We start from the raw sequence: 136,710 nt of genomic DNA on the forward strand, positions 1-136,710 counted from the left end.
CAATAAAACATTAGTACAACAATACACATCAATAAAAGGAATATGGAGTACTCTGTGAAAATTAAATTCAACGAAGTTTAAAGGAAATAAATATGAACAACGTCAGATTAAAATGGTGAGAAGAGAACAATTAAAAATAAGGGACAGAATCAGGTAAAGGCCAGAGAAAAAAGGTAGTTCTTTAATTTAGATTTGAAGTTCTCAATGGTGAGGAAGGACTTGATGTTAGACAGAAGACTATTCCTGGGGGCAGCAACAGAAAAGGCCCGGTCACCTTTAGTTGTAAGGCATGAGAAGGGTACAAAGTTGGAGTTGTTGTGAAGATGACCTAGTGACCTAGGTGCAGAATATGGAATTAGCATATCAGTAATAATTGTGGCCATTGACGGCTTAAAAACAGCTAATAGAATTTTAAAATCAATTCAGTACTTTACAGATAACCAATACAGGTGAAACAAGACCGGAGTAATGTGTTGTCTTTTCTTTGTTCCAGTTAAAAGTCTAGCAGCCGCATTTTGATGCATTTGTTGTCAGGAAAGTATTGAATGGATCAACCCCATGTACAGGGAATTGCAGTTGTCCAGCTGTCAGGTGATAAGCGCATGTATAACTGTGTCCAGGTCACTGTGGGATAAAAATGGCTTCAATTTGGCTATGGTTCTAAGCTGATAAAAAGTGCCCTTCACTACACTACTGATTTATTTGTTAAAATTCAAAGAAGTATCCATAAAAATGCCTAGATTCTTAACTATATTGTGCAAGTTTGTAGTCAGAGGACCAAGCAAATTGCTTAAACTAGTGACAGAACCCGAAGGGCCAAATAGAATTACCTCAGTTTTATTTTCATTAAGTTGTCGGAAGCTCCTCACCATCCAGCCTTTGATATCATTCAGACTGTTTAAGAGGTTCTTCAGAGAGTGGGTGCTGTCAGGTGTAACTGGTATGTAGAACTGTGTGTCATCCATGTAACAATGATATTGTATTTCTCAAAAATAGTACCAAGGGGAAGCATGTAACGTGAAAATAAGAGAGGGCCTAAAATCGAGCCTTTGGGGATGCCGCATTTAATAGCAGCAGGAGAAGATGAACATTTTCCTATTCTAACAGTAAAAATTCTTTCTCTCAGGTAGGAGGTAAACCATTGTAACGCTGTGCCCTGTAGACCAACATTTTCCTCCAAGTGTTTTAATAAAATCTGATGGTCAGTTGTGTTAAAAGCTGCACTAATAACTAAAATGGCTTTTTCTAAAATCTTGAAAATAAATGGTAGCTTGGAGATGGGCCTGTAGTTTTTGCGATCACTGGAGTCAAGGCTAGGTTTCTTTAAAAGGGGTTGCACAATTGCATGTTTAAAACTGGAGGGGGCAATGCCCTTGGTTAAGGAACTGTTAAGAATAAGAGGGCAAATTGTGTCGAAAGCTTCCTTGAATAGGTGTGATGGAATGTCTAAGGGACAGTATAGGTTGGATTCATATGCATGATTACCTCCAGCAGCTGGGAAGATGGCACAGATTGAAACTGCTGAAGGCAGCTGGCTGGATGATGATGGATGTCCCTAGGAGGCCCCATCCACACTACTGCGTTTTTGAATTAAAAAGTTTACAGCTACGTCCCTGGACGTCCAGTCCAGACTAAAACGGCGAAAACGAAGACTTAAAACGGAGACCTAAAACGTAGAAGTTTTGTGTTTCGAAACTCCGGAGGGCGTTTTAGTGAAAACAGGCAAAAACAGAGGACTTTAGAAATGATGACTCAGACGCTCACACTCGGCTCTCTGATTGGGTCTTATAAGTCATGCAAAGCAGAAACACGATGCTACTGACAGAGTTTTTGAGTTGGTATTTTTATTAAAATATTCTGTACCGTGCAAATAACACTTAGGCCTATCTGCCTACACTTGTAGGCAACTGTGCATGTCACCGTTTACTTTGCAACGACTCCCAGTCTATTTTCCGCCGCCACACTCCCGTGTTACATTCAGTAACAGTCCCAGCTCGTTACTGATGTATGCAAAAAAAATCTGGTCTACGTCTGCATTTCTTTATTCTTTCGGGAGATCTTCTGTAGGCTAACTACGGAATAAACCATCTGCTTCAGTGTACGTAGACTCTGATCCACAGCTAAAATGCTGGTATGGACGGAGATCGTATTCATTTTAATTCTCCGTTTGTAAATTAAAACGGAGTAGTGTGGATGGGGCCTGAGGGTGTGATATGAAATCTAACTTAGTCAATTTTGACAATGAAAAAGTTCCTACTAACTAACCTCTACTAACTTCTCACAGTTTTCGGTAGAAGGAGCAGAGTTAGCAGCAGCGGCTGGGGTTAGGAAGGAGTTCATAGTGTTGAACAGTATATTAGGTCTATGGCCATTATTGTTAATTAGTTCAGCATAATATTGTACCTTAGCCGACTTAAAAGCACTTTGGTAAAGGTTTGAGCAGTCTCTTAAGATTTCGTAAGAGACATGGAGTTTGTCTTTTTTTCCATTTGCCTTCTGCCCGTCTACAATCTAAAAGCCATAGTGGAACAATTTAGCCATGAAGATGTTAGAGAAATATGAGGCTGTGGCAGAGTTAATAGATCGGCCAAGGGAATGGGGCTGGAAAGGGGTGGGAAGGGGACATGGTAAAGTGGAATTGAACATAAGCATGAGATGGTCAGAGACACCAGTGGCAATAATTTCAAGGCCGGAGACAGAAAAACCGCATGATAATAAAAGTGTGTGACCCTTCTGATGAATTGGACCTGATACAGATTGAGTCAGACCAAAAGAATCAACTAGAAGTAAAAACTTGGTGACCAAAGGTTTCGATGGGCAAAAGAAATGAATATTGAAATCCCCTATAATAAGCAGTCAGAGCAGGAAGCCATAACTGTCAAAAGATCAGAGAACTCTTTAAGGAAGTTGCTGTTGGTTTTAAGAGGCCTATACACCAATGTGCATAGGATCGGGGCAATGATATTGATGTTTAAAAGTTGCACCTCAAAAGTAGAGTATACATCTACAGACATAAGTCTGCATTTAAATTTTTTTTTAAACAGTGGCTAAGCCACCTCCATGACCAGTAGTCTTTGGAGAGCTTAGAAAGCTACACTGGGAAGGACAGAGATCACCAACATTTAGCCAGGTCTCTGTCACAAATAAAAAATCCAATCATCATCATGAAACATAAAATGATTATTTAAAATATAGGTCTTATTTCATAGAAACCGAGTGTTAAATAAGGCACATTTCACTAAATGGTCCGGTATCTGCTGTGCAGCCCACTCCGACAATGTAGCTCAACAGTATTTAAATGGACAGAGTATTTTGACATTTAGGTCCTTGATTTAGCCGAGAGAGCGCGAGTTGACCAGTATATGGAGATTTGGAATCTGATAGAGATGTCCATAGGCATTGTAGAAGGAGATTATGGATATAGCCAATACCCTGTGAGCAGCAACCCGACTGAAGCAAGGTGTGAAGGCTAAGGATCCTGCTAAAGCGCCCAATTCCAAAACCCAGCGTGGGAATTGGGCCAGTGATGAATACCGGCTTTCCACTGCTGTTGAGCAAGTCGAAGAGGCGAATTAAGTCCTCTTTTGTCCGTGTTGGCAAGCGGTGTCATTTGAGCAGATGTGGATTATAATTTTCCTAATGGATGTCAGAAAAGATGGCATTAGTCCAGGCAATATATCAATATATATCGCTGTCTAGTTTAATCCCACTGACGACTAAAAGTTGTACAAACAGTGAGTTTTCAAGGCGTCCAAAATCTATTGTTTGGCATGAAACAGGAAGTTGTTGTAACTTCAGTGTACATGCTCACATCTGCACCAAAATATCCCGCCCTGAACACATCTACATGCCAACATTCAGTTATAGTCGTAGCGCCGCCTACTGGCAACAGGAAGTAAGCTCGGTTGTAGCTGTGGGATGAATCTCCTTATTCTTATGTTTGCCAGTAAATCTGCTGCTGTTGTCCCCCATAGTCCTGCAGACACTACACAATGAACACAATTTACAATAGTTAAAACAAACAGAGTATTAATAAATGTTTGTTGAGCATTTCTGAATGTCACTCAGAAATCACCTGAACAACGACGACTGTTACAAACTTGACTTGGCTTGTAACAAAAAGGTCCACAAACATAGTTTCCAAAACTTATTTATTTAATTTAAGAGAATTAAAGGTGTGTTTAAGAAAATAAGGTGGAGTGTGGACATATGGCTGCTGTCAGTGTGAGGCATGTATGGATGAATGAAAGTATGCGTGCAAGTGTTGTAACAGATGCAAACCCAAACCAAACTAAAACCATGGGGAAGTGTTGAGGCTGCTTAGCAAGACAGCACCGCCTGGGAGAGCAGCACTTTTGTGCTTTTGGCCCTTCCTATCTTTCAGGTGTAGGCAGTTGCTCTGACAACTCACCCAGGCCCCTGTCTTCACACCCCCTCTCCATAAAGAGGAAGAAATTAACAGGAAACAAATAAAACTGAATAAAAAAGCAGATAAATTGCTGAGCGTTGCAGAGAAAGCAAGCCATTTGAAACATCAAAAGAAGGACATTTGAAAGGCATAAAAATTAAAGAACCCCACCGTGGTTACTTTGTTTATGGGGGACGTAAGACTTCAAGTCAGACTCTAAAGTAACCCCCAGGCGTGTTACTTCAGGTCTGATCCAGGCAGTCAGATTTGTGAAGTGTTTCCATTTTGATTACCAACCGGCATTGAGGGAACATAAGGTCTACAGCACTTGGCTCAACAGATGTGTACACCTATGTGTCATCCACATAGCTATGGAAGCTAATATGTTCTCTGATGATATCACCTAGAGGAAGCATGTCACAGGAGAACAGAGGGCAAGGCAGCTCCCTTGTGCAACGCCAAAGGTTATACCTTGACACATGACCCTGACACAAACATAAAATGTTCTTCCTGTGATGTATGATGGGAGGCAATCTCGAACAGTCAGAGAGGCCAACCCAGGTCTCAAGGCAGTTTAAGAGAATTTCATGTCTTCTGTGTCAAGTATCTTTGTGAGAGCAGAATATATAAATGTAGAGAACAATAACGTGAACTTTCTCTAGAATACTGTTTTTATTTAGAATGGTATTTGTATGGTGGAAAACAACTTTTTCCAGTAAATTGCTTTGATTTATCCGTAATTGGTTTCCTCAAAGTAACAATCTTACAAAGTCCTTTGTCAGAGGCAATTCGAAGGTCATTTGTAATTTTCACCAGTGCTGTCTCTATACTATGATGCATTCTGACTGAAAATCTTTAAATAAACTATTGCTTTGTAGAAAGTCACACAACTGTTTGGCAACTGCTTTCTCAAGGATCAAGGAGGACAGCACAGGAAGCCAGACAGGTGAGCTGTTATATGACTTGTGTGACCACTCACACGCAACAAATTTAAATTTTTAACATAATTAGATTACTGATGCATATACATGAGTTCAAGTTATTAATATTAAACATAAACTAGACCTGCAAGCAGGTATTAAAGTATGAAGCTGCTTAGCAAAAAGCTTGATATTACAAAGTAAGGATGATGAACTCTGTTGTAACATGCTTGTATGTGTAGCTAAATTTTTTATCCACAAGTTTATTCCACAAAACTGTGAAATAATCCCCTAAATTTGTTGTTTGTTTTTAAAAAATTTAAATTGTAGGCCTATATGAAATCCTTTAAAATCCTAAAAGGATTAAAATTTATTATGATAAATAATATATCTTAAAACACTTTCCCACTTAAGTAAATTGCTGAACAAAGACTGAATTCCCCCCCTTTTATAATTTCTTACCATTTATTTATTTTAATTTTGCCTATTTTATTTTAATGTATTTGAAGTCATTCTTAAGAGCTGTTCCTTCGGGCTATATTTTCTCTATATCGGTATACTGAAGAAATGGATTATATGCAGCTAGGTTTGTTTGTAAAATTTTTGTAATTTTCAATTAAATTTTGAAAAAACGTTTGGCGCCGACAAAACAAAACGTTTACTTCAAGGTAAACGATGGTCTTGAACACCCTGTTGTGTACAAATGTGCACTTTACTGCCTTTTTAATAGGTTATGTTTCTGTTATGTTTGCATACTTCACTGTAACACCTTTGACAGGCCCACTAAACGGAAGAAAACATAGGCCTACCTCGAAGCGCAAGTTGCACACTGTTTAGAAGAAACATCTCGTTCAACTCGGGAAAGCAGCAACAGCTGTCAGGATCCAGTGACCGTTTCAACAAATATAGCGCAAGGTTGTTTTGAACAGAATTCCCTACTGTAGGTAGGCTACCTTTAAGACACAACGGATAAATGAAAAAGTATCTCTGTTACTCGTGATGTAATTGGTTGCACTGGAATATAACTCCTATAATATTGTAGATTACTTGTTAACATTGAGCAGGATCGTGGTGCAGCTGCAGAATGCAGCTAGAAAGTGGGTTTTTGAAATAGGTTGCATACAGTCCGACCTTGTTTTACTAGCATGTCACTGAGTTTCACACTTCCAGCAACTACATTTTTCATCTGTAGTTGCTGACTCCTGTGTTTTTTCCAAGTCAGATTAAAGGTAGCAGGAATGTTGAAAAGATCTGACATCACTTCCTGTTTATTTGCAACATATAGGAACTTATTTCTTCTAATCATTTAATCAAACTGGAAGCCAAGGATATGAAAACAAAAATGTAAAAATCTGCAAAATGGTTAGCTTATCTTAAGTATCACATCCATAATAACAAGATCCCGACCATCATTCGAATTATTTAGAACAGAATTCAAAATGTATTGTGAGTCTATCCAATTTACAAATGACAATAAATGTGCCTATACAAGATGGAAGATACTCACACATTCCTGTTGTGATGCCTAACCTTGTTAACTTGTTGTGAACCAAATAAAGATTTCCATGAAAAGAAAAAAAAAGGAACTGGTTTCTTTTAATAACTTTTGATCATAGATTCTACCTACGAACTGTTTTGTTGAAATCGGACTCACCTAAGAGGAGTTCGAAGAACGAGGTTTGGCATATTTCAATTCATGGAATGCGTGCATGTAAGGTTTTTCAATGTGCAATGGAATGAATGCAGGTACTTGCCTAAGCGCATTTACCTTGATTATAGCGCCACCTGCTGATTGACATGTGCCATTGTATGCGTCTGACATGTCTGCAGCAGTCTCTACCAGCCCTGTAAAATTCACCTACATAACGTTTACAGTTTAGGCTGCGTTATGACTCTTACAAACGGAATAATAAAATCCACACTAGCTTTCATGTGTGGCCCCCAGCCCCCTCGGGCTTGGACACCTAACAATAAGAACATATGAAAGAACCAAATGATAATAGACAAAATATGACCATAAACCTGTGAATGAATCCAGTATATTTTAAAGCTGAGATCCTAGTTATGAAAGGTTTTTCATTGTGCTTATTTTCAAAATGTGTGTTGCAGCTCACTTTAATAATTATCAAGTAATTGATTTGCTGGCTGTGATTACTTATCTTTCATTACTTCGTTACTCTTTAGGTCGCCAAAGCTTCATAATTTGCTGGGTCCTAAAGGAGGTGGAAAGGCAGCAGAAGCTGAGTATCAGGGCATCGTGTGTGACCTGTGAATGAGCTTCATCCTGACACAACATGTGGTCATGAGGTGGATCAGATTAGGAAGAAAAGCGGAGATCTGATGTTTGTTTGACTTTGGTGTGCAAAAGTATACTCTTTATTCTTATTATATATCCAACTTTATTTTGCCCCAACCCCTCCACCCAGCCCCCACAACCGGTGGCATTCCCATGTCACCAGTTACTGTCACTGTTACAATAGCCAATCAGACCTCACCTGCAGAAAGAAGGCAACCAAACAAAGAAGAGCAGAAAAAAGGGTTACTTTCAGTTTGTTTTTTCTTGTTAAATAGTAATAAATACATTGAGATGCAGTGGTTCTTACTTTATCATTTTCTCTTAAGCAGAAGGGTTAAAAAGTTTTTTCATTTCTGTTTCTATTTCTTTTTATTTCTTTATTGATCTGTGTTGGATCTTTAGCAGCAATCCGGACCAGTTGTCATGGTGATTAGCAGCACAGAGAGGAGGAGCTGTCTGGAGGAGAAACACCACAGGAGAAGGAGGAGAGGAAGAAAAGACATTGGAGGTGGGGAGGATAAGGAGGAGAAGGTGATCCCTATGAGTGCCAGGAAGGCATCAGTGTCCTGTCACCTTCTCCTCCCTCCACCTCCCACCCTCTCTCCGTACTCTGTCACAACCAGGTGGAGAGCGACAGAGGGAGGACACAAACTCTAAGAAAAATAGTTTTAATACAGACAGGAGAGCATCCACGAGTCCTGAACACACACATTTTGATGTTTTCTCGCTTTGAAACCGTCTGTCTTCTTGTTGCAGACACATACACACATACACACACACACACACACACATATATATACACACACATATATGCATGTGTGTGTGAAGACTGCCCGTCTCTGAGCTGTAACTATTAATACACTAATAACATAACTAACCAGTGTGAACATGAATATGTGCTCTCCTTACAGCTACCACGTGGAGTAAGATGGGAAAGCATAGCCCCTCTCTCTTTCCTCTTCATCCTCCTCCTCCTCTCCAGGCTTAAACAACAACCAAGTAGAACACACAACTCCTCAAACTGGAGAAAAATCAAATAATTTTAAACAACAATAATAATATTAATAAAAACAAACTCGTCACAATCATTCCTTTCCAATTACAGTCGCAACAAAAGACAACGAACTAAAACAGGATAAAAGGAGAGTTTTCCCAGCATCCTCCTCCTTCCTCCTCCTCTCATGCAGTACAAACTGTCTCCTTCAGCACAAAGTTCACCTCTTTGTCTCTGAACTCTGGCTGTATGTGTGTAGTTGTAGTAGTTGTAGTTAAAATTGTATGGCTTTAGGGCATGGTTCAGGTTTTATCAAGAGTTGGCCGGCCCCTCGTCTGAGTCCGGCCTCCCTCTGCCCCCTGCAGCGGGGTTATTGTTGTTGGAGGCAGGGTAGTAGTCCTCAGGGGGCGGGGCTTGTGGCCCTGGGGCGGTGGGGGCCGTCCGAGTCCGGAAGGCAGACAGTCCGATTGGCAGAGCGAGGGGCAGGGAGGCAGAGCCAAATTGAGAGGCCTCCATGGAAGACACCGCCCCCAGGTGGTGCAGCCCTAGGGACACGCCCACATCCATGCTGTCACTCATCTGGGGCGAGGATCCCTGCTGCCCCCCCCCTCCACCGATGCCTGTCTGTCCCCCCTGCCGCAGACCACGTCCGCCGTTCCCGTGGTGGGAGTAAGTTGGGTGGGGGTGGTGGGGTGGGTCCAGGAAGTGGCGCTGGTGCTGTTGGGAGGCAGCCGGCTTGTGAAGCAGCAACTGGGTGTATGCTGGGTCCTGACCCCCACCTCCACCATCACTGCCTGGCCACATCCTCATCTGCTGCTGGGAGGGAGCCTAGTGGGGGAGAATCAGAGGTGAGTCACATTGAGAGGAACAGCCCTGGTCTGATGGAGTGGGCTTTTTAAGAAGAGGTTGAATTACAGCTACTTTAAAAGGACTGGGGGACATAACCTATTAATAAAGAAAGATTAATCATACAGTAGCTCACGAAAGTGAGTCCTCCCCTCACATTATTGTAAACATTTGATTCTATCTTTTCATGTGACAACACTGAAGAAATGACACTTTGCTACAATATAAAGTAGTGAGTGTACAGCTTGTATAACAGTGTAAATTAACTGTCCCCTCAAAATAACACATCACACAAACATTAATGTCTAAACCGCTGGCAACAACAGTGAGCACACCCCTAAGTGAAAATGTCCAATTAGCCATTTTCCCTCCATGGTGTCAGGTGTGTTAAATTTGATGTTATAACTCTCACACTCCCTCATACTGGTCACTGGAAGTTCAACATGGCACTTCATGGCAAAGAACTCTCTGAGGATCTGAAAAAATAATTTGGTTGCTCTAAATAAAGATGGCCGAGGCTATAAGAAGACTGCCAAGACCCTGAAACTGAGCTGCAGCACGGTGGCCAAGACCATACAGCAGGACAGGTTCCACTGTCCACAGGAGAAGCAGAGAGAACAGTTCCATTAGATTACGTTCTCTTTGTGTTCCTTCATCAGAAGAAGTCCGGCCCGGCTTGCCACGAAGATTCCTTTGTTCTTTTCAAGCCACACACGCCAAGCGCCGCAACCTCGGCTTTTCCCTCGTTTCCAGCAACTAACTTGCTTTATAATTTATTTTGTTTTGTTTGTTAAAAGTTATCAGACTGTTAAGTCACGCAATTTTAATTCAAGAACGACCAAGTTCTTTTAAGCTTTATTATAGTCGAGTGAACTTATACTGCTCCCACCGAAGTTCGGATCCAGCCACGTGCGTCCGTTACGTGAGCAGTAACAAAGGACCATCAAACCAACAACCCGAGCCCAGGTTAAAAGCCTACCACTGCAAGTTTTCTTCAATAAGCTGACCCAGACGGATCTCCGGAGCAATTCCTTGGCAGAGAAAGCGACCGGCCGACGGCTTTAAGCTGTCCTAACCGAGAACGTACTGAACTCCGCCAGCGTGAAGCTGCCGACCAGCAACCCGGCTGGGAGAAACGACAAGCAGTAAGAAACCAACGGCATTTGTGGTTGAGTTGATGTCCAATAGTCTGTTAATCCATTAGCTTTAATCCTTCATCATTCCAGCCTAAACTCCTAGACAAATTTAACCGAGTTAGTATCATCTAACCTGGCTTCATTAGTTCCTTTTCCCCCTGAATCAAATTCTCCCCACAAGAGAACACAATTTACATTGAACTCCACAACATTCTCATTGTTTGCTTCATGTTTGTTTAGCCATTGTTTATTTCTCTGAGGTATATTTAACCGCATTTATATCTACCTTTAGTCAGTTAATAAATTTCACCTAAATTCAGGAACCTTGTGTGTGTGTATTGTTTAACTCCAAGTCACTGTCATGGATTTGTGATTGACTGATTGATTTAAGATAATTGAGCGATTATTAACTAACTGATCACTAGTGAATAATTGTGTAATTATTAAACTATAACGCTACCCAGGGGTCCGGAGACCCTGGGCGAACTGAATCTCCGGTGGTGCCCTTTTTGAGGTTCATGAGTCATAATTTGTATTACAAAAGTAGGTATACTACAAATGGGAGCCAGAGCGTTCAGCTATCAAGGTCCTCTCCTGTGGACCCACCTCCCAGTTTGGCTTCGGGAGGCAGACATTCCACATTTAAGGGCACAAATTGAGGTTTTACATCAGCCCAGTGGACAACCAATTGGCAGGAACTTCAGAAGGGAATCCCAACAAGGTGTACCATCTCCCCTACCCTCTTCATCTTGGGAATAAACCTTCTAATAACAGCAACAGATGGCATAACCCGATGGCATTATTCAGCCGGTATTACAGGGTTTTATGGACAACCTAACAATAACAACTGCAACGTATGTCCAAGCGAGATGGGTATTGGAAACCTTGGACAACGTAGCCAATTGGGCAAAGTTGTCATTTAAGTCCAGAATACTGGTGATCAGGAAAGGCAGAGTAACGAGCAAGTTTGGCCTCCAAGTTCAAGATGAGGTAATTCCATCTATAGAGGACAACCCAATAAAGTGCTTGGGCAAGTGGTTTAACGCATCACTGAAAGACGGAGCCAGTGTGGCCAGGTCTGTGTCTGCCCAGGCTTATATGGCTCTTAACGGTACACGAGTTCCCCACAACAGTTGCAGAAGATATTGATAGGAAAATCAACAAGCATTTGAGGAGATGGTTGGGGATTCCCCCAAGTTTCTCCTCTGTGGGCCTCTACATCTGCTCTGGACAGCTACAGCTTCCTCTCTCTTCTGTCGTGGAGGAATTCAAGGTGGCAAAATGTAGAGTTGTGTTAAGTCTGAGAGATTCCAAAGATGACTTGGTAAAGAAAGCAGGCATCATAACAAGATCAGTTTGTAAATGGGCAGCCAAAGCAGCCATGGAGCAGGCAGAAAGCTCACTGAAGTTGCGAGACATTGTCGGCAACCCCTGTATAGGACGTCAAGACTTGGGGTCAACACACTTTCAGCAGTTTGGGAATGCAAGTACTAAGATCAAGCGAGGTATGGTCCAGTCGGAAATTAGAGCTCAAGAGGAAGAGAAGCGTGTGTCCAGAGCAGTGGAGCAAGCATCTAAGGGAGGATGGAAAAAATGGGATATGCCCAAGCGCAAGATCACATGGGCAGAGCTTTGGAGACTGGAGCCCTACCGCATCTCCTCCTTGCTGCGCTCTGTGTACGACACCCTTCCTTCACCAGCGCACTTGCACACATGGGGGTTAAGGGATGACCCGTACTGTAAGCTCTGTGGTAAAAAGGGCGCTGGGACACTGGCGCACATAGTCAGGGTGTAAAACATCATTAACTCAAGGTCGCTATAGGTGGCGCCATGATAAGGTGCTTCAGTCCCTCGCCGACTCAATAGAGATTGAGAGGTGTAAGAAGAGGCTAGGTGCAACAGACACATGGAAGACTATCACCTTCATGAAGGAGGGAGTCAAACCCTATGCAAGCAGGGCATCAGTGAAGAACAGCTTGCTGCAAGCTGCCAGTTGGGAAATGAGAGTTGACATCGGAAGGAAGTTGCAGTTCCCAGAGGTGGTCCACACAGCTCTTTGCCCAGACATCATTCTTTGGTCAGCCTGTGAAGAGGCCCATGAGCGGAAGGCCTTGAAATATCAGCCTCTAATCCAGGAGTGCAGAGACAAGGGGTGGCAGGCATGGCTTTTCCCTGTGGAAGTAGGATGTAGAGGCTTTCCTGCCAATTCTGCTGTCAGCTTTAGGCATGGATCAGAACAGCAAGAAGAACGCTGCTCGTAAGATGAGGGACATGGCTGAGCGAGCTTCTTGCTGGATATGGAGCAAGAGAGAGGAGGAAAGCTGGAAGCCAGGGGCGGATGGGCAGTGATTTGGCCGCCTCTGCCGACCCACCAGCTGGAGAGTGTTGTGGTTAAGGGTTGAAACACTCTATGAAGGTTGGGTACCACATGATGACATCCACTCCTGGCAGAAAGCTACGGTTACCTAATGGGATAACCGAGGAAAGCACCCAACAGGTGTATTCTGCAATGCAAAAGAGTAGGCTTAAGACTTTCCTCTTTGATAAAGCTTATAGTTAGGGCTGGCTCAGGTGAGTCCTGAACCATCCCTTAGTTATGCTGCTATAGGCCTAGACTGCCAGGGGATTTCCCATGATGCACTGAGCTCCTCTCTCCTCTACTTTCTCTCCCTCTGTATGCAACCTCATCCCATTATTGCATGTTACTAACTCAACTTCTCCCCTTTTCGGTAGTCTTGTGCTTTCTCGTCCCTCTCCTCTCTCCTCCTATCACTTCCTGCAGGTTTTCTGGCTCTGGAGCTGTGGAGTCTGGATCTGTGGCTGCGGGTCACCTGCTGCCCCCGTGTTCCTGCTCGACACCCTCTGCTACAGTTGTTATTACTAGTCCTATTGTTTTTATTATTAGTTATTATTATCATTAACATGACTATAAATGTCTGTATCATTATTCATTTTCAGCCTGTACCATTACTACCATTTCTGTGTTGATATTGTGTTGGCTGCTCCCCCCTACCCCTCTCTGCCTCTTTCTCGCTGTCTCTCTCGCTCTTTCCCTCTCTCTCTGTATCCCAACCATTCGAGGAAGTTGGCCGCCCACCCTGAGTCATGGTTCTGCTTGAGGTTTCTGCCTCTTAAAAGGATGTTTTTCCTTCTGCCTGTGTGCCTGCTTTATATGAATAGAGTTATGAGATAACTGTTGTTGTGAATAGGTGCAGTTTGGTTTCCATTTATCTACCCATTTTAATAATCAATGAAGCCAATAGTAGACAAAATAATAGAAAACCTATGTGTATCGTTCAATATAGTTAGAATGGAAACACTCATTACGTCTTCCAAAATGATCATACAGTTGAATTGCCACCTCTCAAATTATTTAAACGAACTGAACTCCAAAGAATTTCATATGACTTGACTTGTTTAACTTTCATCACAGGTTGAAGGTTAAGACTTGCGACTTGCTTGTGATTTGGACACGTGTGACTTACTCCCATCTCTGATGTATTGTCTTGTGTAATCACACTTGCTTGGTGTTTGGGTGTGTAATGTAAAAGTAATCATAAATGCATGCATACAGCGGCCCTTATTTATGACGGTTAATTATACTCATGGTAGGGCTGCCAAATCCCACAAAAAAACCCACATCTTACATAATGTTGCTTTAATTACCCGTATTCAAAAATCACAGTTTGTAAAATACAGTGGAAACACAAGGGAGAACATCGTTCAAAAGCCTATAAAGATCAGGTTATGGGAAGCTCCAGATTACCGGTTGAGCTCCTGCAGTGAAAATAGGCTGTAAGATGATAATTTATGAAAAAGGAATTGTTTAACGTTGATGTGGATGAAGGACGATGAAGACAATGATTTTTCTGTTTGCTAGATTTGTAGATGCTTCTTTTGTTGTCTTGGACTTAAAAGCTCATTACTCTATGTTCCATGTGAATATCATATTGTAGATATAATCTGTACAAGATATGACTCAATATATGACTGTCATACTCGTGTGTATGTAAGGCTTGTCAGTGATGCTGTGCTGTGTGTACCTGAGGGCTGGTCATCTCATAGTCTGAATGTGTAACAGCAGAGTTGTAGTAGCGGTTACTGTAGCGGTAGTTGCGGTTGTCATTGGAAGAACCACTGGAGCCACCTGGAAATAAAACAGACCAACATTAAAATCACAATACTGTTGGTTGCACTGACATATTTTGTAGAAACGGCTCATTAATTTTCTTACTTGATTTGTCTTAGTTTTGTTCTCTCAATTGACTACAAAACATTAAATGAAAGGAGGCCTGGATGCGTGTCGCTACAGGGACTACGGCTTTTGATTTTAGGATTTTGCTAACAGGTTTGTCGCACCTCAAGTTTGGTTGTTTTTGACTACAAACAGACCAAGAGGTATGATAATGGACACATATGAATTGACAGTTTGAGTGATGTGTCATCCTGCAGGGTTACAGTATGCTGACCCACCACAGTTACTGACAGCCAGTCCTGTTGCACTTCACTACAGCTTTCTTTCTCCTTTCTGGGCTCGCTCTGAGACCACCAACCAATAGTAGGATTTAAGAATTATCAGCCTTTGTTTGTCCTGAACAAATTCAGACAAGACTTCGTTCATCACAAGGTGATGAAGGAAATGCGTTGGGTTTGTCTTTTGAATTCATCAGTCATTTATGGAAAATTTACCATAAACACGCCGTAAATGAATGGCTGCATAATTGGCATGGGCAGATCAAAGTGAATAAGCTCCCCACAGACATGGTCAACAGGCAGCAGCTGGGCTTCTACTACATTCACCTATCAACTGTTTCACTGGCCAACATGGATGTAACTGTCACTTTACGAAGACACATTCCTCTCGGTCTTCCTTTTTCAGGCACATCAGTAAATTGAGGATTAATCATTTTCATGAAGGTGTAAAACTGTGTTAGAGAAGAGATGGAGCAGGTGAAAACAGCAAGGAGGGAGAGTAAGAGTGAGAGCATGGAGCCGGCTGTGTGGATTTTACCAGAGCTAGAAACAGAGCTAGTAGTAGAGGTTGAATGGGAGTGGTCCATGGCAGGAGAGGTGGATGTAGATGAACTGGTGTTGGTTCCTTCATCGGTCGTCTTCTTGAAGAAATTGTGCTGCAAGGCGTAGAATGGCGTGATACGGCTTTTAGGGTCGTAGTCCAGCATGCGCAGGATCAAGTCTGGAAAAGATAAACATGATGATGATGATGATAACATTTTGTATTAGCCGCAGGATGATATAGGTACCTGGCTACCACACAGATGTTGGCAAAGAGTCCATGAGTGTGGACCCCCCAGTTCCATGCTCCATTGCTTGTTGAGGTTTATTTTCAGCTCTTTAAGTTTTTGATTTGGTGTTAAACAGTTAAACAATGTTTCATTTGTAACCGGAATATAAACTCAATTGTTCCAAAATGTGCATAAGTCGATAAAGGAGTTCACTGGATCTTTCAAGTAGAAAATTAACATCAGAATAAGCTTTCTTGCCATGTAGGTTTACATGTACAAGGAATTTGCTTTGGTATCTTGGTGCATAACAATAAACATAGTAGGTAGAAAATATGAGAAAGATAAAACAAGCACTGTGAAAAATCATAAATATAAAATATCAAAGATTAATAAAGACTGCATATCATCCACAAAGAGACTTACTATATGTTGTATATAGTTGTTGATTTCTATTCCTTTTGAAGTGCCTTGTCTGACTAATTGGGCCATTGGTTCAATGTAAAGAACAAACAAGGTAGGACTGAGACAGCAGCCCTGTCTAGTTTCCAGCCATTCACTTTTACTCTAGCTGTGGATTTGCTATAGGACTTGATGCATTTAAGAATTTTTGTTTATTAAATCCAAATGTTTGATCTAAAAATTCCCAGTTGATCCTTGATATCTTTTCTGCAGCTAGGCTAATCAAAGCTGCTGGAAAATCATTTCTATGTATTCTATGTATGATGTACTGCGTTCTTCTAATACTGTCTTGTCTTTGTCGACCTTTGACAAAGCCAGTTTGGTCTTCATCTATCAAGTCTGATGCTAACTGGAGCCTGTTTGATGTAGCAGAGGAGTAGAGCTTTGATCAAAAAAGCCCATTTCCTTCCACACATTTTTCACCAACTGTGTGACTGTGTCTTCCACTTCATATCTTTTTCTCTGTAGGTCGCTGGTTGCCTCCTCTGCACTGCTCCAAGCTTTCACTCCGCTAGCCCAGTGGTCTTCTTGTTGAGAAGATTGAAACGGATTCACCTTGGAGGTTGTCTTGGAGCCTTTGGTCCATAAATTGCGCAACTGAGTGGATCTTTGACTCTGCATTCTCCTGCATGCCGTATATTCCTAAAAGATTCCATCTGCATCTCTGCTCTTTCATTATTTCCTGCAGTGGGCAATTAGCATCAGAGCTCCACAACATAACTTCTTCAGTGCGAATCAAAGCAGCGTCTATCCTATCATTTAACTCTCTCAGTTTGTTCCTCCTTTGGATTGTGATTTGATCCTATAGTATTTTCAAGTCTGCTTTCAGGGCTTGAATTTGTTTGCTAATGCCATCTAAACTGGTTTGTAATGAAGCCGTGGTATTACTAGCTTCAGGTGTTAGCATGTTCTTCCCACTAACCAAATGGTACATTTCTTTACCCTGTCTGTCCGGGTATCTTTTGTACTTTGTGTTTCTGTTTCTTTCTGTTGAACCTACGGTCATTATGAAAGGTCCTGGGTCCTTAAGTTTTACTGTGTTGGCACAACTCTGACACTATGCTGCTGTATCGTCCCACCAAAGTCCATAATCAGGGGAACTTTTCAGTGTCATTTTTATATTTATCACTGCCATACTGGTAGTATTTACATCTATGTCGTTTAAAAATATTTTTTGGTGAACCAGTACAGTGTCTATCCTTGCAGATCAATACAAAGTGTTGGTTTACCTTTAAACTTCAGGTAGTCACAGGGGGCGTGTCCTGGCTCCCCTGCCCTCCGCCCCCCTGGGCCCCCAGTCTCTACACCCAAAATCTCATGAAGACGCCGTGTGGCTGGGGGCTTATACTCCTGGAAAACACACATGCACAAATGTTTAAAGACAAATATGATATTCACATGTTTGATAACACATCTGAACACATCTACAGGCCAATATTCACTTATACTCATAGCGCCACCTATAACACCATGTCAACCTTTTTTAATCCAGACTGTGATCAGTCGGTTCTTGAAAAGTGACATTGATGAGCAATTTTATGCATATGCTTGGGCTGATAAAAGCACCCTATTTTCTCCCTACTCCTTCTCCACCGTTGGAGAAGGCAGACAAGATTACCAACAGCTTGTGTAAGTGCCGGTACGCAAGAAAAAGCCCCAATACGCCAAAGAGTAAAATGTAGTAGTGCCAGAACTGTGCAAAGCAATGCAAAAATGCACACAATGAATGCTGAATGCCGTAGACAGCAAAAGCCAAATTCCCGATATTGTGGGCTATTTAAAAATCTGTCCAGACACATTTTTTAGGTCCCAAAAAGAGGACATGTCCGGGAAAAAGAGAAATTATGGTCACCCTAATATAACTAGACCTGAATGCAGGTATTAATGGGGTCCAAGCCCCCTGTGCAAGCCAACTCCGGTTATAGTGACCAAAATAATCACGGTTATCAGTATTATCACCGTATTGTAAAAATGTGCCAAAAAAGATTAAAATGTACTAATACACACTGAAACCATTTCAACAAGTTTTATATTGAAAACTACAAATACAATTGCCATTTTGTTTGAATAAAAAATAAAACAGCAGCGAATACCTTTTGTAAACATATGAAAATCAAAGTGTGCATTATTAAGATTTTATATTTTATATTATGACCCCGTGGACAATTACATGAAAACAAAAGTCTTTAGAAGACAGTGATTGTAAGTGCAATGAGCCCAAAAACTGACATAAATACAGAGCAGTCTGTAGCGTTTCTAGATCTGCTGGTTGGTTGACTGAACAGCGTAACGTGTTCTCATGTGCAGCGGACGAATAGACTCTGCAGACACACGACGCACACAGCAGCAGAACAACGTGTAGCGTTTTTACAAGAGCAGCAACACTGAGAGCTTCAGTTTCCACGCTGTTAGCAAGTCAGAGACAAACCAAAGCTAAAAGTTAGCTCGCCCCGCGTTCACTGTGAGGTCATTTTCTTCAGTCATCAAAACTAAAATACGACCGGACTTCAGAGTGACTGAAAAATCTTGGCGTGTTGTCGTTGACCCAAACAAACCCACGCTGCATGCTGCGCATGCGCGCCTGCTTCTGGGAGACGCTGGACAGCGTTTAACGTGAGATTATAAGAGCGCGGTTAACCGGACCCGGTTATCATGGTAAGTAAAATGTGTACGGTAATAATAACCGGCAGGAATTTTACCATGGTTTACCATTAAAACAGTAATCGTTTCATCCCTAATCAGTAGTTTAGTTTAGTATTATTTGGATTTCTTTATATGACATTTGATTACGAGGATTCGTAGATCATACATATCGGACTGACTGCCAATGTCTGAAATAGCAGGACCCCTGCAAATAAAACTGAGTGGTTTATATCAGCACTGCTGGTACTAGGAGCCACGCCCCAATGTGAGTGAAGGTGCGAGCATCTGTTCATCGCTGCTTGCAGTTTTAATAACATTTGGAATTCATAGTCTTACGTTTACACTCTTTTACAACAACCCTAGCAGCATATAAATACCTTTTCAATTCAGTACTTTTCACTTTTACTTGGAATGTGTAATAGCAGCGCTCCTACATGTCAGTAGAGCAAGTGCTTCAGCTGTAGTGCTCTAGCTTGAAACACACTTTTAGGCTGTATTTTGTCAACTAATGTAGCTGTTATGTATATTGTTTACAATAAAGGCAAATACAACATCGGATTCTTGTGCATCATGTTAGCATCAGGGGTCAGGAGACACAAGGCTACAGGTGAAAGTTGACTTTTTAATGAAAAATGTAAATAAATCTGAAATCGAATACCTTCTTGATGTCCTTGTTCTTCTTCACTGTCCACAGACCATCTGAGAGCTTGTCAAAATACTTCCTGGCTTTAGGAGCTGCATCCAACATGTGGCTGGGTGGAACCCCCAGAACCTCCACAATCTTATTCATCTGGTCAACCTAAACACACACACACATTCATAATTAGTCTTGGTATCGTTTACCTCCATGTGGATTAAGGTGGTAACATACCACAAACATGCTGCTGCAGACACATGTTCTCTCTGTGACTAGAGTACAGTTAATGCCATTCAGGACACTGACTTTGAGATTGGCGGAGACACGCAGAATCCCTGTATGTGCTCATACAAACAAAACTTCTCATTATTTAAATGTCTTGTCTGAACCTGTGTCCTGTGGGGAATGAGCAGCAGCAAGAGGGAAGTGGTGCAAACAGGGGAAATTTATTTCTGTTTTTTTTTTTTTTTTAAATGTCAATGTCTAACATTCAACCATTCTACACTACCTCTTATGATGCATTATGGAACACTTAACTAGATTGTTAAATGTAGAAGAAAACGATCCCTTAAGCTCATGTCTGACAAACAACCAAACTCTCAGATTAACAAATACACAGCCATTAAACACACTGAATCAAATGTGAATGTTACAGTAATACTGAATCATTGCCCAGCCCTACTTTACTAATATGGTTTATACTGGTGTTGCTTTTACCTCATTGGAGCCACTGAAGAGAGGCTCTCCTGTGTGCATCTCCACCAGGATGCATCCCAGAGACCACATGTCGATGGCCAGGTCATACGGCATTCCCAACAGAACCTCAGGAGACCGGTAAAACCTGCTCTGGATGTACTGATAGATCTGAGAAAGATGAGATGGAGATGAAGATGAGTGGATAGCTCAGTTAAACACTACAATTACTTTCAGTGTTTCCCACAGAATGACACCGTTTCCGACAACAACTCAGCTGTTCTAATGTCAACATGGCTGTCCTGGCTAATAACCTAATCTAAAGGTGGGTGACAGCATTATGTTAAGAACATAGATAGACTAACTAATCAGAGTTAACTTAAATGCATTAGTATTGGACAGATTGTTCACGATACTAACCATTCAACACCGGACTGATATTTGACTAATAGCCACTCTCACACTGCCTTATTTTCCACCAATTTGCTGGCTCGCTGCACTCTATTAAAAGGTATGGAGACAGAAAGGGGGGTCCAATTTCATCCGCCTCTGAGCCGGGAATGCAGTCGGCATGCTGGTGTTGTATTACACGTAATGTTTTTTTTCCGAAGCCGCTGGTTCCAAAAAGCCGGATCGCTATGTGAAAACACATATGGTTACGGGATTATGCTGCAAACCTTTGTTCAGTATGAATGAGTGAATGCGGCATAGTGGCGAATATTCTTTCCGTGTTTATTGCGGGAAATCATTTGACTTAGTTTGTGAGAGAGAGAGGGAGCAAGCGAGAGGAGGGACTGAGTGAATATCTGTGCTGCATGCAGCTCTCCAATGAAATACAAGTTTAACAATTTTAAATAGTAAATCAATATGTGATAGTCACCATTGACATTGTGGCGAGCCACAAATAAATCAATGTAGGGGAAACACTGACTTTTTTACATTTTGAAGATTTTCTTAGTATTATTCATGTCCAGCCTATTAACCTATGTTGCGGATCAAATGGTGCGTCATTAACAACTCTAAAGCACCCTTAATTTACAGGTTGAATTCCAATGAAGTCATATGACACATGACTGTGTGTGGCCTGCTGTTCTAGTAGCTGACCACTGCAGTGACCCAAGATCTCCTCCTAAAGCAACAATGTCAGCAGCCAGGTCTGTTACTGCCATTCAGGAAATTAACTAAAAGCTTAAATGAATCTAATTTGTAATGTCGTTCGAAAATTTCAAAGTAAAAGCAAACTGCAAAAATGTTCCCGTGCTTTTATTTTGTAGGTAAAACCACTAAAGAGGAAGTGATCACGTGAGTAACTGTTGCTGTCATGACTGAGATCTATTTCAACACCGCTATCAAAGTATTTATTTATTAAAATTTTTTGACACTATCAAAGCACGGGAGTTTTGGTGAGGATCCATAACCACCAAGAGAATGAATGTGTTTTCCTTGTCAGTGTTGTAAAATGCCTTTGTAAACTTTATCTATTATGTGGTTTATAAAGGACTGTGGTGCAGAAACAGTGACTGTGTTTCACACTCTTCACATTCTTGCCTTACATTCTCCGTGTTATCTGTCAGTGTTTTACTGAATAAAGTGAATAGAATTTCTTAATATATCTACCTAAAGAAACCTAATTTCTTGACCGGCTGCTCTCTGCTGTCTCAGATGACGACCTCTTTTGTCCTGTGTCGGCTACTGTGGCTGTCCTACACTATTTGAAAGGGGAGGGGGTAGACTAGACAGTTGGTTGCAAATTGCAACCTCACCGTTAAAAGCCACTAAATCTTACACACTGAACCTTTAACTGGGACATGTGTATGATGCACTTATTCAGCATTCATTCCTCTATTTTCTAAACCCTAATGATGAAGGTCACTGCGTGTGGAGCTCCCAGCAAGCCCAGGTAAGGTATAATGAATTATTTTATATTAGTAAGTACACTAATAAATGTACTTTTATATGTATATTTGGAAGGTTTGTGTGTGTGTGTTTGAACGTGTCTGGATGCTGACCCTTTGTCCGAGCTGGCAGGAGGACCCAAAGTCGACTATCTTGATGGCAGACCTCTTGGGGTTACACAGCAGGATGTTCTCTGGTTTCAGGTCGCAGTGGATGATTGACAGCTCTGGGGTGGCCAGGAATAATAACGCTGTGGACAAAAGAAGAAATCCTTCTTATTTTTATTATCAGGACCATCTACACTAGGTATAGACTATGACTGTGACTGACTTCATCTCACTATACAGCCCTAAAATGACAACTAAATGTACCTTGTAAATCAAAGATATATATTTTACAATTATAATAATAATAATAATAATAATAATAATAATAATAACTACAGCATGCTTCTTAAATTTTGGGAATAAAACTGCATTTATTGGCAGAAACAATGCACTCCTACACTTAAAGGGAAAAACCAACTGTCAAATAGTTTCCACCACCATCCTGATATACTGTACATACATAATAATTATTAAATGATGTCCTTGTCTTACTGAATGGCATCTGATTTACAATATTTTTGATGATGTATGAAAACTGCATTAATCCATTTGTTTTGGTCACTTGGGGGAAGACAACAACAAGCTAAAACAATCCCATGTGTGACACTAGTGTTTCCATGCACACACCTGTACAGAGCTGCTGTGCAAATTTCCTGGTGAGGTTGAGGGAGACTCCTCTGAAGTTGGTGTTCCTCAGCAAATCGTACAGGTTGTAGCTCAACAACTCAAACACCAAACAGAGATGGTTCCTAAACATAAAGTGACGCTTCAGGTGGACTGCACAGAGACAGATTGACAGACAGACACACACAGAGACAGATGGGAGAGACAAGGAGGATGGTTAAGGTATACACTGAAACAAGAGGTGACATCATCCAAACTTCCATTACAGTTTATATAGTTATGGAATGTGTTAGCCTACTATGACATAATTATAAAGATAGCTACATTAAGAGCTTAAAGTGGTTACTAGCTTTTACTGGAGCTTTCAATACCATCTCACAGTCTTCTTCAGAGGGTGTTGTTAGTTGTCAAGGAGATGGCTCACTTTTCCTCCCGTGAGTTTAGTATGTTGATGACAACAGATGCATCTCCATGATAACTGAACAACTCCATCTGCTGATGAAGACAGTGAGATGCTTTTTAGAACTCGTATCTACTCGCACTAATAAACTAGTAAGTGTACCTTGAGTATTTCTATGGACTTCACACTACGGTTTTGATTTATCGGTTGTATATTGTTTAGTGTACTAGTTTAAGGAGCTGTGGAGCCTCCTTCCTAAAAGTTCAGGAGTGTTAAATGCCTCAAGTCAACAAGTCATGTTGTCCTGTTAACTTTTCCTTGACAAGAGCTTTTCATGTCCTGTGGGTCCTGAGAAGGCAAAAATCATAATGACCAATATTTTGGTCAAATCTGACCTTCATTTTTCCACATCATCCGTGTGAGGGTGTGTTTGTGTGTACACAACAACTTGTTTTGTTGAAATTCAGCCATGGTGTTTTGTCGGGAGATGCACTGACTCAAACAAACGCTGAGCAAGAAAAGTTTAAATAAGTAATAGTTATTATTTGTTAAGCTATGTGTAGAGAAAAAGTCTGCTAGCCGCTAAACTAATTTCTGCAGTGCAAAATAGCGGAGGTAGCACGTTATAGGTTGATCATCTGGGCTCAAGCTCAACTCAACATGCCACAGCCTACTGAGAGGGACCTGTGGGCTTTTAGGGAGGGGTGCTGGATTTATACCAAAAGACAAAACCAGAGCATCTCTGTGAAACGGAATGCCAACATTAATTGTTTTATCTGGATCATCTTGTTTTCATAATTGTTGGAAGCCTAAATTGTAATAAAACTAAAATTTGATTAATTACACAGCCCTAGTCCGGAGTGATGGTGACATATGTTACATACTTTACTATCTTGCCTGACTTGAAGTTTTGTCACAGGACCACAATAGAAATAAGCTTTAAGCTTTATTGTGTTTTCATCCTCTACAACTGAATTGTGTTTCAGGACTTGCTACTTGCAGTTTTGTATTTACATTTATTATTGTCTTCTTGGGGTCTAATGTTCAGTAGGTACACAAGGGCAAAAAACAGACTTTATAGAAACTGAATTGCATCTGTGAAAGATAACTAATAACACTTTGGGATGCAGCATGGGACAATACGATACTGGTGGTTCGATCACTGGCTCCTCCGGTCTGCATCTGCACCTTGCATGACAATCACTGTATGAATGGGTGAATGTGACATGTAGCTTTACACTACATGTTTACCAGCAGACCCGTGTGATCATGTCTGTGTATACAGACAACTAGTGTAGTGTAAACAGACTCATGTGTTATATCGGACCCCTGCACTCTCCCACCACACTGTAAGGTGTGTGTGTTGTCCATCTTACCTATGTAATATTTCATCTCAGTGTCATGCTTGTTCATGAGTTCCAGCAGTCGTAGTTCAATCTGTGCCTGGTTTAGAAATGCCTTTTTGTTCTTAATGATCTTAATGGCAACCCATTCCTGCTCATGGTGGTCGTATGCCTTCACCACCTGTAGACAGACATCACATGCTATGATAAACACATAGTTTTTCATTCTCTTCATTAGACAGGGAATGGCCTGGAGCCTGATGTCCCAGGCTATAAGAATGTTGATTTGACATGTCTTGTCGTGTGAGTCAAATAAGAAGAACAGCTTCTTCTTTGATTGAAGCTAATGGGGATCTTGATAAATGTACTGAAATCCACTTAATATAACTGAAACTGAAAAATACATAAGAATAAAACAGTTCCAGTGTATAAGTGTATTTTCCAAAGTATTGAACTATTCCTTTAAAAAAAGCACAGAAATGTACAGACTCCTAACTTATTACTGACTGAAGATTTAATAAACTAGCAATAAATGTGGATTCACTTCAGACTCAGTTCGACCTCACCTGTCCAAAGGAGCCCTTCCCGATCAGCGAGTCTATCTCATAGCGGTCCAGCCACTTTTCTCCATTTTTGACAATGTAGTCGTAGTTGTCGTCGTCATAGCCATCATTGTATACTTTTCTCTCCTTCTTGGTGCTGCTGTCCTCTGGAGGGACCTGTTGGGCCCGCCGCTTCTTCTTAGTATAGTACACCTGTGGACGAAAACACTGCTTAGTTTTGCTCTGCTTTATGGTACATTTAGTTCACACTGAGCCTGCTTAGTCTGGTTGAACCCAACCCTGAAATGTTTACTCCCTTGGTGCGTTTCGTTTGGGCTGGTGTGAAGTCTTGGCTCGGACTCCGGTGCGCACCAAAAAACAGCACTGTGGTCCGCCTCAAAGAGGTGGTCTCGGACCGCTGTCAAGTGAACTCTGAAGCGTTTCTGGTGTAAACGACATCCGATCTAATCACAGGAAACTACCACTGTATGTGTCATTTCAAACAGTACTGATGTATTATTACTGTACTATTTAAAATGTTAATGTTGTTATTTATACAATTTCATATTTATCAGAGTACGTTTTATTACTAAGAAGGTTTTCACTGTATGCCAGTTCACCTTGGTGTCTGGTACATACAGTAAAATATATTGAGAGAAAATAAAAAGAAAGGCAAAGTACTGCAACAGTTAATAACAGAAGGTGGGGAGTTTGACTGGCGGTACACCTGTCAAACAGTGAGGTGAGCTCAGGGAGGACAGAAACCTTCCGTGGAGCATGCTTGATCTTGATTTTCATACAGATTCTGAACACATAAGCTTCTGGGTTTTTTTGCATGTTTGCAAGAACTTCACAGATTCACTTTGCATGACAAACGCAAGCAAATCGTGGTATGATCTGTGATAAGACGCCTGATGCAGAGTTTCTTCAGCTTTATTCAGTTATTTAATACCTGCTAAGAGACGGTGCTCTATGCTGATATCCAGGTAGAAATTTGAAGGAGTGATTGTCTTTTTCCCAGCTGATTATATGACCAATAACCGAACGCCATTTCCTTCACTTGACTTTTGCTTTAGTTTTTTGCTTTTGTGACTGCAAATCAAACAAGCTGGAAATTTTAAATAATGTATCATTCTGGCCACCCATTCTGCACTTTGTTCCCCATTTTTAAGGGCCAGTAATGAAAAATAAAACATCTGCTTCATCATTGGATCTGTTGCACTCTGTTTTGTCTGTGCCGCCCCTAAATTGCATTGCATTACAGATCTTACATTTTGGTATTAAATGTAATTTATATGTAAACAAAAACCTCTATCTGACAAGGAATGACCCAAAGACCAACACATACATAGGTGTGTGTGTGTGTGTGCGCGCGCTATGGTCTGTCTCATGTGTCATACCTCATTGATGTGCTTGTAAGTTTTGATGAGGTCAACAGAGAGTTTCCTCAGTGGGGCGCTGGCAGGGTCTCTGAAACTAGGGGGGATCCTCCGCTGGAGTATGGTCATATCAGACAGCACCTACAAAGAACAGCAACACTTCATACACATGTCTCAACCTTTAGTTTAATAGTATTTCAACAGGGATGGGACAATAATACAATTTCAATATGTCAGGACACCATTACCAGTGATTTTAAATATTCACATTATTTAAAAACGGAAAAACAGTGTATCAGTTCAAACTCGTATCTTACAGTACACCTTTGCACCAACAAAGTTTGCGCCAAATTAAAAAAAAATTGATAAAAATAACAATTCTCCACATTTAAGAATTCAACAATTTCCCCTTGGGGATCAATAAAGTATTTCTATTAAGTCGGATACTACATTATAGAGCAGCATGAAGATATCTGTGCATCCGCATCAGTAATTACAGGCAAAGTACACCGTGAGGGTATTATACCATTAGTCATCATTTTGTCCATTTTTCCCCCAAATGACTACATGGCATTACTGATGTATGTAACTGTTCTTCAATCAGGCAGCATTTAGTTATTTTGTTTGTGTTGAAGGCCAACTTCACAGAGTGGAAACAAGGCCTCACATTCATAGCTTTGTTGGATCTCGCTGCCTGAACCTTCTTAATCTGAGTGTGAAGGAGAAGCTGCTTCCCACTTTGCCATACGGCTACCTGCACAAAAACTACAGATGCACTGATTGCATTTTTCCTGGCCAATTCTGATTTTCTTTCTAAGAAGTTTAATTGACCGCATACACAAACATTTGTGTCACTTTTCTTTCTTTCTTTGCTTTTCCCTTCAGACACACACCTACACCTGTGTCTCTACATGTGTCCGCTCTGGTGATTCCTCAGCAGTCTGTTTTATAATGTCACCCCCCCAAAAAACCTTGTGTTTTGTGGACTGTTTCACCTGTGTTTTTGTTTTCACAGCAGCATCTGATCTGTGTGGAAGTGGCTTGTTGTTAATGACGTAGCGCATCGAAGCGATTGACACCGTCTGTCTGTGTCTTCTAAAATAATACCAGTCTTTCTCTCAGTGTTTCTCTGCCAAATGTAGCTTGGCGGTCGTCAGTATACCTGGGCTTTCCTGTGAGAACCGCAGGTTGCCGCTTGAGCGATATTCAGCATTTAAATAGTTCGAGTCAAACCAAAAACACCGGAGAAAAGGGCAAGAAACATCTGTGTGCACACTTACGCATGTGTACACGGAGCTTTCAAACAGTAAGCAGTCACCGCTGCCTCCCTGTTTTCAATATAAACACGACTGCAGCCGTGCAGCCAAGGTCAGTGGCAGCAGCAGCGGCAAGGAGAGGGAGGGCGGCTGCCACTCTCCAGAAGTCACACAGCTCTTTGCCGCTGCATTTGAAAATTATGATGGTTAACATTTCTTAACTGGTCACCGTGTGACCATGGCAACTACTTTACAGGTATCTGAGTTCCCTGCCTCATTGACCTCTTCACCAGCAGAGAGTAGACAGATCAAGGTAGAGAAACGGCGTTGGAGCAATGTCAGCTTCAGAGTTGGATTACCCGGTCTAGGGTCATCGATCGTCGCTTGAACCGGAAATTGTTCTGCGCCGCCATTTTGCAGACTGTCCCAATGATCTTATTTGTGAGGATCAAGGAGCGAACTCTGAGGAGGCGAGGATACACGAGTGCAGCCTTTGCAGAAGCCTTTTGCTGACCAACATGCCCCCTTATTGGAAAGCTGTTATTGATTGGACGCTGCAGCCGATCTGATACATCGGCACACCACCGAAGATTCATACAAGTGAAGACAGATTAAAAGTGTCAGTCTAGTCTGTGTTCACAAGTCTGAACAACAAAAGCACCACATACAACTTTATACATTTATTAAAACAGAATTCAATTATCTTTTTTCTCCCACTAATTTGTATTATGGAATCAGTTAAAGTCTAAGAGATGGAAAGTCTGTCAGCAAGAAACACTTTTGTCAATCATTTAATGTCACATGTGGCTGATCATTCCTGAGTGTTTAATACAAATAAACGAAAATAAAATGTAGTAAACAAGTAAGGAGTCGGACTAAACAAGGGGCCTCAAACTCAGACTAACAAAAGGGAATTAAAGGGAATTAAAGCATACACATCCAGCCGATCTCACCAACTGCACCTGATGAAAGCAGCGGCGGCTCCATCAGTAAAATCAGCTGATGAAATGTATGAATGAAAGTGCTGCCGCACTAAAAATAAACAAAAACCTGTTTGATTCTGATGGAACGCAGTGGTCGATAGGTGACAAGTGATGTGACTTAAAATGTATGTAGCATTAAAAGATTTCCGAGGATGCAATAAATAGAGAGCGTAAAACTGAGTTAAAGTCAGCTTAGATCATTTCAATTTCCTCTGAAACATTTAGCCTAATAAATCAGAAGACACCATGATCATATTCTGGGTTATTCAATAGGCCTAATTAATGGGCTCTACAATCATAAAATCAGTAAATACAGATGCAGATATTCAATAAATAATTTAAACGCATTCTGCAAATAGGAATGATCTTGTGCATCTGAACAGGACACAGTAAACAGTATAAGAACACGTTCTCATCTCAGGGCATCAAATAGGCCAACTAGGCTTTCAGAAAGCCTGACAAAGTGTTGGTAGCCTATGTGACGCCCTGGGATGAGAACGGGCTCAGTATAATTATAGAATTCAGGTTGTTCAGGTAAGAGCTACAAACAGAAAACGTGCTGCTCTGCAGTGATAACTGAGACTTTATTAGGTTAGAATCAGCGCAGTCCACATGTGCAAACAAAAACTTTATCAAAACTCTCTCTAGCTGTTAAAGCCGAGCTGATAGCTGCGATCAGCTGCCGCCGTCATCAGAAACAGACATCGCTTCACGGGCCGTTGTAGGAAAGGACATCTCATTTCTCGAAAAACATATTTCCTTGTTTCTTCTCACCCTGCATGGAAAAGACTCACGTGAGGGAAACATGGATGCAATTAAGAGAACTGAGAAGCGCCCCCTGTCTGAAAAGTGTTCTAGCAGTATGGCGTGTGTGGAGCACTCCTGATGATTACCATTGATTACCATGGCAATCAACAACACTTCTTACTTCAAAGCATTTTCAGATTCACCTCTGTGAGGCTTACACTCATGAACTGGATGGAATATCTCAACTAAAATTCAACAAGCCCACAGAGCCAGTAAAAAAAAAAATTTTGTCGATAGATCAACTCTTCCCTGTTTTCCAGCTTAGGGAAACATTATGAGTTATGCAACGTTTAGAGATAGTTACTACATATGCTTATTCTTGCTCGCTCTGTCTGTTGCAGATGTCTGAAAAGATGCACCTTTAATCAGCAAATATTTTTTCATGCGAGATTGTTTGCATGTTCAATTGTTGAGACTTTAATCAAAGGCTTCTAGTTTACAGGAAAGGGGTCTCCAAATAATTTTCAAAATCAAAATATCGGCTTTTAAATCGGCTCTTGTTCACTTTAATATCGGCAACCCACATTAGTCAGGCTCTAATAATTATGCATGTATGTTTTCCATCACAGGTTCAAGTAAGCCTTGTGTACAAGGACGCTTCCTTTTTAAAAAGGAGAAAAACTGTCACAGTGGCTGTGCCTGTAGTGGCACTTTTATGGAACATCCAAAGATGAATTTAATCTTGTGGGTTAGGGGCTTCGGATAAATCTGATACAATTTAGTTCCCACTTTTGTCTCGTCTTTACAAAGTATCGTGCAAGTGTATATTTCTCGCTGAAATACGCATTTTTTGAAAATTCAGCAATTTCTTGTGAAAAGTTCCCAGAGTGAAACTTCTAGCTGCTGAAGCTTCAGGTATGTACACATTTAATGGCATCCAGCTTTATGTAAAGCACACAGTGGCTACAGAGATATTATATGGAGAACTTAAGAACTGCAATTGCTTAGCTTGGTCACTGTTTTACCCTAGAAGTTTCTGATGTTGTTAGAGGTAGTTGATAGTGAAAATAACTTCAAGTATGCTGAACGAGGGCTCAGTAATGTAGTCCCTTTCAGTACCGCTAGATACAGTTTGTGATCTAGCAAAGTCATCTCCTCTGCAAACCTACTGCTCACTGCAGTCACCACTCTTTTTCACAGTGAATGCAACAATATTACAACAGTGTTACTTCCTACTTACTAGTAGTCTCACTTTTAACAGCTTGACAAGGCTTCATTGTTTTAATTTATACCAAAAAGCGAATGACAGAATGTAAACACATCCCTCTGGTGGTGCAGTGCTGCTATAACAGACAACAGGTGAAACCGGGGAACTATAAATCAGTTCCTTTGCAAAAGAGGCATGTACGGCAGATCCGTGGTAACACTGCGTGTTACCTGCTGCTGCTCGGCCATGGAGTGGATGGAGCTGAAGGAGGGGTGTGTATGTGTGTGCTGGCTGGTCATGGCTGGCTCAGCGAGGGAGAAGCCCTGGGCAGTGGAGGAGGAGGAGGAGGAGGAGGAGGAGGAGGAGGAGGTGGGCGGACATCCTGAGCTGCTTACACCTGGGGAGAGAGAGAGAGAGAGGGAGAGAGAGAGATGATTAGAGAGGGAAACCCCAACATTACCAATCTGTTTCTTTGCCTCTATCTTTCATACGACAAGGCTACTGCTGTTTTTGCACCACATGTGCGTCACGCTACAGAGCTGAGGAAAAGTTAGGTCAAACTAGACCACAACTGATTTTGGATATTTGAGGTGTATGTCCTATATTCATATTTTTATATATTAACAAATAACATAAACAAAAATTAAATAACTGATATAATATGTGAGATATGTGGGGTGTTTCACTGTGTAAAAATAAACTTTGGTGCTCCCATGTGGACAAACTATGTAATGGAGACACGGTTTCTAAACAACCTCAAACATAATTTTTGTACTGACATTTCCTCTTACTTATAAGCCAACATATATGCTGCTGATACAATAACAATATATCTGTGATAACCTTCAAGCGGCTGATAATGTCATGTTGAAATGACATCAGTTAAATTCATTAATCGGCAAATGAATCTTATAACGTGTTCCTGGTTTGGTCTGCCAAGTGTTCATCTACAGATGTAAGACATGATCAGGAGGACCAGATGGAAGCTCTATTGACTAAGGTTTAGCTTTTGAGAGAGACTTGTTTGCCAGGTTGGTAATAATCCACCCTTTCATTAACAGCGCACAACTGTACAAGACGGCCCCTCTCACCAATGCGCATATCTTAGAGCATAACAGAACTGGACATCTCTGAAAATGAGTATCACAATTCTTTCCACACATAACTGAGATCAAATTTTCTCCCACAATTCCTTCTCAAACAATGTCAAACGCACACCAGGGAGTTGTGACCATCACGGCTCAAGGGTGAGTGAGTAATGCTAAGCTAACTGTTGGACTGACTTCATATTATTCTGGTCAAACTATCTTTCAGTCTTGTCAGCCAGGCTAAGAACCTACTGCAACATAGCAAGTGAGCTAGCACATGTGGGTTAGAAAACAGCTTACTGCATAATTAATGATCGTCAGATTTCTAATGGACAGGGAGTGGCTCAGCTGCTGACCGTGTCTCTTCCTCCAGTTCAGCTTCTGGACTGAGAGGAATAATGAAGGCTGCTGTTCTTCATAACGGACAGGCTCTCTCAGAATGAGCAGCCAGTGGAATACTGTACAAGTGTGGTGTCTCTGTCCGGCCATGTGGGAAATATCAACAAAAAGCAATACCAGGATTTAGAAATGTGCTTAAAAGAATGCTATGTCACACAGCAGTCTGTTATCAGCATGACTGAACCATTCTGATAACAGACTGCTGTGTGACATAGCATTCTTTTAATATAGACTCTTCTATCAAATATACTGTGTAGAATGACACTATGGCACTTGTTGTACACAATTCATCATTTGTATCCAATGTAGCTAACGTGCCAACACACCCAAAGAAGCTCAAAGGTTTTGTCAGCATAAACCCTTCTTTTGCAGTGTCAAGGTGCTGAGCTTCTTGAGCTTTAGGCCTAGTCCACACGGACACAGGTATTTTTAAGTTTTTCCTCCTTTGTTTAAAAAAACCCAAAAACTGTCCACATGAAAACGCAAAAACACGCTATCAAGCACTGTCAAGAGCAAAGCATCAGGCAGCGATATGACCCTAACCGTAAAGCCATATTGGCCAATCGCATCCTATTAAAACTGTAAACAAAGCAGGCAGTGGCGCACAATCTGACATCAAACATAGCAGATAACAGCACACACTCTGACGTCCCAAGGCAAAAACTCAAGTTTTCCTGTCTACACGACAGCACTGCAACCGGTGTTTCTGAAAATCCTCACCCTGGCAGGGGTTTTCAAAATATGTTCCGTTTCAGTGACCTGATACTGCGTTTCCACGTGGACGAACGGCCAAACCGCATAGAAAGTGTCACGTTTTTGAAAATACCCGTGTTGGTGCAGGGGCTTAGGCAGAGGGGTTACATGCTTGCCCCTCACTTTTTTTATTTTACTTTTAATGGACACATTCTATCACATTTCTATTGTCACATGTGTATCCTTCATCCTCGCGCTACATTCAAGTCCGATGCAATTTGAGAAATTATATTGTATGTTGTGCTTGTATTGCGTACTTAAGACTTTATAGCCTCTCTTCAGGAATGACTCTCAATCTGCAGCACTTGTTACAAAGTGAGAAAATGACAGAATAAAGTCGCTAACCCTGCCTGTCAGCTCGCTCTGCTCCTTTTAACTGCATTTATCATAAAGGCTGTAATACCTGTGCACTCCAAATTTAGCGGCTAGCTTGATCGCGTTCTCACAAACGAGTGACAGAAACACAATGCTGTTCAAACCCTTAGTTAACGTTACCCTAATGACCTCAAAAGAAAAGTGGTTGTCTTGAGTCGGATGCCAAAGTGCGAGTTTACAGCAGTGGGGAGCAGCGATGGAAACACAACGTTATAAGTCTTTAGTGTTAATATATTTTCGGGTTCATTTTGAAACTATGGAAGAACAATCAGACTGTGGCAGGCCGCCATAGTAGCGTTAATTAAAGGGAAACACTGCCTTCAAAAAGCCAGTCTTCTTTTGATCAGGGAACGAGTTTTCTATAAGAGGATGCAGGAATAAAAGAAAGCTATGTTTATGCCTGTTTAAAGCAATGCATGTGACAAAGCATCAAAATACATTTTCTAACCCACCAAGTATAATGGAGTTTGTGGAAATTCAATATCAACAAGAATCCATGTTGTGAAAAACAATTTGACCTACTTATGTAAAATAAGTAGCAAATGTCACCAACCGGCTAACGACAGAAATGTTATTACAATTTAAAATCTATATACGCATATGTATGTCTGTACTTGTGTTCCGTTGTGTGATAAGCTACAGACGTAATCCAATCACTGTCACTGGGACTGTTGTGGCGCTCTGGGTCCTGGCCTGCTTACAGATATGACAATGCTGGAGAGGGAGAATATCTGCCTAGTACTGACAAATCTGCACCGTCTCTTTAAGAGACTCAGAGGCACTCACAACACTTCCTCAATCTGGCATCCCCCTTCTTAAGCTGCAATTGGTCGGGGCCTCCTCTTTCTCTGTCAGCTGATTCGCTGTTGGTATCTAAGGGCTGGCTGGCCAGCACTCTATAAATAAACCCAGTGCTGTCTCAGCAACCAGCCTACAATACTCATTAGCTACTTCTCTCTCTCCTCTTCCGCCTCTCTCCTGCTAAGCAAGTAGCTTCCAATAGCAGGCCTGGCTCTCAGCAGCAGCAGTCTGACATACTCTCCCCTAGCAACCCAGCACACCCTACCAGCTGCTCTCTCCTCCCCCTTTCCTTCATCATCCTTCCTGCTCTCTGAAACCTTGCTACCTCTGAATCTGACTGTCTCTTCTATTTATCCATCTGTCACCCATACATCCCTCTATACGTACGCACCTACAGTACTGTGCTGCAGACTTTTTAGGTAGGCGTGGAAGAAATGCTGTAAAGTAAGAATGCTTTCAAAAATAGACATGTTAGATTATATTTATTAATTAACAAAATACAAAGTGAGTGAACAGAAGAAAAATCTAAATCAGATCTATATCTGGTGTGACCACCCTTTGCCTTCAAAATAGCATCAGTTCTTTTAGGTACGCCTGCACAAAGTCAGGGATTTTGGAGGCATATTGTCAGGTGTATGATTAAACAATTATACCAAACAGGTAATGATCACCAATTCAATATGTAGGTTGAAACACAAATTATTAACAGAAAAAGAAACAGATGTGTAAGAGGAATACAACTGGGTGAGGAACAGCTAAACTCAGCAAAAGGTGAGGCTGCAGAACGTTAGTTATGTACTGTAACTCCAGATTCTATGAGTATATGCACAGTCCTCTAAGACTATCGCTAATGGGTTTAGCCCTCGCCCGCATGCGCACCACTGAGCAGCTTTGTCAATGCCCACCAGCAGGATAGGCTGAAACCATGGTCTCACCCTGTGTATAAGTAGACAGCAAGACAGCTTTTTTTCAGACACTGAGAGAGCCAGTGAGGACCATAGCTTAAAGGGCTGCGCCTGTACTCATAGAATCTGGAGTTACAGTACGCAACTACCGTTCTATTTGGTATAGGCTTCACCCTCTAAGGCTATCGCCAGCCTGACCTGAAGGAGCTTGTGATGCTCTCTGGGCTGAAGGCAGGTTAGGACGCAGGACAGCGGAGCTGCTGTTCCCCTGTATTCTGAGACATGAGGGAGCCACAGAGAGGGCAGCCAGATCGCTGACTCTCTTGGCAGATGTCAGGGCCTAAAGCAGTGCGGTTTTCAGCCCCGCCATTTCCATGGACTGAAAGGGGCCTTGGGCGGAGTGCGTAAAACCAGTCCCACTTAAAAGTAGCAGGGTAATAAGGCCTGCGTACACCCTCTAGGAAACGCTTCACCAGTGGGTGAGCGAACACTGTACTGTTACTGAAACCTTTGTGGCAGGAGGAAATAGCAGCAGTGTAGATTTTTCAACATATGAAAACAGCTCTTTCTCCATCAGATGCTGGAGGACCAAGGACACAGGAGGAGGAGGCAGGAGGCAAGCCACAGAGTGGACGTAGCTCTCGCTCACTGGATGGTGCGTACCACATCCTGCGAGAGACCTTCTAAGTAGTGGATAGCACCTGATCAACCCACTTCAAGGCGGGACTCTTATCCAACATGTAAAATTCCACGCAGATTTGAATATGTACAGTGAAGTTACAACAACTTCTTGTGTAATGGTGAAGCATGGAACTTTGCCACAGAAATGAAAGACTGTTTAGTTAAAATGCAGTGAGTGGGATTTGAGCCATCAATCTTTGGATCTGAAGGGTAATACCATAACACCTGGACTATTATGACATAGTGCTTAAGTAATGTTATTAACCATGTCCTGTCATCTACTGTGCTTACATAAAATGTAATGCCTACAAAGCACCAAGAACTGATGACCACAAATACGTGCCACAGCACTGTTTTGCTTGTAAATTTATTTTCTCTGAGTCCAGTCCACTGTTGCAAAATAACATGAAGACACAGAGAATCAGATCATCAGATAGATTTTTATTGCACCTTCAGCAACATCGGCTGCCTTCTCTTCAACACACAGCTTTGCTGCTCACTGGAGCAGTGTTGATGGGCTATTCTTCGCGACGGGTAACCAATCAGATAGTACTGTGGGCGGGACGTTGAGCAAATAAATAAGTAAATCAATAAATAAGTTTAAAAAAAAAATTATATATATGTTTATATGAGCAAACCTAGAGAGAGAGGGGGTTTGGGGGTGCAGCAACCCAGTCAAGATAAATAAGGGGGTGCATTGCCTAAAAGGTTTGGCAACCACTGCTCTAGGTGGTCATGTGACACACTGATAAAATCGCCTAAAAGCTGTAAAACTCTTCACTTTGGAAGGAAATATCTCCTAAACATTTTTTAGCAAACACCAATAACAACTTGGAAACATCTTTTCTGCAGTTTAAAGCTCAAATGGATGGTCTGTAGATGCACATATGCCAGAGCAGTAAGCTCTTGAAGATGAGTAGGTTGGAAGAAAGTTTAGTCCCTTCTTCCATTGAAACCCATTCATTTTAAAATGCATAAAAATATTAAATTTAAAATCAACCATTACAGACATCAATAAAGAATAATAAGGAGCAAAGACAACAAAAGTGTGAGAGCTATAGCTCTGTCTGCAATGCAAAGAGTCAGATGAATTGGCCACTACAGGACACAATCCAATGGACGAGTCTGGGTTTGGCGGTTGCCAGGAGAACGGTACTTGCCTGACTGCATTGTTCAATTCAATTCAATTTTATTTATATAGCGCCAAATCACAACAACAGTTATCTCACAGCGCTTTTCATAAAAGAGCAGGTCTAGACCGTACTCTGTGATGTTATTTACAGAAGCCCAACAGTTCCCACCAAGAGCAAGCACTAGGCGACAGAGGCAAGGAAAAACTTCCTTTTAAGAGGCAGAAACCTCGAGCAGAACCATGGCTCAGGGTGGGCGGCCATCTGCCTCGACCGGTTGGGGTGAGAGAGAGAGAGAGAGAGAGAGAGAGAGAGAGAGAGAGAGAGAGAGAGAGAGAGAGAGAGAGAGAGAGAGAGAGAGAGAGAGAGAGAGAGCGATTGTGCCAAGTGTAAAGTTTGGTGGAGGGGGGTTATGGTGTGGGGTCGTTTTTCCCGGGTTGGGCTTGGCCCCTTAGTTCCAGTGAAATGAACTGTTAATGCTTCAGCATAGCAAGACATTTTGGACAATTTCATGCTCCCAACCTTATGAAAACAGTTTGGGGAAGGCCCCTTCCTGTTCCAACATGATGCGCACCAGTGCACAAAGCAAGGTCCATAAAGACCTGGATGAGCGAGTCTGGTGGAGAACTTGACGGAGTCCTGCACAGAGTCCTGACCTCAACCCAATAGAACACCTTTGGGATGAATTAAAGCGGAGACTGTGAGCCAGGCCTTCTCTGCATATGGAAAGCAATGACATTGACAGCACAAGACAGGGCAATATGGATGCACATCTCTTAGTAAATAATATGAATGTATTTAGTCCAATCATTGTAGAAACAGTAGGGCTGGACCCGAATATTCAACAATAACGGTGGCCCGATGGCCTGGGGCCAGTAAAAAGTACCGCTGGGACTGTTGAACTAGCAATTACAAAAACATTAGTATTAAAAAAACGAAAACAAAAAAATTGCATTAGAAACTCAACATCCTGCAGTTGCTTTGCAGCTCATGGTGCACGCAACTGTTACAGTTATGTGACGAGTGGTTGTCAAATGTTATTTCCCTAATCTCAATCAAGCAGCAACCTCTGGGTCTGACAGTGAAACCAAGCAGACGGAACTTAAACCTGCATTCTCTCTAACGGCCAGCAGGGGTCTGCTGGTTGCAAAAAGAAGCCCGGCTCCATTAGAAATAATGGTAAAATGTTTCTACTTCTCAGCTGATTTATTCCCTCAGTAAACACTTTTATAATGAGTTTATGGTCTCAGTCGCTGGTTTCAAGTCTTCTTCAACACAGCATGACATTCATTTAGTAAATTATGGTCCTATTTAGAGGAAATAGACCTGAAAGCAGGGGAGGCTTTAGGGCGGGACTACCTTGGGATTGACATTTCGCTACCATGGCGACCTGTCAACCAGGATAGAAACGACTTGTATCCACTGCTCTGTGTATTAAATGGCTGTCAGCAGGAGAGAGAGCACGTCATGTTTGAGTCTGTTAGTGTGTTTTGTTTTAAAAATAAAATGTTTTGTTAACCTTTATATTTTTTTATAAATTTTAAATTACATTTTAGTTTAGTTTTTTATATTCAGGATGTATTTAATAACTGATTAAACATGTTAACAGTATAAGATAACTTATAATTCTTTGGTTTTGTTGTAACACTGATAAATATTTTTGGAAGGAGGGCCAGTAAGTTTCAAACCTACCCGTCTGTGGGCCAGTTGCAAAAAAGTTTAACGTTGAGCCCTGCGAATATTCGATCATTGGGTACCACATTCGATTGTCAATCTTGAGATTCGAATATTGAGGGTTTTTTCGCATGCCTGACCTCCGTACACATCAGTGAATGTAACGCTCTAGTTCACATCAAAGAGAAAACAAAATGAAGCCCTCAGCTGTGTGAGAGCACTTTAAACTGAGTGATGACAACTGCAGTGTGCTAGTTATGGCGTTTATTAATTTTACAACTGCTTAATTTCATTACAGATCAAAACAGTCAAATTTCCTACATTTTAAAATGAATCAGTAGGCTAAACTGTACGTGTTGTAACATAATAATAATAATAACATATTAAAAATTATATTAGGCCGATTATAGAACATTTAGTATGCTATAATATGCTATAAAAAGTTAGAAGTGAATTATCACATTAACAACGTTGTTTAGTCCCGCTACTGGAAATAGCGCTTATCCCGTCTGCTCTCTCCGGACCCCCGCCGGCTAAACTATTCCCGGATTCTGCTCTGGACCTGCTCGGACCAGACTCTCTCACGCAACTCCTCCCTTTCTTAGTCCTGCACTTGGGTCTGCTAGCCTAGCCATAACAAAGTTAAAAACTAAGTTTTTAACTTTGTAGGCTATGGGGCTACGCAGAAGCTAAGCTGTCGCTCGACATGCACCTCCTCAAAAATGTAACTACACGTCGAGTCGACACGTACCGTAAGCACTGTGATTGGTCGGCTGGGTAGCCTTGCAATGCCTCTGAGCCGACCAGAAGTGCCCCGTGCTTTGTAGTAACTTTTACTAGTGGCCAAAATGGTGGCTCAATATATTTGACCGTCACAAATGACTCATTTTACTATCAGAATGTGATCCATTCGGTCGATAACATTTGAAAAGGCTACACCAGCTGCACATATACAATTTTACCCCTATTCACGTTAGCGGAGCACTAAACTGGAAGTTAGGCTGCTCGACTGGCAAAGTCAGCACAGTGGACACTGTAGCGCTACTGCTGAATAGCGTTTGGGGGTGTAAGGGTTAGAATGCAGAATGACGGATACACCAACGCACTATTAACGGTTGCCCGTTAATTGGAAGGTCCAATCCCCACTTCCTCCAGGCTACATGTTGAAGTGTCCTTGGGCAAGATACTCAACCCCGATTTGCCCCTGGCTGTTCCACCAGTATATGAATGTGTGTGAATGTTAGTTTCTATATGAGCACTTAGGCTCAGTGTGTGAATGTGTGTGATTGGTGAATGCAGATGTAGTGTAAAAAGTGCTTTGAGTGATCGAAAAGGCTATATCGCTCTGTTCAAAGCCACCAGACTCCATTGACAAAAACAGTAACTTTACGTCTCTGGGATACGGTTGCCTCGATCGCTTAGTTTGTTTGTCTTACTGTGTGACTTTAAATCAGACACACAGTAACACATACAAACAGAAACACCAACATCACACAAAAACACAAACTAACCAACGAGGCAGCGGTAGACCAGCCAAGTTCTCCAGTGTTCTGTGAGGTAAAATTACTGTTTTTGTCAATGGAGTCTGGTGGTTTTGAACGGCGCAGACACTTGTATTAACAATCTGAGCCTGTCAGCAGCACAAACAAGCTTTTAGAGGACTTTGATGGGGCACAATTGCCTGCAAGGATTACAAAGAAATAAGGTCCGGGTTGAAAAATACCTAAGTTGCTCTGTTAAAACAGAGCCTGGGCATCAGAGTCAGATGAACCTGTACAGTAGATAACATATTGCAGTACATATTAAAGTGGTACAGGCTACAACAGCAGCCCTGGTACATCATATTACATTATGTAACAGACATGTATCTGTGGAGTCCTGCAACTAAATTTGTATTCATTTCCACAAATCACAAAGTTCATACAGTGTTGCAGCACAGAATGCTGTCAGTTATTATTATTATTTTGGCATTTAATGCCTTTATTAGATAGTGATAATAGAGAGAAACTGGAGGCCTTTGGCTCCTGCCAGGCCATTATTGTAAATAATTAACTTGCCTGGTAAAATAAAGGTATAATAAAAAATATGACAGGAAAAGAGAGAATGAGAGATAATCCAGATCCCTTGATGGGTTGAAGATGGGACATTGTGGATCACGTTTAGCGTCTTAAACACTTAGCCATCGGACGCCCCGACTGCTGTCAATTATTTATATGAAGAGTTGTGCATGTCTACATGCATTGCCACCAATAAGGACACGGGGGTGTCAGAGGCGTCGCATTTTATCACAGAGCTTTGCAGCCCAATAACAAGTACTGCATGGTTTAAGTAGTAGTAAGTTGTTGAGAATATCTGACTCAGACTAATCAGCTTTGATGCATGACATCAGGCATGCACCAGCCACTACAAATATTCTTTCATTAAACATTAATAAGCATTTTAATAACGATAACAAAAAACACAGATCTGTTCCAGTGAGGCAAATGAGGACAAGGCAAGGCTTTGCCTCATTTAACTTGAACCCAGATCTGTGAGCCACTGCTAGGGCCTTAAGAAATCCGTTTTCTGTTTTAATTTTTCTGAATTCTATTTTACAATTTAAGCATCATCAGAAAGAGTGTGAGATCATGTAGTGGATGAAAACAGTTTCAAAAATTCAATTGAGAAAATATTACAAATTGAAATCAATATCAATGAATTTGCAAATACACATATGGAAATATTCAAATGCATGGGCAATTATTTATGTAGGCAATTCACAATAAATGTATTGTAACATCAGGATATACACTATAATATAGCATACTACTATACTATAATATACTAAAAATACAATAATACTATTTAATAGGGGACAATTCACAATGAATGCATCGTTGCAGTACGTACTGTGCACTGTCCCCTAATAAATATGTTATTACTTGACTACTGACACTTTCTATATGCTTCAACACTTCACAGTAAAAAGTTGGTCTGACGGAGGCTAATCTCACGAGGGCAGCGCTCCTCCTTATTTACAAAGCTTGGCCGGATGCAGCTTTTCCCCCTTTTGCCACGAAGTCTACGAGTTTGCGTTCTGCATCTGATGATGTGGTAGCACTTCTGAGAGTTTGTTGAAGTGATGAGCTCTTGTTAGCACACTTACTCTTTGATATGACTGTGTGTGTGTGTGTGTGTTTGAGGCGTTGAGAGAGCGGAGGACAGCAGCAACGCCATGAATGGCACCAAAACACAGCAGCAGAGATTTTTCAGCTTGTTTGACCTAAGTATTGTGAAAAAAACACTTATAACGCAGGAAAAACACTGAGTTTTATTAATTAGCCAACTTAAAGCTAACTTCACCATGGTCCGTTCTTCCACACTTGCCATTGCTGCAGGGAAGAAATTTATTTAAGAATAAACAAACGTGGAGGAGAGTGAAGCTTACTCAGAACTGGATAATACTGAACAGGAGGAAAAAGACCATGCAAGCTAAAACAAGGAGCTCATACCAAAGAAAGAAGTCTGTTGTGTTGAGAGCCAAGCAACACTACTCCAGCCGTTTCAGCCATGATGTCTGGTCAGGTAACGTTAATTGACTTGCCTATAGACATTCAGCTTTCCTTCTAGTTCACCAAGACATGCTGTTGTTGTGATGTTAGCTATAGCAGCAGGAGAGTTGTATCGACGTCTGGAGCTGCTGTACTGCTCTGGGACCGTCTTGTCCTCGCATGTTTACTTTGAAGCAGCAAGTAGCAACAGTTTGCTAACCCGCAACCTAGCTAACGTTACTTTTCATTACATGTTGGGTTGTTGTTGCTATATCATGGTATTTGTCCTGGTGCTGGATTTCTCTACTATAGCTTTCCCCACCTTTATGATGCAAAGAAAAATCATGAGTTCATAATATTTCATTGAATTTACAAAAAATGTTCTATATTTGGATATCTATCCAAATTATTGGGATATGAAATTACCTATATCAGGACTGATATTGTTGTATGATTGTCATATCGCACAGCCCTACCTATAAACATATTTCCCAGCTGGTCTTCTTGCTGTGTTCCTTCATTCCCACAAAACAAAAGACAATGACATAACAATTAAAGAGGTGGTATTACGCTCATTTTCAGGTTCAAAATCGTAATTAGGAGTTGTACCAGAACAGGTTTACATGGTTTAATTTTCAAAAAACACTATATTTTTCTCATACTGCACATTGCTGCAGCTCCTCTTTTGAGCTACAGAGTGATGCATCTTACTTGTACAAAATCTTTGTTGCACATGCGCAGTTCCTAGGTAAGGACTACTAGCCAATCAGAAGCAGAGAAGGGCGGGTCATAAGAAACAAGGTAGTGTGATCCAAATCAAAGCCGCTTCAGACTGCGACCGTAACCTAGCAGATGGTATAAGTTACTCACAAGTCCACAACCACACAACATCATTGTTCCACATCTTAACGTCAGGAGGACTAAACGAAAAATGCTTCCACAGCGCAAATCGATACTCGACTCTACTCGGCGCTGCTCCGTTTTCTATTGCAGATAGCACCCAGACATAGTATGTAGCTGGTCGTCATAGCGACGCCACACACAACTGCTGCAATGTAATGTTCAATGTGACGCACACACCAGCGATCCACACAGCTTTCTCTTTTTTAAGTTAAAACGTTCCAACATTCCTCAGAATGTAAAGACAGATAAGCGGTATGAAAAGCTTCCAGCTGTGTTTTCCTCTGCCGTTGTTGCTGCAGCGGTCTGTGTGACGGCGGGAGCAGAGGGCTCTGTGAGCGGGCGGCCGGGCGGCCGGCGTCACACGCTCCTCCCGCGGGTTGGCGCAGGCTTAACCCCGCAGCCACTCGCGCAGCTCCTCAACTCCCAAAATATTCAAGCACGTTTTTGTTCTGCCATCCCTTCTCGTAAAACTGTCAATATTGGAAATCTACACAGCTGATTTCTCACCTCAAAACTTCTCAGAAGTGGATTTAGTGATGGAATTCCATACGGAAACTGTAAAATATAAAACTTTCTGTTGCTGGCCTCTGTCTGGTGCAGCAATGATGATGCAGTGAATAGTGAATATTCTCTCTGACCAATCAGCCGTCTGTCTGTTTTCACGTTACATTTTAGTATCCCTCACCTCGCTTGGAACCTCGACGGAGGTGAGGTGATACGAAAAAAGTACCTGGAAGCAGGTACGGGTGCAACATTTCTACAATGGAAAACCAAACAAAGGCGAGTCGAGCCAAAGGGCCTCCGCTCAGACTAGCTTGGTTTGAGGGCGTGGCTGACCCCGCTAGCCGCTTGGCAAGCTTTATGGCGCGTTTTCATTGTGACGTCACAAGTAAAGGAAGTGAAGGGCTGGACTACAAACGAGCTGTTTTCAGTTCAGAGCAGAGTTTTCTGTGGGAGATGGGAACTCCCTTTGGGCTGGACTTTGGGCTTTTTCACCCAGCAAACCTGTTACATGCACAAAAAAAGAGATAACTCAATAAAAGGAGAGGGAAAAAGCCAAAAAGCAGAATACCACCTCTTTAAGTCCAGTTGAACAAAATATGACATAATACTAGCTGATCTAGCACCCGGGTCCAAATCTTTCCTTGAACATCAGATCACAGTCCACACACACTGGCTAACTTAGCTATTCAGTATTATTTACATCATTCATTCTGCCTGTCTGTGGAGTAGAACCTATTATGTTATTGTGGGAGGACTTGAATTATATTTCAATAAATAAAATCTAAAATTCAAGTGCAACTGAGTTATTTTCATCTTTTTGTGTTCAGTCGGTAAAACAGAGTTTTAAAGATTCTCTACAAACTTGTGTTTGGTAATGTTGCAGAGCAAGCTAGCTTCTTCTCATGAGCAGCGTAGATTATGATCAATGATCAGGTGGCCAACAGAGCCAGCACTGACATACTATTTGTTGCAATTTGTTGTTCTAGGAATTCACTACACTTCAGAGTACTTTTGGATCATGACCCACTGGTTGGAAACCACTGGAATAGATTAATACTGTGAATGAAAGCAGGAGTACTCCAACAAAGTGATATCTTATGTGTGTGTAGTGGTGAAACTGTGTCTGCTTAAACACTGATTGTTCAGCACAGACAGCATACTTACACTCTGTCCCTCAGCTCAGTGTCCCCGACTGACTGACCACAGCTGCCAAACAAAGCTTCAGGTCCCACTGACAGGGGGCCGCTATTCAGACTAGAGCAGCCAGATTTCTGAGCATTCAAGTTCAGGCTTAAACAGTGCTGATGGAAAACTGTCACACACATGCATTAAAAGCATCAACAAATCACCACTCAACGCCAACACGTGCTGACAAACACAGCGCCACTGCAACATGTTGGCATACACACACACACCACAATCATGATAAACTAACTAAACACATCCGACCTCTCACACATAGCTACGATAAGACATTCACACGCAAGAAAGAGTATCAACACACAGACTACATGACAGTAGAGTCACACACACTTTAAGGCTACACTGTGAAGTAAGGGGGAGGGGAGTTTACACTTGTTTTTAGCAATGAATAGTGTGTGTGTGTGTTTACTGACTCTTGTTCTTACGCAGCAGGGCAGAGGTGATCCAGGGTTCTGATTGGACCATCCTGCAAGAGGGCACAGTCTTGTCCTCCACGGATGATGACGTGATCACCATGGAAATGCTTGGCAATTGTTCAATCCAGCAGGGAAATACTGTCAATCACAATGCTTTGACAGGTGCAAGGAGCTTGTGGGGGTTAGGTATCTGTCATCAGACGTGTTTTTAAATCCCAGAGTTTGCTTCAACTGTCTACATCCAACTAAATCAATGAGTCTTGAAAAATGTTGGGAAACCAACCAACCAATCAAAAGGCACCTTCTTCTCTGGCTTCTTTCTTTTTAAAAGTGTTTGTGACTGTGGTTTCTAAGGCAACCAACTGGTGTACAGGCAACTTGTCTCTCTGAAGTAAAAATATATAAAGGATGTAATCTCTGTGGAGATACACTATAGATATAGATTTCTCATTCAACATATACTCTGTTTGTCTGTGGGTCTGGGAAATGGGGGAAATAGAATATTTGGTTAGTCAAGTTAGCTTTTTGTTCCGTTAGTTTCGGCAGTTTCATGCATTCTTTCTGTGTGCTGGAGGTTTGTACCGCTCCAGATTGCTGATGATAGATATTAAGAAGTCAAAGTAGGCCTTTCTTCTATTACAGTATGTCAACAAGTGGCTACTCTGTTTAAGAGTTTGAGCTAAAGGTCCAAAAGGTAAAAGGCATCGACTCTACTTCCTTGTGTTTTGTTCACTTAGTCCAGGGCAGGTTTAACCAAAAGTACACAGCCAGTAGTTCTTCAGACATCTTAGAAATAATCCAGTAAAGGGTTTGTGTGTCCAGTGCAGCCTTAACCAGTACGATACAGTGCAGCTAGTATTCCCAGATTACTTAGATGCCACGGTCCATATGGTTCCAAGTGATCTCTTATTACTCAGCAAAATAAATTCATCCAATGTTTATTATTCTTCGTGACTACTTGGAAAACACATTAACTAGCTGTAAGTCAAGTCTGTGCTACCCAGGCTCGCTCAGCATACTGCCAGACGGACTGAGCGAGGTTGTTTGGTAGAAGGGGTGGAAGAGAAGGACGTGGAGGGGAGTTGGGTTTCCAGCTGCCTGCTTTTACCCCATCCCTTACGCTAAAAATAGCTCCAATTACTGGCGCTTTCTGGGGGGACTCGTCACTGGACAGAGTGGGGCAGTGCAGAAGGATGTTATCACTCAGATGAATCCAGTGTCACATTCACAGAGCCTGTACAGCCAGCAGGCACTCAGCTCCCCTCCACCCGCCTACAGCAGAGGGTGAAAAGGAGCCCCTATTAAAAGCCAGACAATAATGTAATCCCCATACACTATACAGGACGCTTCCGTGACAGGCTGTTGCACAAACACATGTAAACAAACCAGTCCACCTCAACGTGTTGCTTTCACAGAGCAGAGACGTCTAGTTCCAGAGAAAGTTCCTATAAATGGTTATCCACACTCACGGGCAGCAGGACTGTTAGCAGGAACAAGCAGGGACACTGTACACTATGTGCACATTTTTCCCTGGGGGGAAATCAAAAGTTTAGATTCAAAATGTCCCCGTGATGAAAAACGCGTAGGACAAGCCGCTGAGGGCTCCTTTTATACTTCCAAACTCCGATGTTTTCTAATGTTTACCAAAGCATAATTCGATGCCGGAAGAAGTCAGCCTCGGGTAATCACACAAGTAAAATCACAAACAACGTCTGAACTGCAACGAACCAAAGTCTCGACGGAAGGAAACTGAATCCAGTGAAGTGCATGAGCTTGCCGTCGGAAGCTTTGATCACTACTTGACGCGCCTCTTGTTCCGTCTGCTTCCGCTCTTTTTTTCTCCCGCTTAATGTCCTCCTTTACTTGTCCTTCTCATAACTGAGGGAGACTTGGTATTCCTCCAAGGTGGAAACCTTCACAAGTGCGATTTCAACTTGCTTCTCGCCCGTTTCCCTTTCCGTGCTTCTCCGTTAGACGGAATCTATGCTCTTCTCCCACACTGCTCCCCCACCCTGCCAAAGGGACTATACCATATGGCTGTGGCAGGGGTCGGGCGCAGCCTTGCATAGTACTGGTCAGGACAGATACATATAAAGGATACGAAAACATGAAATTAGCCAGATTTCACAAGGATTTTCACATCAACCAGCACTAAGACAACGAGTGATTCTATGGAACGTTATGAACAACCCGAGTGAGTTAGCAGGACAGTAACCTTCCATCTGACCATAGTGGTCTGTTCCAAGCAGACCTCTCCTGTCCTGTCCATTTATAGTAACAGTGGGATATATATACTGGAACTTTATATACACGCATACATAGACAACCTTTACTTTAACCCTTAATATAATTATAAGGATAAAACACGGTTTATTATAACCACTTCCTACAGGGCTACAAACAATACATTACATTCTAAATTAAATCCAGTTTAGGAGCTTAAAAAATATTGTGGCCTGCTTACACCAAGTTCTGATAAATGTCATTAAAATGTGCACGTTTCCCCCATCACAACAAATGAATGTCTTCATACATAGGCTGCCACAGAACTGCAACAACTTGTTATTCAAAAAAACTCGTTTTCAGCGGACCAAGTTTAACACCGTAGATACAAACGTAGATTATGACCGTTTTTAAAATAATAACATTATATAATATATAATGTAACACATGTGACTCAGGCATATATGACAGACCTGCATTGAAAATGAGCGGACAACTAGGTTTTATTATTGCTACCATGTAACACATAAAGGCTCATTTTGTTTATTCATCTTTCAACATGATTCAACTTCTCTGTTCCCCCTCTCAGCAGGCACTCTCTACGGGCTCTGTTGCTACCCAACGCGATGGCAGCTACAATGTAATTGGCTACGTGAAGTCCCATCCCTGGCTGTAATTGGATAGCGGATGGGTCTGTGGGCGGGGCGGTCAGCTTAGATTCCCAGTGTCTCTTCAAACAGCGCAAGGCAGGAATGACGCGGAAATAGTTTGAAGATGTCAGGTAGAAATGGAAAGAGGGAGGGGGTGACCGTGGGGGTGTGAAAAAGCTTCTATAAGCACATGGTCACTGAGTGACTCTACAGCTGAGATGTGTGACTTAACCCAGCCAAAGCTAAAAGTTGTTACTGTTGCTATCTGAGCATTCTGGCTAAATCAGGCACAATGCTGCCTGGGAACAGCTCAGTGTCATAAAGCAGCTGACAGCCCCTCACGAAGATTCACCCTCAAATGCAACACTGCACTAAGAAATGTGTGTCACTTGAGTTCTTTTTCCTTTTATTGATTTGAATGTTTAACCTATGCAGATTAATCAGTCAGTAACACATAATGAAAAAGAGATGTGAAAGTCAACTTAAGGTTGCTCACTGTGGTTACTGATAATCCTGTACTTCTGCACATCAGACACTGGGAACAGCACTGAAACAGCAGTACACTTTCAGCAAGACATGTTCTGATATTGTCTTGACTTTGTGTCTTCTGCAATTTACATCTTAATTGCTATATTGTCATATTGATTTGAACTATGCTTTAAGCAGTCCCCATTGTTTGTTATTTTGAGGTAATTGTAGTAAATAAAGATTAAGATATACTTTATTATATCTATATCTATATAGATATATATTATATTATATATTAAATGTGCCATAATACATTAATACTGTACTTAAAGCTGTATAATGGCAAGTTGCTGAAATAACAAATTTGGTTCAAATTGAGCTAAGATATACCTTTATTAATCCCCCATAACTGAAATTCAAGTGGTACAACAGCACATAGGGATGTACAATAAAATAAAAGTATAATAAGTTAACATTCTTATGTAGATTTAAAAATAATTTACACACAGTATACACTTTATAAAATCAATACAATAACCAATTAAAATAGTAACAATTATAATAACATTTCGAAATCTTTCATTTATTTCTAAATACATTTAGTTTGCGAAACTGAGTTAAATTCCGAGGCACACCTCAGCAAGTGTAGTTAGTGTATTCTGAATTAGTATTGTCCTTTTGACTCCACTTCCTGCAGCTTTCCTTGGTCATCTGCTCAAGTTCCAGGCTCCAGAACCCATGTTTCAAATCACTGCACTCCCACACACTGAAAAACAGCTGACCAGTCACAGTTAAAATAAGATAGCATAGCCTAATAACATATTATAATAACAGAGCTTGCATTAAAATGATCTTTCTCAAAGATTAGTCATAAACCAGCAGGAGGTAATATTACAGAATGTAAGCAAAGTTTGTTGATGTTGAAATCACATGCAGAGGTGATCTGCTTCAAAATGCCTAATGCCCAGCTCAGGGTGACTGGGTCTGAGTGGGAGCCAGGAGCAAGTTGCAAAGGAGAAGTGCATGCCACTCACACCACAGGAAGACAAAGGACAGTGTCACATAATTAGTGATACTTTATGTGCAATTGCCACCCTAGGGGCTCCACTATGATCCAAATGAAACTTAATGTTTTTTGTTTTTTTGTTTTGTGTTGAAGAGGGTTTAAATACAGTGCTGGGTACAAATGCCAGTACATTCACTGGATCTTGAGGTCTGATCATCCGTACAAAACAATAACTAGATTTTTTTTTTTTTTTTATTACAGAGGAAAAAATAGTTGTTCCCTAAACCAAACAAGTGTGCTGAATGGAATTCATATGACAGTGCCTGCTACATCATGTTTACCCAAACTGTTTAGATGCAACTGTTGATTTCACAACAAAATGTGAAAATTAGACAACGACAACATATCATCTATAGCATCTAGTGGCCTGATATGAGCCTGATATGGGTCTATCAGACATATCAGAAAACATTTTTACAGAACATATAATGCAGAAAATGATGGTTGGAGTGATTTAGAAATGGTGTCATCATGCAGTTTGTCCAGCAGAGCGCGCTCTGACTCCATGCTTTCTAATCCTCTCCGTCAGCACTGTCTGCAGCACATGTGGCAGAGTGCATCACAGCTGAGCAGACAGTGGTGCCCACAGAGTAAAGCAGGGTCTTCAAGGTAAATTGCTAGCTAGTTTGTGAAAAACATAATGAAAAGTTACAAAACATTTTCTTTTTTCAATTAAACTAATCTGTTAAGTCCCTGACAGCCCACCATGCTCATCACATCTGTTTGCTACATTAGCTGGTTAAAGCTTTTCAGTCCAGTCAGTAATGTAGCAGATTGAAAGGTGGGCATCTCTTCCCAATCATTCTACAGCTCAGCACAGGACTGTGCGGTTGTGGATTGAGTCTGTTGAGTGTTGATTTCACGCTACGTTATTACCTAGTTGGTGGCAATGCTGGAAAGTAATTAGGCAATGTCCCCATATTTTACTCTCCGTGACAACAAGCTTCCCATACTATGCAAAATGTTTTGATAAGCAAGAAAAAAAGAGTTTCTGATTGGCATTCAATCCATAAAAATAATGGTTTGGAATCAGAACAAAGCAGTAGCATGAATCTAGAAGAGAGCAGTGGTGGAATGTAACTGAGTACATTTACTCAAGTAGGCTACTGTACTTCGTACAATTTAGAGTTACTTGAGTATTTCCATAGCATTTTCGACTACTTTATTATTCTGCTCCACTACATTTCAGAGGGAAAAAAAACTTACTTTTTACTGTTCCGATCGTAAAATATAGGATCAGTTTAAATGAACTATTATCTTTACATTTTAAAATGCCAAGATTTAAATAAAATGTCCGACATTAAAAAATATTTAACTTGCATATTATTTAATTAAGTTAAAGCCATATTAGTGCAAAATCTGTGCACAATCCACAATGAAAATTCTATTTTCATTCCAGACAAAAAATAAATAAAACTGTGAAAACTGATCTAGAACTGACACTTTGAAGACACATTTAAAAAAATCTAACACATTGTTTAGGCCAAAAAAAACGCCATTTCACCTGTGCATGCATTTTGATTTTAGGTTATAATTTTATTGCATGCTTTCACATACACAGGAAGCAACAAGGTGGCTGGGCACACAAATACAGAAACACAAGGAACCAAAGCTTAACTTTACTCTCAGTCAGCTTTTCACTAGCCTACTGTGTGCATGTCTATTTCACTGAGGAGAAACATGGGAGTGTTTCATCATGCCATGCATACCCCACAATTATCTCAGCTCCACAATTACAGACAGATGAGCAACAGGTGAACAAGTATGTGTGGGTGCTGGGGATGACATTCATATTGTACAAACACATACAATGGCTGACCTATATAACTATTTTATAGTTTTTCTGCTAGTTATAAAGGGGGTTCATTCACTAAAAAGATTATATTAACTTATCCACAAAATGCCCTTGAGCACAAATTATAAAAAAAATAAAAAATAGAACCTCCACGGTGGAAAGACGGTGCAACATTTTGTAGTTGAGAAAACATTTAGTGAATATTTTAGCACCTATCAAACAGCTTTATGAGACAATATATATGTTGACTCCATTCCCTGCATATAAATCAGATTTCATTCAAGAGTTACCAGTTGTCAAAACACAGCAAAAATTATTCCAAATAATTGTTCATTCATGTTTAAAATATGGATAGTAAAGTTTCTAAATCAAGTTGTCTTTCTGAGTTTTTGCCTTTATATTTTTGTTGAGCAAAAATGTTTTATTTTGCAGCAGTTTATTGTCATCCTAATATGGAATAGCTTTGTTAAAATAGCTTTATTAAAAGGTTTTGTTTTAAATCCTAAATATTTGATTTTAGCTTTTTGAAGATAATAAAGATCATTCTGACTGCGTTTAAACCTAATTATAATCTCAAAACCGTCAGTACCTTGATATTGATTGCATTGGCAGAAACAGGCTGTGGAATTAAATACAGCCATTTCCTGTTGTCTGCTTAGCCTATTTTCCTTCTCTATCTGTTGATAGTTCTGAAACACATTGCTATGGCTATATTAGTGAATATATGAAAAAACGTTAGTAATTCCCTTTACAGTTACTGACTGGCTTCCATTAAATCACTTTCAACTGCACTAACAACCAGACAGCGGAGATTACAACGGTAGTGCGAGGAGGCAAGCAGACTCTGAGACTCACGTGCCTTGCAGCAAAATTCCACCCGGCAACTATACACTGTACCATGGCAACAGCCCTGCCATTGGTCCCTGGTGCGTTTTCAAATGACCAATGGGATAGCCAGCCGCGGGTGATGCTTGTTGCTAGGTAAACATGATGCAGAGGAAAGATAGAGGAGCAGAATTACCATGCTGCTACTGCAGGGTGCTTTCAGCAAGGAGTGGAGGAGCACTTCACACCCCGAGATACCCTTTTCACTTGGCGGTGCCAGAGAGACAAAAACAAAACCAAGCAGGAATGACACAGGCAAAGAGGGATCAAATATAGACCGTGTTCAAGCCTGTGGGAATGGCGCTGCCAATGTTCTGTTCCACAAGCTCAAATGCCATTAATGTACATTAAAGCTAGTCAGTAGAGAAAGTTGGTTTCAAAATCAAATGAGCAACCCATTTGCCATTACTTTCATCAAAAAACTTGAAATGATTAACTGACTCACTCAATTTCAAATTAATTTTGAGAACTACTCTACCTTCCCACTATAACTGAGTGAACACAGGTCAAAAAGAGCCTACATATGTTAATAAAAAATAATTCTATTAACAATGGACCGAAATACTTTAAATCATTTTATGCATAATTACATATAGTTGTGGTAAATTATTGCAGTTAGTTAGCAGCATTAGTCAGCTATAAGACATTGTGCAATCAGCCTGGCAGCCTTCATGATACACAGTACACTGTATGACAGTACTGCCATATATGCTCATATGACCTGCCTTTGTAGCACTGTTGGCAATGATGATTAAGTTACTTCAAAGTGCCTGTCCATGAACTGTTTGTGTCTAATAATTGTTTACATAAGAAAATCTCCTATCCAGACCACAAACTATTAATTAATTAATAAATATTCTGTTTCAACTGTAGGTTAGTTTCTCAATCTTAACTGCCGATGATCTCATTTCAAGATCTTACAATTCTCACGACCCCAGCAATGAATACTCAGGCTGTCATGTTCATTTGAGTATTAAATGAAAAACATTTAATACTCAAACAAAAAGTATTAAATTTATATTGGCTTGTTAAAAGTCTACACATATAAATAATTTAATTTTTGATCTATCTCTATATACATGTGTACACACACACACACACACACACACACACGTGTAAGTGAAATCCATGTATTATCTTTTTAATTCAAATGTCACTTCCTGTGGACAGCAGCAAGCAAGTCCACTTACACCCTCCTGCTAAACATCCTCAGTGATCAATGAAAATGAGTGGCTAGTGACGCCAAATGGATCAAAGCAGACGTGGCTGTCTACAGTGGGAGCACAGTGCAGAGGAAACTGGCCATTCCAGTGTTAGAATGTAACTATAAGTACATTTTCTCATGTATAGTATTCTGTTTCAACACTGAGGCACTTGCACTTCCTTGAGTATTTAATTTTTTGTTACACTATATCTCTACATCACTACATTTCAAAGAATTATATTATCCTTTTAAACCCTAACCCAACCCTAAAGGAGGCAGTGTTCGTCACAAAAGTGCTTGTCATATGGCATTGGAAGGCGCCCTCCCTCCTCCCCTCAAAAAATTTCCCTTTACTTTTTAAGGCAATGCAAGTTTATTTGTTAAATCAGTTATTCGTACATAAAGGTAAGTCCTTTACATACTGCAATAAAACATAGAAAAACAGAAATATTCAATATTCAAGTATACAATTCATGATGGTACAATTTAAATGCTAGCCTCGATTATATTTAGTTTGTTACTTTTCTTGAGTAAAGTTTTGAATGCTTGTCATGATTCTTAATTCCTGCCAATACCAGTGCTTTTAACTATCATTCTGGACTTTCCCCAGAAACAAAAATGACAAAAATACTGAGGGGAAAGTCACAGTAGTACTCTCTAAGCACTTACTGGGGTGGAGAGGGGTGTTCGTATGAACTGATTTCTGGTAGGCTTTTTATGTGAAACATCTGCAGTACAAGGGTCCAAAATTAACTGTATACTTGTACTTGGTATATCTGCCAATGGCTGGTAAACTGAAGAAATGTACTAGACAAAATATTTTTCAACCGGCCAAGAAACTGTACTACATACACTTACATAAATTGACTTTTTTAAAGGGAACTATGATAATAAATATTTCAGACGCTTTTGTAAGGAGGATAGAATGTTCAATTCAGTTTTATTTATATAGCTCTAACCATAACAGAAGATATCTCAGGACACTTGTCATATAGATCAGGTCTAGACTGAACTGATACACACACAAACACACAGTTGTTGTACTGGGAAATGCTGCATTGGTGGAAGTCTTGACACAGAGAATGTGGGCTTTTGAGTTTTCGTGGTCTTTAATTGATTCTATTTTCATGCAATGACTTCCGACCATAAACAAACAGGTCCTGTTTGTCGAGTACCTGTGTCAAATGCTACAGCTCATTGTACTGGCATTGCTGTCATAAAAGAGCCAATCTCTTCTCACCCACTTATCTACGAAGCACCACTTTTCTTTTAAATGTACCTCCACCATGCGCTTCATTTTTCCTTGCAGGGTGATCGACTCTGGCAATGGGCCACCACATACGAAATTCTACTCTGTGGTCCCTGGCTCGATAAGCAGTGGAAATGCGATACAATTATTGACACAATTGTCATATGATGCAGGCTGCCACAAGGTGGCAGAGTTGATGCAAAACAAAATGTGGTCAATCAACTTAGTGATGAGAGTTTGCAGTAAGTAGGCCTATTTCAGCAACCAGCCAGTGGCGGCTGACCTCATTTATTTTATTCACATTTGGCAAGTGGTGGGTGCTAATTTTGGACCCTGGCAGTGTCAAGTTTTATTGAGACAGCCTAACACTCAATGAAAAAACATCAAAGTTGATGCGATTGATATAAATGATTGAGTGACAACAGTTTTAAAAAGAAAAACATATATGCATTTTCTGTGGGCTTTGTAGTTACACATGTTTTGAAAATGTCAGGCCAGAGATTGCACACAAATAAACAATTTAAGCTGTGTTTTTAGCCAGGAAATTGATTTGAAAATTTGCCAAAGTATGCCAAATTAATGACATTTGAAGTTGACACAACATTGATCATAACACCAGCAAATAATTTAGGATATACTTTCTGCACCACTTGGCCAGATAACATAGAACTGTGTGCTTCGTGAATTATTTTAAGTAAAGTATATTTAGTCATGCTACTGTGAGCCTAACATGTCGGTATGTCAAACATTCAGTGACAGTCTGTCCACCACTTTGGTACAAACTGAAATATCTCAACAGTTATTGGTTGCATTGCCATAAAGTGTTGTTGTCCTGTGTGGAAGCATAGGTATATCCTGTGCCAGTTACATTTAACCCATGCAGCACTCCATAGTGTTTCACGTCATGCGCACAGACAGTAACAACTATTCACTCACACAAACACACGCAGCGTGGTCAGCAGCGTGGAAGTTGTTCACCGTGAGTGAAGAAGACACAATGCTAACGATTTGCAATACCTGTAACGCAAAAATAAGCCGTTTCCCCACACAGACTTTACTTGGGCTGACAATTTTAGCACTTCCGAGAAACACAGAAAGAGATGTTATCTGGTATTACATTAGTGAACACACCTGTTGGTGCCAATTCAGTACTAGGGTGGTCTTGGACTTTTTAATAGGCCCCATCATTTACAACTAGCCTCCTCCGCACGGCTAACCTGCTGCTGTGATAACAGAATTGTGGGTGAAAAATTCTAAATGCAACTCTATAAAACTGCTGACGAAGAAAGTCAACAGAGCAGAAAAGGGAGAGAGTAACAGAGAGAGGCCGGTTAAGAGTGTGTCTAAAGGGAAAAGCACAGTGAGCAGATTAAAGTAGTTTGTCAGTAAACACTAATGTAAGGTGGAGAATTAAGTAGAATTAGCCTATAGGAAATAACCTACTAGAAATAGGGTAATGTATTCAGATCTAATATACAAATACAGTGTTTGCCACAGGATTTTGAGAGACTATGGTGGGTGCACATCAACCCTCTAGGGGGGTCCGGGGGCATGCCTACATTCAAGTTCATTCAATAATTTCATAAATTATATTGTATGTTGCGCTCGTATCGTGTACAATTAAGACTTAATAGCCTCTCTTTAGGTAAAACTCTCATACTTTAACACTTAGTAAAGTGAGAAAAGGACAGAATAAAGTCGCTAGCCCTGACTGTCAGCTCGTTCTGCTCCTTTTAACTGCATTTACCATAAAGGCTGTAATACCTGTGCACTCCAAATTTAGTGGCTAGCTTGATCGCGTTCTCACAAATGAGTGACAGTGGATACACTCAGCGCTATTCAAACCCTTAGTTAACAATAACGTAATGACCTCAAAAGAAAAGTGGCTGTCTTGAGTCGAGTCGAGTCGGATGGTGGCCTCACCTGTTTCATTTTGAGATGCCTTTTAGTGAAGTAAGTTCCTGTAACCTACTACAGTTTAAGAAAATGGAAAAGTTATTTAATAGTCAGTGTTTTATGATGAACATACAGCTGAATAGAGCCCAGGAAGAATAGCCAGTGCTTATGCTGGTGCTAATCGGAATCGGCAGGTCAGACCTTTAAAAGAAAGGAAAATTGCACTCTACACTCATTTACAAATTTTTACCCTATCAGCTTTAAACTTACTCATGTCAGTGTCAACTAAAAGCTGAAATGTACAGACGTTGACAAAGTTGTTGTCATTTTAAAAAACAAACTAATGAAACTGGCCTGGACAAAAATGATGGTACCCCGATCTTAATATTTTGTTGCACATCCTTTTGAGGCAGTCACTGCAATCAAGCAATTTCTGTAACTCTCCATGAGACTTCTGCACTTGTCAACAGGTATTCTGACCCACTCCTCATAAGCAAACTGCTCCAACTGTTTCAGGTTCGAGGGGTGTCTTCTCCAGACTGCATGTTTCAGCTACTTCCACAGATTTTCACTAAGATTTAAATCAGGGCTCATAGAAGGCCATTTCAGAATAGTCAAATGTTTTGCTCTTGGGTGTTGGGTACATTCTTGGGTGTTTGTAGCTGTGTATTTTGGGTCATTATCCTGTTGGAGGACACATGACCTGCGGCTGAGACAAAACTTCCTGACACTGGGCAGCACATTTCGCTCCAGAATGCCTTGATAGTCTTTATATTTCATTGTACCCTGTGCAGATTCAAGACACCCTGGGCCAGATGCAGCAAAGCAGCCCCAAAACATGCCATGCCTCCCAGTAGGTACAGTGTTCTTTTCTTTGTATGCTTTATTTTTGCGTCTGCGACCATAGAGCTGGTGTGGCTTGCCAAACAGCTCAAGTTTTATCTCAGCTGTCCAAAGGACATTCTCCCAGAAGCTTTGTGGCTCGTCAATATGCATTTTGGCAAATTCCAGTCTCGCTTTTTTATGATTGACTTTCAACAGTGGTGTCCTCCTCGGTCGTCTTCCATGAAGTCCACTTTGGCTCAAACAGCGACAGATGATGCAATCTGACACGGATGTACCTTGACCTTGGAGTTCATCTCTAATGTCTGTAGAAGTTGTTCTGGGCTCTTTGGTTACTGTTCGTATTATCCGTCTCTTCGATTTTTCATCATCAATTTTCCTCTTGCGGCCACGTCCAGGTAGGTTGGCTACGGTCCCATGGACCTTAAAATTCTGAATAATATGCAACTGTAGTCACAGGAACATCAAGCTGCTTGGAGATAGTCTTCTAGCCTTTACCTTTAACATGCTATTTTCTTTCTAATCTCCTGAGGCAGCTCTCTCATTAGCTTTCTGTGGTCCATGTTCAGTGTGGTCCACAGCATGATACCAAACAGCAGAGTGACTATTTACCCATGTAAAATTGATTACAATAAGATTATAAAGGTCTCATTTGTTGTGTACCAGAAGCCTCTTAGATAAGAGCCGAAACTTCTTTGAGCGTCTTCAGTCAAATTCAGTTGCCTTTGATTTAACCCTCCTTGGATAACAATTACCTTGATGACTAAGAATCGTCTCAGACATCTTACAAAGCATTTTGGGATGAACACCATCAGAATGGTACGGTAGTATGAAAGGATAGCTAGGAAATTTGCAGACTACAGAAACTACCTAAGATGCTGACAGTACAAACTCATACTGAACAGCTTACACGGTGAAAGGCCAAAGAGCTGGAATGATCCTCGAGAAGGAATACCAGCTACTGAATGAGAGAGTGAGACAGATCAACTTCACCATAGAAGCCTTTAACAAAGAGTCTGACAGCTTACTCCAAAAACTGTAAACACATCTGCCCAGAGAAGTACTGGAGAAGGTCACTGATTTCATCAAGAAAGCACTATCTAAATAAGCCAAAAGCAAGGAAAGACAGACAAGGAAATTCCAAAATCTACAGCCAAGAGCCGGCAACACTAAGAAAGCAGAATAACTTACCAGGAGAAAGATAATTCCAGAGAAACAGACAACAATCAGCTCAATCAGAGAAAGATGTCCTAGCCAGAGGATTAAACTTTGCCATCACATCACAGCAGCCACTTGTACTCATCACGGCAACAGAATCAGCCATACAGAAGAATGGTAAAAGGCCTGTGCATGTAGGGCTGGGCGATATGGCTAAAAATGTTATCACAATAAAAACATTTCATAGCATTTGATATCGATAATTATCATGATAAATGTCAAATTCTTTATTTCTTTCAAGTTTAAAGGCAGATTTTGCTCCAGAGTGAAAATTGAAGAAACCAGATGGTTAACTATGTGGTTAAATTTTTCTTTATGGTCAGAATGTGACAAACACTTGATGCCAAACAGTGAATCACTTCACAAATCAGAGGTGGAACATTCAAAACTATTATGATAAAATCTTTTTCAACAAATATGATTAGTTAATCTTTTTTCAGGCCTCTTTTTCTCAACAAAATAAATATTTTTTAATAGAAAAATTAAGTGCTAATTTGTCCGTGATTCAAATGAATTAAATCAAATATTTATTGACGATACATTTGAACATTATATTGTTACCGAGGAAAATTATATTGTGATAATTATCATTATTGTTTTATTGCCCTAATTTCCCCTACCATTTTTCAGCGAGGGCGGGGCTCACCAGCTCATCAACGCACACACACACACACACACACCCCCCATCGAAAATCGAGAAAGGCACACTAGCAAGAGCTCATCACTTGAGCAAACTCTCAGAAGTGAAACCATGTCAGCAGATGAAAAGAAGCAAACTCGTTGTAGACTTTGTGGCTGTGTGGGCAGAGTCAGATATTCCATTAGAAATAATTAAAAAGTTACGTCCGATCAGGCTTAGTATACAAGGAGCGTTGCCCACATGACAGTAGCCTCCTTCAGACCCATGTGTTCAGCAGCATATTAATAACCTGATTGTAGGAAACAATTCACAATACACGTATTACAACAATGCATATTGTGAATTGTCCCTTATTAAATTTTATAGCATTTTAATATCCTCCTGTTGCAGTACATTTATTGTGAATTTCTATGCATATTTGCACGATACATCAAATTTTTTTGATATTGCCTCAAGTTGTAATATTTTCTTGTTGAATTGATGAAATTTTATTCACAACCACAATTGTACACTCTGATGACAAATTGTGCCTAATTTGCAAAACAAGGACTTCATTCAGACAGAAAACAGGGAATTTGGGGAAAAAAACGAATCTGACAAAAGTTAAAATGAATTTCATAGGGCCCTATCCATGGTCTTATTGGCCAATATCTGAATGTAGCATAAAAATGTTGAAAAGGAACGAAGAGGGTGACAAGCCATGTTAGCGCTGTTAGCCATGTTGTTTCTGATACTAGCGCTGTTAGCCAAAATGGTTCCGATGTTAACACTGCAAGCATTGTGAGGTGCCCCACCCGGGTTGGAGGGGAAGTTCATCTTTCCTCACCGGGTGAGGTGAATTAGGGGAAGGTGTTGTGGTCTGCCCACTCTTACTCTGCCTCCACACATCTCAGCAGCTAATAGGCTATTCATGTCCCACTGGTTAGCTATTTACTACCGCAGTGAACTGCAAAAAAATGGGCATTTTGAGACTCACTGGCCATGTGGCCTGAGCGGGGATATGCGAGCTTGTGAAAATTGCCACCATGCTGCCTTGCACTGCATGTGTTTACACAAAAAGCAATGCGAATTTTTAGCACAGTGCCATTACATACAAAGTCAATGCAAAGATGAAAATAGACACACCTTTGCGCTGAGAGACGGGGAGCTCTGGAGGAGAGAACTGGGAGCAGAGCTGGATCTTCTGGATGAATAAACAACCGGAGTAACTCCAGATTCTGCTCTGATCTGGAGCTGTTTACCAGTGGGAGGTGCTTAGAGTTAATCGTTTTTTAAATTTTGGGATTAAAAAGTGGAATTATCTTCAAGCCTGCTTCTCAACCTGTCTGCACCAGTGAGTCACATGTTTCCAAACTCCACTGCAGTGACTGTGCTATCTATGGGCACCCAGAGATCTATGACACTACTTCATATTTGAGAGCAGATCGCAAATATGTGTCTGTTTCAGTTAGTGGCTGTACTTTACTATGAAACAAGTTAGCATAGTATAGCCCTGATTGATCCAAACTGCAATCAGGAAAACAAGCATTTTAAAATGTGTTCGCTTGTCATCTTGTTACAAAGCATGAATTTGTACGTTTAACACATCGGCAACATGATGTTGTTATTTCAGCATCCTTTTATTGCAATTTTGGGTTTATACCACTGTAGTAAACCAGATTAAAGCGAATATTCATGGGTTGTCTGAAGTTTTCAGATGTTGTCACCAGCGTTATCCGGGATGGTGAATCTGCATACAGACTTGAGGTTGAACAACTGGTTCTCTGGTGCAGTCAGAACAACCTGGAGCTTAATGAGCTCAAATCTGTGGACATTTGGGAGCCCCCAAACACAACACCCCCTCCACACTCAAAAACACTGCCTGCTGTGGAAACATTCAGGTTTGTCGGATCCACAGTCTCCAAGGACATAAAGTGGGAGTTCAACAAACAGTATCTCACAAAAGTGACACCCCTCACATTTTTGAAAATATGTGATTATATCTTGTCATGTGACAACACTGAAGAAATGACATCTTTCTACATATCCAGACAACCTCTGGATATGACACTGAGCACGTGCACTCAACTTCTGTGGTCGACCATGGCGAGGCCTATTGTGAGTGAAACCTGTCCTGTTGAACCGCTATATGGTCTTGGCCACTGTGCTGCTGCTCAGTTTCAGGGTCTACGCAATCTTCTTATAGCCATCTTTATGTAGAGCAACAATTCTTTTTTTCAGATCCTCAGAGAGTTCTTTGCCATGAGGTGTTTTAAATTTAACACTCCTGCTCCCCATATACACCTGAGACCTTGTAACACGAGTCACATGACACCGGGGAGGGAAAATGGCTGAGTGGACCCAATTTGGACATTTTTACTTAGGGGTGTCCTCACTGTTGTTGCCAGCGGTTTAGACATTAATGGCTGTGTGATGTCTAATTTTGAGGGGACAGCAAATTTACACTGTTATACAAGCTGTACGCTCACTACTTTACACTGTAGCAAAGTGCCATTTCTTCAGTGTTGACACAAATCAAATATTTACAATAATGTGAGGGGTGCACTCACTTTCATGAGATACTGTAGATACCATCATCAAGAAGGCCCAGCAGAGGATGTACTTCCTGTGTCCATTCAGGAAACTTCATGTGCCTCAGGAGCTGTTGAGTCAATATTACACTGTCATTATTAGGGCCCGAGCACAAAAGTGCCAGGAAACTATTGTTTTGGTTAAGATTATTATTATTTTTCTGCTTCTGTAACATGCTCAAAAATTATTTCCAAATGACTGTCCATTGTTATTCAAATAACAAACTGTGGGTAACAAAGCATATCAAGGACTCCCTAAATGCAAGGAAGAGGGCTTTCAAAGATGGTAATAGGGAGGAGGTAAGGACAGACCATGGGGAAATAACATACTCTGTATGAAAGTAAAGATCAGGGCGAAGCTGGAGCGGAATCTCCAGCTGAACAACATGAGAGAGGTCTGGAGCAGAATGAAGAACATTACTGGTTTGAGTTGGAATGAGAACTGGAATGAGTTGAAGGCAGCAACAAACTTAATCTGTTCTTTAACAGCTATCAACTGCTGTTTGCCCTCAAACATCAGCCATCGCCCTTGGACGATGGCATCATCTATCGGCCCAACCCTACAAGAGTCATCCCTCCAAACTACACCACAGAGTGCAACAGGAAGCCATCAAAATCTTCAACTCTGCCCTCAGTGATTCAAACTGAGAAACTGGAACTTTTACTACTTTGTTAATGTGCAATATTCTGGTTTATTCTGTCCATAATTCTACACACTTCTATTTATCTATACAATAGGATTTTTAAAAAGTCACGAAACTTTTCGATTTGATGTCATATTTGGGGGTGACACGTTGGCTGTATAGCTGCCCCTAATGACTTTTAAGCCTTCAAACGGCTTAGGATACATGATAACTCACAAAACTTGGGCACGTGTCAGAAGGGGTGTTTTTGTTGCCTGATATGGTTCTGGGGCATGGGTGTGGAAAAATGCCGCCCCTTTCAAAATTACAATATAGCACATTTAGATTTGATTAAGACATCCTGAAAGCTTACATCAGCGACAAGCTTCCCAATACAGGAAAGATATGCCATAGGCTGTGTGAAACTCCCCCATCCTTATTACATACTGTATCTCACTCTGAGAAAGACCTTGTCCACCAACGGATCTCATGGGCCTTGGCACCTATGTCTTTATCCATAACTATCAACATTTCCTTTAGTTTTAGGCAGCATCAATTCTCCTTCAGGTTGTATGGGCATATTGTGTCCTGGTGGAGATCTACCTTGAACACACAATTCTGTGGACCAGGGACCATATTACAGAAAGTTCCTATCTTAAGTGTTAAGTTAAGATAGGAAGGGTCTAAGTTAGGATTTTTCTCAATTTGGTATTACAGAAGCAAATCCTAACTACCTTTAGGAATCCTGTCTTATCTCAGGTTAGGGAATCCTAAATATTCAATCCAACATCGGTGATCAACTTTTATGTCTGTTACCTAGCAAACGATGCCACTTTGGTCATCTCGCTGAGCTAAATGGCTTTTAATTGCTGTTTTTTTGGGTAATTTTTTAATGAAACATACACTGAAAATGGAGCAGAAACAACAACTTTCATTGAACTTCAATTCTGATGACTTAGAGGTGATGGTAACCTCCGTCGAGAAATCCAAATTCACGGAACGCTTATCTGTGGAGATTAAAGAGAGAGAGTGGGCTAATATAGCAGACACGGTCACCGCCACATATCCGGACCGGCATCCAGCGGAGCGTTGATGCTGTCAAAAAGAAAATAAGTCCATTTACAAGTGATTCAAAGAGTAAGGCAGCAGTTGTGTCCACAGAGCAGATGAAAACCTCTGGTGGCTCCTCCTGTGCTCCCTCACTGACCCCGGCAGAAACCTGTACACTGTTCGGGAAAGTTAAAGAGGTGGTATTCTGCTTTTTGGCTTTTCCCCTCTCCTTTATTGAGTTATGTATCTTTTTTGTGCATCTAACAGGTTTGCTGGGTGAAAAAGCCCAAAGTCCAGCCCAAAGGGAGTTCTCATCTCCCACAGAAAACTCTGCTCTGAACTGAAAACAGCTCGTTTGTAGTCCAGCCCTTCACTTCCTTTACTTGTGATGTCACAATGAAAACGCGCCATAAAGCTTGCCAAGCGGCTAGCGGGGTCAGCCACGCCCTCAAACCAAGCTAGTCTGAGCGGAGGCCCTTTGGCTCGACTCGCCTTTGTTTGGTTTTCCATTGTAGAAATGTTGCACCTGTACCTGCTTCCAGGTACTTTTGCAGCAACAACGGCAGAGGAAAACACAGCTGGAAGCTTTTCATACCACTTATCTGTCTTTACATTCTGAGGAATGTTGAAATGTTTTAACATAAAAAAAAGAGAAAGCTGTGTGGGTCGCTGGTGTGTATCGCGGCAGTTGTGTGTGGCGTCGCTATGACGACAAGCTACGTACTATCTCTGGGTACTATCTGCAATGGAAAATGGAGCAGGGCCGAGCAGAGTCGAGTCTATCGATTTGCGCTATGGTAGCATTTTTCGGCAAGGCAGCATAGATCGTCAGAATACCAGCAACAGTTCAATGTTTAGTCCTAAAAGACAATGCAACTCCAACTCTGTTGGTTGTGAATTATATTTAAAATAAACACAGCAATGTAACTTCACAGACTGTTCCAAGTGCGGAGTTGTTGTAAAAGTTGGCTTACACAGCTAGAATAATGCTAACGTTACATCCGACGTGAAAGCTACTGAGCAAACGTTCAAATTGTTCGGCCAATTTTTATGTAAAATAGAGTTGAAATGTGGTGATTTTTGTAGTGGTTTCTGGTAAGATGTGGGACAATGATGTTGTGGACTTGCGGGTAACTTATGCCATCTGCTAGGTTACGGTCGCAGTCTGAAGCGGCTTTGATTTGGATCACACTATCTTGTTTCTTACGACCCGCCCTTCTCTGCTTCTGATTGGCTAGTAGTCCTTACCTGGGAACTGCGCATGTGCAACAAAGATTTTGTACAAGTAAGATGCATCACTCTGTAGCGAGTGGAGCGTACAACACACAGGGTGAAAAGAGGAGCTGCAGCAATGTGCAGTATGTTTTTTGAAAATTAAACCACGTAAACCTGTTCTGGTACAACTCCTATTTAAGATGTTGAACCTGAAAGTGAGCATAATACAACCTCTTTAATAATGAAGGTAAAAAAAATATGCCTAATTAAGGCTGCGGGCTAACATCATCATGTTCTCATGTAGGCTATTTCTTGAATTTAACGATCTCCTATTAAAGACTTGCATTTGGATAGGTTTTGTTACATCAAGCCTTTACATTATTTTATATAATAAGACGTTATCTAGCGTTACATCGCCTACAGCCTTTCTACTAACGAGTGTTTTGTCATCAAACAGATTGGTAGAATCAATTTCTGTTCTGTCTGCAGCCATGTGGATTAAATGAGTTAGCAAACACTATCTGGTGGAAAAGTAAAGTTAGGACAGCTTAACAGTTCTTCTAAAGTTTGGAGAGTTTATTTAAGATTTTACGAAGTTAGGATGCTTCTGCAATATACTTTTCTTATCTAAAGTTAGGAAAGGAATATTGACTTAGGAACTGTTAATCTGTAATGGCCTTTTTCCTCAATCAGTTCATAACCCTCATTACCATGGTTACCAAGCAGTTAGGATAGGATCTGCTGGTTAGGAAGTTTCTGTAATACGGGCCCAGACCTCTATCCTTGTGCGTAGGTCAAAAGGTTTAGTGGAGGATGAACAGACCACTCTCTTGTTCATTGTCTGGATGTGTCAGATAAAGATGCTGAATCACTAGCCATGGTCTGCGGAATAATTATATCACTGGTGTTGTGTGTTGTTTCTTTACTTGAAAGTGTCTCCTCTCCAAAGTCATTATTATCCCAGATAAGTGGGGCAGGTAATTCAACCCTGATGTTTTCTGGGATGTACATTTCTCCTCTCTCCATTTGTAGGTGAGCAAGGGCTGTATTGTGCGAAAGGACCTAGGATTGGATGAGCAGTGGCCAAGACCATTCATATGAACTGTGCTGAGCCTGTCATATACCGCACTGCCATCGCAATAGAGCACTGCACTAGCATGAGCCACCATCCTTTGGTCTACATGGTAATGATGTCCTGACAGGTAGACATTATCTTTCTGCTGTCCTCTAAAATAGCCTCAACACACATTTTCTGACAGTTGTTTAAAATTCCAGATGCCCATTCGACAAAGACAAAGTTGGTGAGGTACTAAATCTAGGGCTTTCTCCAGTTAAGATCAGTTGCTTTTGGAGGCTGTGAGCTTTTGTGATGTTTTAAGTGTGAGAGCTGCATGATATAATGGCTAAGAACCATCTGCTGTGATGGTGGCATTTTCAAGCTGTCTTTGACTTGTCACTGGGGTTTCTCCTTCACCGTCTTAACGCGAGGAGGAAGACGGGGAGGTGGCAACTTCATGAATGATCTCCTCAGCTGTCAGATAGTCAACATACACAAAGTATGTTGTAGATGCTTTTTGAAATTTGAAAGGATGTGACTTTTTAAGTCCTGACTTTAGTGAGTGGGACTTGTATGATGCAATGCTAACTCCCCTTCCTTGTACAGTGTCTTAAAAAGCCTTCTCTTCAATCACTGTTTCACAGAAATATTTGGATCCATTTTCATTTAGGTTGCTGTCTGTTTTCTGTTTGTTGTCTTTGGACAGGTACCGAATATAGTCTCTGAAGCAGGTGAAGTGGTTTTAAGCTTCACTGGCCACTAGGTCCTGCTCTCGAATATGCAGAAGCAGACTCATCTTTTCTCTCTTGAGCTGCAAGAAGCAACTTCATGAGTGTTAAACACTGAATCAGTTTTTATTTTATTCTTTTCTAGCTGTATGTATGTCTCATATTTTTATTGTTCGTGTTTGCAAATTATGCATTGTATTGGAAACAGGGGTGGTGCTTTCTTGGATGTGTAGAAGTCAGTGGTGTGTGACTGTACATGGTTTTTCCTGGCTCAGAATGGCCTTTGGGGGCTGACTTCCCACGACAGTAAGCATGACTGGTACACGTACAGTTAAGGACGCGCTAGTAAGAGCGCATCACTTCAACAGTTCAATTTCAACAAACTCTCAGAAGTGAAACCACATCGGCTCGTTGCAGACTTTGTGGCTGTGTGGGCAGAGTCAGATATTCCATTAGAAAACATTAAAAACGTATGTCTTTGTAATCAAGGACCAGTGTTGTCCACGTGAGAGTAGCCTCTGACCCACACCCGCTCTGTTCAGTAGCATGTGGATATGTCTATATTGCATGATAGATCCAATTCATTGATATTTATTCAATATGTAATATTTCTTACTGAATTTTTTAAATGTTATCCTATGACTCAATGCGCTTAAATTGTAAAAAAATTTAAAGGAATCTGGCAACAGATTTAAACCAAATTCATAGAGCCCTATTCATGGTCTCGTCACCAATATCTGAACGTAGTATAACTGACATTTATAAACATTTACCTCAAAGATCCCCCCCCCCCTGAAAAAAAATCCTAGGGGAAACACTGGAAGACATCCACAGATTTAGGCTGTAAATTGTTTTGAGGCCCTGCACCCTCTCACTCGCTGGCCTACATCATCACAGTTATTGTATGTCAAGACCCTGACCATCCTCTATAGCTTTGTTTTTTGTTTGTTTTTTTAGGTATTGTGCACAACAGAAATTGAAATTATACTACCGTCATTATTCCTACCTGTTTTTCTGTTATCTTATCTATTACTATGTTGTTCTTCAATAAGTCCCAAGATCTCATATTCAGTCCCACCACCTGTGGGGAAAAGTAGCAGGTGTGTAAAAATGGTGTGATTTTCCTTTAGTGTGTCAGCTGAGTACATTTACATTTATTCATTTAGCTGACGCTTTTATCCAAAGCGACGTCAGATGTCGCACGCCTCTGGACTATGGGTTAAGTGTCTTACTCAGGGACACAATGGTGGATGGGTCACAGTGGGGAATTGAACCCGAGTCTCTCACACCAAGGGCATGTGTCTTATCCATGGCTCCATCACCACCCCAATAGATCATCTGAGCTGAAATGAGCCAACAGCCTGGGTCTCTTCTGTTTTTAATGGATGCAGTTTTAAAGCTACTGAGCACTTCATTGGACTTCAGAAGTAATGTGATTAAGCCAGGGGCTTAATTATGTGCTTCTCTTCGTCTCAACAGTGTCCACTGCAGCTAGGCGCGCACATGCCTCTGTCCTGTGACAGAAACAGCTGGAAAGGAACACAGTGATGTGATTTTTCAAACAGATCACAAATCAATCCTTCAAACTGAGCTCTTTAACTAGACAAGGGTGCAAGAGCACAGCTGGGGTTTTATAATGCTAATCTGAGGAGAATAAAATAGCACACGTGTTATAACAATGACTTACACACTAGAAACCTTGGTTCTCAAAGTGTAATATGTTAAATATTGTGACTTGCTCTTAATTTCCATTCTTTGTTTCGTCAACACAATTCAAGTTAAATTATCAACCTTAACACTCATATTCATTGCATATTTGATACCAACCTTGTTTTCCATCTCTTTTTAAATTAAAAATGCCTTCTCTCTTCTCTTCTGGGCTCATTTTATCTTCGTGATGATAGTGAAATGACTGTAGCAGGTTCCTGTGATAGCCTGTGTTAGCTGGTAGAGCAGCAGGTTCCTGTGATAGCCGGTGTTAGCTGGTAGAGCAGCAGGTTCCTGTGATAGCCGGTGTTAGCTGGTAGAGTAGCAGGTTCCTGTGATAGCCGGTGTTAGCTGGTAGAGTAGCAGGTTCCTGTGATAGCCGGTGTTAGCTGGTAGAGCAGCAGGTTCCTGTGATAGCCTGTGTAAGCTGGTAGAGCAGCAGGTTCCTGTGATAGCCTGTGTTAGCTGGTAGAGCAGCAGGTTCCTGTGATAGCCTGTGTTAGCTGGTAGAGTAGCAGGTTCCTGTGATAGCCGGTGTTAGCTGGTGTAGCAGCAGGTTCCTGTGATAGCCGGTGTTAGCTGGTAGAGCAGCAGGTTCCTGTGATAGCCGGTGTTAGCTGGTGTAGCAGCAGGTTCCTGTGATAGCCGGTGTTAGCTGGTAGAGCAGCAGGTTCCTGTGATAGCCTGTGTTAGTTGGTGTAGTAGCAGGTTCCTGTGATAGCCTGTGTTAGCTGGTAGAGCAGCAGGTTCCTGTGATAGCCGGTGTTAGCTGGTGTAGCAGCAGGTTCCTGTGATAGCCGGTGTTAGCTGGTAGAGCAGCAGGTTCCTGTGATAGCCGGTGTTAGCTGGTAGAGCAGCAGGTTCCTGTGATAGCCGGTGTTAGCTGGTGTAGCAGCAGGTTCCTGTGATAGCCTGTGTTAGCTGGTAGAGCAGCAGGTTCCTGTGATAGCCTGTGTTAGTTGGTGTAGCAGCAGGTTCCTGAATTTCCAAACTGAATCTTCACACTGCCTCTTTAGCTACAAGACTCTCTAGTTTGATCTTTCCATAAAAAACACTGCACTACGTGCAGGACTCCATTTCTTTTATAGAGGTGATGTTTGCTAGCAAATGTGGATTGGTAAGAGTAGTCTAGTGGTTGGTAGGGTTGGGAGATGTCTGCAAAATCTCTATCGGGATGGACAATGTCATCTGGTGCGGGCGCGTGCACGCACGCGGGAGGCTGCTGTCGTCATGCATGTGTTCTCACGCAGACTTCACTCGGTAAAAAAAAAAAAGGTAGACTATTAACTTACGTCACAAGCCGCGGTGGATATTTTACGCATGGACCAGGTAAAGCAGGGAACGCACAGAGTGCAGATGTTGGTTTCAGTTGTTCGATAGGCTATGTCAATAATAAGCTGACATGCGGCTCACCTGCTGCCATGATAACGGATCGCGGGTGGAAATATAGATACGGAAAAAAGACGAGTTCTCAGTCTTTTAGGTGACTTTATGAAACATATTGCTGATGGAGAAAATGGAGCAGAAGGGGGCAAGAGAGACAGTGAGTCGGGGTGTTTACCTGACATGTAGGTGTGTGTGAGTGTGAGTGTGGGGAGAAGAGAACTCCGAGGCAGGTGCAAAGCATACTTAAAAACAATAAGAGGTCGTGGGTGGTATAATGTGAATATCTGAAAAAAAAAATTGTGGGGGGGGGGGTTACAATCAATGTCATCGTCTATCGGCCCAACCCTAGTGGTTGGTTTGTATTTTTGATGTTATGCTCATCATTTTGGCAAAAGATTGACAGGGGAAGCTCCCAAACAATACAATAAACCTTACATTTGTGAAATCAGATATACACTGATCAAAAACATTGAAATCACACATCTTTTTGAACAAAATAGTACATTGTACATTGTGTACTTCATTGAGAACATTAAAGCTGCAAGCAGCGCTGGGCGGCCCCTCATTGGTAGTGCATTCGGGTGCGACGCGGTCGCACCGTATAGTCTTAAACGTCACTTCCTGTGTCCCCAATGTTGTGCTAAAGAGAACGCAGTATCTATACGTTATGTCTCAGTACATCAAGTGTGGAACACATTGTGAAAATGATTGAATTGAAATCGCACAATGAGCATCAGACATTGCTTACTTCCTGTTTCCAGTAGGTAGTAATCATTAATCACTCACCATTTGTACAACTTTTATTCGTCAGAGGAATTAGACTAGACAGCGAAAATCAGAAGTCGGTCACACTAATTGTCTAGGAGGAGTCCGTTAATGTATGGAGTGTGTAAATCATCCAAAAATGACCATTAAATCCAAAATGGACGACTTCCTGTTGTGTTCAGGCAATGGCTCCAGGAGACCTATTGGTACGTCTAAAAATGAGCCACAGAAATTTCGTACATGTAGGTGAAACATGCCACTTCGTTCAAGGTCATTTCCTGTTGCCAGCAGGTGCCGCTATGATTATGGGTGGATATTGGCATGTACATGTGTTGAGGCCAGGACTCTTATCAAACCTGTAAAATTTGGTACAGATCTGAGCATGTACAGTCAAGTTACAACTTCCTGTGCCAGTTAAAACTTTCAATCGTTAATGGGTTTAGACTGCACAGCGAAGATTTGAAGCCGATCGGACTAACTCCCTAGGAGGAAAGTACAAAGTGTGTAAATTGCCAAAAATGACTATTAAATCCAAAATGGCCGACTTCCTGTTTTGTGTTGGGCATTGCTCCACGAGGCTTTTTTGTATGTCTGAACATGATACACGTACCACAGAAATTTTGTAGACGTAGGTGAAACTTTGTCCAGGGGCTACTCTTTAGGGGGTGCTAGCGAGCCATTTTGCCAAGCTCATGCGCGAAATCCATAAAATACAAAAAATTTTGCCCCACCTGAATTATGTGCAAAGTTTGGTGAGTTTTCCAACATGTTTAGGCCCCCAAAATTGAGATTACTTTGCAGAAAAAAGAAGAAGAAAGAAAGAGAAAAAAACCCCCTTCAATTCCAATAGGGACCTCACATGTTCCTGTTAAGACACTCTCCTTCCAGACCTGGATCAGGGCATTGGTGAGCTCCTGGACTGTCTGCGGTGCTACTTGGCGGTCTCAGATCCACAGCGTCTCCGTAGTTAATAAATTAATCAGGGCCCGAGCATGAAACAAATGCAAATGCAAAGTAAACTCATTTTTGGCAAACCAATTGGAAAATATTAGCCCCCACGCCACGTTCAACCTACATGCACAAAATCTTTGGGGGACATGTAACATATTAAGACACACAAAAAAGCCTCAAAGACCCATACCCTAAATTCAACAGGAAGTCAGCCATTTTGAATTTTAACCCAGTTTTCACCGTTTACAAGGTGCGTACTTTAATGAACTTCTCCTAAAGTTTTCCAAATTTTTGCTGTTCAGTCTAATAGAAGTAGCTAACGCGTGAGCTATTTTGTTTCTTTCTCATCTCCGTTAAGCGTTTCACATGTGCTATACCAATAATCGCCAATCCAGGGCTCAACAATGAGGGCTGCCCGACCTACAGCCACTCAGCTCCTCTGTGTCTCTGCAAAGTGCCTCCACTAAACACACACACACAAACATGGAGTAAAGTCAGCCAGCAGATCAGTGAACATTACAGACAGTGACGACAACTACACTCATTAGTGTAGACTAAGTACGTGGTGCAATAAAACTTTTGCGAGTAAAAAGCCAATACTTTACCAGCACACCTGTTTAATAAGTATAAACATGCAGAACGCGATATTTTAATCTTTTCAGTCTGTCATCCACCACATTGGTGTTTTGGTTTTACACAAGCACAGCGCTTGCTTGGCTAATTGTTACAAACAAGCTAAAGTGAAAGCTGTCCGTCTTTAGAAACTGTTTAGCTCAGTTTGCCACGTACATTAAAATATGGCACATTGTTAGGCTATAAACACAGGTGGCGGCTGAGACATCCAGCCCTCCTCTCTACCACCAGCAACAACAGAGGGAGGAGGAGGACCACAGGAGGAAGGACTGATGGGGTCTGATGTCTGAGTTCATCATTCTTTCTAAACTTCACTCAGTATTTTAATGTCAGGAATATGATTTATATTACTGACATTTTAGATTTGTTTCCAGTGAGATATTGGTGACTTTGCTGTTGTAAATCCTGTTGCTGCTGGAGAAACGACAACGCTTGAGCAGCTCGTTACAAAACAAAGACAGAGATGTGGTGTCAGTAGCTGGAGTGTTGAGACAGTAGGGAGAAGGTAAGGAGTTAGTAGGTTTGGCTAGCTGGCTGTTTAGCCATATCAGCCTTTTGTTGAAACATGTTCATCTTTTCATAAAATCATTGTGCTTGTCACTGTCACTTTTCGTCAAGTGACCAATCACACCCTGGACGGGGCGGGACATAAAAAGTTTGACGTGCTACAGTAAACTTTAAAATGTCTAACTCCTCCTACATGAATGGTTAGGATTATTTAAGAGACCTATGTAGGCCATTTTTCTTGCACAAGGATTTAATGAATGACAAAACAACTCACAAACATTAAAATGCTGTTTTGTCCAACTGGAATTAATATTATACTAGTGGTGAGTTATATATAGTATACTCTAACATAAAAAGACAATGCATATAGTAAAATTAAATTATTAAAATATTAACAGTATACTATTACTAATAGTGGAATAGAAACTCATTTAAACTAGTTTCTCCTCCATGTTGTGTGAAAGAGCCTCTGCAGTGGAAATATGCATATTTCCACTGCGCAGGTGTGCCAATATGTGCTCCTTCTAGCCTTCTCCTGAGAGCAACACGCTCCCCTTGTTCTGTTTTACATCTGTTTTACTAAAGTTACTGTTCAGTAGTCTTGTTTACATTAGGTGTGACATGGGTTGTGTGGGTGCTGCTGGTGTATCCTGAATCAGTCCCTGGATCAAAAACTACACAAGCACCAATCACAATAAAGTTTTTTGTGATGAGTGATCAGTGTTTTAAAAAACATCTGTTTCATTATTTTAAAAAGCTTTGATAAAACTTTTAAGGCCAATGCAGAGTGTCCAGATACCAAGGTCTTCACTTCCATAGTCCTCCAATGGTTTCACACCATAACTGAACACAGATTCAGATTCAATAGAAAATAGATCCGTCAATAATGATGTCTTGTTTGAGTTTATTGCATCAGAGATGCAGGATACGTACCTGTCAACATCACTACAGCTTCCAGCACACCTGTAGCTGGTAGCCATGCTGACACAGAAGTGCTACTTTGGGGACTGGTTCCAGGTACCCTGCAATGTCACGCCTTCCCATTGGCTGGATGGGCAGTAGTTGGATTTGTGGTGTGTTCAAGCACAATTAATTACAATTGTTTCATGTATAGGCTTACAAACAGCTGTAAGTGATTTCCCCCTATAAAAAAAACACCTGGGCAGGAACCCTGCTCATGGCCCTTCACTTCATCCTCCAGCACCTATACTCCTCAAAAAGTTATTCCAGGATTCAGTTTTTGGATTTCAGCTCTCAACACCATCAATCAAGCTCTGCTGCAGAACAAGTGTGTGACTGACTCCACCTGCAGGTGGATCACAGACTTCCTGGCTGACAGGAAGCAGCATGTGAAAATTGCTGACTGTTGGACAACCCGTGCCCTCAGGGCTGCGTCTTTCCCCTCTGCTCTTCTCCCTGTACACCAACAGCTGCACCTCCAGTCACCAGTCCGTCAAGCTCCTGAAGTTTGCGAACAACACCACCCTCATTGGGCTCAACGCTCAGAAGACTGTGGAGATGGTCGTGGACTTCAGAAAGAGCCCACCCCCACCCTCCCCCATCATCTCCCAGGACCTCAAGTGGGAGCTGAACATCACCTCCCTCACCAGGAAGGCCCAGCAGAGGATGTACTTCCTGCGGCAGCTGAAGAAGTTCAGCCTGCCAAAGACAATGATGGTGCACTTCTACACCGCCATCATCGAGTCCATCCTCACCTCCTCCATCACCATCTGGTACGCTGCTGCCACTGCCAGGGACAAGGGCAGGCTGCATCATTCACTCTGCAGAGAAGGTGATTGGCTGCAATCTTCCTTCTCTTCAGGACCTGTACGCCTCCAGGACTCTGAGACGTGCAGGAAAGATTGCAGCTGACTCCTCCCACCCTGGACACAAACTGTTTCAGACTCTCCCCTCTGGCAGGAGGCTGCGGTCCATCAGGACCAAAACCTCTCTCACAAAAACAGCTTCTTCCGGTCTGCAGCTAGCCTCATTAACAAGACCCGGGCCCCCCATTGACATGTGTAAGTATTCTTCATTTCATATCATGCACAAACCTGGCACATTGCACATATTTTAGTCAATTGTTAAATGTTGCTGTTCTATATTTTTATATTGACAATTTATATTTATGTACACAATATTCCCTTCTGACTGCACAACACAAACCTGAGTAATGCACATGTAAATATCTGCCACATTGTTCTTTCTCAGCAAATAGTTGTATTATTTTACTCTATTCTTTTATTATTCTTTATAACTTGCATTTTTTTTTTATTCCATATTTATATATTTCTACATTTATTTATGTCTGTATGTTTGTCTGCGTGTAGCACCTTATCACCAAAGCAAATTCCTTGTTTGGCAATAAAGCTCCTTCTGATTCTGAATCTAAACCCTTTCTACATGTTTACCCTACACATGGGTGTATTGATAAAGTTTGTCTTTTACGCGAAGGTTTAATTGCACGTACTCACAGTAACGAGCGTAGCTGTCGGCATGTACCGATCATGCTTACTGTCCTGCGAAGTCACCCCCCCAAAAGGCCCATTCTGTAATAAGCTTGGACCTTATTGATTTTCAGGTTTTGAGAAATTTTAGAACCGGGTATCGATCCCCATCCTTATTAGCATTGCTAGCCTAACAATATATTAGCCACGACTTTACAGCCGCCCTGCAACTATTTTTATACGGTCAACACAAAAACCATCTTAACATTGTCACTATATAAACAAATGCAATATTCAACTTAAATGTGTGTAATTTCAGCAACAATTTGTAGGGTTGTAGAGGTCACGTTAACCTAATGATGAAATCTGAGATCCCACCACAACAGGACTGAACTGTCATGTTCTGATTGTTGTTGAGTTTTAAGTGTAGCTACGTAATCCAACTACTTTCACATTTAAAACTTCAACAGTAAAACTCTCAGAACAACAACAGGTCACGTTCACTAAAGCTGCTACCAGCATTCAATTCATGCAAAAGGATTCAATTGGGTCACTATTCTACAGTTACAGCCGGTCCATATGTGCCTTTGCAGCTTTGGTCCAGCTGTAGTTAAGACTGGAATAACACATGTACGCACACACAAAGTGCATACATATATATACAGGCACTGTTGCCAGGCGGACATAGTCAGGTTCAGTGTGAGACCCAGAAATAGAGTCCTAGTAAGGACAGGTGGAGGGGCCACATGCAACAACCCCCTCGTCCAAGTTACCACCACACACAGAAAGACAGACTGACAGACCTGAAGTGAGACAAAAGTGAGAAGTCTATCATATTACTGTGTATAACACGGCTGACTGTTAATGTAGTTTGCCTTTTAGTAGATGTCTGTACTAAATGAAACATATGTTTATGAGACAAGATACAAAGCATGAGTCATTCCTCACAGTTCGAGTGCCTGTGTGTCAGGATGAGGTTAAATATAGGGCCCTATGATTTCTGCCATGTGGAAAACACGGTCGGAATTGCCAAATTTGTTATAAAAAATGTTTTCTATATAAAAACTGTCAAACAAGGTGTATTGTGGAATCTGACAAAATGTGGATGCAATTAATAAAACTCATTTGTTTTTTTCACAATACTTAAGTCAAACAAACAAACTCTGCTGCTGCGCTTTGGTGTCATTTACGCCGCTGCTGCCGTCCTCTGCTCTGTGTTTCAGCGAGGGCGGGGCTTAGCGCTTCGAACACACACACACACACACACACACACACACACACACACACACACAGTCATATGAAAGAGGGCTCATCACTTCAACAAACTGTCAGAAGATGCAGAACGCAAGCTCGTTGTAGACTTCATGGCTGTGTGGGCGGAGTCAGATATTCTACATCCGGCCAAGCTTTGTAAACAAGGAGGAGCGCTGCCCACATGAGAGTAGCCTCCATCAGACCAACTTCTGAAAAACAAAGGTCCACCAACAGTCTTCCTCAGTTCTCACAGTGACAACGACAATTGATTAATATCTGTACAGGACCATAGATGATTCATATCAAATATTATAATATGGAACATACTATTCACTAAGGTTGTGTGATACGTATCGTCCACGATAAAATCTTAATTGTTGTTTCAACAAGGTGTGAGCAGACATTATCGAGAAGGTTACGTCCTTCACTTTGCAAAAAACACCTTGTCCTCGCAGTCACTAGGGGTGGGAATTGCCGGGTACCTCACGATACAATACACTGCTCACGACTCACGATAATATCACGATACAGCAATTCTGCGATAATCGATAGATCGCTTGACAATCTTAAAGTGCTACATCACGATATCTAACTATTAATACAAAATGCCCGTGAAAAAAGTTTACTATTAATTTGCTGCAAATCTAAACTGTTAGAAAACAGCACAATCCTGCTCAGTCTGTAAATAAAACTACAGAGCAACTATGAAAAATCATTATCAAAACATTTGTTTATAAAAGGCACATAAAATGCAAATTCACTGAATTTCTTACTGCAAATACAAATTGCTGTGTACCACCTAAGTCTAATCTGTACATCACATTATATTAATAACTGTTCAGTGACACAGCACTGTGCTGCCCTATTTTTAGAGTTTTGACCCTTTGGGGTTGCTGTAACTGGTCTGTGTAGAGTGCAGAAGCAGCAAAGTAGCAGATCAAGACATTGAAGTTAGCAGCTCTTTTTTATTTCAAACAGCTCAGGAAACATGTACTTTAAGTATCTGCACAGTATGTCACTCATGATGTTCAGCATGCGAAGCAAAATATGTAGATTTATTAAGATGTATTTTCACGATCGTGATGCTAATGTCCGTTAGCACATTAATGGAGAAAGAAAGAAACGGAGAAAGAGGCGAACAGCAAACGTTTTTTTGTTTTTACAAGTTTTGTACGCTATTTAATCACTAAATACACTTTTGAGCGGTTTTGAGGCCAAAGTTGATGGCGAATCGAAAATGTGCTCAAACGTTTTCGGGGTTGAGAAGCTCCACAAGCGCCTGCGAGGTTAGCGGTGCCAACCAGCCGGCTGGTCACGCCCACAGAGCCCTCTGGTCCCAGTTACTCAGACCACTGCAGCAGCAACAACAGAAGAAAGGCAGTGTTTCCCATTCGTTCATTTATTTGTGGCGGCCCTCCACAAAATCAACCTCTGCCACATACTGATTTTCGGGGGGTTTTTGTTTGTTTTACTAGGCCTAATTAAAACCTTATTTGATTGCAGATCAGCGCTGTAGTGGATTCGTGCAGTACATTCTCTCACTCATCTCTCTCTCTATCTGTCCAACACAACGCTGGCAATGTCGGAGAACCAGCTTTAAAAAAGTTATTAGTAACGAGTAATGGTTTAAAGTACATCAAGTGGCTCCTGATGTGTTATTGCCTAAAACCTAGAAGCACTTTTGAAAAATAAACTACAGCAGTAGTTCCTTTATTGCTCTAAACAGACGTTACATTGTTAGTGTACAGTTGTGGTTATAGTACTTGCTTTTATTTTATATAGTTCCAAAGCAAAAATCTTTGTTAAACAGCTAAAAGTTTTAAAGTTTGTGTAAATCAGTGAAATATAGGAGGAGCCTACGCTGTCTTGTCTTCTTCCCTGGTTTCCCCCTGGCGTTGATACTGGTGTTCATTCTGAATAGTAAACCTTGTTCACTTAATGGTAACTAATTAATTAAAAAAAAACTCTCAGAAACCGCTGCAACTGGTTTTAATATTCAACAGCTTGTAAAATAGTATACTAGGGCTGCACAATTTGAAGAATACGTCATATTGCGATTAATGTGGACAACATTGCAATTTGCGATTGCAATTCGATTATAATTCAACAAATGGTACTGTGAGTCGACTCGCTTGACTCACAGTACCATTTGTTGTCAATTACTGACATTTTGAAATGTGTATGTCTCAACTTGAACAAAGTTAAATGATAAACAATATTTATAACAGATGTAAAACAGAACAAGAGGAGTGTGTTGCTCTACAGAGGAGGCGGCTAGAAGGAGCAAATATTGGCACAATGACTCCCTGGTCTGTATCTGTCCACGGCAGAGACTTTTATCCACAACCTGGAGGAGGAACTAGTATTCGTGAGTGTATGAGTATGAGTGTATTAGTATAATTTTATAACATTAAATAAAGAGTATAATATTCAATTAAAAGTATACTGTTAGTAGCCAATAATAACATATTAATTACTATATTGATTAAAATTCCATATAATAGTATACTATTTTACCACTAGTTGAATATTAATCCAGTTACAGCTGTTTTATTTCTGTGGGTTGTTTTCATTTATTAAATCCTCGTACTAATTCGTCAATAATCATTCATGCAGCACAACGAGTTCAACATTTCAAAGATTTACTGTAGCGCGTTAACCTTTTTTAATGCCCCGCCCCCGTGTTGTGTCAGTTTATGACAAGTTACTTTGACAAACAACTTTTTCCCCACGGATGCATGAAAGGCACCGAGCTTCTCCCTGCTCTGTCTCTGCTGACATGATTAGCAGGCAGAGGGGAACGGGAACAGGTGAGCATCACATAGTGCCCAGCGAACCTGATATGGAGAGGGCAGGTGCCGGGATACAGGAAAAGTCCCGGTACGCCAAAGAGTAAAATGTAGACGTACTGGTAACGGTAGCCCACTTCAAGCACTGCCTATAATAAAAATTGACGCCACTTATCTGTGAAGCTGTAATCCACCGGTGGACTACACCGGTGCCAAGGTCCAAGGCAAAGGTCCAAGGCAAAGGTCCAGACGATCCAATCCAGTAAAATATTTAGTCCAAAATGCATTATATTAATAAATACACACATACTACTGTTACGCTGTTTTAAATTAGCCTAACTACAGTTAGCATGTTATCGAAAAAAAGCGGCTACACGTTGACCTTTTGAGTGACCCAATAAAAATCTTCCAAACCCTGTCCACAGTCTACAATAGCCAATGAGTGTCCACGTTGTCAGGGAGTGCCCTTTCTTTCGTGCATACACCAAGCCACCAATTGTGCTGATGACTGGCGCTTCACACACACATATCATGCGACAGTTAAAAAAATAAAAAATACGCAACAAGATTTTCCACACACGTCATTGTATATTATAATATACATAATAATACGCCCTGCACTGGAATTGACCCTTCGCTAAGCCATACCCGAATAAGCAGCTGGCCAATCACAGCGTATAGGACTTGCTCTAACTGAGGTCCGACACTTTCATGGCTGGGCTCCATTGACTCTAATGCAATAGGCATCGTTTTCAAGCTTTATTTTGCTGTATCTTTCCAAGACATTATGATACACTGTTCCTGGGGAACTTGTAATAATTACAGTCACTACCCAGAGATGTTTAAAGGAGAAGTACGATTTATTCCCTTTCCAAAACCTAAAACAAATCCAGAAAAATGTAACAACTAATCTAACAACTAATTTTATGTATTCTAAAGAAAAAATGTTGCCTATTACTCGATTAACATACCAATTTATCCATAATGTCCAAAAAAAATGTCTAATCAATATTTTATTCAATCATCTGATGAAGCACAGTAGAATAATGACAATAGCAGCAGATCTTAAAATGAATCAAATTTCCACGTCACTGATGTGTTGTGATAACAATAACAGACATTAATTAGGCTGGATTCATTTCAATATCAGTATGATAATCAAATACATCAGTGTGGGGCAAACAACTGACGCGACTCACAGATTATACAAACTGTCACAGATTGTCTAAACTGTTAGTTTCAGCCGTTTTCTCGTAATGCGAGTCGGCGTATTTAAGCTAATCAATTACGTTGACGAATCGTTAGTTAGCTAACGTTAGCTAACTTACTACTGAATGTAACATTATATAAGCCTGCTTTTGCTTTTTAATAATTGTAATAGTGTATAGGGACCTACCCAGCTTTACAGGAACAGCATTAATCCTTAATATGTCTCAATCGTCAGGTGATAAGGTGGTTCGTTCACTTTTACTCTGATCGGTAGGCTTTAGCTTCTCTTTACATTTTTTTCACGTCAGTTTGTCTACATCTGAAGTCAGCTGAAGACACCCTCGCTGCAGACGTCCTTAAAGCAACTTAAAGCTCGTCATGTCCTTCGGCTGCTCTGCCTCAACTTGTGTGACCCTACACAGCCTCAAAGACCAACAGGGAATACAGTACCGAGGTGACTTACATTAAGATTCAGAAGCCACGCCGCGGATTTGAATGCAGCGCAATGAAGACAATTTTGGTCCTATGTAGTACTACTACAGGGCTACTTCCTATTGGCACCAGGGTCTACAACAAAAAATCTTTTGGCTCAGTGTGTTTGTCTGACTTGGTTTGTGACTGTTAAATTAGCCCACTTACAAGGCTTACTTGCCAAACAATAACGTAGCATCACAGACGGCCAAATAGGTTTCTTAGATTCCCGAGAGCTTCTTATTTAAACAATATAGTTACATCTCTCATATGCAATGGGATGTTGCATTGTTGTGATGTAATTTTTGGGCCTACATGGCACATGTGTGTACATGGTGCCTCCATGCAGGTTTTTGTCGGGTTCTCTGTTCAAACTCTGGCTTACCTCCTTGATTAATATCTGCACCCCTCCCTATCTCTGTGTTTTACAGGAAACACGTAAATCTGTGGAAGCAAATAGCAATCCGCTTTCAGTTTCTTGGGAACTTAAAGGCCTTTACAATGCATGAAATCAAATCAAAAAATGTATATTAAAATATTTAAAATGTTTTGGGAAGAAAATTAGTTCTTTGTTGTTTCAAGGAATCATTACAATGTATGTACAATAAATAAAGTAACAGTGTTGTCGGCAGGGAGCTACATGGTGTCGTAGAATATTTAGGAGTTACTTTTAGCAGATCTTTTGACTTTTTGAAGGGATACACACATTTACAGACGCACTTTGTCCGACATGAATGCAAGCAGTGTCCAGATTATCGTGAGCCATCATGGTAATCCAGACACCGTGTCTACCTGCCCCCAGTGACATGTAAGCCAATCAGACTTACCTGTCCAAGCATTGATATTTAATGGGACTTTTACTCTGCTAAGTGTCAACGTTAAAGAGGCTGTGTGTGCTCTTACGCGTGCTTGCTTGAACTCATGAGCGAGCATAATCCGAAACACAACCGCTTTCATACAGAAATCCCGCAATCCAAGTGGAAACACCAACATGCAGCTGTGGCTTTTCACCAGTTCAGGTTCTGTTACTTGAATGTTCCCAGCTCAGAGGCAGCTCAACACCAGCTCCGATGCGTCGTTTAAGAAGTACTTTTGCTTGGTGGTGGCAGCACCACCCCCCCACTGTTATATGACGGCCTGATCGGTGACAGGGACACACACACACACAAACTACAAATTCCGTCTGCTTGGTTTCACTGAGTTTGCCGCTTGATTGAGATTAGGGAAATAACATTTGACAACCACTCGTCACCCAACTACAGATCTGGATTGGACAACGGTGCGCACCATGAGCTGCAAAGTAACTGCAGGATGTGGAGTTTCTAATTAATTTATTTTTTTAAACTTATGTTTTCGCACTGGCCTGATTGGGCCAGTGAGTTGCTAGTTAAACTGTCCCGACATTAATTTTTACTGGCCCTGGGCCATTGGGCCACTGTTATTGTCGTGGTGTTGGATTTCTCCAGAATCGCGTAACCCCACCTTTATGATGCAGAGAAATATCCCGAGTTACAGTTGGAAATGCCATATTCATTGAATTTACAAAAAATGTTCTATATCAGTATATGTATCGTTATTGGGATATGAAATGACCTATATCAGCATATGAACTTTTTGTCATATCGCACAGCCCTAGGTGTTACCAGTGATGTGTCTTTTCACTCACAATCAGTCTTTGGCTGAACACAGAGAGCTCATTAACCAGAGAACAGTCGAAGTTTTCATTTTTGCCATTACGGAATTTCCTGCATTCTGGTGACATTTCTTGTTCTGCCTTTCCTACATAAATTTTTCGGTGTGTTTGCTGTAGTGTCACGATATTGGAATTTCTAACTTCGATACAATCCCTTGAAAAATATTGATATTTTCGATACCACTGGGGAAAATTGACACAACATTACTCAATATAATTACTGAATTATCTTATTAACTTATTTTTGTAAGTAAAGTTAATAGCACTTTTTGTTAATGCAGAACACCATAGCCGGTTAGCGCTAGCCAACGCCAATCCCTCCCCTTCAGTATGCGTGGCTGAGCAGGAAAGCTAGCAGTATATTTTTTGGCTCTATGTAAGTTAACATTAGCTGAATTTATAGGAAGTAACTAGCAGCTGCATTTAGGGGCTGGGCGATATGGCCAAAAATGTTATCGCAATAAAAATTTCATATTATTTGATATCGATAATTATCACATGTCAAATCATTATTTCTTTCCAGATTAAAGGCTGACTGAACTTGAAATTTGAAGAAACTAGATGGTTAACTATGTGGTTAAACTCTTCTTTATGGTCAGAATGTGACAAAGACTTGATGTCAAACAGTGGATCACTTAACAAATCTGAGGTAGAACACTCAAAACTATTATGAAAAAAGCTTTTGATACAAATATGATCAGTAAATATTTTTTCAGTCCCTTTTCCTCAACAAAATAAATCCATCCATCCATCGTCGGACAATTTTGGAGACACCAATTAACCTAGCCTGCATGTCTTTGGGTGGTGGGAGGAAGCCGGAGCACCCGGAGAGAAGAACATGCAAACTCCACACAGAAAGGCCGCCCACAAAATAAATATCTTAAGTGCTAATTTGTTCATGGTTCACATTAATTCAACCAAATATTTATTAACGATGTATTGAACATTATTTATATTGTTACTGATGAAAATTATATTGAGATAATTATCATTGTTTTATTGCCCAGCTCTAGCTGCATTTCATTACTACCTACTTTGTCCAGTATTGACAACATTACATGCTTAGACTAAACAGGTGTAGCCTACAGCTCTGTCCTGTACACAGATTGTACATCCTAATAGGTAACTATTTTCAGTTTTCAGAGGTTGTTGTGAAAGGACAGTGCTGACTGTGGAGGAGCTGAGGATAGTAAAGCAAGTCAGGGATGCAAACTAGTCTCTTTTAAGCTAATGAGGAGACACTTCTTTTGGATTTAATTAAGGTAATTAAGTTAGGTGGTTCTCATGTTACCTGTTTTTCATATTAATTTCTACAGATAAATGTCAAAAACTGTAAATTGAGACATCGCGTCTATAATGATTATGAGGTCATATTAACAGGGTTTCCCTGCCGTTAAAGGCTGGAGGTGAGGCCCGAAACAGCTTGGGTGCTGTGTCATGAATGTAAAATCAATGTGGAGAGAGGATGGAAACTAAAACTAAATAACTTTTCCAAAATCGATTGGTTGTAGTCCCTCCCCAGACAAATTCTTCAGCAAGTTTAGGCCTGTTTATTTCTAATTTGCTCTAGCTTTTCACTGCACTACATCTCAACCCAGTTTCACACCTGTAGAAGATTGTGGTGGCTGTATGTCGTTTTGTTGTGTGGCTGTGTTTGTTTTCTGTGGTGTTGTTCATCCCGCCAACAGCCACTGACCAAGCAAGGAGCACTGAAGCAGTTCTGGAGGGTCGTGGCAGCCTGATCCAGACTGACACTTAATTTCATGAGAATTATCGGTTTTTGGCCAATAAGAGATAAATTACTGACAAATCAAGGTCCTCAATAATGTTGATGCAAAAATCATATAAATCCAAATGTCATGAAATGATGTATAATTGGAAAGTTGAGAGAGAAGAACTCCCATTTATATAACGTGTGCACCACACAACAGCTAATGTGAAAAACATTTTTGGATACAGAGTAGAACTGAAACAATTAGTTGAATAATTAATTAATTCAACAAAAGATTATTGGCTACTATTTTCAGCATCCAGTAGAACACATTTGCCATGAGCGTGCTAAGTAATATTTGGAAAAAGAACATGTAGCATCCATTACGAAGTTCAAGTTATGTAGTTATTTTATGCAGTTTTAATACTCCTCATTTATTTAAAAAAATTTTTTTTTATCTGTTGTATAATTCAATTTATTAGTAGCAGTAGATGTTGTTACAAAAATGTAATAAGTAAACATCTACAGAAGACTGCATGCTGGAAAATGAAAACTTTTCACACCCACCTTTGACATCTACAGGACGTGTTTGATTGATGGCGGTGGTTATTTTACGATAGAGCAAATGTCTGAACGTGGATGTACTGACATTGTCCACATACACCTCAGTCAGCCACAAACCTTAATATCCAGATGAAATGTGGTGAATGCCGCCATCCAGTTGCCTTATTCAATAAATATTAAGATGAATGCACGTAAAGTCAAGGGAAAGATGTGAACAGAGACAAATAGATCCAGATCTACACTAGGTGGCAGCCGCTAAAGCAAAGACACACCTGCTCAAGTTGGAAAAGTTTTGACTCAACAAGACCATGACGAGCAAAAGATGAATAATACCATGAGAGAAAGTAGAGGATGAAGAAAATAATGAGAATAATGACACCGGAGTTTATGTTAAGTTTTGGAATTAGTTTTGAAATTGGAGGGTCAGAGCTGTCATACAACCGTCTGAGCTAGTTGTCACAGCTGTGCTGTCAGTCAGGGAACAGGCTGTTTGAGGCCAAAAGACACAGCCCGCAAAACCACTCCAGCAGTCAAAGCAAGCCAAAAATGTACTTAGCATTGTATCAGTTGGATGGAGAGAACACTGAGGGTCTGGCACTGAAAAAAGCCACCCCTGGATGATCCAGTTCACCCAGTCTTGGATCCAGCTGATTTGACTTGATATTAAAATCTATTTTTGAGTTGGTGACGTATATCCTCATTTGCAGTATTACAAAGTATAATGCCACAATATATTGTTACACCACAACGCACAAATATTAGTTTAGTGAGTCTCAGGGTTTTGTATTAGCTGTGTTATATTTGGTCTTTTTATATCCAATTACAAAATATGGTGACAGCTACAGGTGGTAAATGTAATCACAGAAATCTAGGCATTTATGCTCAGGGTGGTGGTAATGGTTAAAGCGTAGTTCACACTACACAATTTTCAGCCCAATTTGCCGACCTGGCCGACCATCAGGCTGTGATCAGGCTGTAAATCAGCAATCGATTGGCAATCGCCAGTCGATATGTGTGAACTACTCAACGACGCATTAAAACTGAACAGCACAGCGATCAGGTGATGCTGAAAGTCGTGTAGTCTGCACGAGGCTTAAGCAGTTGTGGCACACTGACAATGTTGTGGAAAGGGGTTAATGCTCCAGCATGCACGGGTGCTTTCCCCACTTATACCAACTAGTGGCTCTCTGAAACTAAGCAGCAGGTTGAGCTGGAACAGATTTCATGATGAACAGAGCTCAGTGCCTTAACGAACAGCACAAACTTAATTTTTTCACTATATATTGCATACCAACACTTCTGATAGACGCTTCAACCTGAAGAAACATGTCCTTTATCCTATCTGAAATGTTCCATTATGGCCTAGATGTAGCCTTTTGATGAAGTAGACAAGTGACTGCACAATTGTGCACACTCCTGGTTCAATATTAAAAAGATGTGATTTGATAAGACAATGAATGAAAGGAATTTAGTAAAGCATAAGTGGTTGATGGCGAAGGCCTATTTTGAGACTTAAATGTGTTGACCTGAAGAAATACAGTAACCCCAAATTCAGCAAGGTGTGTATGCAGAGAGGCAGCATTTGTTGAGGAACCACACAAAGAGGAGCACAGAGACCATGCAGACAACCAGAGAGATGTCAAGTCATGATTCTTCCAGTTGTGCATTGGCACTAGTCTCATCAGAGGTCTGCTCCTTGCCAAAGAGCAGCCATCTCCCGGCAACCTACTGCCTGTGTCCCTCTAATCCAGGGCAGGGCAGGGGCTGATGCGGTAGCTAAGCTAGCGGCTAGCGTTAGCTGCCATAGCAAATGAAATGCTGCAGATATACAGAGGACAGTCGGGGTTGGTGGCTGGCTGCTTTGACACCTAAAGCCATCGCCATCCACACGCCACACTAGGCTATAACAGCATACTGTATACAAGGGGTATCATCAGCTTCCGATCATGTAGCACCATATCCATTTATCTGTCCGCCGGCATCCTCTAACTTACCATTCTATTTGCTGTCGTGCATTAACTTAAGACAGGTCGCGACACCGCTGCTACTTACACTTGCCTAGATACACACAGTGATCGCATCTATCATTGGTCTCTTTCTCACCCACCCAACACTTTAACTCGCCAGATGGTTAACGCTTGCGGTTAGAATAGACTCGATAACAAGGTACCGCTAAACTAGAAAGGCTGGGGATTGATAACGCTGGACATTGCACGGTACTAAAAGGGGGGTAGTAACGTTAAGTCCATTATCATACTGCACATCTCAGCCTCTTTAGATGCGACAGTCAAGCCTCAATTGTTCGACACAATCGATTGTCCAATACCGACGTTAACCCACCTATTTCACTGAAGCCTGCCTCTTCAGCAATCTCCCATTAGCAATTATACCCAGCAGTGGCAGAGGAATGGGGACACGAGGCCGGCTGACAGGGACGACTAACGAAGGAAGGGGTAACGTAACAGTGTGCTGCCAACAACTGTTTGACGGCCAAGCCTCTAACATACATATTAAAGACAAGAACCAACTAGCCCCAAATTCATACATGGGAGAGAAAGACAACACCGGTCAGCTATGTCTTACCTCAGGCGGTGAGACGAACCAAGTTCCGCGTAGCAGCCATGTTCGGAACCACCATCTTCCTCCGTCTACGCGAACCGAGCCCCCTCCCCCGGGTCAGTCGTTCCTCTTCCTCAGCAGAAATCCAAAAATTGTGTTATAGAATCTTTTGCCGATAAAATCCCGGTGAGTTTAGTTCCCAGTAAAATTGCTTTACTCTCCGGAGCTCAGAGAGCGGGTTGTCGATGGGGACTGATTGCCGGCGCAGCACAGCTTGCCGTGCTGAAGGGGAGGTGGGCAGCCCTCCGCCTCAACCCCGGACACCTCGAATTCAATCTTCTTTCCAATCAGCAAAATGCATTTAAGTTACTTGTTCGAGGTTGATTCTCAGACATACAGAAGGCCACCTTACAAGTGCAGCGTGGGTCAGTGGGATTAGCAAGCCCGTCAGCGTGTTAAATTAATTAAAAGGCAAGAAGCTAACATTAGCTAGCTATTAGCTAGCATGCTAGCTCTCTAATAAAACACTGCCATTGGAATTTGATGGAAAACAGTCCGCACACTGCAGCCTGCTTGGCGGGCAACGGCCAGCCGATGGGCCACTGAACGATACAGGCAGACGCTATGAAAAAGCAAATATATTTTGGCAGGCAAAGCTACAGCTGGCTCTATACCGGCCAGCCCCTCCGTGATGTTAATATCGGTCAAAGGAGAGGGGCTGCATTGAGCGCGCACTCCCGACACCACGCAAGTACGGCCCAGCGCGTTCCAGAGAAATTCCCCACAAAATGGCTGCCAAAACAAATCCACCGCGGACATCCGCACAACTAACTTTTAAAAGTTTAAAAGTAAATGAAATGTGGTTGCGTTATAGCACCCGCTCTTCCACCGAGGTTTCGTCAAGAGGCTGTTTGACGCGAGCTGGTAGTTAACACTTTATGAATGCTGCTTCATTGCCTCCGCATATGGCTACATTTAACGACTGACTTCTAAATCTAGGTTTTTCCAGATACTAGTAGCGACATTTGGCTATCTTCTCAGATGGAGACTATGTCCTCTGTACAGGTGCTGGTCCTGCACCAACACTGGGCACCTGTACCACTAAGGACCAGTTCTGGAAATGTTTGCTGAGGCGTTCAATGCTTTAAGAACCCATGATGGTATGGATGACACTAGTTTGTTTACAGTTTAGTTAAATAGCTATACAATGTTATTTAATCAAAAGACAATCAAACCAAGAACGGATAAACATTTTATTAAAACAAAGTTGTCGGTTATTAAAAAAAATATACATTAAACTGTTGCACACTTATTCAAAATGATAACAATTCTGCTTCATATTCTAACAAGTTTTTCTACAAGTATCAAATTACTAGCTTGAGTGAAAAAGTCACCATCTATATTTATATGTAGTCGGTTCACTCACAGGGTCCTGTATGCCACCTCACCACTAAATAGATCAGCAATAAGGATTCCTTATCGTGCACACCTGAGGCTCTTGTTCACATGAGCTACCGTACAACATAACATACATTCTGACAGAATTATACACTACAATACTAGCCATTTGGGATGTATACTGTGTTGATACTTTGACCATCCTAACAATTTGGGGTGTGCCATCTGGAATCAGAAGCACCCAGACAAAGTAAGGAAATCAGAAGAGCAGGAGAAAAAAACATTTCATTCAAAGGAAAAAAATGAAATCAAAATAAACAGTAAGAAAAGGATCAGGAGCACAGAAAAGCAGGAGTATTGAAATAAAAAAAAAAAAAAACCTCACTGGAGCCAAAATCAAACATTTAGTCAAACTGTTTATTCCATCTGTTGAAATACTGCTCAGGGTAGAAAGTAACTTATTCCCTGGCAACATGTCTAAGGCTGGGGACACACTACACAAGACTGGAGATTTAACTTCCTGGTGTGTAGCTGCACAGGAACACAGACCTGTGCGTAACAAATGTGAAATATGGGTGGTCCAACCAGATATGAATACATATTATAAAACTTTTACTACTAAACATGACTTCCTCCAATCTGGCAACCAACAGATGTGGCTGAAATGGCCCCAAATGTCATGTAATGTGCTCCCAAACTTGTCAATAGGAAGACCTTCTAGCAGTTGGATGGCTGGTCAGTTAACTGTCAGGACGCCACCCCCAAAAACACAAAACAAACAAAAAAAAGAACCTGCAGCACTAGAGTGCTAGTCAGTCTTTCATACTGTGCAGTAATCGACAGACAGGATTGAGAGGAGGGCAACACGCAACATTATAAAACAGATTGAAAATGGTAATCCATTTCCCTGAACTTTCTTCCACACCTCATTTCTTCTGTTTAGGCGGAGGTCTGAGGAGAGACGGAAAAGAGCATGTTAACAATATACTATGTCGAGCTGACTGTAGCGGGGGGGGGGGGGGTCTGGATGTCAACCTGTCACCATAACTCAACTCTGGGAACATTAATATGGAGGGAAAACTGCTATCATGTCCCTTTCTGTTTTACATTCACAAACTCACAGCCTCTTTATTTTAAATCCCACACAGGTCATTGTACTTATTTAAAAGAGAAACAAAGGTGAAAAGAAAAACAGTGGATGAACTGTTTGACTGCTCAGGTTTGGTTTTGTAATGAAGTCAGATCCTGGCAAATTACTTTGGCGAGTAAGACCTTACCAAACTGATGACTGAAATTATGGCCAAAAGTATAAAATTAAGATCCCAGTTTCCTTCAAGTAGTGATGTGTGCAGAGCTTCAGCCTGGACTTGTATCCAGAGGTGTATATGTAGGTCTATTTGAATTTAGATTTGTAAGGAGTTCTGTAGTGTCTAGTATGTTATCTTAAAATCCTGCAAATGGCATGCCCAATTGACTGTTCTGCACTTCATTATTTACATAAACACACATGATTGGATGAGACAGCCAACTGGAGGAGCCTCAGATATTCATAATATCAATTCATACTGTCAATCAAAATGATTACTACGTATTATGTAAATAAAACCAAAGTTTTTGATCTCATTACTACCATTTCATTCAAAATGGCATAGCAGTTGCCAACTGGTTGGGATAAGACAAGACACTGAAATAAATAAAACTAAAGCTGGATCAAGACCAACAGAAGTTAATTATAGACCTCTCAATAAGGAAGTTGTGGAGACTTAACACTGCGGTTAAGTCTTAGTTTACTCATTTTGTACCTTACCCCAGGGGGAAAAAAAACCTTAGGGTACGAAAACTTTACAGCTACCAAAAAATAAAGGGGGTTTAGCTCTTCCAGTTTGGAAAAAAACGAGAAACATTCTGAAACTTGATTTATACTCCTGCGTAGGGTCTATGTAGCCATGCATTTTTACTTGTGCGTCGGTGTCCCCGTCATTCTGCAATTACACCCCCAAACGCCGTCAGCAGAAGCGCTACAGCGTCTACTGCGGAGACTTGCCGGCCTAGCAGGCTAACTTCCGGGTTTAGCTCTCCTTTAACATGAAGGGGGGTAAAATTGTAAACGTGTGGCTGGTGTAGCCTTTTCAAATGTTATCAACTGAATGGATGAATCAAATGTATTGATCCACCGTATTACAGACGCCGTTTTGGCCGCTAATAAAAGTTCATTCAAAGCACGGGCACTTCCTGTCGGCTCGGAGGCATTACGGGGCTACCCATCATAGAGCTTACAGTCCACGTCGACTCGCCGTGTAGTTAAGTTTTTGAGAAGGGGCACGTCAGGCTACGCCGTAGGTGACGACATAGGGTAGGGGGCTACACTGAGGCTATGCCGTCGATTTGACACAGAAGTATAAATTGCACTTAAGGCAGACCAACTAAGGCCTTTAGTTTGCTGGTGTACACCCAACTAAAATTAGATTGTATTAGGTGATGTTCCTCTTCCCATCGCTTGCTCACTTCTAATCTTCAATGATTGCTTATCTCTCACTGTCCAACCTACTCTTACAGTAAAGACAAGTCACTTCAATCTATTTGGCTTTTTTCATGTCTTTTTACCTCATAGTTTGGGGTCTTGTCTAAAGACCTCAAACGGGGGGGGGGGACAAAAACAAACATCCTCTCTTTCAGGCAATGTGCAAAGGCATAGTTTGAATTTGGCTCCTTTTATGGTAGCACGTTGTCAACAATGTCTACATCGTCAATAACCACATGTGGACCACCTGTAGTAGATATTTCAACTGGTCGGGGGGGATCAGTATTATGTCCGTGTACCTGTAGACGCCCACCACCACAGCATGGTCTCTCTCATAGGGTTCCAGTGTGAGCTGTTCTTGTGGTTTCATGTTCTCAGCACTCATCTTCTTCACTTCTGAGGCAAACACTGCCTCTGGAGCCGCTGTCGAGTCTATACAGTTAGCCTAAAGTAAAAACAAAAAACAGACATCAGATTACACACAGCTGACAATAGACTGAGTACGAACAAACGTCAAGGGAGCAGGGAATTTGATCTTCAGTCTTCTGAGGTTTCGCTTTCCTTTTACACATGTATTCCTGTCACTACGACTGACTTACAGATCAGACTGTCGTTAGTGATGTTAAAAATACACATTTTGATACATCAATTCTGAATATTTTAGTTTTAAAACTCATTTTGCTGTGTCCCAGCGAGTTGACACATTCACACACCTCTGCAGTGCCCACACAGCTCCGCCTGCTCTCACTTGCCATCTTCTTGTCACTCGTCTCCTTCGCTCCAGTTGATTCATGGTTTTTTTGTCTGCCTTTTGACGCGTTATGTTTTTTCCTGCCAGATTTTCGACAAGTCCCGCCCTGCTGTGCTATGATTGGCTAGTACTCGTCACTTGCACGTCACTTCTGACTGGATGCTAGCTGCGAGTGCAGCAAGTCCTGCCTTTCTGTGCCTTGATTGGCTAGAAGCCTACTCATTGACACCAAGATATTGTACAATTTAGAATATTTTAAATCTTTACATTTACAGAAATAAATTAACTGACGCTGCTCTGCTTAACACAGTACTATTTACCTTCACTTAATTTCTAAGATTAGTTGATTAGATCATTTTGTAATTATCCAGACATTTAATTTTGTCAATTTTCCCCTCGTGGTATCGAAAATGGTATCAAATATATTTTTCAGGTTTTCAAGTTAGAAATTCAAGTGTGGTGACAACACTGCTCGTTATCCCCATATCTAAACAGAACCATATCAAAGGGCTGATTTTGTTTAACACAAATTACCTTTGCTCACTGTCACTATACACAACAGTTTCTGAATATATTGAGTTTTATCCAGTAGCTAGCAAACCCTTAGAATATTCCAGACTACCCCAATTCATTCTCAAGTCATCACTGTACCTTGATGGAGATGACAAAATGTCCTCCATTCTTCAGGAAGTTGTGAGCGTTCAAAGCAACAATCCTAGTCTGGTCAGGCTGGGCAACATCAGCAAAAATTACATCCACCATTCCTAGAGAGGGAGGGACAGACTGTTACCGTCTGGACAGTGTCTACCTGCACATTCATGTTGCTGTGGACCCAGTCTCATTTCACCGATGAGCCTGATGACAGCATTCTGCTTTTGTCCACTGCTATTTTCAAAACAACAATCATGTGTCTATCAAGCTACATGACAACGATGTTAAAAAAAAAAAGGGGGGGGGGGGGTCATGTGTACAAGATATTACACTTCTTCATGCCCTAGCGCTCAGGAGCTTAGCGCAGTTCAGGAAACCCCAAAAGCAAAAACTATGAATTGACTGTTTCACATCAATGACCACATGCAATTTGAAAGTGGAAGGCATGGAAAATTAACATTGTTATTAAGTGCAAAGTCTTATTCAACAACCTGCACGCATCTGTGAAATCACACACTGCGTGTTTCAAACCGTTTCTTCCACTGCTCCGAAGACCTCTATTTCAGAAGCTGCTGTAAGACCCTTTTCCACTGCACAGTACCAGCTCAACTCTTCTTGGTTTTCCATTGTAGAAATGTTGCACCCGTACCTGCTTCCAGGTACTTTTTTCGTATCACCTCCGTCGAGGTTCCAAGCGAGGTGAGGGATACTAAAATGTAACGTGAAAACACGACAGACTGCTGATTGGTCAGAGAGAATATTCACTATTCACTGCATCATCATTGCTGCACCAGACAGAGGCCAGCAACAGAAAGTTTTATATTTTACAGTTTCCGTATGGAATTCCATCACTAAATCCACTTCTGAGAAGTTTTGAGGTGAGAAATCAGCTGTGTAGATTTCCAATATTGACAGTTTTACGAGAAGGGATGGCAGAACAAAGACGTGCTTGAAAATTTTGAGGAGCTCCGCAATAGGGCTGGGCAATAAAACAATGATAATTATCGCAATATAATTTTCCTCAATAACAATATAAATATATCGTCAATAAATATTTGGTTTAATTCATTTGAATCAAACAAATTAGCACTTAATTTTTCTATTAAAAAATATTTTGTTGAGAAAAAGAGGCCTGAAAAAAGATTAACTTATATTTTTTGAAAGCAGACTTTATCATAATAGTTTAATGTTCCACCTCAGATTTGTGAAGTGATCCACTGTTTGGCATCAAGTGTCACATTCTGACCATAAAGAAATGATCTGGTTTCTTCAATTTTCACTAAGGAGCAAAATCTGCCTTTAAACTTGAAAGAAATAATGATTTGACATTTATCGATATCGAATGCTATGAAATGTTTTTATCGTGATAACATTTTTGGCCATATCACCCAGCCCTACTCCGCGAGTGGCTGCGGGGGGAGCTTGTGAGGCCGGCCAGCCGCCCGCTCACAGAGCCCTCTGCTCCCGCTGTCACACAGACCGCTGCAGCAACAACGGCAGAGGAAAACACAGCAGGAAGCTTTTCATACCGCTTATCTGTCTTTACATTCTGAGGAATGTTGGAACGTTTTAACGAGTGGCGTCGCTATGACGACAAGCTACATACTATCTCTGGGTGCTATCTGCAATGGAAAACGGAGCAGGGCCAAACTGAGTCGAGTTGAGCTGGTACTGCTAATGGAAAAACGCAGTACTTATTACCCCACTAGAAACACTGTGCTCCCAGAATGCAGTCTGTCTCTGTCAGAATATTACTGATCAGCGGGTTACTGAGTTGCCTCAATTTTTTAATGTTAGTTTGTTGGTGGTCTGAAAGAGGCTGTTGCGATTGTATCTCAGAATGTCTGATTCATGGCTTCATGTACCTTCTTAAACATTACTGTTTAGTTGTGTACATCGCATACTTGTGCAGTTGGGATGTTAACAGGTTAAATTGCTTTAAAGAGTTTTCCTCACCAGTGTCAAGGGTTTGCTCATGGTGGGTCTCTAAATAAAACAGTATGGTCTATGAGCTATATGAATACTGAAAAAATAACTACAGTTTGTAGTTATTTCATTCACAATCTTTGTTAAAACAAATTCAAGTTAAATTTGATTCAATTTAAGAAACAGGACGCAAGAAATAAGACGCAACTACTGTTAACACCACTGCGGTTCTGGCTTTTCTTTTTTAACGCAGATCTAACTGTCTTCTACAGTGTTACTACGGTGGCTCAAGACTACCTACCAACCAGCATGCGATATTTGTGTGGGTGTCGAGCGTCTTCGATGATTGGAATGATGTTGGTGCGTTTCTTTGCCACATTGAGAAGGTCCCGACCTGATCGATGGGAAAACTCCACAGCGTAGACCAGCCCTTCCTGTAACACACAAGTTACATCAATGAAACCTTTAAACTTAGAAGGGTCTGTTTAAACGATCACAAAAGTTCATTTAAGTGATCATTCACCATTAACTTGTTGTGTGGTTCAGCTTAATATTACATTTAGGTTCAACTGGGTCTTTCATTTTATCGTCAGTGAAAAGTAGTGTTCAGTGTGGGTTTTTCATTTCATGCAGACTTAACACTGCATCCCTGGCTGGTGCTCTGATTTGACTGGGGCCGGGTGGTGCTGTCAGATTGTAGTGTAAATTTCCTGGGAATATTTGGTGAAAAAAAAAAAAAAAAAAAAAGGGCCATATGGTGATTTCTGAGGCCACAGCCTGTAGTATTGCTCACCGGTCCAACAATGTCAGAGACGTGTGACACTGTGGTGCCAGACGCAGCTCCCAGGTACATGACCTTTGCTCCGGGCTTGATATGGATCTGGTCGACTCCTCCCAAGATGGCTGCTGCCAGCTTGGAGCGGAACGGATTCCAGGCTCTGTATTCAATCTTTGTCTCTCCTTCCTAACAGATGAAGAGTAAGAAAACAGTAAATTATAATTTTACAAAGTCTGGCCACAATGCCAGAGACCACAGCTGCTAATTTCTCCTTTATAAAGGGTCGCTATGCAGATGCCTAAATGGCGCTGTGCGCTCATATTTCACCGCAAGTTATTGAAAAATGATGTGCGGAAACAGGGGCACATTTCTAAACATAATAATTTCACCCATGCATAGAACTCAGTTCTTCAGACACAGCAGGGCTCTACAGTGTCAGTATTTCACTCACATATGCCCCAGATGTTGCGATCACAAAAAAGCTCAGTCCCAGATAGACGCATGAAAGGATCAGTTGTAGAAGTCCAAGATAACATCAAGGAGTTTTTACTAATATCCTCATACAGTGCATATATCACCATTTCATTTTCATAGTTGTATAGCTGCAGTGAAGACAAGACACCACAGTGGCTGTCTATATCTGCATTCCATGGAGAAATCTCTAATTTTTTAAAAACCCATCTCAGAAAGAAGCACACAGAAAGGTTTGCATTGTGCATTTGAGGATTGAATTCAGGCTATTCAAACTGATATGAAAAAAATAAAAACAAAAGCTAAAGCCTACCGATCAGAGTAAAAGTGAACCACCGCATTACCTCACTATTGAGGATTAAGGATTAACACTCTTCCTGTAAAGCTGGCTAGGTATCTGTTCACTATTACAATCATTAAAATGCAAAAACAGTAGGGCTGTATAAAGTTACATTCGTAGTAAGTAAGTAACATTACGTTAGGAACAATCCACAGCCTACATTTTTCTGGATTTGTTTTAGAAGGGAATAAATCGTACTTCTCCTTTCAACCTCTCTGGGTAGTGACTAAGGCTGATCCACATGTGCACATTTCCAGGTGGAGTGAGATTTAGAAAAGGGAAAGTTACCTGCAGGTGTGCACGATTTAATTTGGATCCTTCACACCGTTATACATGAGGCCCCAGAACTGTTAGGACTTCAGGACCAATGCAGAGGTGTCAGATAATTTACCCATCATGTAACTAATAATTTTCAGTGCAATGCAGAACAGACCAGCATTTATGATTATAATGCAGTATTGACGCCAACACTGTCTGACCCGCTGTGAAGTACAATCTCACCTCCACACTGATCCTCTTCTCTCCGTACACAGACTCTCCTACCACCATGTTCTTGGTCACCAGGGCATCCTCCTTACCTCTGCAGATGAACACTCCTGAGTAGACATACACACCGTAAGTCAGTGTCTAGTGGACACACTATTTAAGTCGATTCAAATTAACTGGTAGATCCAGTCAGATACAAGGCAATACACGTCAATGCCATTCCACCAGGTGGAGAAGACCCTGGGACGGCCGCATTTTGTCAGTCCAATCAATACTCTTTATAAAAAAAATTTAAAAAACAAAACACACAGCAATATTGCTGTGTCACTGTACACCACAACAGCCGCTGGTGAGCAGAAACTTTCATGTCAAGCCCTGAACAGGAGTAATACAAACCTTCATGTCTGTGTGGCTCAACCAAGACCTTCTTCCCTCCTCCAAAGCCTCCTCTGCCGCCCCTACCCCCTCTCCCTCTTGGGGTGCCTCTGCCACCCCCTCGGCCCCGAAATCCTCCACCCTCTGGGGACCTAAAACCTCCACCTTAAAACAGACACATTTTATATATTTTTAATATAGACTCAAACTTAGTTCAGTTCATAATTATTAAGTAAATAATTGAACAGATTTTCTATAAAAACAGCTCAGAGTTCAACATGCATGTGTATTCTTTAATGAAAAGAATGATGATTAATTTCCATACTGTGATGATACAGATTAGATTTAACTTTATAGTCATTGCACATGTCACTAGGTACAAAGCTACAAAAACTGACCACATGTTTACAATACTTAAAGCTCTTATCATCCACTCCCTCCAGCCTTACCTCTTCCTCCTCTGAATCCTCCTCGGCCTCCCCTGTCACCAAATCCTCCTCTACTTCCACCTCTACCCCTTCCTCCACGGTCCCCACGAGGACTGAACCCTGGAAGACAAACAGATATAGGGGCCCAGCTGAATGTAAAGGCGTGCATTAGGAGTTCCTGGTCCGGTGGAATATCAACACAGCCTACAGATGTAGCTGCAGAGCTAGGTTACTGTGCCCCTCTTCAGAGCCAACATGTGGGGGCTACCACATTCAGACTAGGAACCGGGACCGGTCAGACTGGGCTGCTTGCGTTCAAACCTACATGTTGCTGATTAAGCAAAGGGTTTTAAGTCCCGCTCAGAGATCCCCCCTCTTTCTCTCGTGATGTAACGTCATTATAATCGAATATGTTCGGTATTTCTGATAACAGTGATTTTAGTTTTCTTTAACTTCCTATATTTGATGACCGGGGGAAAGAATGAAAGCAACGAGTCTTGTTTGGCAACGTTACATGTGCAGTAGCAGATTAAGTTCATCCCTCAGCCGCTGATTTAACGCACAAACAACGCCGGCACAATCGATTATTTCACTTTCTTTCCGTTTCACGGGTATGTCGGGGATCGAGCGTGGTCTGGATTGAACGGAAGATCAACACGTGTTTGGCCACGCGAGGGCCTCAAGCGAGCTGGCGGAGAACAGTTCCACCATTAACCCAACGTTCGCACAGTTTAGCTCACATGTCACATGTGTTCACGGAGAAAGCGTTCACACACGGGGCAGCAGTTTCTTTCACCTGGTAACAGTTTGTGTCCGGTTAAAAGGGCAACATGGCGGCGTAACGTTAGGCCGAGCACACTCCAGCACTTTAACTTAAACACGACGGACACGTTTACAAAGTTTAGCATCTAACGTTACTGAAAAACACCACTACAAGCAGATCCACTGAAACGTTACCTGGCCTCATGTTAGCTGGTGGAAAGCGTTAAAAGGATGCTGCCAGCAGGATTCTTCTCTTTCTCTCGTCCTGTGACTCTCTGAGACCACACGTGCTGCTCTGCTCTGCTCTGCTCTGCTCTGCTCTGCTCTTCTTTTGCTACTGCTGCTGCTTCTCCTTCTTCTTCTTTGGGTTTTTACGGCAGCTGGCATCCATTGAGTTGCAATACTGCCACCTTCAGGTTCTTCTTCTTCTCCTTTTTACTAGCGACTTGCAACCAGATGGAGCATTATCGCCACCTACTGTATCTTAGTTACTTCTACCTAAATCTTTGTGTTCATTCCAGTTTGTTGTACAAAGGATGAGATGTGTTTGAGCACCATCTTTCCGGAGTTATATGAGAAACCACCCTCTGGTTTTATTTACCCTTTGCTTTCATTCACACTAAATGCGCCTATCTGATCCAGTCGCCCTCAGAAAAAACAAATATCCATTTCCTACCTTCCACGCTCTCTCCACACTCCAATAAACTTTTTACTGTATTATCTACCCGTTCTATTTTTTGTAACACCCACTTATCATTTCTTGTCTTTCCTGAGTAAATTTCCTGCATGTTGTAAGAATATGTTCCGCTGTTTCAGCCTCCTGACATTGTTCACACATTCCTGTAGGATGTTTTCCTGTAATTAAAAGTGTGCTGTTAAGATTGCTATGCCCAATTCTCAGCCTGCTTATTATCACCTGCTCTTTCCTCTTTGCTCCCCTACTTCTTGATACGCCTACTCTGCTTTGGATTGTATGTAAATGTCTCCCTTTTGTGCATTATTCCAGCTCTGTTGCCATTGTTGATTTACACTTCTCCACACTATCCCTTTCCCCTCTGATTTTGATAATTTAACATTAATAATTAATGATTTTTAACTGCTTCTTTTGCCAGCTTGTCTGCTTTCCCATTTCCCCCGAATTCCCGAGTGTGCAGGGACCCACAGAAATGTGACATTTTCCCCCTGCCTAGCTACTCTTGAGTTCATAAATAATACTTCATACAGCAGGTCCAGGTGACTTCTGGGTGTCTGTCTTCATGCGTTTAAGATGCTGCTGCTACTTCTTCTTCTTTTTTCCGGCAGTCTCGGCACTGTTTTAGTGCATTGCTGCCTCCCAGTGGTGTAGTATTGCTATTGAAGCTTAGTCACCTAAGAGCTATATCTTGCAATAAAGACATGTGGATTTAAGGAAGTCAATCATTTCCTTTTGAAGTAACCCGTCACTTAGAAGTGTTCTGATTAAAAATATTTACATTCCCAGTTTGCCTAATCCTAGTGAATAAATCCCTCCTTTTCTTGGCATAGAGTGGGCAGTGCATTAAGACATGTTGTACAGATTCCAGGACTCCACAGTGTAGCATCAGTCCACTTGCTAGTCCGTAATGTCGCAGTCTTAGCTTTGTCACTTTAACGTCATCTGTCCGAGGCATGTTCTATTTCCGAGCTGTACTACAGGTTCAGTGTTGTCCAGCTTTCTCCTACTTTCGTTTGCTGCGGCGTTCCATCCCACCAAGTGGCATCTCTACAATATCCCTGCTCAAACCTGCCTTCGCTACCTGATCTGCCACCTCATTATCCTCAACCCTGACATGCGGTGGCACCCAAAGAAAACCCACAGTACACCCGTGCTCCAGTTTAATAATCATCATTAAAATCTCCCCAGCTATGTCTGGCCCAGCTCTACCACCCTCAACCCGCCCAGAGCCATCGAGGCAGATAAAGAGTCCCACTATAAAGCAACTAATTCTGCAGTGAATATTGAAATCCCATCAGGCAGTCTTCTCCACTGACAGAATTGAACATGGGGAACATACAAGCGAAATCCCACTGTTCTACTTTCAGGGTGTCTTGACCTATCAGCATATACGCTTATATACTGTAGTCCCTCCACCTAATCCTAAAGCGTTCCTCTACATAAACAGCAGGATTTCCCATTCACAGATCTTTATTGACTCTTTAATAACATAGATTTGTCTTTCATAGACAATCGAGGGACATCTGGCCATCATACAGACAGCCCTACCTCTACGGAGGACTGATCCTAACAGATTAAGAAATAAATACATAAATAAATAACTAAGCATCCTATTAAAGGCACAAAAAAAAAAATAAAGTAAATAAATAAATGTAGGCAGTAATTAAATTATACAATGAGACATAAATGTATATATCTTTTAATTAGCTTCTTAACTTGTTTATTTATTGTCCGTTATAATCTTCAACTTTATTTATTAATGACTTCTTTTTTAAATGTATTTATTCTTCCTTTGCATTTTCTACCCTATTTATTTCCCCAATGGTATTTATTTCTGTCTGCTCTTTTTACATTTCTCTATGTATTTCTGCCTCATTATGCAAATGAGGAGGGGCTGTGTCTCAAGGGGTGAACTTCTCGCCTAACCCCAAACCCAAATGAATCGATGGCCGCTTAGGGCTTCCGTATCTGCTGCTGCTTCTTCTTCTTTTTCTTCTTCGTCGATTTATGGCAGTTGGCATTCACGATTTTGCATTACTGCCACCTTCAGGTTTTATTCAGCGTTCCAGACCGGTCGGAACGAGAAGGGTCCAGCTGCAGACTGCAGACAAACGTGACGGAAGTTGAACTTCCATATATGGTTTGTCCCAGAAGCCACAATGCACAAAATGTGATGAAGTGTCGTTTATCTGAGCCGTTAAAAAAGAGGTGTCAACTGTCAAAGTTGTAATCAGTGTACATTATGCGTTAATATATACTATACTATAATTATATATTATTAATATAGTATATAAATACTATAATATTTATTTATCATAGCCTAATGATAATAATAATGCAATGTTTCAATTCAAACCACTGTTTTTGTTGTATATTTTAAGTTTCACGAACCAAAAATGTTCTGTAACGTTACATTATGAGCCAGATGTATCTTGATTTAGGTTAAAACTTCACAACATTACTGAGAATTTAATGAAAGAATAACAGCGGTACGAACATTAACAGTATCGTTCAGCTTTTGCTGGACAAGTCTGCTGCAGTGGTCTGTGTGACTGGGCCTGGGGGAGCTAACCGGAGCTAGCTGGCTAACTATTCCTGACAATATATATTACCCTTACCCTAACCATCACAGGGTGTGTGCCTAACGCTATTAGGAGCGTTTAACTTAACGTGATGCATGCTGGACTTAAAATAATAATAATTTTCTCTCTCTCTTTATTAGTATAGCAGTATTAACAATTCAACATACAGGGATACATACAACACATAAAAGATACAAAAGGTACATATAGCTAGGGGGGACTACAAAAAAAGAGACAAATATAAAAAACAAAAAAGGACAAGAATATCACAGAAAGACCTTCAAATGTGTACAGATATTAAGTACCTTCAGAGCCTTTTTGTTGGAAGAGAAACCAATTGTTCTAAAATAAAGTTCAATTTCCTTCTTAAAGACTATAAATAGGGGTTTTTTTGCCTGTAAATTTGCATTTATGTATATGAAATTTAGCCAGAAACAAAACTAAATTTGCTATAAAATAATGGTCGCAGTGCTGCTTTTCATTACTGAAAACACCAAAAACAACATTGTGCCAGAACAAGCTGAAACCTGGATATATATAATCATTAATAAATGTACATCCATCCTTCCACAATTGTTTTACAAAAGTACAGTGCCAGAACAAATTATAAATAAATAATAAATTAAGGCCCATGACAAAAAGGCCTGCCGGTGAAAAGCAGAGAGCTTAACAGGTACTTTGTCAATATCATAATTACAAACCAACATAAAGTTAAGGCCGCCAAACATAGAGAATACATGATTGGGAATCAAGTTCCACATCGAGTCCGGATTCTTCAAAAATTGTTTAATCCCGTTAATCTTACAGGTCTTATTTAACGTGGAAAAGTCCAGAAAATTTATCCCACCATACTCATAGGTATTCATAATAACACTCCTCTTAATATAATGAATACGGTTTTTCCACAAAAAATTAACCAGCACAACGGCACACTTTGTCATCAAGATACAGGGACAGAGCAGCATAAGTCAGCCTAGATATTCCTTCAGCCTTAGAAATAAGGACTCGACCCTTTAGTGATAAATCCCGCTGTAACCACTGATTTAGTTTTGTTTGGGTCTTTTAAACAATAGGGTTAAAGTTAACTAGGCCTCTGGATTTTTGATCCTTGAGGATGGTTATTCCTAAGTACATCAGTTCATTTTTAACTGGGATGCCACAATAACAAGAGGTTAAACAGTTTTTAACAGCCATGAGTCCACATTTCTTAATGTTCAGAAATAGACCAGATGCTTTGGAAAATGGCTCTATAACTTTAAGTGAAGCAGAAATCTATGTATCATCTCTGAGAAGCATAGTATCGTCCACCAGTTGGCTTATCACAATCTCTTTGCCTGCTATAAGAATACCCTCTAGAGAGTTTTCAGTAAAAGAATTTGTAAGAAGCTGGGTTACCAACAGGAACAGGTAGGGGGAGATAGGGCATCCTTGTCTAATGCCCCTCCTTAAATCAAATCTTGGAGAGGAGCCATTTCTAAGTTTAGGAGCTTGTACCGTTTGTATAGAGTGTTTCAATAGCTTTGCAAAAGCCAATCCAAATTTTCTAAGAGACTGAAAAAGGAACTGGTGTTCAACAGTGTCAAAGGCCTTGTGAAAGTCTAGAAATAGGATGAAGCTGTTCTCGAATATAAAATCTGAGTAATCCAAAATGTCTGAAAACCAATCTAATATTGTTTGAAATGTGTCTATGTCTCATAAAACCTGACTGTGTCTCATCATCTGAGTCCCCTTAAGTCTCTTTGCTAATAACAAAGCCAGAATCTTATAATCATTATTAAGGAGAGAAATTGGGCGCCAATTATCAATTAACCAAGTGTCATTCTTGGGAATAAGCGTTATTAAACTTTGAGTCATAGTGGGAGGGAGAGCTTTTTTTTCCTATACTTTCGATGAAGACCTCAAGCAAAAAAAGAGTTAGTTGTTCAGGAAATAATGCCATCAATTCCAGGAGATTTGTTGTTTTACAAGTGCCTAATAGACTCAGCAACTTCTTCAATGTGAATAGGTTTATCACATAGCATAGAGTCTGCCTCACTTTAACAGTCTTCAGCGAGTCAAACAAAAGATCTGTGGATTCCTGTGAAAAATGCGACTCATAAAGTGATCTATAGAAATTACTACAGTATGTAGCAATGACTTTTGGATCATCCACTACCACACCATCAATGAGTAGTTTATGAATAGTGTTGTTGACATAATTAGATTTAAAAGAGTATGCTGCATTTCTTTCTCCCTCCTCTAGCCATTTTTTGTGAGATCTAATGAAGGCACCCTCTGCTTTTAATCTATATATTTCATCTAGTTTGTTTTGCAATGCAGACAGTTTTAATTGTTCCTCCTCAGAGAGACTGTCAGGAAATCTTTGAGAAAGAGATGCTATATTGACTACAACATCTTCTTCATCAGCTCTTCTGGCTTTAGCAACAGTACTACCATGTTTCCTAAGATATTTGGCAACTTCAAACTTAAAAAGCTCTCAGTACTTACAATAAGATCTTTCCATACAAGCTTTTCCCCAATAAAGCAAAATGAGTTCCTTGACCTTACACTGAACTATTGAGCTATTTAATAAGGAGCTGTTCAGCTTCCAGTAAGAGGCTCTGCCAATATTCGAATCAGCTGACAACCTGATATTAACGCAAATTGCTTTATGGTCAGTAAGTGGAGTAGGTACAATACTAGCAGTGATGCAGTCTTGATCTGCAGTTTGATATGAGCCAAAAATCTATTCTGGACCGTCTAGAACCTGTTTTGTTGCTCCATGTGTATAACCTGTTAGATGGGAACTTCTCTCTCCAAATATCCAATGTCCATAAACCGCGAAAATTTAGCGTTTACGTTGTTCGGCTCACCAGGGGGCCATCTATCAAGAGCATTGTCTATTGTAATATTAAAATCTCCTCCAATCAATAAAACCGGTTGGAAAATTTAGATAGCCATTGACAGGCATAATTGTCTACGGACTCAATCAATAAGTCATTCTCATGTTTGGTGTTGTATCCATAAATATTTATAATAATGAATGGAACATCATTGTGGCTGCACACTAGCCCTACAAAGTGGCCATTTGGATCACATGTTAAGTGTAAAAGTTTACCATCAAACACATTTTTCATCATAGAAACACCAGTGGAATGTATAGAACCGTGGGAGAGCCAGAGATCATTGCCCCACTGAGACTTCCAGAAATTACTGTCCTTAAAGTTTGAATGAGACTCCTGAAAAAAGCCAAATTCTGTCCGATATTGTTTAGAAAACAAGAATAAGGCCTTTCGTTTCACACTGTTCCTCAATACCCTAGCATTAAGAGAAATAACAGATATGAACAAAACAACAGAGATAGTTCTTGAAAGTCAAAGTCAATCAGGTACCACGCTGGTTAGAAATTGTGTCCGGCTTTCGCCGGCGCTGCAAAACGTCACCATGTCACATGACATTAAAACCTCGTGGGCGCAAGGCGGAACCACACTTTTGCCGAGATCAATCATTGATCTGAGCTCACAGTAAGCTCCGGCACCGTTTTTATTCCCCGCCCCTGCAGTCACCTGCTAGACTATCAAGTCGGCGAAAGTCAGCCGTAAGCAGATAGAGTTAACCTCCATTGCGTTGCTGTGTGGCCTACGTTAACGTTACTGCAGATAGCCTACATAACACCCGGCGGAGCTTCTCAACTCTGAAAACGTTAGAACATATTTTCAATTCACCGTCAATTTTCGTAAAACTGCCGAGATTCGGAATCGACACAGTTGATTTGTTGCCTAAAAACTTCTCAGAAGTGTAGGCTATTTAAATTTCTGTTTGTTGGCCTCTAAAGAATACAACTGTTTGCATTAGGATCTATCACGTTTTTTGCTTGGTGGCTTCTACTTATACTAATTAATTAATAACCTAGCGGTTATTAGTTCACCTACACGTTTTATGTGGTTACCAAAATAACAACACGGAGGCTCCGTTGTCTGAACCAAGACGGGACATCTTCATTATTTTTTCCTTCGTCTCTTGCACATTGTTGAACCGGAACAACACCACAACTTCCGTTTCTCCCCCACTTCAAAATAAAAGCCTCTACTCAACAAGTTAGCTTACACTACTTAGCGGTTCTGCGCATGCGTATGACCCAAGCGTTGTCGTTGACAGTGGCTAATTGTCAGCAATATCTAACAAAAAATCGTTATTAGTCTCTCACAATACGCTACCCCTTATATCTTAAATAAAGATGGTATAATATAGTATTTCAACATGCTCCCCATCTCCGTACAGTACACATGGAGTGGAGGGAGTAGTGGTGCAATATCAAATGATTTTGTAGTGGGAGCATTATTTGAAAGGGGATATTAGTCTATATCATCATATATATATATATATATCAGAATATGCTACCCCTGAAATGATGTTATAATATAATCAAAAAACAGAAGACTTAATACATAATACTGTGATAGTTCTAACTTTATGGGATTGGAAAAGGGAATGCATAAGGTAGTATTTTTCGGTAGGGCAGAGCGACTTGACAGACTCTGCTGTCGATTTGTGCTACGGTAGCATTTATCAACGTAGCTTTAATGAGGGATAACACCTGAGCAGATATGCTGTTAATTACTTTGGAAAACTAAGGCCGAGATATTTTAACTCTCCTTCGTTGGACAAACTCCTCATATGTAGCCAGGTCCCCTGTGTCACTAAACAGTTCAGAAATAAACACCTTGGTCAAACCAGTCCTTGAAAAATATGGTCTTATTTTTATATAGCCTACAACATGTTGTTTGTTCCACAAAATAAATGTGTGTGGGGAAAAGTTGTGCATGAAAGCAATCTTCCAAGTGTTCCGGGCTTGTTTAAGGAAGTTGGCAAGTTTAACAGGAAGTTTACCCGAAAAATAGTTACAGGAAAGGAAAAACCTTAAACCACCACACTGATCAAACATAAAATTGGGAATAAAAAAACAAGGACAATTATTATGAATTAAACAATGTCTTAACCAATTAATCTTAAAGATACTATTAATAGTATTAAAATCTAGCACATTAAGGCCTCCTTCTGAATACTCCCTAATCAAAGTTTTCCTCTTTACATTATCTGTTTTATTTTTTCAAATGAATTTAAATAAGAGAGAGTCGAGGGCTGCACACGTTTTCTTATCAACATATAATGATAATGCTGGATACACCGATCTAGAAAAACCATCGGCTTTAGAAAGCAAAACTCGGCCCACAATAGAAAGATCCCTTTACAATTAAAAATATATTTAGATCGTTCAATTTGTGGTAAAAAGTTAAGTGAGATCCAATCCTCTTTAAATTTACTTATAGTGATACCCAAATATTATAATATAACTTTTTTAACCCTTATCCCATCTACTGAGAGGATATTGGAATCATGTACAGTCATTATTTCACACTTATCCTCATTAATTGTGAGACCAGATGCAAGCGAAAATAATTTTAAAGCATTTATAATAACTGGTACCTGAAGTCCATTTTGGAGGAACAAACAGGTATCATCAGCCAGCTGACTAATAAGTAAAGTATTGTCACCTAGCTTTATACCCTGTACATTCACACAATGAACAATATACAAATTAAGAAGTCATTAAAAATAAAAAAGGTGAAATAGGACACCCTTGTCTGATCCCACAGTTGACCTCAAAATGGGGGGAAGTGCCATGTGCTAAGGACACACAACTATTAATGTTGGTATAAAATGTATGTATGATATTTCTAAAGTTTTCCTTAAACCCAAATTATTTTAAAGCCTCAATAATAAAGTTCAATTCAATTCAATTTTATTTATATAGCGCCAAATCACAACAACAGTTATCTCACAGCGCTTTTCATAAAAGAGCAGGTCTAGACCGTACTCTGTGATGTTATTTACAGAAGCCCAAGGGATGCTAAAGCTAAAGGGATGCTCAACCGTATCAAAAGCTTTGTAAAAGTCCAAAAACAAGATCAGTGACTCGCCATCAAATAACTCTGGGTAATCTAAAATATCTAGAACCAGACAGATATTATTGGAAATGTGCTGGCCCTTCATAAAGCCTGACTGCGTTGGAGAGATAATCTCCTCTAACACAATTTTAACCTTTTAGCATACAGTGCAGCAAGTAGTTTATAATCTGAATTAAGTAAGGTTATAGGTCGCCAATTAGATAGAGAAGATCTTTGTGTTGTTTAGGAATTAGGGATATCAAACCTTGCTTCATGGAAACAGTTAACTCATTATGTTTGACACATTCTTCTAAGGCTTCCACTAACATGTGTTTAATATCCTCCTAAAAGGTTACATAGAATTCATAAGGAAGTCCATCTGGCCCGGGACTTTGTTTAATGGCATTAATAATAGTCTGTAATTCTTGTAATGAGATTGGACCTTCACAAAGCTCACAGTTTTCTTCGGACATTGGGATAAAAGGGCTTACTTTGGCATGACATGACAAGCCGTCAAAGATGATGTATATAGCTTTTGATAAAAATTTGCAATAAATGAGGAGGTCTTCTCATTCGTAGAAAGACAGCTATCAATATATAAAGTAGAAAGTTTTTTTTGCCTCACCACATCTTTTTTCCAGATTAAAAAAGAAGGAAGAATTTCTTTCCCCATGCTCCAACCATCTGGCACGAAATCTTATGAAACCTCCCTTTGCTTTTGGCTGGAAAAAAGGTCTAACTTTTCTCTTAATGAGTGTAATCTCTCTTTATCCTCATTGCTTGGAGAAGGAATATTCAGAATATCATTCAACTTTTTCATATCGTCTAAGCCTTATTTTGATCTTTTGAGTGCTGCTTCCCAAATTGAATAGAGAAAGTTTGACATTCAAATTTAAATAATTCCCATTTTAACATAGGTGCAACATCACACACTGACTGGAAATTAACAGAAATGTGCCTGATGCCTGAGCAATAATCAGATTGTCTTAAGAAGGAAGAGTGTAATTTCCAGTATCCAGGATTATGTCGAGGATAAGATTTTAAATTTGAGAGAGAAACATCGATCCCTGCATGGTCTGTGAGAGGGGCAGCAGTGATATTACAAGCTTGAACCAGGGAAGCGAAATTGAGAGATATGAGCCACAAATCTAAACGAGATTTTTGCGATAAATCTGCCTTAAACCAAGTAAAGAGGTTTGTATCATGAGGGTGTAAAATTCTCAAAGCATCTAATAAGAATAATTTGTTACAGAAATTATATATAACAGGGTTAAAATGATCTGGAGTTCCTCTAGAGGGGTACCTGTCCATATATAAATTTGGGGCCTCATTAAAGTCATCACCAACAATGACAGATGCTAAAGGGAAATTGTTTCTCTGCTGCAAGAGTTTATCAGATAAATTTTGAAGAAAAGCAAGTTTACACTTTCTTACGTTGAAACCATAAACATTAACCACAATAAATATATTATCCCCGGAAGTAAGTACAGCCAAAGCCCACCTGCCAGAATCTGATACCTGATCTGATAATCTGATAAACAAAATGAGCACACCCCCAGAGAGATTAGAACCATGAGAAAAAATAGCCCTCCCTCCCCAATGATTATGCCAGAAAACGTCTCGGGTTACGTATGTAACCCTTGTTCCTCAGAGAGGTGATAGCACCACAGGGGACAGTGTGCCGTCTCTCGGGACGCAAACAAGTCCACGTCTATGGGGCCGAACTCTTCGCATAATAACTCCACCACCTCGGGGTGGAGTCTCCATTCCCCGGGCCTCAACCCCTGTCTTGACAGCAGGTCTGCTCCTTGAGTCTGGGTCCCAGGGATGTACATCGCTCTGAGGGACAGCAGTCTCTGCTGGGACCACAGGAGGATCCGATGCGCCAGCTTGCATAATGGGCGCGAGCGTAGACCCCCCTGGTGATTCAAATAGGCCACCACCGCCGTGTTGTCGGTCCTGACAAGGACGTGAAGACCGCGGAGAGCGGGCAGAAAACTCGTCAGAGCCCTGAAAACCACCAACATTTCCAGGCAATTTATGTGCCAAGAGAAATGATGCTCCTCCCAGGAGCCTCTCGCGAAGCGGTCGTCCATGGTCGCCTCATCCCGTGAGTGAAATAATGTTGAAATAATTGTTCGGCGACAGATTGCTCCCAACACAGGACCTTGGGACATACAGACAGGGAACGAAGGCATCCGCTCGTAACCCGTATCAGACGGAGTGGATTTCCCCTCGGGGAGAATCCCTTGGATTTTAGCCACCACTGCAGGGCTCTCATGTGCAGTTGTCCGGAAGGTATTATACTGGACGCTGCCAGAAGACCCAACACCCTCTGAAAGTGTTTTACAGTGTTGGCGCAGCCTAACTGCACTCTGGTCACTGAGGATAAAATGGACTCGATGCGTGCGGGAGACAGGTGGGCCCGCATCGTCGTTGAGTCCCACACTACTCCTAGGAACGCAGTCCGTTGGGCAGGTGTCAGCACACTCTTCTTCGCGTTGAGCCGCAGCCCCAAACGCTGAAGGTGGGCGAGGACGACATCTCGATGCCAAACCGCTAACTCTCGAGACTGGGCCAGGATAGCCAGTCGTCGATGTAGTTCAGTATGCGGATGCCTTGGAGCCTCAACGGAGCCAGAGCTGCATCCATGCATTTGGTGAACGTGCAGGGAGATAGTGCTAGGCCGAACGGAAGAACCTGATACTGGTAAGCCGTGCCCCCGAAGGTGAACCTCAGGAACTTCCTGTGAGAGGGATGGATGGAGATGTGGAAGCCCTGAACAAAAAAGAGTTGCCAGAGTACAGAAAGACTGTGTTACAGCGGCGCCATATTGGCCAGCTTCCTGTCAGTGCCCATATGCCGGGGGATTTCCTATGATACACTGAGCTCCTCTCTCCTCTACTTTGTCTACTTTACGGATGGAGATGTGGAAATAAGCGTCTTGCGGATCTATCGTGACAAACCAATCCTCGGATTGGATGTGACTGATGATGGCTGGGATGGTAAGCATCCTGAACCTGAATCTCCTCAGAGATTGGTTCAGGGACCGCAAATCCAAAATTGGATGGTGGGTCCCCCTACTTGAGGTCTCAGGACCTCTTCACCCGGGCCCGCCGAGACTGAATGACGGTCCTCAGATCCGTCTTCCCGGGGGGCTGTGGGCGAGAGCGCCGTCTTGCGTCCCAGGTTGGTTGAGGGGGATCCCGTGAAGCGACGCTCTGCTTCTGGCTGTGGCGGTAGGTGCTGGATGAAGGCTCCGTCCGCCTTTCCTGAGCCATCGCGGTCCTGGAGTCTGACCGGCGGGGGAGATATCGCTCAAATGCCTCTCCCTGAGTTTTGGCGTGCTGGAACCTGTTGACGACAGCATCCATTGCTTCGCCAAACAGGCCAGAAGGCGAGAGGGGCGCATCCAGGAGAAAAGCCCTCTCCTTCCCCTGGATGCCTGATAGGTTGAGCCACAGATGGCGCTCCGTAGCCACCAAAGCCGCCATGGATCGGCTGATAGAACGGGCCGTTTCCTTGGTTACACGGAGAGCCAAGTCCGTCGCTCTACGGAGCTCCGTCAGGTCCTCCTCAGAAGGACCTCCCCCTGCGACACAGTCCCGAAGGAGATCGGCCTGGTATGCCTGCAAGACAGCCATCGTATGTAGGCTGGCACCAGCTCGACCCACTGCCATGTAGGCCTTGCCCACCAAATCGGACGTCATCCGACATGGCTTGGTGGGGAGCGCCGGCATCCGGAGGGATGAGGCGAGGTTGGGAGAGAGGTAGCTAGCCAGTGCCTCCTCCACTCATGGCATCGCTCCGTAGCCGTGCTGTCTGATTCCCGTCACGTTGCCGTAGTCCAGCCGGGGGGACGTAGACAGCCGCGCAGAGAAGGTATTTATTCCATGATCTACACAACTCGTTGTGACACGCCACGGCCCGCGTCACCACTTCCAACAACTCCTCGTATCCTGGCGAGGGCTGATGACGTTCCGTTTCCTCTATGCTAAGCACATCTAGCTCCTCAGAGCCAGATCATGTCAGCCTTTCCGGACTCGCCCCTCAAGTGGGAGAAACCGAGAAACAGGCTCCCGATCAGGGACGAGGGGAGGAGGATTCCGCGGACGAGTACCGGAAAAAGGCCTCAGCCGTTCCAGCACCCTCGGCGATCTCGCGTTGTGATCCCCAGGATCGGAGCCGCCACGACGCCTCAATGACCCCCGCCTGTGCCACGAGGGGAGCGCATCCGACCATCCTCTAGGAAGAGAGCCGCTCGAGACCTCAGCACCCTCAGGGGCAGGGCCTCGCAGTGGTCGCAGGCAGCCCCCTCGAGAGCCGCCTGAGCGTGCGACATCCCCAGGCATGAGACGCATATCCCATGGGTATCACCTTCTGTGATGAAACGCTCACAAGGGAAGACACACTGTCGGAATCGCTTTGACATGATCTGCTGCTTTGTCTCGATATCAGGTAGGAAAATGGAGCTTCCAAACATAGCCAGAGTGCCTGCTGAATAGAAAGAAGGTAATGTGTCCTATGTGCCGGCGTGCTTATATACCCCCTCCGGTGACACCGTCACACACTACCGTTCTAGTAACACCAATAGGATTGGAGTAGTTTCATTCATAGTTCAGCCCTGCCACGTCCAGGGGCGTTCCCATAGTGTCGTCACCGACGCAGTTTGAGTTCCCTCGAAGGGGAACTTCATCTTTTGAAGATGAATGAGTTTCTTGTAAAAAATAGACATCCTTATTTTGATAACTGAGAAATAAGAATAAAGCTTTTCTTTTAGTTAAGTATCTTACTCCCCCTACATTTAGAGAAAAACAAGAAAAATTAAGATTAGACATGAACACATAAAAAATCAAAAACGAAACACAAATTTGAGTAATACTACTCAGACAGTAGTTTTAGATTTGAATTAGGTTGAGAGAAATGTGCAAGACCTGAATTCAAAAGCTCAACCTTTACGCTAAGTGAACATTAAAGAACTGACCCAAAATTGGCAGATTACAGATGTAACTAATGAAGAATATCCATAGATTCACCTTTTCATCAGTAAAGATGGTGGTGCAAGTGTAAATAAAGGTAGGTAGTAATGTAAACAATAGGAGATGTAAATACATCAGATATAAAGACCTGAGGATATCCCTCTATGAAATGGGGGAAAAAAATCCCTAAATCATCTTCTTTTCCATATAAGAATAATACCAGAGGGAAGTGAACATATTTTGCTCATTAAACAGCTTACATTCTTTGCCATTACAGGTGCTTCTGCTCAGACCCCGGAGATCTTCAAGTTCCAATGTCTAGAATACACATCCATCTCATTCACTTTATCCAGCCCAGCAACTTATTTTCATCCATCAAAGTATTAATTTGGAGCTCCAGGGGGTCCACTCTTGATGAAAGCTCTCTAGCCGTTTTTGGCTAGAGAGTGCTTGAATATTCTCCAAGTTTTGGAAAACTGTCTTCTATGGTTTCCAGTTTCTCAGAAATCTTTGTTAATTTACATGTTTCTTGATTTTGGGCAAACAAATTCAAGCCCTGAACAAAAAAGAGTTGCCAGAGTACAGAAAGACTGTGTTACAGCGGCGCCATCTTGGCCAGCCTCCTGTCAGTGCCCATATTTGACTTGGCTAGATGCGGACTTTAAATTGGAACAGCACTTTGGCTGCAACTGAGGATGTTTCACAAGAACACAAGTACAGACAAGAACGCAGATTGAGAAACAGCCACAGTTTTGCTTGGTTGCTTCTGGAACAAACCATATTTGGAAGTTCAACTTCTGTCAGGTCTGCGGGCTGCGGCTGGATATAGGCTACTTGGTCGGAATTCGGAAATTTCCAAATTGAAATATCCGACTTCCGACCTCAAAGTAGAGTAGGCCGGGGGATTTCCTATGATGCACTGAGCTCCTCTCTCCTCTACTTTCTCTCCCTCTGTATGCAACCTCATCCCATTATTACATGTTACTAACACAACTTCCCCCCTTTCCGGTAGTCTTGTGCTTTCTCGTCCCTCTCCTCTCTCCTCCTATCACTTCCTGCAGGTGTTTCTGGCTCTGGAGCTGTGGAGTCTAGATCTGTGGTTGCGGGTCACCTGCTGCCCCCGTGTTCCTGATCGACACTCTCTGCTACAACAACTATTGTTACTAGTCCTATTATTATTCTTGTTATTATAATCATTAACATTACGATTGTTATCATTAACACTACTATAAATATCTGTACCATTTTTCATTTAGTCTATAGCAACATCACCTTTACTGTCTGTACCTCTGTGTGTATATTGTGTAGGCTGCCTCCCTCCCCTCTCTCTCCTTCCATCCCTCTCTTTTTCTCTCTGTTCCTCTCTTGCCCTCTCTCTCTCTCTCTCTCTCTCTCTCTCTCTCTCTCTCTCTCTCTCTCTCACCCCCAACCGGTGGAGGCAGATGGCCGCCCACCCTGAGCCATGGTTTTGCTCGAGGTTTCTGCCTCTTAAAGGAAGTTTTTCCTTGCCTCTGTCACCTAGTGCTGCTCTTGGTGGGAACTGTTGGGCTTCTGTAAATAGCATCATAGAGTACGGTCTAGACCTGCTCTTTTATGAAAAGCGCTGTGAGATAACTGTTGTTGTGATTTGGCGCTATATAAATAAAATTGAATTTAAATGAATGTGTTTCATTGTGCGTTATTTTCTGGGAAACCTAACAATACATTCTTCCAAAGCATAGCAAAACGTTATTATTATTAACGATATTTTCTGAAATAAAATCACATAATTTTTTCCAGAAACATTTCACAATAGGACAATGCCAAAACAGATGTACAGTTTCTCGACATCGACCACATAAACTACAATTTACTTCAATATCTTTCTTTCTCTATCTGTACTTAATATAGATTTTAGCTGGATAGAATTTATGTATTATATGCCTTCTTAAATACTATATCATCTACAAATCAATTCCAGTATGAAATCACATATGGTACTTTACAAATGTCTCTTTGGAACAAAGCTCTGTTATTACAGGAATGACTGGAAAAACAAATGTTACCTATGGAAGTGTCAGAAGGAAATAACAAGGGCAAATTCCGACCTCAAAGCGTTTCAGGTTCATGGTGGTGCATGACGCCAAATGTAAAGAATAAACTTGGCTAACCTTGACAAACCTAAGTTCTTTGGCAAGTTTATGCACAGGTTAACCCTCAGCAGTGCACTTACTGTTAATGGTCATTTTATTAAAAACAAGTGATAAATATACGTTACTATATCCTTCTAGCTACACCAGTTGGTAGCCTAATCCTCAAAAGTCAGCAAAAGTTAGGTTATATTTCCAAATGTTTTCACATTTTTAACATTTTCCTGAATAACTTTTAGGTAGAGAAGATGACTTTCAGAGATTTTTTACTGTAACCTGCTAACTAATAACATTGACAAAATTTTTCTACATCCATTTACATGCAGAAAAAGTTTTATAATTTGATGTATGTATTATTTATTATTATTTAATATTTTATTTTGCCTTTTACTTGATGTTTTTCCTATAACAGTGTGTGCTTCCATGGGAGCTGCCATTGTTGTGTGATGTTGTTTGGCTGCTACTCAGGAAGTCGGGGTACATATTTTTGCTGTGTTCCATTTGACATGGAATTCAAAGTGGAGTTCACGAGCGGGAAAACCGACTTCAAGTGGCGTTCGGTAGTGTTTTTCTAGTTGGAGGTCGGAAATTTCCCACTTCCGAGTTGCCTGGAAGGCAGCATAAGGCCTGGGCTATACCAAGGGCCTTCCCGAAACAGCTTGCTATAGTGGTGATTGTTTTTTTTTCAGGAAACTCATGCATATGCAGCAGATGAATCTGGAAAACTCAATGGTGCAGCGAAATTTGGTTTTCCAATGGCAGTAATTGATCAGCAGGTGTCGCTGTTTTAAAGGACAAATTTAAAGATCAGGTACTTCACTGTGAAAAAGACATGTATGGGAGATGGTAAATATGAATGACAATTTATTTTGGTTTATATTTATGCTACCAACAGTATACTTAGTAATGTAGCATTTTTCCAAGATACTGAATCCAAAATTTGCAACCTCTACTCAAAACCTCAGCTAAAGTAATATGGGGATGGGATTTTAATACAGTGTTTGATGAAAATATGGAGAAAAAGAAACTCACAGCAAATTATGTATACATGGTCTAATAAAAACTACTCCTTACAGTCATGGATTGACTTTTGGCTTGTCTCTGACGATCTGTCTAACTTGATTGTAGATGTCCTAATAGAAACAGCTATTTTAACTGATCATAAAGGGATTTTTATTCAACTTGACCTAAAAGACCATCATAAATATGCTGCAGGTTAATGGAAACTTAACAGAGCTTTACTAGATAAAAAATTTAAAATTAAAATTAAAATGACACTATTGAAAAATTTTGGAATCAAACATGTGCCGCAGGTACCTACGGATAACTCTGGGAATTAAATTTGAAATCCAAGCACCTGCTATGAACTGCCGGAAAACTACTTGCCCAAAAAAAGAGATCAGGAAACTAAATTATCAAGACAATTTTAGATTTGTAAATGAGGAAAAATGGAAACTTCACCAGTGAAGAAGTGATGAGTATAAATTTATTACAGGGTAAATTAGAAAAAAAATAGGGGCACCGTCATTAGATCCAGATGTAAATGGATTGAACAAGGTGAGAAAGACAAAATACTTTTTGGGATTAGAATAAAGACATGCTGAATTCGCTACAATAAATAAGTTGTTGATTTACGGAGTAGAAACTAAATAGCCTCAAAAGATATTATGATTTGACGTTAATGATGGTCTAACAGGAGAAAACATTTTCATCAAAACTTGTCCCTTTCTTACTTGCTGTATTCCAAGAATCTCTCCAAAAGGGTAAGCTCCCTGCTACATTAAAACAAGGATTAATTACATTAATTCCCAAACCAAAAAAAGATTAAAACATTTGTTTAAAACTGGATATGATAGATTATGAAAGACTTAAAGGCAGGGTAGGTAAGTTTGAGAAACTAGCAAGAAACTGCTGGATCTTGAAAGTATCCAACAGAGAAACTCCCACCCCCTCCCTTCTGGGCTCCTTCCAAAGCCACGCCCCCAAAACTCGTGAATGCACGTTGCCGACTCTGCTGGAAGACGAGGACAGTGTGACGAGCGGAGAGCACCAGGGGTAAGAAAACATCTAACTTTATCATTCACTCAGTCACTATCATACTAGCATGTTAACATTGGATAGGTTTAAAAAGACTGACTTTGATTCAGCAACGAGCTGGCTAGCTAACTGTTAGCAACAGGTAGCTGTGCTAACAGCTGCAGTAACATTGGGCAAAGCTAAAAACAGGCTGATACACATTTTCTCATTTCCATCAGTTACATTACATGAACGTGAATTTCGTGCAATTTATATTTCTGCGTCAAATCGAAGGCGTAGTCTCTGCGTAGCCCCCTAACCTTGGCGTCGAGGCAACATGGACCGTAAGCTCTGTGATTGGTCGGCTGGGTAGTCTCACAATGCCTCTGAGCCGACAGGAAGTGCCCGTGCTTTGAAGTAACTTTTACTAGCGGTCAAAACGGTGGCTGTAACACGGTGGATCGATATATTTGACCGTCGCAACCCGAGCGAAATGACTCGTTTCACTAGCAGAATGTGATCCATTCGGTCGATAACATTTGAAAAGGCTACACCAGCCGCACGTTTACAATTTTACCCCATTCACGTTAGCGGAGGACTAAACCGGAAGTTAGCCTGCTCGGCCGGGAAAGGTCAACACAGTGGACGCTTTAGCGCTACTGCCGACTGGTAGAGAAAATACAAAGTATATTTTTCCAAGTTTTGGATAATATTTTCATTCTGTTTTAAATAAAACATTGAAAATGATAAATGCCTTTTCTTTACACTTGCAGCATAAACAATCAAACAACTACATTTATGTCTTACGTCTCAAATAATGACATCCAAATGTGGTATAACACTTGTTTATTGTTATTATATACTACTAAAACTACAACCTATATCAAAAATAGATAATTTTGAAACATCATTTAAAATAAGTATATACAGTACAGGAAGAGATAAGGTGTGTCCAAAGGTGTGTTGACTGATTATGAAGACAGTTTAGAATTTGCACGTAGCATCGTATTGCTGCTGTGGAGATGATTAAATATATCACAATCACCTCTCTGACATTTCAAAACCGGCCATATTTGTAGTATGTTTTGCTGTATCTAGCAACACAGTTGGGGCAGGGACACCTGACTGAACCCCATGTTGACGGGGATCATCAGGTCTCCTGGTTCTGCTTCTAGGCAGCTCCTCAGTAGTAGACAACTACTAAGAGGAGGAGGAGAAGGAGGAGGAGGAAGAGGAGGAGGATAGCACTCTGGAGGTCTGCGATGTAACTGTAGTCCTTCTCCACCTTCAATGAGTAGAAGCTCCACTTCCTGGACTCCTTGTTTGTACACTTTACTGTACCTGATAATACTGAAAGGAGGATCAGCTTAGTCAAAAGTTTGTAATACCTGACATTGTTCTCTTATACAGTAGTTAGCATTTCCACATAAAATGTAATCAAAACAATAAATCTGCACCATCTATCTGTATTCCTCATGCTGTTAAATGTTTTTTGACTCATCACTTATAAATGTATTGAGTAAAATGCAAACAGGGTACCCCCAGGATTCTCAAAGTTAAATTTAAGACCTTTTTAATACCACCTGGGATGAAATTTAATACCAACTTCACTGCCGTATAATGGAAAAATTATTTACCTTTCTAGTCTTTTTGACCACTCAAAGTGTTTTTACGCTACATCTGCATTCACCAGTCATACACAGAGTGCTCAAACGGAAACTAACATTCACACTGGCGGCTGTTCTGCCAGTGGCAATTCGGGATTAAGTATCTTGCCCACTTCAACATGCAACCAATAGCCAGGGATTGAACCACCAACCTTCCGATTAACGGCCAACCAGCTCTACCTCCTGAGCCACAGCCTCCTCCGCTGTTTTAGTGCCAATTAGTGATCAGCTGATTCTCATGAACATAAAACATTTTATTATAATACATTCATATTTAACACACTATAGCTTTTCGGGGTGTGTTTGTACTTTGATAAGATAAAATGACTCAAGGACGTCACTTTGTGTTGAAAAGTGGTGGGGACATAAGGGTTCAGATTAGGGGTGTGACGATACTCTTAGCTCACATGCACCATTCACAATATTGGGTTCATGAGAACAAGACAAGACGACATTTTAACACCATTTTGATGAAATATTCAATGCTGAAATATATAAATAGGTGTCTGGGGGTCCCCTTGAAAATTCTGAGCACTAAAAAGATGTCATCTATGAGATAAAAGAGATTACCAATCAAGAAATGAGGTTTCTTTTAGATATATTAATGTTTATTATATATATAATGTGTATATTAATTATTATGTAAAACCAAATGTTTTTTGAATATTATTGTTACTTTTTCATTAATAAACAACTGACTACAGACAGCCACATGAAGAAATGAAGTGCTACATGATGTCTCATACTCCTGCAATACATTCATTTACGTTTTGGGAGGGTTGGTTCATCAAGACCAATACACCAAAGTAAATGAAGAAATTCTCAAACACTATCACATCTAGTGCATCCAGTATGACCACTGACAGATGACAGGACAATGTGAGCCTCACTGTTTCTGCACCACAGTCCATTATAAACCACATAATACAACATAATACATGAAGTATTGGCTGGTGAGAATCAAGGCTCCTCTCGCTTTGCTTAATTAGATAAGCAATCTACAAATCTTACCAAAATGCCTTTTGAATTTTTTGAAATACAACAGAAACACAAAGTAGTACTGACAGCCATAATTTCAGCTTGTGGTAAAACAGTGCAACATTTTTAATGGGCATTTAACATGTGAAAGTAAAAATTACACATTTGTGTGCACAGTGGGAAGCAATATCAATAAAGTGTTTTAATGCAAATTCAGAAAGTATTTATTATTGGTCACTTGATAGGCACACAGTCTTGTTATATATCACCATTAGCAGTAAAAAGAAATACATGTTTTCCACCAGGCCAGTAAAATGTGAAGTTTAGCTGCTGATCTGAGCTTCCCTGCTGGTACCATTTCATTACCAATAATATTCATCAGCTGTTTGTCTCACGAAGGTTAGGATTTCTGTCCACATAACAAAGTAACGTAAAGTAGAATAACGTATAGTTATAGCCTTCCATCTGGGAAAATCCAGAAAATCCATGATTTCTGCCGTCAGCTGTCAGTCCCGACTCCGTCTGGCTGTCGGCTCTCGTGCTAAATAACACGTGTGCTCCTTCAGTTGTCCAAATGTCGTCTTCTTGTTTATGGAATTTTATTGGCAGTTGGCACACAACGAAATGGTGCATTCCTGCCACCTGTCCAAATGTCACTTCTCTTCTTACTTCTAATAAACCAGAAGACTACTCAGAGTCTCTCTCTATCACAACAACAGACTAGTGGTCATATTGTCAGAGCTGAATACACAGCTACAACAATAATAAACATAGGCCAACAATGTGACAGTGAACCACAAAAAAATAGGATTTGAACTGTGAACTTTATTAACTTATTAAATCAACACGTCCATAACTTATGAACTATAAATAGGCTAAAACAAATGCTTTGATATGACTCGATTGGAAAAACTTTGCCAAAGGATTTTCCATGAACATCAGTGGACCAGAAGGCCTTGTGTGCAGTACTGGAGCATGTTAGGACTACTTCCTTTTATAAATGTTTTCTGGTCAGAAGTACAGTACTCGTGCAGCACTGAGTAGCTGTTTTAAACTGCTACAGTAAAACTAGGAACAGAAAAAGCTCACTCCTAATGAGCTCCACAGAGCTCCTGTTCTTGCTGAGAAATTGCTAATGAGCTTGAGTAATTGTAAAGGGTGGTATGAACACAGATTTTGGCTGAAATATTTGGCATTGTTTGCAGTAGTACTATCCAAACAATGAAATCACTCATAAATAATCTATCTACAAACATGTCTCAATTTAATTCAACACCAATTTTATGATTGGTCAGTAAATATATTTATGTATTTATTTTTTCAGTTTCTATTCAGCCTATTGTTAATTCTATAGTATTGAATGATGCAATTCTATAGATTGGTTAAGCATAACACATAGTTGTTTATACTCTTCACGTATTTTATTTTGATAATTAAATGTGTATTAAATAGTCTATATCTCTCTCATATCTCTTAGTAAATTAATGCTGATGTGACTGTATAGCCTACCTCAACCTTAAAAGACAAATCATACCATATTGTAGGCATGTGCTTCATTTACATTGTTTCAATATTTCTTAACAAATACGCAGCATATGAAATCCAGAGTAATCAATAAGAAAATTAGTTTTATTAAGTCATTAAACTGCCTCGGCATGCTGTCACAAGTCTGACAGGCCGACGTGCACCACGCAGAACACTGCCCGACAAATTGTGACGTTTGGCTTGATACTCTCTGATTGATTCTCCCTATCTCATCTTGTCTCGTCGTCGTGATGTTTAACATCATAGAGTATGATGTTAACATCATAGAGTATGGTCTAACATCATAGAGTATGATGTTAACATCATAGAGTATGGTCTAACATCATAGAGCAGCTTCTCTTTTATGAAAAGCGCTGTGAGATAACTGTTGTTGTGATTTGGCGCTATATAAATAAAATTGAATTGAATTGATTTTCATTGCTGTGACTCACTCGTTTCATTTAGGTAGTAACATTATGCCTGGTATTATTTTATGCATAGGGTATCTATTTTAGGTAGATTGGTACTGTGAAGCACAAGTAACAAAGTATTCTGCACTTATACTGTAACTGCAGTACCTTTCCATATTGGGTGATGTGGGCTAATGTGTCCTACTTGTAGTTAATGGGCACAAATGTTCAAATATGGCCCTTCAAGTAATATTTAGTTGTAGATGACACAAAGTGGTGTAACGAGCAAGAAATAAGCATTGCATACTGTATCACAATCATAAAAAACATAAAGGCACAATTGTGAAAATAACCTGTTTCATTATTCCTTTTGGTGATATGTATTCAGTCAACGTCAAAATGCAACTGTTCATTTTCATCTGTACAGGTAATTCCATTTAGACCACAGACCCATCAGTGCTGTATTCTAAGTTAGCCATGAAACAGTTAGCTAAGGTTAACTTATTTAGCTACCATATTGGATTTAATACTGTGTTACAAGGACTTTCCTACAATAAAAAGTGGACCTGGATTCTGCTGGGTTATCAAGCATCAGAACGGTGGTTGGCCCTCTCTTTGGCTCTTCTTCTGGCTCGCTGCAGTTCAGCCATCATGGGTAGAGGACCCTCATACATGTTGGTCTGGATTGATCTCAGCTTCTCCTGGTAGTCCTTTGGCAAGCCATTCTGCTCTGCTCCCATCACAATCACCTGCAGCAGTTGAAGCTGAATATATTGACTGTACTTACACTACAGATTTCAGCAAAAACAAGGATCAGTTCAAGTTGGGACAGGCTGCTCGTATCCCCCCTCAATGTTGAAAGCATTGCTTTGGCCCAGTCTGATGCGTTTGCTGCAGCTGACCGGCCGGTTGCCGCGGTCACGGATAATAAAGTAAAACATTATAAAAACTCCTGGTTGTCTCCTACAGATGAGGACGATGTTAAGCCGCGGTTCCACCAGAGGAACTATACCTGGGAAGGGAACCTTAAGAGGAACTCACTGCGTTTCCACTGCAGGGACCAGGGTCTAAATTTACGGTCTTTATTTTACCGGTACTTTGGGGGGGAGGGGCTTGCCTTGTGGTGAATTTCTGAATGGTCAAGTAGAGGCTACTGGCTTCAGATCGAGCATGTCAGCTGTTTTTCTACGACTGCTCCTCTCTTTTCCACCATTGTTTGCAAACCAATAAATCACAATCAACAGTCAAATAGCACACACAAGATTGTACGTCGGCATTAAATTTATTGCTCGGAAACAGCAGCCAAAGTGCAGCGGTGTGTTTACAGCTAACAGCTGATGGAGTTACGCTAAATACTGGGTCCGGAGTTGTTATTTTAAGTTTTCATCAAGTTTTCAAGGAGTTAGTCTCCTCCTCTCCAAAACAAGCAGACCTGCTGATTAAAGCAGGTAATAAAGCTCGTTAAAAATCATGTTCCTCCGACGCTCAGGCCGTAACATATGTGATTGCTGCAGCTGATCTACAGCTCTTGTCGGCTGGAAATGATTTAATGACCTTCCAAACTGACAAATTGACGTTTGTGTTTCTTTCCTTGTGCTGGACTTGATGGCTTTATCCAGTTTATTATATTTGCAATAAACTTTAACATGTGTCTCTTCATTATACTCCCACACAAAAAAGCTATTTTATAATGGTCAAGCATTGCCTCCATTTTTTCATTATATTCTAATCAAATCTGATGTTTATTTATAAATTTTGTATAATTTGCGTATAAGCCTACAGCCTACGTCAGCTGCTTAATTTGCCTAATTTTTGCAGGTCTTTAGACCGTGGTGGAAACACACACAACAGTGGGCTGAAGGAACCTTTTAGTTCCTTGAAAAGATATCCGGGGACAAAAAAGTTCCGGGTACTTTTGGTGGAATTGAGGCTTTAGTGGATATCCTGTCAACTAGTAAACTCTCAAATTTACAGATTTCTTTTTACAGTTCTCAGTGGGACAGATTGGACAAAATTCCAAATTTACAAATGTAACTTGACCCACAAATTGACAGGAAGTGATCGGCAAATGTGCAAAAACTGTTAATAACGCTTTGTATGTGAAATTAAAATTTGTGCACATTTTGCGCATTTTCAAATCACCCTGCATTGTTGTGGATATGATTTTACACAACACAAATGTAAAAATACATATTTGTGGATAGTAATAATACTTGTGCATCATAGTACACATTTGTGGATTGTCTTCTTTGGGTAACAAATATTAAAGTCAAATAAAAACTGCCATAATTATGTCCCCATCACTTCTGGAACCATTTGTTAAAAATGCTCTGAAAAATAGCTTATAGATGAAACAAATGTGCATTGTCCTAAAAAAAATAACTTAAGCCGAAAAAACAAGCTGCTGATTACTGCATTATAATCCATTATATTTTTATATTTATGAATTATTAACAGCCAACTGATTTTTGTTTTGTTTTCCTCTATTTAAAAAAAATAATTTCACCATAAATTGGAGCAGAAAATGTGTCCAGAATGCAGGAATTTAAGTGTTTAATGCTCCAATTTTCAGAGGGAAGGACACTCAGACGCCGCGCTCATGTATTTCAGCATTTATTTTTTCAAAATAGTGTGAAAAACCTTCTTGTCTTGTTATCGTGCATCGTCACGTCTCATGACCCAACTGTATCATTACGCCCCTAATCTGAGCCCTTATGTCCCCACCTCTTTTCAACACAAAGTGATGCCCTTGTTATTACTTGTTTAAATGCGGTAAGAATGGTTCATTAGTGACTACTCTACTCACCACCACAGTTTAATGTAACTCAATTATTTGTCAACAGTTTTTTAAAAATGCATGAGAGAAAGGGACCAAGACTGGAAGGGGGTCCACACGGACTGCTTGAATATAGGGCCCAGAATTTTGTGCTACGCCCCTGACTTTTTTGTTTTGTGTAATAGCCATGTGAGCTACACTATGTCAGGCTACAAAGATCACACTGAATTTGTAATTTCTCTATGCTGGCAGGGAACAATATAGTGGATTCTTGAATACACACTATAGAAGACAAAGCTCCAACCGCAAAGCCAAGCTGTCCTTCAATGCATACTGCTTTTCTCTTGTGCATGTTTGGAGCTCTAACATGTGCAAAAGAACAATCTGGTATTGTAGCCAACAAGCTGGCAGATCTGTAAAATATAGCATAGCAGAGGATGTGTGTCCTGAGTATTTTGACCAGTTGATCACATAGTCAGGTGACGAAGGGTGTAAGCACACTGATCCCTATTCCAGATGCTTCACAAAGAGAAATGGGTTGGAGTAAATAGGTGATGATGCCCCTGACCTGAATCATGATTGTATTCTTTTGTCTGCGTGATCAACCAAGCTTCATAATATAAAAACATGAATAATGATGAAAACATTTCTTGATTTTGTTGATAAAAAAAACATAACAAAGGTAGCATTATGGTTCTCTTAAACTGTAGTTACTGTTACATTTTTAAGAAACAAGGTCGCCTAGTTACCCACTAAATTTAAGACGTGATTTTTTGATGATGTTTTAAAAAAAGAATATCAGCAGATATGTCTTAAGTTATACACTAACATGTATCATGTAACTGTTAAATAATGATATCAACAATCCTGATACATTACTGTAGGATGCCAGTCAGAGTGTGAAATTAGTGCCATATATATTCTGGTGTAGGAGTGCTTCATCCTTACAATCAGACACAAAACACTGCTGCATGGTTACTGAACTCATTTAAACATGATCCACAATAACTGCATAATGTATCCAGTGAATCAGATAATACTCAGTCATTACCACCCACCAGCACTTGAATCAGATAACAAAATTAACTTGATGTTGCTTCTTGCAATGCCTTCTGGGACTGAAAGTTGCCCTTGTTCTTAAAGTTGTACACAGTTGCTTTTTTACACTTATGATTCAAACCCATCTTGATGATAATGCCAGCCATTCAACAAACACTGACTGTGCCACTCCGTTAATTATAGAAAATGAAAGTTTATTAGGTACACCTAGCTGAAACTTATCCAGTCTAATTGTCCTGCAATAAATCATCCCTTCTCGGAAGTTCTAATGTTTGTTAAAAATGTTTTCGAAAAGTGTTGTTCATGATCATTTAGAAGGATTTTGCTTGCCGTGCTGTTTGGACTGTATTGTACTGGAAGGCGTTTATGTTATTTAGCCACTCCTCATATAATATTTAAATGGAATTATAGAAACTACTGTCAATATGCAATACAACCTGAGGCCAAAGGTGAGGATGCCAATGATGGTCGTTCAGACTTTGCCTCAGGTGGCTCTAATGACCATAGCGACTGTCGTTACAACATCCAGAAGCACTAACGAACCAATTCAATTCAATTCAATTCATTTCAGTTTTATTTAACAGTAATCTCACAGCGCTTTTCATAAAAGAGCAGGTCTAGACCATACTCTATGATGTTATTTACAGAAGCCCAACAGAACCAGTGGTATCGATCATCTTGGACAAGTCCACTTGCCATTGATTTTAACATTCCTTGGATAACTATGACCTGGATGATTGAAAATCTTCACAGACAATACAACCAGGGCTGTAACTAAGGTTAAGAAATTAGTGAGGTCCAGATTATTTTTATTTTTTTAATAGTGCTTATTTACGGTAATTCATACCAAAATTAAACTAAAACACAGTTATACACTAGAGTCACACAAACTAAAAGTTTAAGGAAATACATACAAAGAAACCTGTTGGCAAAAACTACTTGTATCATTAAGTGATTTCATTGAAAAACTACATATAGCCCCTTTAAGAGAGATGCTGTGCACATTTACGTACAAGGCACAGCAGAATAACTTCCTATTAAAATCACCTGGCACACCTACAGGATCAGTCAGGTTCTAATGTTAATGTTTTAACACCACAAAACAAGTGGCTCCCAGCACAACACAGACTTCAACATAAACTCCATGTAAGGATACAAAACAACAATAAAGTTTTATATGCTGAAGCCCATAAGACAAAACGAGATTCAGATGATGTCAAGTGAAAACAGTCAACATCAGAAGGCTGTTACAGAGAGAGTCACGTTACCTCACCAGCTAACGTTGAGCAGTTGCTATCGTTATCCGGTGCAAAGTTGTAAAGCTTTCCATGTTACTATCATGTGTACCACCGGTATTTTGTCAAAGTGATGATTTAGCCCGAAGAAAGGATGTAACGGTAAAAAACAAATGTGGAGCGATTTGTTTACTAGCCTACCTGCCTGACCCACATAATATACAATAGGCTACTGCAACCAAACGGCAACAACAACACAGAGGAAAACCATAGAGTGTATATAAAAAGTGGACATAGACATCATGACGTCACCCGTTGGTTTGTGGACTGCCGTTCTGAATCCTCGAGTTTGAGTGATAGGGCGCTGTCATGTTGATTTTTTGCAACCAGTGGCACTGGACGTGACCATATTTGGACAAGACGGTGGAGCTAACGGCCGTGTGTGGAGCTAGCTAGCTTGCTTAGCTAGGTGCATCTGTAATTTATGTTAACAGTCCTTTTACCAAGGCTGACAATTTTGTCTACTGAACAACAGTCGAAAAACTAAATGTACTCACCAGAGAAAGTGAACAGCCAACTCTTAACCCCTTGACGCCGATTGTCGTGAATTCGCATCACACCTCTTCCTTGCAGACTGCAAGCCAAGATAGCGCATGGATTCCCCAAATGCCTGTTGGTACATATTCGATACATACCTAGGAACCTTTTGCAAGCCCTGGTTTCTCATTTATGCCTGTTGTCTCTAATTAGCATCATACCTGAATTTATATCTTTTCTATGTTCTATAGACAAATTAATAATCTTCACTTAATTTATCATCAGCTTGAAAGCAAATGAAAACACATCTTTTTTTTCTTTTTTTTTTGGAAAAAATTCAGGCGTCAAGGGGGCTAATAAGCTTTTTCATGGTTAAATTTACACAGTACCGTGGGTACTAGTCACTCTAGCCTGATTGACAGGTCGCCAAGGTAACAACTTGTCAATTATAGATAATCCCACCCTGAAGCATACCCTGCTTTCTGGTTTATTTTCCTCTAAATGGGACCATAATTTACAAAATTAACATCATGTTGTATTGAAGAAGACTTGAAACTATCGATTGAGACCATAAACTCATTAGGAAAGTGTTTAGTGAGGTAATAAATCAGGTAGCGTAATTTTACCATTATTTCTAATGGAGCCAGACTTCTTTTTTGCAACCAGAGGAGTCGCCTCCTGCTGGCCATTCAATAGAATGCAGGTTTAAGGGACTTGGCGTTCATCAGTTTGCTGACCGGAAGCTTCCCGCTTGAGGAAAAACCATCCACTAACGTTACAGTAAAGTTATTTACTGCGGTCTAAAGCTGATGATACACAGGGCAACTTTTTGAGCAATGTTGCTGGGCAATGTTGCTAGTGGCAAGTCCGACTATGTTTTGAACGAATAGGGGTGGTGCGGGGCGGGTGGCGGAGTGGTGGGGGAAGGGGATTACGGCGGTAATCTTTACTCATTACCATTTACGGCAACATTGCCCTGCACGATTGCTCTAAAAGTTGCTGCGTGTATCATCAGCTTTACTGTTAGAAAGTGTAGCAACAGTCTCATTTGTAATATTCAGTCCAGCTCACTAACCGTTTCACCCAATACTTGTAAGTTAGCACACACTGCTGAGCCTCCAGTGAAAGATACACAGATAGTAGTTAGTTATTGAAAAGCAGAAGGTGAGCTAACGGAGATGTAGCACGTCGGCTAAATGCAGTAAATGTAAAAATATCCTGTAAGGAGCATGGATTAGTTCAACCTGCACTGCACCGCTAGTGCCTGCTGAAAACTACATATTACCCCTTCAATGAGGACACGTTTTCATTCCTTACAACAGCGTTAATCCACCTCTGAGTCTAATTCATCATAGCTTACCTGTTAGCATGCAGCAGAGTTGCTCACAAGTCTCTGAGCTAGAGTCAAAGTCAAGTCTCAAGTCTGCAGTGTAAGTAAAAGTACAGATACCACACTCAAGTAAAACTAAAAGTCATCCAATATAAACCTACTAAAGTTTGTTTGGGACTTTGGCTATGTAAGAATTAGACTAGGAGGTAGAAACCAAAACTAAGTGAAACACTTGTTTCACACTATCTTTCCGCTCGGTCACAAACTGGCTGCAAAAACAGAGCTGGTGTAGGTACCAGATGTGGTCGGGTGGTCTGATCTGCTTGGGGTGCTCCTGGTAACATCACATAATGTGATTGGCTGTTGGTGTTTGATGACATGGCAGATTGTGATTGGTTGTATGTTGGAGTGTTTACGGACATAGTTTGCGGGTCCTCGGATCAACTATGGAGAACTTAGAGCCTACAGCCTGACCTTCAGCTGTAAAAGCCCTGAAAGCAGAAAGGCCATGATTGGTTAATTAACGTTACGACGCTAATGTTAGCTGCCGATCAAATTAAGCTAAAGTGTGTCTGTACATTGTTACCTTAATGCAAATGTGAAATTAAAGCTGCAAGCAGCAATGGGCGGGCCCTCGCACATGTAGCGCGGCGAGGTGTGAGGCAGCCGCGTTACATATTCTGGAGCTCTGCTGGCGCGGCTATGAATTTCCTACATGCTTCGTACGCTGCACAAAGGTGTTAATCATCACTTTGTGTGTCCCCTTTGTGGCGCTACATAGCACTTGGTGCTATGACTATAACTGAATATTGCCATGTAGATGTGTTCAGGGCATGACTGTTATCAAGTATGTCAAGTTTCGTGCAGATGAGAACATGTACACTGAAGTTACAACAACTTCCTCTTTCATGGCAAATCATGGATTTTGGATGCTACGCCATGGGCATGCCGTTTCACGAAAACTCATCATTTGTACAACTTTTAATAATCTGTGAGATTCGACTAGACAGCGAAAATCTGAAGTCGGTCAGATTGATTCTCTAGGAGGAGTTTGTTAAAGTATGGAGTGTGTAAATCATCTAAAAATGACCATTAAATCCAAAATAGCCGACTTCCTGTTGGGTTTAGGCAATGGCTCCAAAAGGCTTTTTTGTACTTCTGGACATGACGTACCAGAGAAATTTTGTACACGTCGGTGAAACTTTGTTCGGGGGCTGCTCTGTATGGGGCGCTAGAAAGCCATTTTGCTACGCCCATGAGCAAAACCCATAAAAGACTAATTTGCATAGATTGGTGAGTTTTCAAGTATGTTTAGGCCCCCAAAATTGAGGTTACTTTGCAGATGAAAGAAAGAAAGAAAGAAAGAAAATCCCGTCAGTTTCAATAGCGACCTCACACGTTTCATGCTCGGGCCCTAATAAAAGCAGATATATTTATCAATAGAAACCCAAAGCAGATCTGATAAATATGTAAATTGTGCACAATGTAGTTTGTCCGAGGCGCGCTGCCATAGTGTGATGTTACTGGCAGACGCAGGACCCCGAGCAGATCTGACCAGCCGAGCACATCTGATACCTACACCAGTCTGCTGCGCAGTCACACATGACACCACAATGCTCTCACTACAATGCTCTCCCTTTAATAAGCCTAAATGGAAACCACTTCTAGAAAAATCTAGTACTGGTTTGAATAGACCCCTGCGCACTAACTCAGTCCTCATGAAGTCTGTTAAAACTGTGGCCAATCTGCTGGGTCATTTGGTGGAGCAGCAACTGTTCCATTAGGGTCTGAGCTGCTTGTTGCTGCTGGCTGTACATCTCTGGTTGTGCTTGTATTGACGGATGACCCCACATCTACTCTACTGACAAACTTAAGCATAGCCCCTGTAAATTATTGAGATTTTCTATATATTAATGTTATCAGCTCCATCAGGCCCATTCAAACAGGATCTTCCAGGTTTCCTTTAATACATTTTCAAATATAAAATACTATAAAATGACTTAGCTGAATATGTGATGCTTACTATTTAGTGAGATGTGCATCCATAATTTTATAACATGAATATATAGCTTGAGTACAAACTAAGTAGCTACTGGCTAAAAAATAATATAATAATGGAAACCTAATAAGCCTGTAACCTGCCTATAGCAGACATTAACATGATCTTTCTCTCAGTTTAACATTAGCTAGCGGATGTGAATGATTACATTACCCGACCATTTATTTTATAACCATGGCAAAGCCAGCATGCAAAAAAGTGTGGCAAGCAAACACTCATCTAAAATTAAAAATTTAAATTTAAAAACCTTCAGCAAATGCCAGTCTAATCAAGTTAACCTCCCTTAGCCACAAAGTTAGTAGAAAACTAACATTACATAGCTGATGCTGAGCTAAACATGTTTGCTAACCCTCCAGGAGTGCGCACGCACATCCTACTCCAGTTTCCCTTTATAAATCACAATCAACTTGAAATGTTGCGTATATGAGTGAGCTCCTTGTCCGACCCTTTAAACGCCCATAGTTGCCTATAAATGGTCAGTGAGACGGCCCTCACTAATATCATTCATTCATTAACGTACTGACTACATGAAGATAAGGACGGCAAGTTCCGACAGAAACGCTACAAAACAAAACTCAGTGTGACACTGACGTTCCTTTTGGTGAAGCTGAAGTTTGTCATTTCGTTGGTAAAAGGGTAAAAGGCGCACATACACGGAACGCTTGTGCACCGGAGGAAAGGGGGCCCCGGAGCTCCACCCCTTTATAACCGATCTGCGGGAAGGTGCATCCCTCCTGAGTGGTGACGGAGGTGGAGGGGGATACAGAAATGCAAGACGGGATAACCCAGGGACTAATTTGGATTTGAAACCAAATGCATTCCACTTGTGTTTACACATTTATTTAGTCTACACAAACAGTCCACTCACTTAACGAGGCTGCTGGTGAGTTAAAAGAAATATGACTTGCTTCATGTGACACAAGCAGTACACTTAAAGATTTAATTAATAAATAGTGTTATATTTTACCATACCATGTTTTAACAAGCAGCGCATCACACCCACACGCTGGCGCACAGCGTTTGGCTTTTTATAGATCACAGCCTTTGCGTGGAAGGTGGCATATGCCTGTTTCCAGCCCTGTTTTGTGCGTACGCACTGTTTATAAATGAGGTCCCAGGTGATTCACCTACCTGGGTGCGTTTTCATGTCCTTGTTAAAGTTTGATGTGGTCGATCCAGCATTCTTTATTTTGGTACAACAGATGTTATATTATATGATTCTTTTGTTGGGTTCTTATGTGAAGTTGTTATGGTGCTTTCAGACGAAAAGCAAAGCGATGTTCGGGCGGTGAGTTTACATACAAAGTCAATGCAAAGACGAGTAGAGCCGCGATTTCCTGTCGGGCGGAGCGAAGCGACGCGAAGGGGGCAGTGCTGCCGACACGAAGGCTACGCGTGAGTTGAATATTTTCAACTCAAGCGAGAAATTTGCATGACACTGAGTCGCAATAGCCTATCAATGTTGAGATTGTCCGTACATCACCAACAGCTTCAGAGCGTTGTGTGGAGAGGGCCAGGCAGAGCGGGTGATTGAAAATCTGCTGACCCACAGAGAGCTGCTAAACTTGGGTTAGAGGAGCAGGGAGCAGCACTCCAGCTTTTGGACAAATAAACACCCGTAGTTGGACTGGATTATGCTAGCAGCTTATTAACTACGCTGCTTGCTCGTTGGAGGAGCTCGGAGTAAACTGCTTTTATTAAATTAGCTTTTTACTTTAGTTTTTAGGATTGCAACTTTGATTTATCTTCACTGGAGCTTCTCAGCAGCTAGATTCCGTGCACATCCTGTTTCAGTGTTGTTAGCGTCGTTTGGCACTACTTCATATTTATATCAAAACTGGACAAAACTGGACATTGCTGGGAGAAAATAAAGTGAGGAGGTTGAACTACCTCGTGAGTTCAGAAAACATGTGTCTCTAACTTTATTCCAGCTATCGCTGTACTTTACTGGGACCAAGGTAGCACAGCATAGCCCTGATCGATCCAAACTCCATTCAGAAAAGAAACATTTTAGAAGTTGTTGTCCTGCTGACAGACCTGACAAAGCATGAATTCATATGTTTAACAAATCTGTATCATATTGTAGTTATTTTGGCATCAGTTTGATCCGTTTATTGCTATTTAATCACAGCAAAATGCTATCGCGTTGTGTGTGAACACAGGGATGTCCAGCGCTAAAACCCTCCCGAGGGAAGCGTTGCATGGATTAAATTCGCATTTGGTCTGAATGCACAGTTAGAGCCAATGGTTACAACAAATGGCACTGCAGCAGCAGGTGTGCTCGCCATGGTGTTATGCATTACCTATGTGCTGCACACCGGATGCGTAATGTTAGGCATGATGATAAGGGAGAGTTATATTCAGCTCGTGAGACATTTTCTTAATGTTAATTCGGCAAACTACATATTAAAAATAAAATAGAGTCCCAAATATTGAGTCAAGTCTTAAGTCTTCTAAGGAGTCAAGTCTGATTGTGTGTGACTTGAGTCCCCATCTCTGCCATTAACACACACATTTTATTTTATTTTGGATCAATCATGTGAGCACCAAATGTGGATTAATCCTCCCTTGAAAATATATTACTTGTATACTTTTTACTCTACTGCAGACATTTTCAAAGCTGAAGGCAGGCCTCCCCTGGGGGGCTCCACACTGTCTCAGAGCCTCAGTGAATGGAAGTGAAAATATATTCTTATAATTAATTATCAGAAGGATATCACAAAAAATAACCCAAATGTGTGTGATTTGGTTGAAGAGTAAGTTCAGAGATACAGTAGTGTTGAGGAAGTTTGGGGGGGAAACCTTGTTTCAGTTCAAACCATGTTTCAGTCTATGAGTTCCACCTCTGAGATATTTCCCCTCTAAACTACAACTAAGTTTGTTGTCTTAGATTGAGGCCCAAGAGGTAAAATGATCCATTATTTCACAAAAAAAGCAATGATTAGAGAAAAGTCCTAAAAATTATAACAGATTTGTATAGCAGAACTTTGTTTTTCTTAACAAAGGTCAGCCAACTGTATCTTAAATAGATAAGCTCTCCATCTCAACCAGTTACAGCAGTAAGCGCGGGTTGCCCGTTAATCGAAAGATTGGTGGTTCAATCCCCGGTTCCTCCACGCTACATCTTAAGGTGTCTTTCGGCAAGATACTGGTGGTTGTTCCACCAGTCTAATAAAGTGTGTGAATTTGTTAGTTTCTGTTTGAGCACTTAGGCTCAATGCTACAGTGACAGAAAGGTGCTATACAATTACAGAGCATTTACACAAAATAAAGTATCAAGAGAGTGAGACATACATTGTTTATGGGATTTGTTGACAATAAAAATGGAGAATAACATATCCTGTAAAACCTATAGACTTACTTTACTTTACAATTAATTTCTAAGAGTTGAAGAATTAGTTTGACATTTGTAACTGGAATCACTCCTCAAGAATTAAATTTAAGTGCTTTGAGTCTAAAATCAAGGATGTAGTGAAAGCAGCCTTACCTGTAGGTATTGTGGTGATGGTGGGGCATACACGCAGCTGTTCATTATGTAGGTCCGACAGTTAAGCTCCTGGCCTTTTGTCTTGACTGATAACTCCACAGGACTGTACGCACCTAATATCACATTCTCTTGACTGAGAGTGTACACATATGCATGCACATAAAAACACAAACATGGTACATGTCATTTTTTCAGGAATACATTGAAGGAATTCCATGAGAAGCCATTAAAGACATTGGTAAAGAAAAACCATTTTACCTGTCTAGAGACTCCAGATCAGACATGTTCATCCTCCACACCACACCCCATACCTCGTCCCCAGGGCTGTGCTCTATGGTGGCCACACCTCCATGCCACCTGACACTGGCAAGGCCTTTATGGTTCCCAAACACCAATTTATAGTCCTGAAAAAGAAAAAAAAACAGTTACATAGTACATGTGCACAGATAATATGAGACAGAATGTTGGTGCACCTAATAACAGACCGTACTTTGAGCATTGCCACACAATGTACTGTTGCAGAGGGGTTTTTGAGCTGGAGTCGCTCCTTCAGCAGGTTGCTGCCATATGCAAAGTACAGGAAGGTGTGGTTATTCTCCATGCTGTCTCCAGTTCCTGCCAGGAGAGAGATGAGGAAGATTATGAGCAGGCAACAATGACTGAGGTGGGGAGCCAAGCCGAGCCACAGCTGTTTTGAGGAGTAGAGGGCTGAGTTGATAGAGCATGAGTTGCAGAGTGACAGAAACGAAGCACTGGCCTTCCAGCACTCACACACCATTCTCATGCTAATCCCCTGCGCTGCCACTGAGCCCTATTCACACTCACAATACATGGTTTGACTCATGAATTAAGCCAACAGCACTAAGCCATACACATAGATTGTAATGCGGACACACACACACACACAGACACACAAACTTACTCATTTACTTATGTTTACATTAGTCTTCTCACCGGAGTTTAGTGTTATGTATTAGCATTAGTGTATACACCTTCCTTGTGTATTCAGGATCAGGTTTCATATTATAACAGTTTAGCATTTTTTTCATTTTCCCAGTATCACCAGGACAATTGCTGTACATTCTTTAATAGCAGCCTGCTGGGGCCTATTACCTCAGTTGCAAGCATTAGTGAAAGTGACAATATGGCTACAATATACCAGGAATCTATTTGAATGCATATAGAGACAAAGACTGTATCAAATTCCTGCTGGATATGAGGAAAATACCTTATCGTTATCGTTGCACTTGTCTTGGTAAGCTCTTGTACAGATCTACGAAGTGTTGAAAAGCATTTACGTTATTGTCGAATTTATTGATTAAGGATATACTTCTTGCCAGATTAGTTTGTACATTTATGACTTGTGCAGGAGTTATCTGCCCTTGTTTCCCCCCAGCTGTTTGGGGGTGGGCTCATTGAGACTTGAGTTATAATTTTATCACCAGCTTTATTTATTTCCCATAAAAATTTAGAGATGTTCGAGTCCAGTGACTTAAACCACACAGCAGACGGTTTGGTGGGAATCACTGAAGACAGGTAATTGATTTTGGGCAGGAGCATCATTTTTATGGTGTGGACTCTTCCCATGAGTGATATGGGCAATGTTGTCCATCACACGAGGTCTTCCTCTTCTATCCTATTGATTTAAGCAGAAGGTTGTAATTTAACCGGCCCTGCGATGGACTGGCGACCTGTCCAGGGTGTACCCCGCCTTTCGCCCGATGTAAGCTGGGATTGGCTCCAGCCCCCCGTGACCCTGCAGGGTAAGCGGTTGACAATGGATGGATGGTGTAATTTAACCATGTCAGTTCTGACAGCCTAGAGGAAATATTGACACCCAGATATTTAATATTACCTGACTGTAGCAGCCTGGTAGACTATGGAAACCACATATTACAGGTATTTGACACACACAGTTTGAAGACAATAAAATAGGTTTAACGGTGTAATATTTACAAAATATAGGCCTACAGCTTGCCTTAACTTTAAAAATTACAGTGTTTCCCACAATATATTAACAGCTGGTAAAGTATGTTTGGTGACCAATTTTAGTATTTTACAAAGAAACACAGACAGAGATGTTATTGGTCACACGGCGCAGACACGGTGAACGTTTTATAAACACAGAGTGACAGTGAACACACCAGTCATTCCACGTTGGTTTGAATTCACATGCGACACACCTGGGGCCTGCACCACGAAGCGAGTTTAACATACCCAGGATATCTTTTCGTTATCTGGCTTCACTAATCCTAACATTCGCGACCAGGATAAGCGATCACACAAAGCTGGTTATCATCGCAGACATGAGCAAGTCCACTGGCAGCGGAGCGGCATATTTTACAAACAAAGAGCAAACTGTAATATTGGACAAATAGTCTAAGTAGCACAGCGGCAGCTGACACATGCGTGAATGCCTAAATGAACAGCATAAACCAGTGGTCGGCAATGGGCGGCCAGCGGGCCAGAACCGGCCCGCCAGCAATAAGATCTGGCCGGCGGCAAGATTGCTTTGATAGCAGAAAAAATTTAAATAAATAAATTGATAGTGGCTGGTGCTGAAACAGATCTCAGTCAAGACAGCTACAGTTACTCCCACAATAACTTCCTCTTAAGTGATTGTGCCTCCAAAATTTATCATTTCTTATTTTGAAAAATTCTGAAGGACATTCAGAAGACTCTGGCCTGCTTGACACACCTCTGAAAAAGCGTCAGTAAACATGTGAATTCCCTGAGTATCCTCAGGGAAATTAAAATAAGCCTCCATAGGTTTATTTAGGCCTACAGATAAAACGTCAGGACGCGCACACACACTGCAGCACAGCACATGCTTTATTGTGAGCATGTGCATAAGTGTCCTTATAATCAATTTGTTTAACAAGGGCAAAAATCATCTGTAGTAGGCTAAGTTGGGATCGATCATTCAACCTTCCAGCGGGAGTCCCGCATATTACTGATTAAGCTTAACGTGTACACAAGTTTGACGATGTTTTGGACTGTCATGTAATGCTTGAAAAAAAATTGCCCTGATGCCAGAGTTATTTGACGACCCCTGACCTACTATAATAATGTGTTGATTTGATGTGTTCTTATGGTCTATGAAAATATTAGCTTTAGGGGAGAACTGGAAACAATACCCACTGACATTTTACGTAGTTGCTGAGGGTTGAACAGGTTGTTTCAGGTCAGTTTATCAAAGAGCCAGCAGACGGTCCCTCACGAATATTTAGAGAGATTGGACTCATTTTTGTCAAGATACCTTTTTTCGCGACATAAAAGTAAATTTC

At 41.0% G+C, this 136,710-nt stretch overlaps 3 protein-coding genes across 6 annotated transcripts; all 3 read right to left on the minus strand.

Moving 5' to 3' along the window:
- Positions 1-7,671: 7,671 nt before the first annotated feature.
- Positions 7,672-87,877, minus strand: dyrk1b (dual-specificity tyrosine-(Y)-phosphorylation regulated kinase 1B). Of its 4 annotated transcripts, none has more exons than XM_038710336.1 (13): positions 87,172-87,877; positions 30,990-31,156; positions 26,588-26,707; positions 25,212-25,400; positions 24,679-24,826; positions 22,906-23,055; positions 22,285-22,421; positions 20,300-20,446; positions 19,604-19,744; positions 17,532-17,652; positions 15,612-15,794; positions 14,644-14,747; positions 7,672-9,446 (listed from the first exon to the last, which is right to left on the minus strand). In XM_038710336.1, exons 2-13 carry the CDS (start codon positions 31,056-31,058, stop codon positions 8,931-8,933), a joined length of 2,025 nt encoding a protein of 674 aa, XP_038566264.1. In that variant the 5' UTR covers positions 31,059-31,156; positions 87,172-87,877; the 3' UTR covers positions 7,672-8,930. The 4 variants fall into 4 exon arrangements, with proteins under 4 accessions (XP_038566264.1, XP_038566262.1, XP_038566261.1 ...); XM_038710334.1 differs by lacking the exon at positions 87,172-87,877 and adding an exon at positions 45,131-47,115; XM_038710333.1 differs by lacking the exon at positions 87,172-87,877 and adding an exon at positions 45,119-47,115.
- A 509-nt stretch (positions 87,878-88,386) lies between these two features.
- fbl (fibrillarin) lies at positions 88,387-98,383 on the minus strand. The gene is made up of 9 exons (XM_038710338.1): positions 98,230-98,383; positions 97,294-97,392; positions 96,866-97,009; positions 96,485-96,579; positions 95,188-95,358; positions 94,696-94,828; positions 92,469-92,581; positions 91,366-91,511; positions 88,387-89,496 (listed from the first exon to the last, which is right to left on the minus strand). Exons 1-9 carry the CDS (start codon positions 98,237-98,239, stop codon positions 89,472-89,474), a joined length of 936 nt encoding a protein of 311 aa, XP_038566266.1. The 5' UTR covers positions 98,240-98,383; the 3' UTR covers positions 88,387-89,471.
- A 20,997-nt stretch (positions 98,384-119,380) lies between these two features.
- On the minus strand, positions 119,381-134,099 carry ggctb (gamma-glutamylcyclotransferase b). Its single transcript, XM_038710275.1, has 4 exons — positions 133,914-134,099; positions 133,682-133,827; positions 133,424-133,556; positions 119,381-121,689 (listed from the first exon to the last, which is right to left on the minus strand). The coding sequence occupies exons 1-4, from the start codon at positions 134,022-134,024 to the stop codon at positions 121,525-121,527; spliced, it is 555 nt and encodes a 184-aa protein (XP_038566203.1). The 5' UTR covers positions 134,025-134,099; the 3' UTR covers positions 119,381-121,524.
- Positions 134,100-136,710: the final 2,611 nt, after the last annotated feature.

The sequence above is a fragment of the Micropterus salmoides genome, unplaced genomic scaffold (genome assembly GCF_014851395.1).
Source record: "Micropterus salmoides isolate LMB-PRFRI ecotype aquatic unplaced genomic scaffold, ASM1485139v1 Ms_hic_scaffold_11, whole genome shotgun sequence".
NCBI lineage: Eukaryota > Metazoa > Chordata > Actinopteri > Centrarchiformes > Centrarchidae > Micropterus > Micropterus salmoides.

Coding starts and splice junctions, on each gene's coding strand:
- fbl (XM_038710338.1), bottom strand. Junction 95,359..96,484: donor AGAAGAGGATCAGTGTGGAG/GTGAGATTGTAC, acceptor TTCATCTGTTAG/GAAGGAGAGACAAAGATTGA. Junction 91,512..92,468: donor ATTTTGTCATCTCCATCAAG/GTACAGTGATGA, acceptor TTTTTACTTTAG/GCTAACTGTATAGACTCGAC.
- ggctb (XM_038710275.1), bottom strand. CDS start 134,024: ATGGAGAATAACCACACCTTCCTGTACTTTGCATATGGCAGCAACCTG. Junction 133,828..133,913: donor ATTGTGTGGCAATGCTCAAA/GTACGGTCTGTT, acceptor TTTCTTTTTCAG/GACTATAAATTGGTGTTTGG. Junction 133,557..133,681: donor GATCTGGAGTCTCTAGACAG/GTAAAATGGTTT, acceptor GTACACTCTCAG/TCAAGAGAATGTGATATTAG.
- dyrk1b (XM_038710333.1), bottom strand. CDS start 45,221: ATGGTGATCACGTCATCATCCGTGGAGGACAAGACTGTGCCCTCTTGC. Junction 22,422..22,905: donor TGCACAGCAGCTCTGTACAG/GTGTGTGCATGG, acceptor TTTTGTCCACAG/CGTTATTATTCCTGGCCACC. Junction 9,447..14,643: donor ATGAGATGACCAGCCCTCAG/GTACACACAGCA, acceptor CTCCCCCACTAG/GCTCCCTCCCAGCAGCAGAT.